Source organism: Amblyomma mixtum, chromosome 2 (assembly GCF_055824585.1).
Source record: "Amblyomma mixtum isolate Tamu chromosome 2, ASM5582458v1, whole genome shotgun sequence".
Lineage (NCBI taxonomy): Eukaryota > Metazoa > Arthropoda > Arachnida > Ixodida > Ixodidae > Amblyomma > Amblyomma mixtum.
The window spans coordinates 67,919,272-68,024,362 of record NC_143013.1 but is presented as its reverse complement, the minus strand read 5'-3'; the positions used below and the strand labels follow the sequence as shown (position 1 = coordinate 68,024,362).

The following is a 105,091-nucleotide window of genomic DNA, read 5'->3' as shown; positions in this document are numbered from 1 at the left end:
TTAATCCCGTTGCTGTTTGTTCACAATTGATGTTCAAAAAGGTTCAGTCGGGGCTTCACTTGTCTTCGTGACATTTTTGCGATAGGTAGCTATCCGAAGTGTTTTCTTTTCTTTATAGCCAATTGCCTCACGGACAGCCAATTCCAAAGCCATATTTGCAGGGGGTCTCAAACTAAACCTCGCCGAGCAGCAAAACATTGTTTAAAGAAATACACTCAACTGCGCCAGTGAGACCAAGGACAGCGTTTCATTCGAAGATGGAAGTACGATTGCGAGCACTCAGGCGCGCCTTCAAACGCTGAATTCATGCTTCTTTGTTTAACGTGCGCAGATTGCTTTAACTGGTAACTAAGGATCGAGGCTAGCAGCCAGACAGTGCAATGTTACACGCTACACAGTAAATACCAGCACTCCTGGGTTGCATTTTACGTGGACGACAAACAGAGGTAATTTTATTATTAGTTTCATTTTACAAGAAACTAGTCATTATATCATTCAAGCTGTTTGATTTTACTGTCCACGAACAATCCGCGCCTAGGTGACAAGCGCATTTGAATAGCATAACGCCGAGAAGAATGATGGGAGCATACACACAAGCAGAAAATTAAACTGCAAGGGCACGCTTAAAGATATTAAAGCCACATCTTTTGTGAGCAATGCGAGGCTATTTCGCAAAAATTTCTTCTATCGTGCATTTAATTTTCTGTCACATCTATTTCAGGCGTTGCTGCTAAGACCAGATGCAAATGTGAGCGATATAGCGTGTAACGTGGTGCTGAGAGTTTAGGGCGACAACGCGCTCGCCTTTCAATAGTCGAAAAGGAAACAACGCGTGCGTTTTCTTTTTAAAAAAATCAAAAGAAAAAGCCATTATGAAGAGCAAAGCGACAGAAGACCTCTCGACACTGAGGGTTCTTGATCATGTGGCCTCCACTGGCTGCTATAGCACGCAAGCCTCTTGCACTCGAATATTTTCAACTCCATGCGCCCTCTCTCGTTTTGAGAGTCAACCGCAAGACAACTGAACGCCGCACAAAGAATTTTCCACGCGTTTTATAATGCAACAACGCTAAAGTGAGGGAGTACTTAGTCCTCAGTCGTCGAAATGCATGCTGTGTGCATTTGCCGCAGATAGAAGCGCCGCATGGCTACCCAGAATCTGCTCTTGCAGCGGTCAGTGCGGGTTCATTTCTGAATACGACGGTATCTTCCATTTTCCTTATGTGATGAACCCTGCTATACATAATAGTGCGGACAGAAGAAATTTTATTTACTTTTTTTAAGCTTGACTATACTGTTTTTTTGCGTATTTTGGGTTGAGAAGTCATCAAAACGACAATGTTTAAAATGTGTTTGTTCACCTGGGTACTTTATATCCATACGTCATATATTTTCTCTGTATTCTATACATGTCTTACACCTGCGTATGTACGTGTCTTATATTTTTTACACAGAGCCTTTGCGGCAATGTTCATTACACGTGTAAACCGTCTGTGAAATGCACCTGTGTTACCTATTTGTATGCAACGCTATGACCAAACGCACAAATTTTTGTGTACACAAAGAATGTATTATGAGCCTGTTAGATGTTTGCATTTTTGGTGTTGTCTGTGTTCGTCGTGAGGGCTGCAAAACTTTCCTTACCTTTACCCCTAGCCTGAATTAATACTTAGTTGGACGAACCGCAGTGACTCAGTGGCTCTAGCGTTCTACCGCTGATTCCGAGGTCGCAGGTTCGATCCTTGTCGCAGCGGTTCAATTTCGATGGAGTAGAAAAGCAAAAAGGTCATGTGCGGTACTATGTCAGAGCACGCTAAAAAACCCCAGTTGGTGTAAATCAATCTGAAGCCCTCTACTACGACATCCCTCATTGCCCATGTGTCGCGTCAGGACGTCAAACGCCCCACACGATGGCGCAATTATTTCGTCAATTCGTTCGTCAATGCGTTTCGTCAATTTGTTGGTCAATTCGTTTCGTCAATGCGTTCCGTATTTTTTATGTGTTTTCATATTCTTTGTGCTGGTACACTGCTCAGTTATATGTATTATCGTTGACTGTATTTAGTGATTTTTTATATTTATAACCATTTTATGGTTGACTCACTCTACTTTTGCGCTTGGATCCTGGGATTTATAAATAAATAAAAAACTTCTACGAACTGGTGGTCCGATTCTTCTTTCTTCTGTTGATCATTCATAATCGGCTTTTGTCCTTGACGTGGTGAATAAAACAGTCCATGAGGCCACAGTCAATTTCAGGAAATGAAAACTGATTTACCTGCTTACTGCGGGCCTCGAAAGCAAAACAGAATAAACTTCATTCCACGGTGATGGTAAATAAATATTTTAAAAAATGTTGCTTCAAATCTCAGCTGGCCTAACAATTTGAAAGCCTTAACGTTGCCTGACTGCAATAATCGACCTATAGAAACTGCTCTTCGAAAGGTATTTATTCATAAATAAATGAGAATTGAATTTGCACTCACTGACGGCACTCTAAATATTGCTGTTCGTTCCCTCATTTATAAGCGATGTATGGTCCGTTATCTCCTATCTTAACTATACTCGTAACACACTAACGATACCATCTCGGATTAAGCGACTTACATACTCATCATTATGCCGACTGCATTGCTGTTTGATTTTTACGGCATCTTGAACTGAACGCCGAATTCTAAATGCCGCTCTGTAATGTCGAATGGCGTTGTAGGTATCAGATAAAAAAATAAATATTCTCGGCGCCTCAATAAAAAGAACGAGATCCGCGGTTTCTTAAATAGTGTCAGGAGGCACTGACGGGAGGCCGGCTCAAATGAAGGCAACGAACTGCTTCCAAAAAGTATTCTTTATTGGGCTGACTTGCGCCCACAAATAACTGAACTTAGCGACGCCGATAGCAAAGGGCGTGCTCGGCGGTCATCGAAGAAGAGGATCACTATCGCTTTTCGCCTTGTACAGTTTAAAGCTGAAAAAAAAAACTGTGGTAAGGCAGGAATAACATCTACGATAATATGTTACAACGTAGAAGCAGTTGCACGCGGTTCTTGCGGTCAAGTGAGGTAAATCTGCTCCCACCTAGCGTCACAAAGTGACAAAGCCGCGTGCCTGCATCTTTGTAAACAAGTGCCAAAATCTTTGCGCGAGTAGAATTCTGCCTGCAATGAAATGGTCAGTGCCAAGAGTTTTTATTCTTGGTATTGGTGAATGGATAAGCCATTTGCATTTAGGTTTTATTTCTCTTTTCTTCTGTTCTAATACGAGACTGTGAATTAGTGTATGACACAAATTTGATGATCATTGCAGTTACAACGTGATTGGGGAGTACAGTTCACTGTAGCACCAAATGCTCGCTTGTCGTGATCCGTTTCGTTGTGGGGAGCAAGTATACAGGGAACACTCAGCTCCATTTGAGTACGCGTGTTCGAACAAAAGGTTGGCGTCGGCTAGCTGGAGCCGATTGACGCGCAAAAGCATCGTGAAACAGAGCATTAACACGTTCGTTACACCAAGAAACATGAGGCACAGCCGACTGAATCCATGGCGAAGAAGATGTACGCTGTTGTCCTCAGATGTGTCCTAGAGTGCATTGAGTAAGCAGGGCGACGCTTCAGTGAGACGGGTACCGAACGAAAGAAGTAGGAATGTTCAATTTCAGACCATTGTAAAAGGCGCTGTGAATAGTTACCACTTTCACTGCGTCATGCGTGACAGCCGCGACACGTCATTTTTTTACGCTGTGCGGCCTCGAATACTGGGCCACATAATGAAGCCGTGGGACAGATTTTATTGTGAGCTCTAAAGAGGGACCTCACTGTAAAATCTGTCCCATGCGGTTTCATCGTGGGACCTACTATTCGTGACTTCACAGCATAAAAACATGACGCGGCCCACTGGTAGCCAGCGACGCAACGAAAGTGTTAAGCAGCAAAGAATCCATGGAGGCTCCAGAAAACCGCAGTTCGTGTGCTGACTGAGGCATATTTTAAGGCGAAAGCCCAATAGGGCCCACTAGCAACAAAACCCGGCGTCGTTGTCGGCGTCTATGAAAAATGGTCCAGAAAACCCTCATAACGTCATCAGCAAAGAAAAAACTTCTTTCCGAAGGTGCGGGAAATAGAACAAAGGACCTCTACATTGCGAAGCAAGCATGCTACTGTCACAAAATTCAGCGCATTTTTGAAATAAAGAACAAAAAAGTTACCGGAAGACACTTTGGAAATTCTAAAGTGTGCTTGGCGAAAGCCTTGTGGCCAAGCCACTATGGTGACATGTTCAGTCATCGCACGCGCATTTGCTCCTTGTTCTTCCGGTGTTTGGTGTCTGGAGAATCTGCCGCCCGCTGCCGCTTATCCGAACCACTTGCGCGGAATCACTGGGCTCCTTTGGAGCCATGCGTCTCGCTCACTTGACTGCAACGAGACGTCTGGCGAAGGAGCGGTAACGCAGCTTCCACCGCCGACGCGCGCGCGCTCGTTCTACCGATACTGTGTGACGTCACGGTTGCTATGCACAGCGGTGCCCTCACCGGCGCACCGGTTGCTAACGAGGGGAAGAGGTTGCGCCGCTGCGCGGAGGAGAGGCCACAGTTGGCACGATTCCAGCGCGCGGACAGATGCCGCGAGTATGAGCCATAAAAGGCTTTCGCCTTAAAAGAGCGCCACACGGACGCTCGCAGCGAGCGTCGTAAAACAAGGGAGAATGAAACCTCGGATAGCGACTAGCTTTGTGTATGTTGCGGCCCTTTCCACCATAGTTCGTCGACACGGCCCCAAGGAATAGCGTCAGCCCATGACGTCGAACTTTCTGGAATGTCTGAAACATTTCTGCTCAATGTTGACGGAGAGGGCGTAGCCTTGAGTTTGCTAAGTGATGCCCTCTCTCTCCACTAGCACGTCGGCGGCAGCGAGACAACAGAAAGATCTCGAAAAATCTCAAACCAAGTCTCCGCACCTGACCAATGGGGACGCGCACCTGGCGCGAGAACGTGAAGGAGATTGCACAGCCGATTCTGGGTGTGTGTGCGTCCCTGCCTTCGCGCTAAGAACAAAAAGACGCGGAGCTGGCCTATATATGAAGGGCGTTAACAGCTGTCGGTCAGCCCTAGCCGCCGTTAAAGCTTCACTGAAGCGCGCCCGCTCGACTCCCGGGAGAACACCACTCGCCCAGCCACGAACAAACAAGGCAGCGCGCGCCAGTCTGAGGGACGGCACCGTCGTGAACCTCTGGTCGTCGGACTGTCGCAGTGCCCGGTAAACGAACTGTGTTTTGTTTGTTTGCTTTGCTCTCGTGTTGGTGCACTTTAGATGCAATATTTTTTTGTATTGTAGTCTCTCTCGAGTGTAACTTTGAACAAGTTTCATTGTCTTGTTAATCCCTTTGTACGTGCTTGTACCAGTGATTGTGAAATCCTCTGTATCGTTTGTTTGCTGTATAAAGTTTGTTTTTTTTATGAACCTTTGGCTCCGACCCATTCTCTAGTTCGCGACCGGCGAAAGCTGGGCACCAAACGACCAAACCTCTTGTCATTTGGTAGCTGGTTTCGCTGAGCTTGCCGCGCTGAATCGAGGGCATCTCCTTTTTATCCGAGACCACACGCTCTAAGGGTCTTGAAAGAATGTCGTACGCCAAAAAAGGACGAAACAGGAAGGAAAAAACACAGAACAGGAAAGAGGCGCAACTTCCAACTTTAATAACAGGAAAGGAAACCAGGCGCTCTTTTATAGCCGCTGAGCTGCATGAGGGTGCGTGAACTAAAAAACAAATGCGGTGGTGGACGAGTGATAACAACACTACAACACAGCACAACAAGTCATAGGGAGGTCGCTATTACAAAAGGCATGTTGATAACTCATGCGAGCGTGAATGATAGCACAGGTTGAACGATTATGAATAAGGATAAGAACTAGCTCTAAGATATTAACAATCATGAAACCGATTGAAGGAAGCAGGCGGACTTTGCAAAGGGCATCTAAACGAAACCGTCCAAAAAAGCTAGTTCACTTCTGGTGAGGAGAACAGAAGGCGTGCTAACGCAGTTGTCTTTTCTTTGATCAATATAAAAAGCCTCAATGACTTCTCTTTCGATTTTTTCTTTTGCCCTGGCTAGAAACCTGGTCTCTTGAAATTTCGAAAAACAATCTTTACACCTGCTACAATGTAAAGCTAGATTGCTTCCCGTCTTGCTTTTTAGGGTCACATTGTGCTGCCGAGCACGCTCATTGAAGCACTGTCCCGTTTGCCCCACATATACTTTGCCACACGTCAAAGGGATCTCGTATACCACATTAGTGGTACATTTTGTGAACACTGTTTGATGTTTAACAGTGCAGGCCTTTTTGACCCGCTTTCCTGACACCATCGGACATATGCTTGCCAGTTTGCAGGGGGCTGAAAAAACCAGCCGCACTCCGTGCCTGGAAGCCACTTTTTTCAAATTGTGCGAAAACCCATGCAGGTAAGGTATGACCTGCACAGGTTTGTTTCCAAATTCCCGCTTGTAGTCCGGCTTCTTCATTTTTTGAAGGAGGCTTTCAGACACACTGGTGACCAGTTGCAATGGGTAACCTGCTGACATAACTCTTCTGATCTTATACTGGAAGCTTTCACTGATTTTGTGTGGACAAGATTTTTCTAGGGCCGACCTAATGCAAAGAGAAACTATTCCTCGTTTTACTAATTTAGAGTGGGCGCTATCATAGGCTAACAGAGACTTCTTTGAGCGAGGTTGATACATCCAACAGACGTGGTTGTTGGTAAATGAAATCTGTAAATCCAAGAACTGTATACAATCATGATCTGCCTTTTCATGCGTGAACTTCAGGGACGTTGACTTCGAGTTAAATGCGGTCAGTACGTTTTCGATATGCGAATCTGATTCACACTGGGCCGGCACATCAAGCAGAACAAGATAATCGTCAACGTATCTAAAAATGCATGAGACAGCTGTGCCGCAAAAACTGGATTCAAGTCGTCGATCAAATGAAGCCAGAAAAATTTCACACAAAACTGGAGCAGCTGCCGACCCTATACAGATTCCTTGCTTTTGCACAAAAACATTTTCTTCGAAACAAACAGCTGTGGAATTAAGATAGAACACTAAGAGTTCTAAAAAGTTCTCTACTGTGAGCCCCACTTCATTTTGAAACTTTACTTCCCCGTATTCTTCCAGTTGTTCTCTAACAGCCGCGAACAAACCATCATGAGGCACAGAGTAAAAAATGTCTTCTATGTCTATAGAAAACTCGGTAGTAGCAGCAAGCTTTCCTTCTTCGTGGCTGTACTGACCGCATTTAACTCGAAGTCAACGTCCCTGAAGTTCACGCATGAAAAGGCAGATCATGATTGTATACAGTTCTTGGATTTACAGATTTCCTTTACCAACAACCACGTCTGTTTGATGTATCAACCTCGCTCAAAGAAGTCTCTGTTAGCCTACGATAGCGCCCACTCTAAATTAGTAAAACGAGGAATAGTTTCTCTTTGCATTAGGTCGGCCCTAGAAAAATCTTGTCCACACAAAATCAGTGAAAGCTTCCAGTATAAGATCAGAAGAGTTATGTCAGCAGGTTACCCATTGCAACTGGTCACCAGTGTGTCTGAAAGCCTCCTTCAAAAAATGAAGAAGCCGGACTACAAGCGGGAATTTGGAAACAAACCTGTGCAGGTCATACCTTACCTGCATGGGTTTTCGCACAATTTGAAAAAAGTGGCTTCCAGGCACGGAGTGCGGCTGGTTTTTTCAGCCCCCTGCAAACTGGCAAGCATATGTCCGATGGTGTCAGGAAAGCGGGTCAAAAAGGCCTGCACTGTTAAACATCAAACAGTGTTCACAAAATGTACCACTAATGTGGTATACGACATCCCTTTGACGTGTGACAAAGTATATGTGGGGCAAACGGGACAGTGCTTCAATGAGCGTGCTCGACAGCACAATGTGACCCTAAAAAGCAAGACGGGAAGCAATCTAGCTTTACATTGTAGCAGGTGTAAAGATTGTTTTCCGAAATTTCAAGAGACCAGGTTTCTAGCCAGGGCAAAAGAAAAAATCGAGAGAGAAGTCATTGCGGCTTTTTATATTGATCAAAGAAAAGACAACTGCGTTAGCACGCCTTCTGTTCTCCTCACCAGAAGTGAACTAGCTTTTCTGGACGGTTTCGTTTAGATGCCCTTTACAAAGTCCGCCTGCTTCCTTCAATCGGTTTCATGATTGTCAATATCTTAGAGGTAGTTCTTATCCTTATTCATAATCGTTCAACCTGTGCTATCATTCACGCTCGCATGAGTTATCAACATGCCTTTTGTAATAGCGACCTCCCTATGACTTGTTGTGCTGTGTTGTAGTGTTGTTATCACTCGTGTCCACCACCGCATTTGTTTTTTAGTTCACGCACCCTCATGCAGCTCAGCGGCTTTAAAAGAGCGCCTGGTTTCCTTTCCTGTTATTAAAGTTGGAAGTTGCGCCTCTTTCCTGTTCTGTGTTTTTTCCTTCCTGTTTCGTCCTTTTTTGGCGTACGACATTCTTTCAAGACAATGTACCAACTAACCCGACAAAAAGTTCTACTACAGCAGCTCTAAGGGTGCCTGAGAACACACGCTAAAGTGCGCGAAGTGGTGACAGCTACCCATAGACAAGACTAATTTTCTTTCTTTAACACGGTATTTGTTACATTGAAAGTATGTTACATCCACATCAAGTGTTTACAAAAGTTGTAGGACATCTGAAAAAGACCGAGAAAAGAGCACTAGATGGGAGGTACGGCCGAGAATTTCAAAAAAGATGAACTCCACAAGTGTTAGGAATAAGGCTAGTTGGTTACCGATCATATTTGTAACAGCGCAAGGACGGGACACAGTAAGAAGACATCACGGTGGTGTCTCCTAACTGTGTCCCGTCCTTGCACTATTACAAATATGATCAACAAGAAAGAATGCCACTCCAATTCAAAATCGGTTTCTTCATACACTTCCCTCGTTTGAACATTCATTTGGCAGAAATGGGATTTCGTCGAAAGGATTGATTCATAGTGCCGGTCCATGATTCGAGATTTTCATAAGCTGTGTGGTCCAACCAGTGAGAAACATATCAAGAGGTTCACCAACATGTTGCCCTGCGCTGGGGTATCGAATGGTATGGGAAGTCAAATAAATTGGCTTTTTGAAGGTCGGCTGCAAGATTCCCAGAACAAAAATGTGTCATTGCAGTTGATGACGCAATGTCCAGTTATTTCAGGACTATCACAAAGGCGACAGTTCACAGATGACTCGAAAATGCCCTGTTTTTTAAGTGAAGTCTACACGCGCCACTTTTAAAAGAAAGTCTTAGTTCAAGGCGAAAGTAACTTTTTTCGCAAGTCGTCTTTTACATGCTTTTTCCCGACTCTGAAAAGGCAACTCTATTGAAAAACGGACTGCCACAAAGCACATAGCAAAATATACGCCTTGCGCAAACCCTCATAAACCAGAACGGTCCCCGAAGTTAGAGTACACAATCAATGTGGGAAAGCATGGACTAAATTTGTTTACAAAAACGCTCGAAGTATTGGCTAGGAAATGTCAAGAAAATGCAAAGCGGGCTACAGTTTGCCGCAAATAAAGATGGACTAAACCTAGCCCACCCGTGCTGACAGGTCGGGAATGGTAATCACCTCGCATAGCTTCTACGGAAGAACTCCGAGAAAAGTTCCAAGAACTCTATGAAAGCGATGAATAGAAGTCCTGGCGTTGTGAATAATCTGCAATAAATAACAATTTGCCACAGGGGGAAAGTATCTCAGCATAGCGCTCTACAACCGATGCGCGATATTTCCAAGTTCTCACTGTGCCTGTGCGTGCTTAATGGGACGCCAAGGTACTTGGGTGGTACACGCGTCCATGCCATGCCAGGATATTCAGCTAGTGTAGATCCCCATAATCAAAACCGCAGACCGCCACTCTTGAAACGGGTCATTTTGCCTCCCTAAACTGTGAAAAACTGCTGAATTATGTGCACAAACTCCAACCACACTCAACTGTTCTGCGCAGCTAACAGCAAGATCATCTGCATAAGCTAATACTTTGAGCTCATTTGTGCAAACAGAGGAGGCGAAAACGGACACACCTGTTTGAGAGGAGAAGAGATGGACACTGGTTTTGAAAAAGAGCCATTCACAGTCAAGCTGGAGGAGCAATTAATGTTGAAAGGATGATGTATTCCCTCGCAGACTACTGAACTAAAATTAACGTGCTCTAAAAGTGATAAAGGAAAATTGTGCCGGACACGATTAAAGGCCTTCGCAAGGTCGGTTTGAAGTATTATCAGTTATTGCGGAGAGTTTCTGCAAAACTATACAACTTTTCGGGCAACATGTAGGTTAGATTGAATAGAACGACCCCTGAAACACCTATCTGAAGAAGTCCGATGATGGTTTGGTTTGGTTTATGGGGTTTAACGTCCCAAAGCGACTAAGGCTATGAGAGACGCCGTAGTGGAGGGCTCCGGAAATTTCGACCACCTGGGGTTCTTTAACGTGCACTGACATCGCACAGTACACGGGGCTTCTAGAATTTCTCCTCCAAAGAAATTCTAGCCGCCGCGGCCGGGATCGAACCCGCGTCTTTTGGGTCAGCAGCCGAGCACCATAACCGCTGAGCCACCGCGGCGGCAAAGTCCGATGACTGTCGGCATTGCGAGCTCCAACTGATTCACCGAGACTTTTACAAAAATCTTATAGTCCACATTAAATAGCGAAATGGGTCCATAGCCATCTACATATTCCAATTCTTGTTCATTAAGGTTCTTTGCTATCAATACAAAAACAGTCTTTGTAAACGTCTGCGGCGGCAAAACTCTGGTTTCCAGACTAGCGGTGAAAATCTTAAGTAAGAAAGGGGCTCGAGAGGGAAAATGCTGTCAGGCTCACGTATCTTTAAAATTGGTAACTCATCAATGGCATCTGCTAGTTCTGCCAAAGTTAAAACGGCACTTTTTGTCAACCACTCAATCCCTGGAAGGGGCTTCACAAGGGAGACGAAGCGCACCACATCCTCAGCATCTGAGGCTTCGGAGGAAGCGGAAAAAAGAGATGCGTGATATTTCTCGAAATCCGATATTATTTAATTCGTGCAAGTCACCAAGGCAGTACAACAATAAAGTGCTGATATTCTCTTCGCGACCGCATGACAGCGCTGATCAAGAAATGCCTACATCGAAATTGGAAAAGGCAGATCAGGAAGGAATCGTTCTATGATAATTCAAGAAGCAGTGCCCTACTCCTCGAAGCTAGATCAGGGTGTCTTAGAACGCGCAGCTACACAAAGAAATATAACCAAGAATATGGCGCATGAGCTGTTTGTGGTATATGGAGGTGGAACGGCTAGGGGAGGGGAGTTCTGATTGCGGCCGCATGCGACCATGCGCACCCATGTGCGCCCCGCTCCCCTCTCTTGGCGGACAGTGCTATGAAATGTGCTGCATGCGACAGATTTTTCGCGTCGGCCACGCCACTCACAGCGTTATCTTCCTAGTATAAATTATCTGCTTAGACATTACGATACACAATAGTCTCAGCCAGTTCTCTCTGAAGAATGAGCGACGCAACCATGGATATGTTTCGTCTATCGTTCCTGTTAAACAAGCTGCCCTAACAGCAGCTCTGCTCCGCCGACACCAGAATCCAGAGGTGCACGCCGCCGCTGAGAGGATCCTGCCGCTCACCCCGCCGAAGGAGAGAGAGCTCCGCTCAAATTTCGCATTAGGGCGTATCGTAATCTTCCTTAGAATTCTTTGTCACGCCGACACCGGCTTATCTGCTACACGGGGAAAAATTGGTTTTGAGGAAATGAAGTGGACCAGTAACTGTCTCAATATATCGGTGGACACCCGAAGCACGGAGTAAGGAAGGAATAAAGGAGGGACTGAAAGAAGAAACGAAGAACTGGGTGCCGTCGTGGAGGTCTTCGGGATAATTTCGACCACATGGGGATCTTTAACACGCACTGTCATCGCACAGCACACGGGCTTCTTTTCGCGTTTAGCCTCCATCGAAGTGCGGCCTCCCCGGTCGGGCTCAAACCCGGGTACCCCGGCTCAGTAGCCGGGCACCCTAGCAACTGAGACACCGAGGCGGGTGCTGCACGGGGCCTCACGCTTTCACGTAAAACACTGACCGAGGCCGACGGTGAAGGACGCTGCTCAATCCACGAAAGGACGATTAAAAGCTTCGCTCTAAAAGCAAGGATAGAAATAAGCAGAAAGCACATGCAGATACTGTCAGATGAGATCTCTCCATTCTTGAAAAATGAAATACATACCAGACGAAATGTCATGGGGAAGCAAATTATTTCCGGTTTGAGATGACAAACTGGAAACAGAGGGTGCGCCGTTGAGCAAGCTGCAGCTAAATAAACAAAAGCTAACAATGCAAATTGTCTCGATATAACAGTAAAAGCACGAGAGAAGCACATGACAGATATGGCTCATTGTTCTGCAGTGATACAGAGGGCTGATTACGCATGCGTCTGTCTTCTGCTCCACCAAGGACAACGATCCTGACTAGTTTATTTGCTACTGATGTGTAACCTCAAAAATACTTTGTACCGAATATAGGCAAACAATGAACCCGAATATTCGGGGATGTTGAGTCAGCTATAGAAGACTGGGCAGTCTGAAATAGAATGTTATATTATGTTAGCATATATTCTACCATAACAGCCGCGTTTTATGCACATATAACTCGACAAGAGGCAACCAGCACACTACATCATTCGCGCCTGATCCGACCTCCCCCGCGTCTCAAAACGTGTACCTACAAGAAGAATTTTTGGTCTTTGATAGTCTCTTGCTTATTGCGCTGCAATTTTCTGTGTTTCTTTCGGATATCAAAAGCCACATGGACTCCAACAGGAGCTCCAACTTGACGGCTAAGGAAAGATTCCTGCGTTACTGAGAAAACCAGCGACGAAAGTCACGAAACTTTTACATATTCAAAGCGCCCGCGTAAAATTAGCTACCCGCGACGTCATTTCTATGGCGCCCTTGCAATAGAGCTGCCCGATCAGTCCAACGCACGACTTCCAAAGACTGGGAACACGGCCGGAAAAAGAAACTATCCCGCTGGTCCCGTGAGCGGTCGAGTGGGCCTGTCACCGCGGCAAGGTGAGTGTGTAGGATGCCTCAGCCGCTTCACTATATGTCCCTGACCGCCCACACAAAGGGAAATGCGCTCTGCTGCACCGAGTGCTTCTGCATCTCCTTGCAACGCGCGCGTACGGTAGGAATATGCTTCGTGAGTGCTAAAGAAAAAACACGGACATATCGAGGGTAGCCGCTGGCTGCAGAACGAACTGCTGGCCGCGCTCAGGCATGTAGCCTAACACCGGCGACGACGCCAAATTCATCAACATTAGATTCCGAAATCTTGCCCGAACTTCCTGACTTTGATATATTCCGTAAAGACAGACCTGACGGCTGCCGTGGCGGCGGCGTTCTTATCGCTTCCAAGCGTTTCCCAAATTGTTACATTGCAAAAATAGCGGCCTCGTTGGAAATGATTTGGGTGTGCTGTCATGCTTCATCCTGTCGCGTAGTCATCGGTATATGCTATCGACAGCCTAATATGGACAGCTCATTCATAACGCTCTTTCATGACAAGCTCAATTCGCTAATCTCATCTTACCCCCGCACCCCCATTTTGCTTTCGGCGATTTAAACTTTCCGTCCATAGATTCGAACGATATGTCCCACACCGTAACAAAAAGTCAGGCATGAAGTGAATTCCTAAAAACATGCTTAACTATCGGCCTGTCCCAAATAGTCTCTGAGCCCACCCGTACGACTGAACATTCATCAAACATCCTTGACCTCATTCTGACTACTCATCCTGACGAATTATGTGCTCCTTTGTACATTACGGGCCTTAGTGACCACGTTGTACTTCACACTACTTTTGATACTAGCGTTACGAAAAGTCCTAAATCCAAAAAAGTACTAACGCTATACGACAAAGGAGACTACATTAGCATGAATCGTGACCTTGTTTTCCGTAACCATTTTGCTTCTACCTACCGCTTTAGTTCTACTGAGTGGAACTGGTCTCTCTTCAAATCAGAATTACTGCGTTTGATTCGACTTTACATCCCTACCGTCCCCATAAACCAGCGAAAACGTTGTTCATGGTTTAATGTTACACTAAAGGGTTTAAATAACAAGAAAAAGCGCCTTTTCCGTTCTGTCAAGTTGTCTAACACCAAAAGCGCCTGGAACAAATACCACACCGCTGCCAAGCAATATTCCGATCTCGCTACCAAACTAAACGCCGATTCTTTTCCACTACTCTCCCAGAAATATTACAAAGCAACCCTAAGCGCTTCTGGAAAACAATCACCCCTGAAGTAGATAATACTATTTCCCTAATTGACAGCGCTGGCTTGCCAGTGGGCGCATGAGACGTACCCCATGTCTTGAACTATGGATTCTCTTCAGTTTTTACTAATGAAACAACTCATGACGTTCTTGATCCTCCGCCTTTGCCGCATCCACCAATGGATGGTATCACATTCAAAGCACATGATATTGTTTATATTATCGACTCGATAAAATGTTCATCCTCCTGCGGTACCGATGGAATTAACTCGAAAGTCTTAAAGAACGCTAAGAAGGTTTGCAGTCTTATTCTTTCCCTCATTTTTCAACAGACGCTTGACACTGGCTCCGTTCGACATGACTGGCGAATCGGCGAGGTCATTCCAGTTTTCAAGAAAGGTGACCGATCATTCCCAGGTAATTACCGACCCATTTCTCTGACCAGTGTATGTTCTAAGATCATGGAACACGTCATTTACTCTAATGTTGCCACATTTCTAACATCGAGCAACTTTTTTTATCCAAGCCAACACAGATTCCAGAAAGGTCACTCATGTGAAACCCAATTAGCTTTGTTCCTGCATGACATTTATTCCTATCTTCACCGTAATATCCCAACTGATGCACTGTTTTTAGATTTCGAGAAAGCTTTCGATAAAGTACCCCATTCCCGCTTTCTACTTCAAATGTATCTGTTAAACATTCATCCTAGTGTCTTGAACTGGATTCGAAGCTTTTAACCAACCGCATGCAATTTGTTTCCGTTAATGGCTTCTCATCAGCTTATTCACCCGTTTTTTTTCAGGACTACCGCTAAGCACAGTTCTTGGCCCCTTACTCTTCCTAACATACATTAACGACCCATCTTCCACATTGACATCTAGCATCCCCCTTTTCGCGGATCACTGCGTACTCTACCACCCCATAACCAACGCCGAGGATGCTTTCATCCTCCAAAATGACCTGGATAACATACAGCAGTGGTGCACTACGTGGGTAATGTCCCTAAATACTAACAAGACTGTACACATTTCTTTTCAGCGCCGCCGAAATTAGACTCTGCCTACTTATAAAGGCAATGATACTGCCATTATTTCCACTAACTCTTTTAAGTACCTTGGTATTAACCTCACTAGTGACTCATGATGGTCTTGCCGCATTAATCACATTATACATTCATCTAATCGAGAAGTTGGGTATCTCCGTCGTAACCTGCGCATGGCAGCTTCTTCCTTAAAATTACCAATTTATAAAACACTTGTGCGGCCTAAACTTCACTACGCTTGCGCAATATTTGACCCCCATCAGTCTAACTTTATCTCAGCCCTTTAATCTGTTCATAATCGTGCCACTCGCTTTATTATTTCAAACTACTGGCGGTACTCTAGCATATCCGCCTTCAAATTAAAACTACAACATCCTTCTCTCGCTTCCCGTCGCCGAATTTCACGTCTCTGTCTTTATCAAAGGTTTTTCTTTTGTTCACCCTGTGACAGTCAGCTCATTCTACCAGTACGTAGAACACCCGCACAGACCATCCTAACAGCGTTATCCCTCATCGTGCCCGCAATTACTCGCAATACATGACCGGTGACAGCTGCTGCTGCGCCGTACACTGTAACGAAGGACAGCGTCGTTGAGATATTTTCCTGGCCATTGTATATGTACAAAAATTTAAAGGATCTTGAAGGACAGAAATTCATTAAAATATTTGTCCTCTATACTTGCTAATTTCATGCGAAGAAGAGCGAAGAAGAGTGACCGTTTTCTGCAAAGCTTCCGCTTCCGAGTTTGTCAAGACTATTTTTGTCAAGCAACCAACGCTCTTACTTTCGTCTTTACATTCTAATATATCGGTGTGGTGTGAATAGCACAAGCGACAAAAAAAGGTCTACAGCACTCAGAATACAGCACTAAGAAAAATTCGGGAGGTGTTCTGACACCAAGGCAGCTTCCCCGGCTACGCCCCTGGTGTGAAGTAACTCACAGCTATCGTTCCAAAAGCGTTTTCCAGCTGCTTTCGTATATTTCGCAATTCGTCAGTACGACGCTCGTGTATTTGTTACTAATCGCCGCTGAACGTGTTTGCAGTGCAATCGAGTACATTCTATTAGTAAAATAAAAGTTTTCCTTTAGGAACCGAAAGGTAAGTAAATACGGGACACCACTTATTGTGTTCAAAGTTCGGAAATTACAGTCAAGGGTAATTACCGTCGCTAGATAGGGGCGCAGTTTACTCAATTTGGAACTCTACCTACAGAGACGCTAACGGCTTGCGCCACCAACCGCAGAAAGCAAAGGGCCTCGCGCCAAGCAATCGACGTTTTCAGCGAGACTTATCATCAGCTCTGGCAAGATGGATTCCCGGAACCTTCGTTCACAAGATAAGAACTCGGATAGATAGACTTGCACTACGCTAACCCAAAATCATAGCTCTAAACAGAACTCGAACGAGGATCTTGAGCCGTGCTAAAGCATGGCCGGTAAGGTTGAACCTCAAGAAATGACACAGACAACACAGAACAAGAAAAGAGGCGTTGCTTTGGAGAAATGACGCACCTTGTTCGCAGATAAGGCTTCTTTCATCTTTGTGGTCGCTGTGCCACTTGTTGAAACTTGGTGCCACAAAGAAGATGACCGTGCCAATTCTTTTATCACTAACACAACAGAAAGAGCTTCAAAGACGGGACCAGAAAGCAGCGAAAGACGTTAGACTTCTCCTTGAGCTATTTGTAATTAGTATGCTTTCCGCATTTATTACGAGATCGCCTGAAATGCATTAATTTGTAAGTTCAGCGCTGTGCCTGTTATCTTTCTCTCCTATCGTTCGCGCCGTTTTTACTGCGTGCGAGACTGTGATGAGCAGAGGAAGTGATGAGCCAGAATGCTATCTTTTGCTGAAAACCACATCAAAACTTTCGCTCTCCTTTGATTGCCAAAGATAAATTACTTTACGAAATACTACCCAAATTGTGTTTCAAGTGTAGTTCGTATCTGTTCTCAGCGACAGAGTTCACCTGTCATCCTTAATGTTAACTACTTGCTATAAAACGCGGCATTCTTAATATCTCGCCTGCAGTGACACAATTTATAGAAGGTAATTATAGCATACTTTTCGTGATTTCCTGCTTAGCGTAAGAACGTTAATTATGAATTTTTTGCTTACGCATTTTACGCGCCACTCAAATGTTATTTTGCTGAAATTTATCAATCGAGCAGGGGCTGAAACCTTTTCTAAAGCTGTCCTGAAAGTTAGACAGCATGCTATTAGATACCAGAAATACCATTGTATGTTTCTGAATTATGTGCTCCAGCATCTTACATGAGTATCATGTTAATGAAATAGGTCTGTAATTAGATAAACGTTGTTTTATACCCGATTTAAATAATAGAAGTACTTTGGCCAGCTTCCATGAGGACGGAACCATGCCAGTTTTGAGCGACTTTAGAAAGATCAATGTTAGGTATTGAAAAGTCCGCAGTGAATAACGATCGAGAAAAGAATTACGCGTACCATCAGGGTCGGTCGATTTTTGTTTGTACAACTGTAGAATTAGGTTAAATACACCAAGCTCATTAACTGAAGCTGCCACACTGGGAGGGCCAAAGGTTGGAACGTCGAGAGGGTCAGATAAGAAAACATATTTAAAGTAGGCATTAAAAGCGTTAGCTATTTTAGTGGATCATTAGTTGTTTCATCACTGACGTTTATAAACGATGGTTTGGTTTGGTTTGGTTTATGGGGTTTAACGTCCGAAAGCGACTAAGGCTATGAGAGACGCCGTAGTGAAGGGCTCCGGAAATTTCGACCGCCTGGGGTTCTTTAACGTGCACTGACATCGCACAGTACACGGGGCTCTAGAATTTCTCCTCCGAAGAAATTCCAGCCGCCGCGGTCGGGATCGAACCCGCGTCTTTTGGGTCAGCAGCCGAGCACCATAACCGCTGGGCCACCGCGGAGGCCGTTTATAAACGAAGATGCAGACTCTGTTGGCAAGACAGAGCGCCAAAAATCGCGAGGAACAGTGCTCAGAAGATTTCCAAGCTGTACATACGTTGAAAAAATTATCTTTTGTTGATTTGCTTAACACTCAAAGTTCTTCCTTCGCCCTGTTAAACTTCATAACACTTGGTGGATCAGATAAGCGCTTCATGCTCCGAAAGGCTCATCTTCATAAACTCATAGACAGATGAATGCATCCCGACTAGAGAACGAAACTTAGGGCCAATGGATGCCTCGAACACTGAAGTCACCCATCAGAATAAAATTGGACAGGCTGAATGTTTGTCTGTCCAAATAATCATTAAAGACGTGCAAGATGTCGACGGATTAACATGATGGGAGATAAACAATGCTGACTACAATGGACTGGTTCATAAGAAAACTTTACACCAGATAGATTCAGTTTCCGCTGCGGCCTTCAATACAGTAAAGTTTGTCATATCAAAAGAGAAGAGCGACGACTCCACCTTTTCCATGCTGTCGATCCGCAAGCATGGCCACGTAGCCTGGAGGAGTGAATTAAGAACAATGGATGCCATTATGAAGCCACGTTTTCGTATGCCCACAACGTGCGGGGACTGTGAACATGTAAGCGACAGAAAGTCAGAAAACTTTTTAGTAATACTTCTAGCCCTAAATTTCAATATAGATAGCTTTTCATGCCTGTGTTTGGAAAGTCAAACCGGAGAAGAAGCGATAGACTGTGAGGCGGTGCGTTTAGGGGAGTGCCTGAGGTCTTTGACAAGGGCATCCGTGTCATCGTTCCAAACGTGGCGAAAATTATCGATATGAATATAATCGTAGCGCAACTTCACCTGATAGCCATTTTCGCGGTATACGCGGGATTCTTCCCAAAGTTTTTTCCGCAGTGCGCGAACTTTAAAAGAGAAGTATTCGGTTGCGTGGTACTCAGTGTCTTTAAATCTGAGTACGGTCTTTAGTAAGGTTATTTTCTCGGAGTAATCCAATATTCTCAGGATAACGGGACGTGGACGGACCTCACGTTCCCTACCAATGCTATGACAGCGTTTTTGAATTGTGAATTTGAAAGCTGAATTTGAATAATCAATTACTTGGTAATGACATTAGACACTTTGTGCAACAAGTCTTTCTCCTCCTTATTTGGGGCTTCTGGGATGCCATGTAACATTAAGTTATTGCGACGAGATATATTTTCCAGGTCATCATTTTTCTTAGTTAGCTTGGCTACGGTAAAAGTGAAGAAATCGATGTTAGTACGACGTCCACCGTACATTTCTGGTGATGAGGACAAAGTGCAGTCACACGGCACTCAAGGCTTTCGAACCACTCGTCGACAGATTTATGCTATGCTTTTATGTTGGCTATGTTACAGGCTAAGAGCTCCTGCCCTTCTATCAGTTCAGATAGCATTTGAGCAATCATAGCATCAACAACCGCAGTGCCTGTCTTTGACGAAGCATTCGCCCCTTCGAATCACGTAAGGCAACTGGAGCCCATTTGATTTTTGGAAGAAGGGTTATGAGCAGGATTTTTCTTTGGAGGGTCGGGGTTAACTTCCACATCGCCACTCAATAGAAGGCGACTCAATCAATACATTATATGTGATGAACAGAAAACAACGTCGTGTGGGCAGAGGAACACCAGTGGAAACCTATCACCTGATCGAATACAACAAGCGTCTGTGCTGTAACATACCTGCAGGAAGAATAATTCTCGGGTCAGCATCCTGGCGGTACTCCTGTCACCTAGCCAAATGAAAAAGAATGCTGTGCGATACACTTTAAACCCTCGGTAAGTGACTTAATAGCAGCGCTAAAGCCGCTCATAACCGGCTGATCCAGTGAGGCATTGACGAAGTCTGATGCAAGGCGGTCTGAGGCGTGCAAGGGACTACAGATACGTCGGCGAAGAGGCCAGGGCAATCACGCAGAGTGATAGGTCAGTTGGGATGCGAATTGCCAGTGCACGACACATGCCAGCCTTGTAGATAGGGGCCAGCTGGGCACGAAAAAAGCCGCAGCCAAAGAAGGCATCACAACACACAGCCGGAACAGCCAGGCAGCCGACAAACTGCAGGAAGAAGAATGGTCGGGTAAGCATATTAGGGTACGGCTGTCTCCTAGCCCACTCTCCTACAAGTGTGCCTCCTAGAAAGCGTGGACCGTCATATGTTATGCGGGTGTGAGCCTACTGCGCCTCATTTCTTCAAGCCGCACCTTAACAGCAACGGCGCAGTAATGTTGTAGTGGTTGTCATTTAATCCGGGATACACACAGCTACGAATTTATGGCTAATAATGCAATGAATGCCAAGCTCGCGCTCATACGCAGAGAGGCGATCAATTATCCATGTGCGAACCCGTTTCTGCCGAATGAAATCAGATTCAAAAAGAGCCAGGTTTTCCTTCCGGAGTAACCGTGTCTATGTACAGAGAGAGCAATGAAAGCATTAACGCCTCTAAAGGAACTTGTTTTGTCAAGTAATGAAAATCAAGCGACGAATTCGTCCCTCGTTTGGTACATGATATAAATTAGCAGCGCAATAGACGCGACAAAGAAGAAGGAAAGACGTATACTAGCTCTGACACAATCAAGTGAAGGAATTTTACTCCAGCAACAGCTATATACAGGATGTCCTAGCTAATTTTAGCCAGAGTTTAAAAGTATGCCTCAACACTCACATCCGGCGCGACCAAATGCATGTGGCTGGTTACTGAATGGAGCAAGTAACATTTTTTTATACTGATGTTCTTGCATAATTAGTCGAGATTAATTAACCAATTTTCGAAAGCAATTAAGATGCGCGAGAAATTCCAAATGACCAAGTTATAGACGGTCCGCCAAACGTACGATTGAACACTTTCTAACTTTTTATGTATTTCGTATTAGTTTTTTTTTTGCCACAAAAAAAATACCACGTGACATGCAAGCTTGCGCGCCGCGGGTGCAGTGCTCTCAAATGCTCCGCGTAAGAACCAACAGATCATTCAGCTCCAAGCGCTGCCACTTAAAAGGCAATAGGGCAGCGACGCAGCAGCTGGCTATGCGATTTACGCCAGCAGTATGCTTTTCTGGCGGCGGATCATGATAGCGATAAGCAGACACCGCCTTTTTCGCTTGCGCTGACGTAAACCTTTTAAGACGCTGACGTTGTAGGCCGCATCACAACCGGATGAATGAGCTGCTTGTCTATAAGCGGAACGTTTTAGAGCACTGCGAACGCAGCGCACATGCGGACATGCCACGTGGGTTTTTTTTATTTTGTTTTTTGTGGGAATCTGCAGTGAGCGAAAAAAGATAATACGTAATAGACAAAAAGCTCAAAACTATTCAATCGGGCGTTTTGCGGACCGCTCTATAATTTCCTCTTTGGAATTTTTCGTCTATCTTCATTACATGCGAAGTTCGTTAATTAATCTCGACTAATTATGCATTTAAGCACAATACAAAAACAGTGTGACTTGCAGCATATCAACTTGCTGCATAGCAACCCAGCAACATGGATTGGTCTTGTTCGTCTTAGAGTGCCGCGGCATATTTTTAAACCCTGGCTGAGGTTAGCCAGGACACCCAGTATACCACATGGGCACGCCCACAGCATGAAAACACACATAACCACCAAAACCAACCAGCAAGATTCTTCGCATTATACGCCATCAAGAAATCTGAACTGTTTTCTTCTCAGGGTTACACAATAAGTGCCGACGCAGTCTGTTCCTCTGCGATGAATCACATGCGCTTCCTACAATTCCCGCACGACCAGTGCTCGTACATTTTAGGAACCTTGCTTTTGTCAAAGTTTTCAGTACACCTGCACGTGACCACGTGCTCAGGTATGTTCCTCCTCGCGCCATCTTTCATATCTTTGTTGTGCTCTCTTAGCCTATCGTTGAGGCATTGTTCAGCGGAACATGCGCTTACTCTCACTTATTTTGCAGCTCCTCCCCGTGATAAGGTGCTGACAAGGAGGTGAGTCGGCGGTAGCCCGATACTGTTCAATAATTGGCCGGCTCAGTAGCTCAGGTCCGCCAATTACTCGCGAAGTCAAATGCGCAAGAGGCTTCCTTTCAACTCCGCCCAGCTCGAACGCACAAGAATGGCAAACATGGCATTCTTCAGGATTTCGTGGGCATGGCCAACCCACACACGTCTCACACGCTCCCCTAACCTGATATTCATTGGCATCGCCGTAAAGTATGAAATTCTTATATGAATGCTCATGTAATTTGCCCGTGGAATCGGATTAACTATTTAATTTCCTGAAACCTGGCATAGCAAGAATAGTTTACTCAGCCAGTAGATACAAAGCATGGTAACCCGAGCTTGTCGTGCCCACCGTTCTGTGACTGCAGCGGTAAAACGCTCACCAGCAATTAAGTGGCTCTTATGGCTCAATTATTTTACATTCCGTTGCTACATCTGTGGGCTGCCAGTAGAACCGCAGGTGGTTGCCGGCTTATGTGTTCTCAGCATCATAAGTTTCATGTAATTTTTTTTTAGGAACCAGCTCATTTCCTGCTTCGAACTGTACAACAGTTTTCTGTTGTTTGCAACCTCACAATGCGTTGAAAATTCCCCTTCGCCCCCACCCCTCCTCTGTATTATAAATCCTGGAGCAGTGGGTAGCCTGATAAAAATAAACACCGCGATTTCCTGCATCGCAACAAACGATCAATGTTCCCGATCGCGACCCGATTTATGGCAATCGGCGCAGTAATCTATCACAGCCGAATATGTCGAAATATTCGACAACTCAAAAATTCTTCAATACCAATGCCTTGAGCCGAATATGAACCGAATAAAAATATAATCAAATCGTGTTCCAAATTTCGAATATTCGCACATCCTTACTTTTAATTTTAGACGCATTTCAGTCATGCAATTGTCTCTTTCCACACTGGCAAATTCAGCCAGAATTACGAGCTATTACTGAGGAAAAAAGAAAAATTTGTAAAAAATTCAGATAAAGTAGAAAACTCTTTTTCATTTGCGGTTCATACGTTACGTATTACTACATTTCCGCATTATTAGAGCCAATTTTAATCTTGTAGCTTTGATTACACTTTCGGTATTGAACCTCACCAACGTTAACGTGTGGATTGCCGCAGTTTTTATCTAACTTGGCGTCGCCGGAGTCTGTTGTAGATAAGTTTTTTTTTATTGTAGAAAAAGCGACAGTTTGCCAACAGCAGCGGACTCAAGAGAGCGAAGCGTACTTACTGAACGCGTGGAGTTCCTTACTACGCTAGAAAAGTAGTTGCGAGATACTTCATGTTGGGGACATGGTGCAAGCGGATCGCGTATCTGCCCAAATATCTCAACTGCAAACAGGCTGGAGTGTCACCTATCTTTCCCTTTACGGCGCTAGTCAAAGCTGAGTGAGCGGCTCGAAATAATCAGCCCCGGTAGGCTGAGGTGTGCGGCCGTCTAGCAACGAGTGCCAAACTGTAAGTTAAAAGCTGCATTCACTTTTCGCTTTTTTGCATGACCACAGATGCCCTGATGGGTACGCGATGCTGTGTAGGTACTTCTTGTGCAGCCAGATCACATGTTCATGCTTTAACGGGGACTGCCTTGATATGAGCTCACCATAGACGTCTGCAGGACTAGTCATAGCGTACAAAAAGCAAACAAGCGTAACCCATGAATCAAGGTAACTCGCATTGCGCCCTGCTAACTGGAAGAAATATATAGCCCAGCTGCGAAGTTAAGATTTGCAGAAGATATCAATCCACCAATTCTGGAAAAAACTAAGTGTGTCACGCTTCCTGTAATTTCGCACTGAAGACTCCATCTTCCAGTTAAAAGCACCCTTTTCATTCCAATGCTCAGGTTTGCTCTCGAATTTCACTCATCTACTGATGACACAAGCTTGTCACTTGATTTTCACAGTGGTTAGCGAGGTATTCGTGTACTTCATAAAACTGCCCACAGAGGAAAGTTTAAGAACGGGAGCATTCAAGCAGCCTTACCAAATTGCGACTTAGAAGCCAACGCTTCATTCACACTTAAATCAAGCAAGATGGAGGATGGGCTTCGTAGCAGCGGGAAGGAAACTCCTCCTGTCCAGATATTAGGAAAACGATGAGCAAGAAGTCTATGCTGCGTTTCTCTTCAGTTCTGCATGAGCAAAATAAAACGATGTAAATGTATAAACGTCCCAACAGCCCCCTTCCGCAGTCTCGAGTAACGAGAAAGGAGATAAAGGGTGGTCGAAACGGCATCGTCACTCCATTGTGGTTTGTTGCGTAGCGAAGAGAACCACATGCATCGGCGCTCCAGCTTAGGCTGCACACAAAGGACAGCGTGGCACGCACCGTCTTTGCCAACAAAACAGTGCAGGCTCACGGGCATGCTCACAGGCTTGCGGGGGAGCGGCGGCGCTGAAGTAGCTCACTGCGTAGATAACGTGGCTTATATTTGCTCGCATCATCACTGTCGTTCTCCAGATGATAAAAAGTGGTCGGCTAGCATGAGCGGTGAGCCCTTCAACTCGTTCGAAACGTGGTAATGCTGGGCGAGAGTGCCTCGAGAGTGCAAAACGCACTGCTTCGCTGCAGGCAAGCAACGTGATAGATATTAATACGCGCGACGTTCTAAGCTAGAAAACCTTGCGTGTTACGTTTAAGCATACAGTAAAAGCTGTCAAGGATGGCAGATGCAAAGATAAGAGGAGCTGTCTTGAGTTTATCCTCTGTATTGCCCTTTACTGTGTGTTGCTTGCGTGCTGTGCTTTCGTGCTGTGCTTTCGTCATGCTGCAGACTACATATGTGTTGTTTTTGTGGGGTCCGTCCTTTGTTGCAGGCACCGTATGTTTCGTGAATGCTACGTTTATGGTTTGAATTATTGGCAATTAGCAACATTTCGAGCACTTTATTGTTCCGCCCAAGTGCAACGGGCTACTCGCATGTGTACATTGCTTAGTGCATGCCGCTGAGCCTCTACTCTGCTTTCAGGCATGATTCGCGTCAAGACCTTTGTCAAGTTGCTCTGACAGCTTCCAGGTGAAAGTTTTCGTTGCAAAAAAAAAAGATTTCATGCTTAACTTCTCCTAGCCCGATTCGAATTTTATTTAAACTGTTATCTGATGGCTCAGTGTTGTCTGCTAAACCAAGAGTCTGAAATGGTAAAATAAACAAAGATTATAAATAGGATGCTACACGACTTTACCACGTCACAAAACTTTATTTTTAGCGCACTACGGCTATGAGGAAACTTTTGAACTTGACTAAACGTCTAGTGAAACAAAAATTTCTAGATTCTTCCTGCGTACTTCAAAGCGTGGAGCCGCTTTGCCTTCTCCATTCAGACACATCCGCATCTTTAATTTCAATCAGCTATGTTCGGCTTAAATAAGTAAACAACCAATATGCCATTGGTTTCATTTTCTGTTTATTACCCTGCATTTCAACACGCGTGTAATAATTTCTTTTGAGATGATTACCACGCTCTTCAAAGGGCGTGGTGCTTCAAAGAACCTATGGTCTTCAAAGCACTACGCTCTTCAAAGCACCTGTGCACTACAGTGAGGTCACGCGAAAAAAACAATCCTGGTCCACTAAAAGTGCATCCTGAATTAACGTGAAGGAAAGTTATATGTCTTATTTACTGTTCCAAATTTGCCAGTATTGTCTGCCTTGTAATTGAACTTGTAATTTCAGCACTGCGTTGTGGGCCATTTCTAAGAAAAAGAGGGCAAATGGCTGAAAAATAGAAGATAATAGAAACAATACGAGAATTTTTTTAACTTAAAATTTTTATTAACTACTTCTGTCCATTATTTGCGCAAGCTTCATTAATGTACCTCTTAATATACAATTGCTACAGGCTGTTTATTCTAGGCTTTAATCTCATACTCTAGGTTTTAAACCGTATGACCAAATGACCGTTATGGCTGAGCAATAACTGCCATTACATTTAGGACTTGTGTGCTCGACGCTGGAGTCCGCTACGAAGTTATGAGCCGAAATAATTTTAGATCAATTTTACCACTATAGAGAGATTTATTAGAAAACCCCGATAAATACAACAAATAAATTCCAAACCTAACGTTACTTGTCAAGCTTCTTCAACACTGGTTTCTGAGAGCTTAAGCTTTATGAAAATTTAGAGAAAAAAAAACACTACACAAAAAGCTACGCTTGGAAATTGACTGTAAAGGCTATTATTAATACACTGTTTTTGTAGCATTTTATTCGAAGGATATTCCTAGAGGTACCCGCTACTGTACATAAATCCCAATCTAAATTTGAATGAATATGCAACTAACGGGAATCAGACAGTCTAAAACGAAGAAAAAAGCTGAATCCACAAAGGTCCGAGCGAAGCACTCGCAAACTCGGTTCTAAAACCTGTCGCGAGCTTACCTCCAGCCTAAGAAACGGATGCTATTTTGAACGAGAAACCGTATGACACCGCCCGCAACGTGTACGAGGAACGTTTGCGCCACAATTTTGATACGAAAATAGGTTTTTGACTAAACTAAAGCTTGCAGTAATTGCCCCTTAGGGGAAGAGGTGAAGTTTCGGAAGGCATACCATTGAATGTGCAATGTGATTCGAATTCCTGTCGTAAGCTAGCCTCCAACTTGACGAGCACATGTAAGCTATATGCTAAGAGAAATCGTATGACACCGCCCGGAATGTTGCACGACGAACGCAGTGCTCACAACAGTGGTGCGAATGTAGTCGGTAATGCTGGTAGAAAGTTGAGGCCAGGAAGTGGCGGGTATATGAGACGGACGGCGTGAAAAATTATAGGATTTCACTAGTCTGCTTAAGAGCGGGAAAGCGAAAACCTTTCCCTTTCCTCTCTTTCTCCTTTCATTTTTTATTTGTAATTAGTTGTCCTTTACTTTATTTCTTTTATTTTTATCTTTCTAATCAACTGTCGCTTAATCACCTTTTGCATTTCATTCTAATTACCATACAACTTCCGTCCACGTTACTCATGAGCCAAAAAAGGCTTACGCTTTAAAAACCCTGCATCCACATAGGCCACCATGGAACACGTGCTGTGGTGTTGCCTCAGTCCAGAGATTACAAAATTCAATTCTGATGCTTCTAAGTGAATACTGACAACACAAAAAAAAGCACAACAAGACCGATAATCCTTTCCAGATCATCATTGGGATGACCCGTAAACCATCAGCGGCTCCTTTGCTATCCATTTGGCGTTCGATCGTTATATACATCCCCGCTCGTATATCGAGCGCCCCTTCATCAGGGTTAACATGAGGAATATAAAACAGTCCGAAATCCGAAGGCATGCCAAGGCCACTAACTTATTACTACTGTGGTCAGTTGACAAACTTCACGGCCACCGCGGTGGCGGAGTAGTTATAGTGCTCGACTGCTGCCCGAACTACGCGGTTTCGATCCCGACTGCGGCGGTCGAATTTCGATGGGGCACGGACCTCTAGAGTTTTCATGGAGGCGAAATTCTAGAGGCCCGTGTACTGTGCGGCGTCAGCGCACGTCAAAGAACCCCAGGTGGTCGAAATTTCCGGAGCCCTTCACTACGGCGTCCCTCATAGCCTGAGTCGCTTTGGGGCGTCAAATCCCATAATCCAACAAGCTTCAAACTTAAACTGAAAAGTGTCCTTTAAATATACGGAGAAATGTAATGCATGTGGTGAGTTGATACTGCTTGGAAACGTGATGCAGTGCACGTTTTTTCTAGCCATAGCTTATTATGCACGTGGTATAATTTGACTCATTATTGTTTCTTCACTTTTGTTTACATAACCACTTCCGTTTTCGGTTATTACATGAGGGGAAGGACGTTAGGTTAGCAAAGTAAAAGGAGCATTCTTATTTTTGATTGAAGGAGCGATTTGAATTAATCTAGGAAAGTTCACGGGTACGTGATAGCTCGGACTTCAGTTTCACTTTATTGGCTCGGCACACTAGCACTAAATTAATAACAATGATGTTTCTTAGAAATTTGTGGCCTTAGTCTCCTCACATCTTTTTAGACCCGGACTTTCTCCTGCATTGTGCTAAATTTAAATTCGACTTCGGTATTTTGATTTCTGTGCAAAGTTTTCATAGACTTTCATAGTTTTCATAGAAGTTTTGATAGGCTTATAGCACCAAATATCTGCATATACTACTGTCTACCAGTATTAACGTGCCTCAGTATGAGTTCGGTACATTAAAATAAGTACCATATGTAAATATGCTGGATCGAATTGCGCGCTAACGTCCAGGTGCTCTACATAAAGCTATGAGGGAGCCGTAGCGGAAGTTTCTGGAATAATTGCTAACACCTGAGGTTCACCGACGACCTCTCACATCGTACAGCATACGGGCATTTGCCGCACAACGCTCCCATCGCCAAATGCCATCTGAACGCCAATGCAAGCGAGAGCTCGAAAATATCAATACTGAGATGACATATGCTACCCGCGCTCATGCGTACATACATTGCAAATTCAATCATTATATCTGAGAAAGCGCTTTCTTCTCACTGAGCAGTGGATAATTCAGCATTACTAACAAGGGAGAAATCGCAGGAAGCATGGTCCTTGGACATCTATTATAACGAACCATTTCAGAGTACGTGGAATTCAATTGCTCTACATTTATTAGAATCTGACAGTCCTTTGGTGCACTAATCTTGCATATCAAATTCGCGAATAAAAGCCGAGAGCCAATGTTGTCATTTAACATTGGAACTTCGTCGTCCTTCGGTCCTTATATCAAAGTCACTGTCCCATGTTTTCACCTGTTGATGCACACCTGTTTTTAAAATTTAATGTTCGATCCCTTCACCTCTGCTTTACGGGCGCCTACGCACTCCAACATACCTGGAGTTCTGTCACTCCAAATGCGCATTTTTGTGCTCATTAACGACATTCATCGCTCGGTGTTCGGCTGAATGTGGCTTTCTGAGAGCATATGCTCCGAGACATTGGTCCGAGGCGTAGACCACTTGTAAATTATTCTCTCAAAGCCAGCAGAGCACCGTTAGCACACTCCAGACAGATGTACGGAGCACTGCAATATGTGCAAATCTTGCAATAATGCTTATTGTAAGCGGAACAGAGGCACGCATTACGCAGTGTCATCTACCTTGGCATAGCTTGATACCCTCAAATGCGATTTAGGTGGCATAAACAAGGCCTCATCTGTAATTTTAAACGACATGAAAAAAAACCCCTCAAATTATTACCTTTCAAACTCACGTTTCTAAGGTTCCCGCCAAATGTTGTGGACACGCAATGTCGACAATGCAGAACAGGGAATGAAGACCTTTCATAAACAACAGGGGTCCTAGAGCGTGCCTGTTGGCGCCCATGTAACGCAACTAGACGTGGTCGCCATTAAGTTAGGCCTAACATTTGTTAAGCTGTTACAGGAAGCCACTTTACGAAATCAGTGACTGCTGCTGCAAAACGCTATCGAAAACACCGCGTATTCAATGCTGCCTGCGGCAAAACAAGTGTCTTAACACCTGGTACATCATCCAGCCTTCATCTTCACGCATGTGCTAGCAGGTGCCCTTAAAAATGATATGACTGGCGCAAGCAGGAATTCGGTGAGAAAATGGAGCGATAGAAACAAAACAGTTCAGAGGCTGAAATACTTCAAAGCGGCTGAAAACCATATATGTGTGGCTTATTGCACAGGGCGAACGCAGTCTTCGGAGCTAAAGAAAAACCGCACTAAAACGGAAAGTTGAGATAGTTGGTACATCACTGAATACAAAAAAAAAGTGCTTGTCCTTCCTTCTACGTCTCCTGTCGCAGCGCTGTTTTAGTGCGAAAGCGCTACTTCCGGACGTCTCGCCGGCTCTCCGAGTCTGTGTGAAGCTTCACCTTAAGGGGATCTTGCTCAAACCATAAATGAATAAATTAACAGCTATTGCCGCGAGTGAGTTTCGTTCGCGACTGAGTTTCGCCGCGACTCAGATCTGTTAGGCGGCGCGAACAGATCAGCTTTGTTGGCCACTGCACGATAACACTATGCCATCGCCGCAGCCAATCATACGTCGTGTTAAACTGCAACGCACTCGCGCTGTGCATTGCAGATCGTCGTCCTGTTCAACTGATACTATATCGATCTAAAATCGTCTCTATACGTGCCGACAACCTAGCAAAGCGAAACCATGGGCCAACCAGGGTAAAGACGCTTTCCCACGTCTACTCAGTTTAGCTTCGTTATAACCCTACCCCTTTCTTGTATTTAGAGAGCTAGAGAAATTGATCGTAAACAAGGCAGGAAATGTCTGCATACCTCTACGCAGAACTTGGAAGGTCTCTAACAAGCAGGAAGTCCTCAATGGTTAAATGTGCGGTATCTTATCGGTGAACTGCAACGGTCATGTAGCTTGGCGACGCCATTTTTGTCTAGTTGGACGGTGCAGTCAGTGTTAGGAAAAGTTGGCCAAAGTGATCCGTGGCATGACAGACAGAATCACCGCACGCGAGTTTACTGAACACCCTGAAAACTGAAAGACTGGTACACTCCGTTTTATTTTTTGATGGAAACTGCCGCATGCTCTAGGAGGTAATTATTGTTGTGAGGAAAGCCACTATTGCAGTTCACTAGCCTGCTCTGGGGATGGAAATGACTCCCTAGATAGCTCTTCATATCTGCTGGCCAGGTTTGCTTCTTTCACTTTGTTTCATAATGAACGTCTCTTCTGTCGGCGAGAGAAGTGCGAGTGCACATTCCCAAATAATTAGAAACGTTGCTTTAGAAATAAAAATGTATCTGTGATTTCTGCGGCGAACAAAAAAAAATATCTATTAATACAGCGGATGGCGCGTGTAGCAAATTAGTGACGCACGGAAACAGCCGCCGTTCCTTTCATGCCATTTCCTGACACACCAACGGGCTTTTGCTAGCACGCTACTGCAACCGCACTCTAACGTCAAGCTCACTATTTGAACCGTAAACTGCTTCCTCGAGCGACTCTTTTATGCTCACTGTAGCACCTTAAACAAGCGAACACGCTGGCGCCAATGAAGACAAACAAGATGGTCGTCAATGTTATAAGCGAAACCAACTGAGAAACTCCTGCGAAATATGGGGTATTTAATTACAACGTTCAAGATAACTAATTTCGTATTCCGATCGGGAATCTCGAGCAGCTCTCTGAATCTGCGAGCGAGCAAGGTATCCGTTGTGGTCCAAGGAGAACTCACGACCTGAATCGAAATCGTTGATTTAAACACGATTTTCGGTTTCGCGAAGCGCGAGAAGTTGTTTCGGTTTGCCGAGTGGAATACTCGATAAGAAAAGACAAATTCTTTTCAGTGCAGTACAACCTAGTGCAAACAACTATGTAGCAGTAACTGCTGACGGCTGAGACCAATTTGAGCAACACTAGACAGTTGTTCTAGGATGCTACGCTACGCAAACAAAATCCAGAGAAAAACACCTAAAGGATAGGGACACAAGATATGCCAGGAAATATTGTGGTGTCCTGAAGGGGTTTTCGGAGCAGCGCATTTCCTCATCACCGGCGAACAGCTTGACGAAGCGAAGAGCTATTAAAGTTATAGTCTTTCGTTGTGCGGCCACTAAACTGACAGTAAAAACACCGGTGCACAGCTCCCACTCCTCCTGGATTTGGCCAGTCTACTGAAGCAATCCGCAGACCGTACTGCGCCCAGTTCCCGGCGTCAACTTTGACATCTGGTTACATCCGGGGCATTGTATATGTAGCCAGCGACCACGCTCGGCAAATCCCGCAGCATGACTGTGAACCTTTCATCAGGCTGGTGGCGCTGCTTCCAAGCTTTTAATCATTCAGATCCTGCGTAGCCTTCATCAGGAACTAGAAACAAATAATAAGCCAGCCATGGCCTGCTTTTGGTACACTACAGTATCCCGAGCGGCACAGAAGGTCCTTCGATTTAATGGTGGCCACGTCATTCATCCAATTTTGAAACCAGCATTAAATACGCGCCTTAAAGTGTAGAGATAATTTTTGCGCATCTCGATTTTAGACGCACTCGACGACCACGCACTCGCCCACCACTGCCGGGGTTCAATTTCCGAGTAATCTGAAAAAGCAACCTTGGCATGGCAGCTTTCTTTAATTGGATGTGAAGCGCTGTTATGTTTCGTAGAGTCCAGTTCCTTGATTAGGTGCACAAAATGCGACTTTTCTATGAAGTTGTGACCTGCGTTTTATGCAAGCACCAAGTTTTACTCCCGGCAACACTTTCCATTATTCATTTCTTCCGTGTTTCGGGACGCACATGTAACCCTGTGAAGCCCGTTATATGCTGCAGTGCGTTCTCAAGTAATACCATCTCAAACTTCTGACGGACGCAAAAGGGGCAGCAACAGTCGGCGGTCCTGACTGTCCGTTGCGCAGATAATATACTCGAATGGCCTGTTCTAGCACCTTCGCTTGAGCATACGCAATCTTATCGCAGCTGTCGACGTGTACTTTCTTTTTTTGGCTAAGCTGAAGATCACAGCACACCCTATCGCTCTAAGCACGGCTCTTAGCAACCCTCAAAGGCAATGCGAGTTATGTCATCTTTTAACGGTCATGAGAAGTATCAATTCGTAGTCTTGTCTCGTCGTGTAGAGAAAATTTAGAGCTAGACGGCATTGCAAAGCATTTGTAGAGCATTCTAAGAGGACTCAGAGATGGTGATAGCTGCGAAATTTTAGTCTCGGCTGCATACTTGCCAGCTACAGCATGCACAGCCTCAAGGCGGCACACAACGCATAATCAAGAGTGTCCTAGGGAGAGTTCTAAAAGGTGATAACAAGCAGAGAAGAGGAAGTAATAACATAGCAGTCCCCCCACTTATTAGGTATGTGACCAATTTGTGAAAAAAAATACAGCAGATAAAGCCTGTCTCGCAGCTTTCTGAACTACGTTGTAAGCTTTTAAGCATCTCAATTTCTCTCTTGAAAGATAGAACACACTATTAGAAGATTTACAGCGAGAGTAACAAAAACAAGCAATTCTACGGAAAAAATATACTCCTATGGAATGCTAATTTCCACACATTAAAACATAGTACTAATTTATTAGTATGGGGTGCTAAGCCACTAGTGGGCAGCAGTATCACGTAGCATGTCAGAGATAACGCCGATCTTGCACATTCTGTACATTTTTCTAAGCAATGTCCCGACATCATTTGCGGCTGCACTTTCTTGTAGACCTTAGTAAGCGTTTAGTGTCCTGTTATCTTGCGCGTCGAGAACTGCTCATCGTCCAAAAACTTCCTTCTTAAGCTCTCCAGTGCCCACGAAACCGCCAACCATGGCTGACTAAGATTAGCTGTGAACACTTCGGTCACATGAACAGCAAACGGTCACAACAATAACTTCCTCGTATCATACAGCCTACGCTGGCAGTTGCCTCGATAGGAGAACAGAGGGCCGGAAACGCACTGGGAGCACGATCCGTTTCAGAGGGGTATATCTTATCGACCTGGAGATGCCGACAAGGAAGTCCGAGCTCCAACATAAGAGCCCAAGCCAGCGTTGCAGCAAAATGCGACACTACCCTTTTCACTAGGAAAAAACGTGCCCAGAAGAAAAGTTCTAAATAGGCGACTTTTATTACATTACATATTACATAATGTTGACTCGGCCAGCCAAGAAATAGCCTTATAGATCACTGAATTTTTTAGGTGAGGGTGACAGTTATCTGGGATGTGGCACACTTTAGCTGCAGAGCTCCAGCTTATACAATGTGTCCAAGCTATATTTAGCGATATATTTAAAATATATCGAGGCAAGATAGATGGAGTAAACGTCAACCATATCGTTGATCACTGTACGTAGCTTTCAGAGTATTTTCGTATTGTTTAGTGAATAATTTAAGCATTAAAACTGAAAAAAAAAATTCATATCTTAAATATTTCGTTTCCGGCGAAAAGTCTGATACCAAACTATAGAGCATGCCAAAAAACGCCTAAATCATAAGTTTTTATTTTAGTTCATACTGTAGACGGGTTTCTTCCCAGTTGAAAAGAAAGTGCGCAAAATATTAGAAAACCCCACGTGACCACGAGTTTGCGCCCCTCGACAGCAACGCTCTGAAACGCGGTATTCGTGAACGTAGCCGATTTCCATGATGCCACGAATATAACGGGGCGAAGACAACGATGAGCGCTCGAGGCAATATTAGAAGCAACACCTGTCACCAGGCCGTGTTCAGTGCAGAAAACACAGCGGGTGTGCTAGTTCCCGTAGCTATACGCAGATCTAAACACTAAGCTTCTTTCCTAATCTTTGGGCCGACACGGTGGCCCAGTGGTTATGTTTCTCGGCTGCTGACTCGAAAGACGCGCATTCGATCGCGTCCGCGGGGTTCGATTCCGGCCGCGGCGGTCGCATTTCGACGGAGGCGAAATACTAGAAGCACGTCTACTATGCGATGTCAGTGCACGTTAAAGAACACCAAGTGATCAAAACTAACCGCAGCCCTCCAGTAAGGCGTCCATCGATAACCTGGGTCGTCTTCGGCCGTTAAACCCCGTAAAGCCGCCGCGGTGGCTCAATGGTTATGGCGCTCGACTGCTGACCCGAAAGACGCGGGTTCGATCCCGGCCACAGCGGTCGAATTTCGATGGAGGCAAAATTCTAGAGACCCGTGTACTGTACGATGTCAGTGCACGCTAAAGAACCCCAGGTGGTCGAAATTTCCGGAGCCCTTCACTACGGCGCCTCTCATAGCCTGGGTCGCTTTTGGACGTTAAACCCGCATAAACCATAAACCTTAAACCCCGTAAACCAAACCGATAGTCGGCGGAAACAGTTTCTCCTCTGACGGCTCGCATCGGGCACCTTTGCGTTACGAAGCAATTCTTTGCTTCTGGAATTAGCGATTTTATCTCTGGCCCGACCGATTACCAAGAAGGTGATTATATACCTGCTTATACCTGCGTGTAGATATCGGGAACTGGGGCGACCGCTGTTGGCCACTCTGAACGCGCGCTCAGTCACAAGTGTTTTAATTTTAACTTTGCCGCCAGCGCCCATTTGATTGTTCTCGCCCCGTCACATTCGGGACAACACCATACTCGGCTGCAGTTGTGTTAGTTAAGCTTTAGATTGTAGCTTTTTCTAACGCGAAGAGTGTTAGAAGGCCCACGGCGAGAAAACGTGGCGCAGTCGTGATGCATGACTCATAGGAGCGATGCATAGAAGCAGGTCAGAGCAAGGACATCAGAAGGAGCCAATACGGAAGGCTTAAACAGGGTAGGGAGAGTGCTTCTGAGAAAAGGTGCGGAGAAAGAAGAGATACGAGAGGCAGGAGGAAAACAGAAGAAGGCGCGCGCCAGGCTTAGGAGCGGGTCGGGCGGGGAAGGAAATAGAGGGCGTTCCGTATTTATCTGTCCGGGTTGTAAAAATTTCTTCTGCCCAAACTACTGGTTTATTTGGTCTTAGGCACAGACCACCGGGCAGCATGTGATAGTCTGCGCTTTCCGATAAATAATTTAACATCGGAACTTACTTGGATTGTCTGGAGTCGGCGAAGAACTGCAATCGTCTGCGCAGAGAATTTTCGTCGACGCGAGCGGAATAGCCGATTTGAGAGGCTGCGCCATCTGGTGAACTGCGAGACAGCCAATGTGCCTGCTCGGAGCTGGGGCAGGTCGTTATCAAACCGCATATTAGGCTCTGAGAAAAAACTTCCGTACCAATGAAACTAGAGCAACGCCTAATTCAGCCGGACATTTAGCGTAAGGTGGCACCAGAAAGGTGGAGCCTGAATTCGTCTGCTCGAATTAAGCCTCTCATTTTTTTTTTTATTTCAGACTGCGCACTCGGGCAGCGATTCAGTTCGGCTTTCTTCCGCTCTCCAATTAGTTGCGCAATTTCAATCAGGGGTGCTTCGGCTGCAGAAAAACCAAACCCTTAAAGAGGACCTCGAGCGCCGCAGACGTTTGTTGAACCGTGAGACAGAGATATAAAATAGAAGAAAATCTCGGGGCGTGACAAAGACAGGTCGGGTACAATCTTGCCCTGAGGAGCGCGGATAAAAGTAGAAGCTATAATTCAGCAGACTGAGGCTTTGCGGCATGCCTGAGACATCATTGCGCACAAAGAGATTATGCGTGCACTCGGCTCCCTGTCCTACAGACTTCGAAACCTGGGTTATATTTACCAGTATATTAAATGATTCAGAAATTAAATCAAGGTCCCACAGTTGTTGTCTAAGCGTAAAATCTCTCCAGCCCGCACAAGCGCTTATCTTCGCCAATTTCTTTTTTTTTCTGAATTTCAGAAATGGCCAATTCCAACACTCACATCTGACTTCGGAAGGAGGCTGTGCAGTCTGGCAGACGCATGTATACTAGGCGCTCTCAACAAGCGTTGCTTCGGCTAGATGTTAGTTCACGCGAAAACAGTGGTATTTCTTGTTTTTTTAGATATTGTGACAAGTAGGAACGCATTTTTTATAAATGAGTTCAGAGCTCATCAAGCACCTCTGCAGAACGTCTTGTACTTAGAACGGCATGGAACCGCAGGCGTAGTAGTTTTAGCTGGGCGCAATGCGTTTTACAAGCTCTCAGCGGACAGTCTTTCGCTTGAAGCTACTTATTCCACGGGACCCAGAAATGACAGCCTCCTATGCCCTCCGTATCCTCTCCTTTGTGACAGCCAGAGAAGCATAACCGACAACGACAACCAAGTTCTCCTTCAGCTTGGCTCGGGTTCTGACATTTTGGCTTGTGGGACAACTTATCAAGGAACGTGCTCAGTTTACCAGCTCTCACACGATTTAGAAGCCGGGAAACCCATGGACAAGAATCTGAGGGTCAACTACCTCGCTTCGAAAAGGAACACCGTAGCTTTCTTTGGCAGCGGGGGGAATTCGGACGTCCTCTTCGTCGCATCGGCGTACGACGGCAGGCTTCCAGAATACCACCCTTACTTGCTGTCGGCCAGGGTGTTTGTGGAACCGAATTCCTTTCGTCTTCGTTCATTCACACGAAACGTGACTGATCTCTTAAAGAAATACCACCGTACTCGTTACGTGCATGGTTTCAGTTACAATGGCTTCGCCTACTTCGTCACGGTGCAGAACAAGGGCGCTTCCCATGACACCTTCGAGACGCGCCTAGTTCGTGTGTGTGAGAGCGACCCTTCTTTCCTAACCTACACGGATTTACCCATAAGGTGTCCAAAAAAAGGAAGCCTTCTCAGCACCTACAGCACGATTGCTATCAGCGCATCGCTACAGCATTCGTCCACGGGAGCAAGCCACAAAGCAGGAGTTCTTGCCGTTGCTTTTGGGACGCCATTTAAGGACCGCTGGGATGTCAGTGACCGACGCCAGGGCTCTGAGCTGTGTTTCTTCGACATGGATGCAGTGGAGGCTGCTTTCCAAGAGACCGTCGAAAACTGCAACAAGGGCACGTCCAAGGCTAGGCTCTCGCTCTTCTTCCACGACAGGTCGGACTTGAAATGCGTACGTATCGTTAGCCTTTTTGTCGATGTGTACATAAAAACTTTTTCACATTCTGCTCAACTTTTGCAAGTGTGTCCAACATTGTCGGAAAAAATTTTTAGCATTCTAAAATTGTCGGATACTTTAACGGAAATATCGAAGATAATGGTCCATTCTTCTGGTATGCAAGAAAATTTTTCTTTAACACTGTTTCCGTCGATCGCATGGAACAGTTAAGACTGCAATGGAAAATAAATCGGAGACGCTTTTCCCTGTAGCAAACACGTAAATAGAAACAAAAATGCAAGGCTGCCTTCGCCTGATCTCTGGATATATTGATTGTTATAGTGAATTTGTACATTATATAAAAAATTGCGTTCGTAAACGGTTTCCCGTTCAAACACGATTTCTTCCAGAATTGTGGGGTCCCCTACATCACCTTCGCTCCGCAGGGAGAATGATGAATGGACGATTAGAAATCCGCAGCTATTGATCCAGCACGGTAAAACAAAATGTGATGTCGAAATTACAACTGACTGGCCTAAAACCCACTCTACTTGTCACACTGTAAACATGAATTACACTTTGCGGGAGTATATAGCAGCTTCGCTGGCCACGGCACGAGAGCACTATGTTATGACTGTTTTTTTTTCCTTTATTACACTATGCTATCTCCGTAGCCAATCACGGCCCGAGTTACACTTGAGAAGAAAGCAAAACTTTGAGCCAACCACGCTATATTCGCATGTCTATTCGGTTTAAACCCGTTAAAGACCTACCACTTTTCTTCACAGCCGCCTAAACCACTACTACCAGTAGTGGCCTACACTGCTGAAGTCCACATCCACACCTGGCCGCATTGAATGCACAACTAGCAAGACCCAATGAAAACTAAGGCAGCGCGAGGCACGGCAAAGACTGCTTACACCCGAGTGATTGCTGACGGGCGCTCACTGTACACTATTTGTAATGTCTTATTGACAGAGGCCGTGTTCTAATTCCCAATCTGCCATTGTACATGCTCCACTGTACAGTACGGTCCATTGTTAAAGGGAACATGCGATCGCGTGGCCTTCGCGCTTTGCAGCGCGCTGCCGCCGAGAACTTGAGGGAATTGTCGGCACAAGACGCATGCGCACTAAGCATAGCGGCTGGTCTTTCCACGCATGCGCATAATGCCGCCTACTCTCGCCGCATCTAGGCAGCAGGGCTTCGTGAAGCACGGAGGCCACGCGATCGCATGTTCCCTTTAACAATGGACCATACTGTACATTAGTTGCGTCTGTGATGCCGGCTACTTCGAGAATAACTGCAGTTGTTCATGCCAGGACTTTTAGGAACTATCCCTGCTAATGAACTTAGGTGTGCAATACCCAGCCGCTGCCACAGCGTAGAACTAGTGGTCACTTCCGCAAAAGCCGATCCTCTTATGAGTCACAAGCCGCACTCGCTGCGAACTGTAATGTCCGTGCAACCGGGGTTGACTCCTGGCACGGTTTTTAACTGAGACCTATACGCTAGTCTAGCAGTCGTTCTGAAGAAGCAGACAATTTCAACACTGCGCAGAGGTACTAGCGTCAGATAATCCTGATTACCTGGTGCCGACAGGCCACGCGCAGTGGTGCCGCTCCAGCCACTGTGCGTGCGCTGCCGGCGTCTGGTTAATGTCTGCGCAAATGCATTTCCTCTGGGCTAAAACTCCCCAGTATCTTGTTGCAACAGCCCCGTGAACGTGCTTAAGAACAGGTGCGCGGCCGCAGTCTTTGTCGTTGCCTTCAGGACGCGCACAACATGCCGGAAACTTCCTATTCACGGATGTCGAATTTCATTTCATGATCACCAATTGTCTACGCTGTGCACAAAGACGTAGTCTAAATTCTGATCCTTCCATACGTTAAGCTTTTCGTTTTGATTCTGCTCTTACATACTAGTTGTTCCTGCTATTTAGCTCTCGTGCCTGCATTTGCAGTCACTAGGAACCCATGCCCTGTGTAGATGGGTTTCCTTAACACTTCCAATGCTTCGCTGCCTATCCTGAGCTGTTATTCACTTTGGAGACTGTGTTGAGGATTTTCGGGGTCGCAGCGGAGCACCAGAGAGAGACGACCAGCGTGGCAGGCTTCTAGTTCCGAACTGCCCGTGCCGGGCGTGCGCCCCGAGCACGCGCTGTCCAGCTTTATTTTCTTCTAGCGCGCGCTGTGACGCCGATCTCAGCGCCGGCGCTTTATAGCGTCGCCGAGCACTATAGGGCCCCCCGCCTAGACGGAACGGCGAAATTTGCGCGCCGACGGGGCAGAGATGGAGTAGCCAGAGATGGAGAGTCCGGTAAGTTCATGTCAGGTGCCGGGAAGAGCCGTCGGGTGGAGTGCGCGGGCTCAGGTGGACGAGCCTGGCTGCTTCGCAACGGGCGAATGATGCTGGGTGCCGAGTTGACAAAGGACATGGGGGCAGGGGAGGCCATGGTCGGGCCGTCACCAACTGTAGTGCTGCCTGCGGACACAAGTGTCGTCGGTGTTGGAACGTTGGAGCCGGTGTCGGTGGGAATCTGGCGCGCCGAGTACGTCGTCATAAGCACAAGAGCGGGCGAATCGGCTCCGTGGACTGACAGAAGCTGTGCTGCGACAGCAGCAGCTGTAACAATATTTGGCACAGGTGCGACCGTCGACACAACGGTGTGAGCCGTGACGATGGCGAAGGAAGTTGCAGGGCGCAGTGTCAGGCGCTTGGGTGAACGAGGATCGACAGTCCGGAGCGGTTGGCCAGGGATGATGCGCATGTGAGCATGGTCGGCGGTAGGTGGCTGCAAAAAGGTTGTTGCAGTCACAGGCCATGCAGCTGAGACTGCTACATCAGATGGCTGGCTGGCAGCAAAAGACACAGCTTTTGGATGGACAACTGCCGCACTACTCGGTGTGGGTATCTCGACCATTCGCTGCTGAAGGTGGCTCAAGTCAGGCACCAAAACAGACGCTTGCTGCGACAGTGTCGAGCTGCCAGGGTCAGACTCCGAGAAGCGGTTGACAGGAATGAGGGCTTGGGGTGGGGCCTCTTGGGCAGGCGGTGTGACGGCCGGGGTAGTGGGGCTGGTATGTGGCATATGCTGCGGTGGCGGCAAACTCACTTCGCCTTTAGCACGATCGCTCAGGTCAGTGACTGTCGACTTAAGCGGAATGAGCGATGAGGCGGCAAGTGAGCTTTCGGCTGGCAGCGATGCTACGCAGTAGGTTGCAGAAGTTGGCGTAATGGGGCACTCTTCGAGGTAGAGCTCGACTGACGGCGGCACTTTTGCAGATGAGAGAAGTTGCTCACCGGGCTGTGCCGAAGACGCTGTATCGTCCTTATTGGAGGCGGTATGGCCGGAGGCGCTGAACAGGGTGGCGCGAGGCGCATCTGTCGCTGAGTTCGCTGACGTGGCAAACCGCGGTGCGCCAGGCACCTCACCGAGCTGTTGAGGGAATGACTGCGGACTTGGGGCCGTGGAGTCGTCGCACAGTGCTGCTAGCGTGTCCGGAGTAGCAGGATGTGCTGTCGGAAGCGACGCGGCAGCGTCTGGTGCGGTCGGTGCTTAAGAAGCCGGGCCGGAGACGCTGGACTGGAGTGGCGGCGAGGCGGCGAGGGGCTGCTGAGGCGGGCCGGGTTCTGATGAAGGCTGCGTGGGCGCGAGCGAGGCCGGTGCAGGGCCAGAGGCTGGCGGCGGCGAAAACGGGTCCGCTGCGTCGTAGAGCGGCGGCGGAACGAAGTAGGCGCCGAAGTCCGCCAAGACGGCCGCACGCAGCTCATCGTATGGCCGGCAGCCCAAGGCAGAGTAGGTGAGCCGACGCAGGAGGTCGGGCGGGAGGATGTCGCAAAGGACTGCGTGTTTAAACGGCTGGATGGTGATGCCGTTTAGGTACATCGCAGCCTCCAGTTGGGCGAACCACCCGCCGACGCCTGCAGGCCGGAACGCCGGGAGCGGCGGGTCGAAACTTGGGTGCTGCCAGTACGCCATGCTAGGACGCCGCTGGGAAAGAAGGCACGGTTCGCCGGGTCACCACTGTTGAGGATTTGCGGGGTCGCAGCGGAGCACCAGAGAGAGACGACCAGCGTGGCAGGCTTCTAGTTCCGAACTGCCCGTGCCGGGCGTGCGCCCCGAGCACGCGCTGTCCAGCTTTATTTTCTTCTAGCGCGCGCTGTAACGCCGATCTCAGCGCCGGCGCTTTATAGCGTCGCCGGGCGCTATAACTGTTTACATTTATTTAGTTTCCTACATATTAATTTTTAGACCCGGCGGTCTGTTTCACCGGTTCACGTCCGCAACATGCTGCGAAATTTGTCCTCAAAGTTACTTAGCCCAGCTGTGTCATCAGTAAGCCGGAGGTTACTAAGGCAACCTCCCTTACCTTTTCATCCCCAACACACACACACACATAAAAATATTGGCCCTACCTGTATGCTTAATGTCATCATTGTGTTAATGATTTCAATAGCAAGGTGGCACTTATTACACGCCAAGCAATCGGATACGTAAGTGCTCGTTAATCGTGTATATTTTTTTTGCTTTCTGAAATCTCTCTCTGTTGATTGTGGCGCCAGTGTTCGTATAGTTTTCAAGTGATGCCTGCCGTCAGCTCTGCAACCGAAGCCGCAAAAACATATAGGCAGAAGATCCAACTTGCTGCATAATCAGCCAGAACTCTAAGATCGGCTGGGAGACCGGCAGGTAAAACTATAAAATACAGCGTGCGCTAATAACAAATTAATAGCGCTCAATATTCCTTTCCTAGATATTTAATGACCATGCCGACCGAAAAGCTGATAGCGGAGTTTTCAACGTTATTTCGGATTTTTTTACAGAAGGAAACCAGCGAGAGCGTAAATGTCTGCACACCCAGTGTAAACAGTTACATCGAGGGCCTGGAACCACTGACTGGGGCAGCGACTATGGAGTTCAAAGAGGGGCTCGCTACATCCGTCACAGTCATGGAGCAAAACGGTGCCACCGTTGCGTGGGTGGGTGACAGCGAAGGATACCTCCACAAGGTAGGCGTAACATTGTTCATTTAAGGCCTCATCTGCCACATGAACGTTCATTACCTTACACCTTGTGAGATATGAGCGCGTTGCAGTGCATTAAAGGTGTCTTTCATGGGGCCTTTAACCAGTACTTCGCGCTACACAGCACACATAAATATATTCATCGCAGTATCATTTTTTATTCATTTTGGCGAAAGCAAATAGCGCTAATAAAAATAATGGGTACGTGAGTTCACTCTCCAAGAAAACAAATAATTTCATGTCCTTGGCCTCCGGCACATTTCTGGCTTGTTCTAGAATGAAACGTCACATTTCGGCTTCCTTTTGCTCCACACACTAAAGTGTGCTTATGTGTACCTAGTATAGAGAAGCGCCTATGCGCTGGTTGCCTTTGGTTATGTACATTAAAGCCCTCAACATAAAAAATAAATAAGCGTAGCGAATGTTCAGGTTGCGCTTAAAGAGTTCGCACGACTACCTGAACAGACCTTGATAGCTTTGAAGCATAATTACTCTAAAACGATACCTTAATCGCAAACTGGAAAGAATTAATCCAGTCTTGTCTGGCGCACTAAATGTCTTACTAACATGCCAGGCAGTATTGAAAGGCACTCTAGGTTCTGTTCTATGAAATGCATTATTTGTCTATTTGGAGCCAGTCCGGCGCCCCCAGCGCGATAGCGAGAGGGAAAGAGTGGCTCCTGCATTTCAGGGGCGTCTTACCCTTCCGCCAGTAATATTTTTCACACCATTTCCCTCCGCCCCTTCACTGATACCGCAAGGTGCCCTGTCCTTTCTTTATTTTTCTGTCTAGGTGGTACGAATCGGTGACGCATCAAAGCTTCTGTACTGGACAGACGTCTCAAATGGCGAGGGGACCCCTATAGAGAAGAGTACAGCTCTAGACAGCAAGGGAGAGTTCGGATATTTCTTGACGTGTGACAAGGTGGGCCATTCCTTTTATTATCACAAATGACGCGAGTGTTTCATGACGACAGAAGCCACCCAAGGGCGCCACTTGTTGGAACACTCACCAGTAACAGCTGCGCAACTGAAAGGCGCTTCTGCGAGGATAACACCTGAGTGTTTTCCGGTTTTTGCAGACTTCTTAAAATGCCAGTTATCAAGCATGAAACGCATTTAGCTTCCGTTGTCTGCGTGGCGCAGCTGACCCTTGGCGCCATAACGGAAGAGAAATTTTAAGCGAGCCTAAACAAACTTTGGTGACGCTTTCAGTACGCCAGTGGTTCCGTGCTGCGCTGACGCCGGAACAGCGCATGCATGATCTCCTGATGGGCGAAGCAATCGCTCGACGCGAAGGAGCAAAGTTTTGCCCTGCAGCCCAAGAAGCGCAAGCTCAGTCCTGGTGGCCCTGTGACGAGCTAGGCGAGAGCGTTGCGTGAGTTCCCGTCATTAAGTAATGCGCACAAACCCTAGAACGCATGTTCCCTAGGACGCTCACGGCAGCGCCCAGCCGCTGCGATGGTTGTGGTAAAAACTTTATTTTGACAGGGGTGTTTGGGACACATGGGCCCCTGGGCCCCCGCACGATGCCACTACACTCAATCGGTCGTGTACCCACGGTCCATGACTCCGGCAGCCCGGTCCGTGGCGCTCTTCTGCCGGACCGGGTCCTCAGTGCGCATCAGGGCCTTCCAGTCCTTCCAGCTGGTGAGGTTGCTCCAGGCCCCGCGGGAAAGGACCCGCCTGGCATTGGAGTGGAATGTAGGCGAGGGTGGCGGTGGGAGGGTTGCAGAGGGTGCAAGAGGAGTTGGTGAGCGTTTGGTGGCAGCGGGACCCAGTATAAGAATATGGGAGGGCTCACGTGTGGACGCGGTGCCATAGGGTTTGGTGGTAATTTCGAGTGGTGTTGTGGCGGGTAGTGCTGTATCTCATTTCGGTGAGCCTGAGTGAGCTCACTGAATGTGTGCATACGCTCCCGGGAGAACTCCGACCCCCGGGGCCCCCTATGCTCGGTGTATCAGACCTCTAGCTAAGTTATCGGCGTCCTCGTTGCCGGGGTTCCCCGAGTGCGCAGGCACCCCGAGCAGCTCCACGTGGCGGAGCGGGTTGGCACTGGGCGAGGTCAGTATCCAAATAGCAGGAACATGAACTGGAGCGCGCTGGCGCTTGTGAAGAAAAGATAAAGAAAAGAAAAGTGGCTTAAGGACGGTCCCCAAAACTCGTATGCTGCTCTCAGTGCCTATGAGCCATCCTAATTAGGATGCACCTTTCCTGCCGGGCATTTCGAATCTGCTCTTGACGACGAGAAAGACTGTGAATTATTTCTAGTTATATTATTTATCACGATATCCGTGGTAATGAACGTTAAATGCAGCGATTTTTTTTACACTGAATGCGTAGTTACTGTTCAACATACCCACAATCTCCAGGCCACTATCTACCGACCACTGCAAGTTTTATGTGCCCTTGTAGTCAGTCGGGTAAAGAAATTGTACATCTAATGAATGCGTGCACACGCAGCTCTCTTGGGCCAAATTTTACAAAAGCTTATTTTGTTGACTTCCGCAGCTTCTTCTTCAAGAGAGAAAAATGTTTAGTGCTGGCGGAGCTACATGTCATGGTGCGGCGAAACCTTATGGAACATGGTCAATGTATGAACAGTTCATCAGCACATCGTCAACATATCGACTCTGGACCGAGTTGTGCCGGAAATTAAATGTTGTTCTCGCGCGTTGGAAGTCCTCTTCATTCGTAGTGTGGTAACTTGGACCATCGTGTGAAGGCCACCATCTCAGGCGCTGCCACTTCGGTAATAGCGTGCAAGGAGAGAAAGCAGTGAACCTGCGGCATTGTGGGAGAAGCTTAGTCCTGGCCGCCTCCTTTGGGTCATACTTCAGCCCTCATTTCCCTCATTTACGGCAAGAGCCATTATACCGATTCCACCCTGGACCGATTTGACCCTTTGCGTGTCAAAAGTTCGCAGAATTTAGCGGGAGCTCGGAGGTGCACTCTCAAGAGGGCGGTTCGGCGAAGGCACCTTCGTGCCCAGAGTGTGCCCGAAAGCCGCTTGGAAAGCCACGCAGCAGTGGTAGTGAAGGAAGCGTCAGTGCTGAGCCGGCCCCTCCGTGTGAGATTGGTAACAAATGACGGCTTTTGCTAAACCGTTTCTTAGTTTAGCCCACAATTCTTTCCTATACAGCTTCTCTTACATTTTTCCTGTTCCTGATAGTAAAAGGGATCATTTCTTTAGTTGTATCAACTAGCCCTAGTTTTTGGTTTATTTTCTTTAGTTATCAATCCTGCCTTTCGTCAACGCATTACTTTCTGTACGGTAAAATTGTTTCAGTTCCCTTGGTAAAAATAATGTGCAGTACACGCTTGAGCACTTATCCCCTCGACTGCTGTCTGGACTTTTTTGCAACACGGTTGTTGCGTCCTCCCCAAGTGAACTGCTGTATAATAATTCGTGTTTGAAAATTCTTCCAGTATCACAATGAAGCTGTCGAAAATTCTCTCTATTCACGTCATAATGCATTCTGTACTCCGAAAAAGTTCTTTCGCCGCCATTTTTTCCTTAATGTACTTCAATGATTTAAGAATAACGATTGGTATGTATGCATACGAGTAGTTTGCAGGCGAATAAATGCTCAGAGCTATGCCACGATTTCACGCCACAACACACTTGCAGTAAAAAAATAAAAAATTATTCTAACGCAGCTGACAATTTTAGGACTATTATATAACAGCACAAAGGGCTCAAGTTAGGCCACAAGGACGGCATCTTTGCACCCTGCTCCCTGCATGGTTGCTTCACTCCACCACAGAAGCAGCTGACGCCATCTATGGAAATCTGTGTCAGTAGTGCCTAACTATTAATTCATTGCTGCCAACGAAACCTTTCCCGCAACTCTCTAACGTTACAAAGCTCATTTATTTTTGTCATCTTGCCTTAACGACGAGTATTACAAATACACTACGTTTTAAGAGAAAACTAATCACGGCAATATCCGGCGCATGGAATTCCGGCCGCGTTCTTGCTCTATAACTTCTGCTTCATTGTCAAGAAAAGTTACCGCGGAGTATAGTGTGGAGAAGTTAGTACAGGCAAAATCGTCGTCGTCATCATTTTTAAATGCTTAATTGTAGAGTTCTAAAAGGTCGCTGCCAATATCACTGGAGCGGCGCCCATGCACTGTAGCCGGATTCGTCAATAGATAGAAAGGTCACCCTAAAGCGCTAATGGTGGCGTTGTGCAACCGCACTCAAAGTGGGAAAAGCCGCCAAGGCGTCAAAAGGGATAGCTAAGGCCCAGGATAAACTCTAAAGCTGTCGGTGCGTGAAGAAACGAAGGCAACGAGGGGACGCTCACAGCTTTGCCGAGCTCGAAAAATAGATTGTGCTGATCGAGATGAGAAGTATCATAAAAAGCGCTGAGGGTTACAGCTAACAGATATGGCGGGCAATCGTCAGGCCACAGAAACCGCGAGCAAGATCAAGCACGTTGCTGAGCTAAAAAAACAGAATCGGCTGAAGGTGGGGTCACGTCCAGCAGAAAAATGCTTAGCCGGGTGTTACTGCAGGTACCACCAACTTGAGCCGATCTAAAATGCGTTGCGCACTCCTTGCAATCAGCTTCTTGCCTTTATTGGTGACGGATGAGGAGACTAAGAATTTTACTTGCAGGCTTACCATAACACTGTTAAAGTGCGCATCCCACTGAATGAACGGCCAGATGATCTGTTAGCAGCTTCAGTAATAAGGACGAATTTCTTCGAACTTGTTCCTTCAGTATAATAGTCGTTGGCGTTGGCTCGAGTGCTTTCCTTGGTTCTGTACCCTCCTGTCACCTGAAAGTTGCGGAGAATCTGAATATTCAGTGCATTTTGATTAACGTGACTGTGCATGTACTTTCATCATATTTTGATGCTTGTTTTTCCTGCAGGTTCTAAAGTTCCCGGTCGGGTCGTGCAGCATCTACCGCACCTGCTCCAAATGCTTGCGAAGCCATGAGGACCCACTGGGGTGCGGATGGTGCGATGGTCGCTGTGCCCACTCAGGCGAATGTCCAAAGGGCGCAAACCTATTCTTCGATCAGTGTCCTATTGAAGTCTACAACGTAAGCACAAGGGTTCCGCTCCACGTAGCTTAATGCACTGACACTATAAATTTAGTGCAGCTGGCATATTTTTTTTTCAGTGACACATTTTGCGTTTTTAATTTTGTGAAAACATTAAGAAGAAGCTAGGAGAATTATCATTATAAACTCGCTCAGAAGCATTCTGGAGTATAAACGGCCAAATTGTTTTTATGTCTTATAATGTAGATATTATGTTGCTTGTTTCTGTGTAATTACAGTTTCAAAAGACCCTGTGCATTGCTCATAAGATTGGAACCAACTTCATCGTAATAAACCAAAACACGTACTCTGCATTCAACATGATACGTCGCACACTGTCAACGAGAAAACAGTCGTGTGCTCGATTTTCATTACTAAAAATGCGAAACACTTCTGGATGGTAACGGAAACAGATTTCCTTTTCTAAAATGCTAAGTTCTTGCAATGACCAATATTTAAGCGAGGTTCCAACCCCTTGCAATAGATAGCCCCAACACCTCTAGTGCGACAATTGAAAATCTCTTTCCTTTGCTTACTGCATCAACTGGCAATAAAACGAAGTTGAAATACGCCCTGTTGCTAAAAGTACAGTATTGCCGTTATTTAGTGCACGGAATCTATCCTTGTGCTCAGACAGGATGCACTAACCAATAAGGAAGGGCGCTAGAGGATGGGTGACTTCCTTTTTACTTCTATGCAGGGTAATTCGTGTTTAAACTCTGGAAGAGGTAGGTGAAGAATGTTTCGCATTAAGAGGCAAAATAAGATATTCTCATTTTATAGCCACGAATAATATTCTATCTAAACAAATAAAGTACGCTACAGAAATATGATCACTTTTAATGAGTAAAAAATGAATTAAGATATTGCGGCCGCCATTTATGGAAATATACGGAATCAAGAACTGGTTATATTATACAGTACCATTGACATGCCATGCAAACTGCCAAGTTTTTTGAAAACATTAAGCGTTCCACTGTCCATATTTTTTCTAAATAGGAACCTCTTTCAATATCTATCACTCACCAAGTCCTAAATGAAATTTTCACGGATAGTCCTAACTTCAGGGATTCTGATATTTTTGTGAGTCTTTTGAGTGACAGTTGAACGACGGAGATGGTGGCGGTGAAAAACATTTATCATCTGCTAAAAAGTTATGGAAAGATGATTGGGGTAGGACCCTATTGGCCCCTTCCCCTCACAATACCAGGTGGAGCCCCTATTCCGGGGCCCAATTAATTGGCCAGCAACGCCGCCAGCGTCCGTTGAACCAAGTCCTTTTGGGTCTTGAGTCTTGACAGTCCGCTGTTGTAGGGTTGGGGTTGTGGGGTACAGATTGGCAAGAAACTGTTTCTCATGAAAAGTACATTACACATTTATCATAAACCTAATATTTGGGTGTATTTATTTGCGAAAGCAACCCTATCGCCGACAAACGACAGAGTTGAGAATTCATTGTTATCGCTTTCTTTGATGCGCAATGAAATTTAACATTTTACATATTAGAAAAGACGGCTTGTGTTATGAAAGATTTGTCGCGATATTAAAAGACCTGAAGTGATAGCCCCGTGGGCCGGTAAAGATGTGCAACTGCAGTGCGCGAGAACGTTTTTTTGTCAATGAGGCGTAAGCTACAGAGGTGAAATGTTGCCTCTATTACTTCGCAGCGGAATATAGTTCCCAATTAAATTTCTCTTAAAACGTAATATTTTGTCGGTATCTGCTATTTAGGTGATAAATAAGATAGAAATGCTACTGTATGATGATATTTCCTAGTATAGTCATTGAAAAGTTGAAATGAACCCTTTATGCAGGGGTATACATATAACGGCACAACTATTACTTTCTCTAGAACCCGGACCATTTTCAAGGACGTAAGGACGTCACACAGAGGGTAAGGCATATAAGTGAAAAATTCCTTGTAAATTTCAAATACTGCTAACTGCTAAGGCATCAATAATATGCAGCAAACCACCAGTATGCCATGACATTGGCGTCAGCTCACTGCAGGAAAATTAGAGCACACTCTAGCTACAGGCAGCTTCATAGATGACGTTAGCTGCACTGCGGTGTTCGCCACGTCCATTTACTGCTTGATGGGCCTTCGTCTTCATTCCATGCTATTCTTCGACATCGGCACCGCACATAGCTTCCCTGACGGCTTTCGTTTGTCGCAAACCCGCTGCTTTCAGACGCTTCTCTTCTACTCGCCTGTCCAGCGAGCTTTGCGTTCCTCAGAGTTTTTGGTGCTTTAGGTGCTGTCGCGTAGAGCCCCCCATATTTATCCATCTAAACAGCGTGCTCAAGGTGGAACACCCTGTATATACAGGGCGTTTTGCCTAAGAATGTAAACGTTATTTAGAAATAGGCTTCTTGAGTTTAGCCCGCCGCGGTGGCTCAGTGGTTATGGTGCTCGACTGCTGACCCGAAAGACGCGGGTTCGATCCCGGCCGCAGCGGTTGAATTTCTATGAAGGAGAAATTCTAGAGGCCCGTGTACTGTGCGATGTCAGTGCACTTTAAAGAACCCCAGGTGGTTGAAATTTCCGGAGCCCTTCACTACGGCGTCTCTCATAGGCTGTGTCGCTTTGGGACGTTAAACCCCATAAACCAACCAACCTAAACCAGCTTCTTGAGTTTAAGAGCACTTTTTTCGCCATACCATTGTCAGCGGCTCGGTACAACAGAATACAGCTTAGAGGTGCTAATTAGCTTATGGTAAACTAATGTTCTCTAGGTGAATTTTTAACTATTACTGTTAGGCTCATTAATTAGCGCGCTTAGCCATCTGTAAGAAATATCCGTAAGGGTTTCTAGAATTACGAAAACCTTGGCGGAACCTAGAATTTGGGCCTCGGCGTTGAGGCCCAAAAAATTTTGGTTACATCGCGTCAAAATACATGCTCTTTCGAGAAGCTTGCAGGTGAAGCAGCCTTTCCAGTGCGCGCAGCTAGTCGAAATAGCCAAAATTGGTTTGACCATAGCGCCGAGGGTAACTACGTTTACAGAATTCTAAAAACTGATATGGATATTACTTACGGTGTGCTACACGCCTCTCTGTAATTAAGCAGTCTAACAGTGATAGTCAAAGAGTTAGCTATTCGAAACTAGTTAACCAGCGTGCTAGTTCGCACATCTTAGGAGTGGTCTGACGTACTACACCGCTTACAGTGCTATGCAGAAAAAGCGCTCTTCTAACTCAAAAACCCTATTTTTAAATATAGTGTAAAGTTTTAGGTGAAACGCCCTGTATACTTGCGGTTCATGACTGTCGGCTGCTAAGCACGTAAGGAAGATCGTCGTGACAAACGCGATTGTTTTGTCTAAGATGTGTTTCGCTGACAAGTTGTTAAATGTAATTCTCGTCAATAGAGCATTTGCAAATCCGCATTGCACAATTTAAAGACACAAGTGGGAGAGGAAGGTATGCTCTCCTCTCTCCAAACGTACTTGAGTGCGTAAGCAAGGGACTGTATGCCGGACAGCACAACAGCTCTCACGGCGGTGACGGATGGCTACAAAAATCAAACAAATCAGGGAGCATGTACAATAGCAAAAGTAAAGAAAAAGAAAAAAGACAAAACACCTAGAATGAAAAAAAGAACAGTTGACCGGAGTTCCCAGCGCGGTCGACGACAACAGACTGCCGGGTTTCGGCCGGCAGCTCGGAACAATTGTCGGACGGCAGACGTGCAGACGTGTTAATCAGGTTCGAACTACATAGAGAACATAGCGAGAGAATATAGCGCAGAGTAGCACTGGACAAAAGAAGACACGAACAACACTCGTGTTCGTCTTCTTGTGTCCTGTCCTACTCTGCGCTATATTCTCTCGCTATGATCATGCACCAACAAGCCCAAAAAGCTACGCTTTTTAACTACATAGAGAAATGAGGTACTTGTAAGATAAGGCAACGCTTCTTGGTGACAGTGCACAAAGAACTTTTCGTTTCCTTTTTTGTGGTTTTTCAGCACACAGTCCATCGTCTTTGTTCATAAAAATATCCTAGCAGTGTCTCAACCCCCACCGCCAACTCCGCTTTTCATAGAGGCACGACCTCAATTGTGGAGACAAAACAAAAAAACTGCTGGCGGTTTAGCAGTGCTTAACACGAGATATTTCGCGAAAGTAGTTTTTTTCAGGTGGACACCACCACCACCTACCTGAAAGCGCGACTGAGGTGGTGGTGGTGAAAACTTTTAATTGTTGAAATAGAGTTTGGGAGCCACAGAGTGGCCCCGCTACATGGTCGGCGTCCCTAGTCCGAGACACCGCATGACAATGCCCCGTCTCTCGCCCGTTTCACCACAGCCCTTTGGGACTCAAACGAGGAGCAGTTGAGGAGGGCAGTCTCCCATGCCTCTCTGGAAGGGGTAGGGGAAGGGGGGAGGTGGGGATTTTGAGTACATGCCCACACCATGGGGAAGATATCAAAGGTCTCCCCACAGTGCGGGCATCGCCCATCCGTGTTTGGATCGTAATGCTTTAAGATTGCAGGACAGAGTAGAGTACCTGTCTGCAGGCGCCTTAAAGTTCGCTCCTCCGTCTTACTCAGCCCCTTTGCAGGGGCCGGGAAAAGACGGTGGATGTCGCTATAATGCGTTATAATTTCCCTGAATCGACTGATCGAGGGAGCCAGTTATGTGCATCTTCAACTTTTTCATCGACAGTGCCAATTTTCCCAATGAACGCCGGTGGCCTATGCTCCAATGCCGCGTTTCTGCAGGAGTCTTGTCAAAGCCAACACGTATTGCTCTAGTGCCTTACTTCTGCCACAGCGTTGTCGCCGCCAACGCACGAAGCGCAAGTCTCTCTGTCACTACCACCGCATAGCTTAAAGCGCCAATATTCGTATGATAGTAGTAACTGTTTATGAAGAAGAGGATGTGCAATGCACAGAATTGCAACTGGTAGGTTGATTTGCTAAGTCCTTTAAAAGTCTTGGAGTTTTTCTTTTTTTTCACCAAAATGTTCTTTGTTATTTAACTTTAAATATTCTTGTGTCGTTTTTCGTCTATACATTTTTCAAAATTCACGCTTGCCTCCTATACATTGGCGTAATCCTACAGAAATTTCCTTGTTTACGGCACTACACCTTGGCCAATCCCCCCCATGAGGGTATGAGCCATTATAAAGAGGATGAAGAAGAACAAGCGAGGGAGTGGGTTACAGTTAAACGCAAGGCATGCATATCGTAGTGCTCTCGCGCGGTGGCCAGCGAAACTGGCCTGGTCACGCCGCCGCAACTCGATTCCCATGTCGCTAATATTTATTTGATTTATTTTTGTTTATTCATTTTACTAGGCCCAAACCCACAAACATCATGTACAAGCACACAAACATCGCAAGATCTTGCTCGTGGTTTACTTTTTGCAATAGTGCTTTCGCATTAATATATACAAACAATTCAATTTGCTGGACCAAACAGGACTGTATGGTGTGGTAATTAAAAGAAAAAGGTTGAAAACAAGAACGGGAAACAAACTGAGCAAAAACTTTTACGCCGTATTTTCCACGCCAATGGTCCAGCGCTGCACGCATACATTGTGAATAAATACAGCCATATTAGAGCTCACATATTTTAGTCAATGCTGTAACCACTACACCACTGCACGGGTGGCTTAGGGTCACGGTTATGCCCCAATGTGCAGTTGCACCCGTGCATACTCAGCGGTGGACTTGAGGACTCTCACGCAAACTGCGCAAAACAGGAAGAAAAGCTAATAAAGATAACGCTGCAGCAACAAGGCTAGCCGATGTGCTAAAACAATCATCTCGTATGCGAGAGATGCTGGGCGTGATGTTCTGGGCTTTAAGGTAGCAAATTCATTTTCACCAGTTCGTGCCAGAAGGGGCTTTGTTACTAGTGGATCGCGGGTGGTGGTCTGTGCGGACGGTGCCCCGGCGCCGCATTTTTAAGGAACGAGGTCGAAACAGCTGCGCTGTATAATCAGGCACCCATTCATTGTAATAGGCAGCAATTTCAAGAAAGAGCTTGGCACAGTATATGACCACTCGAGACCGGCAAGGTCCTGCACGTTAACTAAGACTATTCGTTTTTGGCAGACGTTAACAAAAAGAAGTAGAATGGCGATATTTGCATAAAATATGCATGAAGACTATTTTAATTGCAAAGTTCGTTAAAATTATAGAAAACCAGGAAAGTCTTAGAAAGTAAAAAAATAAAGTGAGGAAAAGACAAACCGGGTAAAAAATGAACAACAGATGGGGACTAGGTAAAACGTGCTCAAAAGGAGAAAGCGCGGCCCGCGTGTCGGGGAACTTGATCCTGAAAGAAATGGTCGATGGTCTGAAGGCGCGTTTTTGGAACAGATCCCGGATGTCTTCCTGGGCAATGAAAAACAGCAATAATAGAAGTAAATAAAAATAGCCAAAAAAGCAAACTAGCACTGATCAATCCTTCCTACACATCGCCTGCTCTGAAAGTGCAGCTGTCATAGCACCAGTCTTGCCCACCAAAGGTGACTACTACAAAATGTGTGCGACAAATTCGTGCGATCTCCATGGGGCAGCCAAAATAGCTCCAAAGCAGAAAGAGGCGAATGAATTTTATTTAAACCCGGCAGGACGTTCTATGTAACTGATAGAATAGGAGTCGCCACTACCGGTGCTTGTCGTTGTTTGGAGTAAGGCGTCCGCATCCACTTTAGGACGCCAGAAATGAGACATTGCCAGATAATAGATGCAGATAATAGTACGTTTATTGTCGGATTGTCAGATCATGAATGGCAGTTTACCAATATACCTCAAGAGAAAAGATACAACAGCTGTATCTTACCGGTACTCACTTATGGAGCAGAAACGTGGAGGCTAACAAAGAGGGTTCAGCTTAAGTTAAGGACAACGCAGCGAGCTATGGAAAGAAAAATGATAAGTGTAACATTAAGAGATCGGAAGCGGGCGGAGTGGGTGAGAGAACAAACGCGCGTTAATGATATCCTAGTTGAAATCAAGAGGAAGAAGTGGGCTTGGACAGGGCATGTACCGCGAAGGCAAGATAACCGCTGGTCCCTAAGGGTAACGGAGTGGATTCTAAGAGAAGGCAAGCGTAGAAGGAGGTGGCATAAAGTTACGTCGGCGGATGACAATAAGAAGTTTGCGGGGATACGGTGGCCGCAACTGGCGAATGACAGGGTTAATTGGAGAGACAAAGAAGAGGCCTTTGCCCTGCAGTGGGCGTAGTCAGGCTGATGATGATGACGATGACGTTTATTGTAAGCACAGGCTATGTTTTCTGTCAGGTGACTCCGAAGAGCGGGCCCACATCTGGCGGCACGATGATCACAATTTTGGGAGATAACTTTGGCTACTGGTGGCGCGAATCATCGAGCAGCCTGAAGATCACTGTCGGTGGCCGTGTTTGCGAAATCATCAACTGGGTCTCCTCACTGTGAGTATAGGGCATCCAACTAACTGTGTGTGTGCAGTCCTCTGATGCCGCAAGTTAAAATATTCGTGCCTAAAGTTTTAAAAATATATAAACGCTCACCCACTGCACTTAAGCCTCGTGCGCTCTATTCTATTTGTCATATATATCCAGTATGTATGTCAATATTCAAGGTTGATATACTGCTCGTTTTTTTCACCTAATGAAATAAAGTCATTGAATGCAAACCTGAGCTGTAAGGCGTGCTACGGACTCAACTGTACAGATATGAGGTTGATGCATTTGAACAGTTTAGCAGAGGCGCAGTTCTATAGATATCCGTGTAAATATGAGCACGACGGTAAGAATCTATTTTGCTAGAGCGGTATACGCTAGACAAGGACACGTCGCTTTGGTATCATGTGCTTCGTTACTGTCGCCCTCTGTCGACGAGCAGTTCTAATGACCTACTGGAAGGAGAGTAGAGGTGCACCACGAAATATCCAGAAACGGAAATCTATGTGGTCTTTTTGTTTAATAATCGACAGGTGGTGTAAGAGAGTGATAGGCGCGGTATCAACAAGGAAACCTTGGCGCAGGAATCGAAAAATACGTACAATCTTCGCACTTTTTAACCAGATACAATTTTTATGATTTAACGCCCGTTTGAATGCTAGAGCGAATAGATGTCCTGTCTTGTTTACACCTGATTTTGTCGCATTCGAAGAGCTGCATGTTGTAAGTGTAATTTTTCGTTCACCTTTATGCTATTCGGCTCTGCCGAACTTCGAAATGCTCCCGTGGGAATTTTGCCGCGCAGGCGTTGAAAAGCTGCAGCCGGATGTGTATTTGAATGGTCATTATAATAATTTTGCACGCAGTTGTCCTAATAAGCAGAAAGTTGATTTCGACAGAGTGCCTTTTACAAAATGTTAACTTAATGAGTGAATGATAAATACTCTTCATTCTAACCTCATGTAGGTTGCAGGAGCTGCTGGTTTAATACAAACGTTGAACAAATGTGCACTGTAATGTACAGTCTTTGTCAAAAGTTTAGAGTCCAGGGAGTTTGCTTCTAAGCCTCGCAGTGGGACTCCTGTAACAATCATGGTAGTCCTACCCATTGGAGGAGGCATAACCAGAAATCTTCTTACCTTCAGCAAGTTTGTAGCGCTGGAGATGCATTACGAACCAGACAGTGTGCTTCAGAAGCAAACCCCCTGGGCTCCAGACTTTTGACAAAGGCTGTACTTATGTATGGTTCTATATTTAGAGGCGTGGGTATACGTATGAAATGCGTAGTTGTCCCCGATGAGTTCAAAATCGCATACTAGCCCGACTGTGCTCGCTTTTTCCTGGCACAGTAATCTATACGCTTTCCACTTTCCGCTGTCCATTTTGCACTATTTTGGTCTTCTGTGAGTGGTAACTTAGATATACCCGCGACATTCAAGCGTCTGGGGCAAGCGACCCTGTCATTGGGTGGTTCGCTATCGGACCTCACTATTGGCTGCGTATCTCAGCCAATAGCAGCTAATGGCCTGGTTCGGTGGCCTGGTGTTGACAGAGCGCTGCTGTGCCTCTGACCATTGGCTGTATATTGGATCCACTTTCAGCCAATGGTAAGGTAGGGTCGCCAACGACCCAATGGCCGGGTCGCTTACTCCTGTCATTTGAAAGCCGCAAGTATATCTAAGCGACCACTGACAGAGTACTGAATGGATGCGAGATGAACAGCATAAAATGCAGAGCTTATAGAATATGTCCCCTGGACTCTCATTCCAAATATAATGTACATGTATAACATTTTGACCGATAATTTCGCATAGTTAAATGTTGTGAAACAGTTTTTTCTGCCCTCCAGGGTGAAGTGCAAAACTCCTCCTGCAGAGGACGCCGCCAAAGTGGACATTACGATCTCTGTAAACGATACCAACAGGGATGACAAGAAGAACTACGACGTCGTCCACACTCTGACAATTCCATCTGCCTTCGAATACAAGGTCCTCAACTTCTTCACCAAACGATCTACTGGCTTTCATGTTAAACTTGCGTTTATGTAAAGCTATCTTAACCCAACTTGCGTCAAGAATGTGACTATTTTGTAGTGTCCCCGTTAAATAAGGCACGAACGCGTTATCTGTGGCTACAAAAGGGGGTGGCGTTGGTGGCATATCGTAGAATGGGTGGTATATTTTTTTGCAGAAGTGTTGAAATGCGGGCCAGTTAGTTGACTGTGAATTGAAAAAAAAAACAGTCACAAAAAAAGAAGGGACAAGAGAAGGAGTGTTCACGGCACAACGACTGGACTATCAACTACCTGGACTATCTTTTCGTGTCTACATGGGATAATGCTGACAGCATGCTACTAAAGGCTCTCTGAAGGCAGTCGAATTTTGTCACTTCATATTACAGGCAGAATGTAAACTGTTGGTCAAAGTTATTTTCTACTATGCTTAACATTGATCATAGTGAAATGCAACTCTGCCGCCGCGGTGGCTCAGCGGTTATGGTGCTCGGCTGCTGACCCAAACGACGCGGGTTCGATCCCGGCCGCGGCGGCTAGAATTTCTTTGGAGGAGAAATTCTAGAGACCCGTGTATTGTGCGATGTCAGTGCACGTTAAAGAACCCCAGGTGGTCGAAATTTCCGGAGCCCTCCACTACGGCGTCTCTCATAGCCTCAGTTGCTTTGGGACGTTAAACCCCATAAACCAAACCAAACCAAATGCAACTCAAGAAACGAGATGTCAAATCAACCTCAAGGGAGCTCTGTGACCAAAGGAATCTACCTCTGGCAGTGACTTCGTGGTTAACCTCTTAGTACATGTCAGTTTAAATTTCGCAAGCGTGCACTATAGGAACGCCAAGGAGATTGACCGCGACGTCCAAGCTATAGTTAGAGGCTTCAATGGAATGACCTTTTTTGAGGAACATTTCCAGTGTCGTGTTTGAGTTACATCCCCTTATACGCATCGGCATAACAAGGAGTCTTTCCTCTTTTTTCCATAGGTCGCAACGTTGTCCGGTGTGGTGCCAGACTATGGACCAGTAGCCGGAGGCACTAACGTCACTCTTCTAGGGGTGAATCTCGACATCGGGTCACAGCGAGCCGTGACGATCGGAGGCACCACGTGTAAGCTATACAAGTACGTCTGAGCAGGACGCAAATTTAATACAGCCACTCACTCCATTCAGCAACTCCAGTAAAGTCAGTGTAAACTTCAGGCTTCTAACGAGTTCTGTTAACAACTCTGCTGCTCCACACCGACGGCATGACCTTTAAGGGGTATACTTGAGAAGCTTCTGTTGATTCTGAATTCACATACACCAACGGAAATCAAAGTTTTGTTTTGACAAATAATTAATTTGGACGTTGTTCAAGGGAACGTAAAACAAGTTCGCAGGGCTCAATGAAAGGAGGAAAGCTGATGAATGCGCGCGGCGCCGTTCTCATGATATATAGCCTTTGGTCGGGTGGTGCGATCCAACCGACCAGTCACAGTATGTCACGTCATGATTTTAATTCTCTCTTCCGTCTTTCATACCTTACTTCATCTCTTCTCCATGCCATGGTTAAGGGTTACAACGAGAAGTGAGACATTCACTGAGCCTTTCTTTTTAATTTTTCACTGTATTACATCCAGCCTTCAAACATTCAACGACAACGACACCGCATTTTGCCCGTAATTAGGCTGCTAATGCTAAGGCATTAATAACTTCTTTTCAGAGGAAATCCCCACTGGCCCCTACTGAACTGCCTCATCTGTGAGATATTGACACGTGGATTAGAGGTAGACGAAGAAAGAGAGCGTAATCAGTAGAAGTAGACGACGCGGAAGTGTAGGTCCGTTTTCTGGTGCCCTCGTTCCCTTGTTCAGCTCTCGGTGCCCTTGTTCAGCCGCTGCAGTTCCTTTTCTGTGCAACAACTGTTACACATCTGTTGTTGTTGTAGCCTTTGAGCGTCGTCTACTTCTACTGATTACGCTCTCTTCTTCTACCTCTAATCCACGTTGTCAATATACTATAATCTCAAAGAAAAGTATCAATAAAATTTTGCTTACCATAGGTTTTGGTTATTTGCCATTTTATTGTTTAGTGTTTATGTGGCTTTCTTTACCTTTCAGGCTTGAACATTTGTATTTTGTCGTGTCATTCGCACCAATGAGGCTATTACACTGCCACCGGGCTAAGCATCTACTTGCAATCACGTGCTCTAGAGCGCTCTGTCTGTCATTTATTTTTGCATCCCTTTCGAAAAGAAGGAGTCCGGATAATGCGAATATTATCCCCGTGGGGGTTTGGGCTATTTTCAACGCTGTTCCTATGCGGAAAGTTCACAGATGCTTAAAATTTCATGTGGTGATTTTCTAGACAATCCTTCTTATACAAAAGGGACACCCACTAGACATCGAATAGAGAAAGTGCGGACGTGCACAGACATCCTCCACATAATAAAAATCTGAGGAAATATATTTCATGAATTTCGCCTAGGTGTAATAAGGCCATTTTTGCTCATAGGCGCATAACAGAAAAAAAAACCTGCACCTTTTATCTTGTAGAACTTTTATTTGTAGAAACTATAAGCAAATAATGGGAGTAGTGCTTTATTTTCGGTTGCAACCAACTGTCAAGAAAATGCTCAGTGGTGCTCCTTGTAGCATTTCTCGCACGGAAGCCTCCTAACTACGATTCTTGAGACAAAAATTGTCTTTCAGCTTAACAGCCTACCTCTTTTACATGATAGTGTGACTCTCTTGTCAACTGCCTGTTGTAGTGGAGAAAATCTGCTTCTTAGCAACGTGAACTTACAACCATCGTCTCAATTTCTTTTGCACTACAGGTTCAACCAAACGAATGTGGAGTGCTCAACCAGCGCGGCGCCTGCAGATCAAGAGGATAGCGAGCTTCAAGTCGTCCTTGCCATCGATGGTGTCACCATTCCCTTCGTTTCTGAGAAGGGCCTCGGCTGCACATTTAGATTCATGCCCAACCCTTTCATCGGAAGCATCGCTCCAATGACAGCCTTCTTCAGGTTAGGATGAAATGCTACGCGCATTGCGTGCAACAACTAACCAATGCTGCCAGAAAAGAAAACTTTCGCTTTGCCAGACGTTATGAAGGGAAGAATGAGGCAGAAAGCAACATGCGGTAAGACTCCACCTATCGCTATTAGGGCCAAATAAACTTTAAGACCTTAAATGTGGGCAGTAACACTTGCGCAGTAAATCCTTTTGAAAGGAGATCACTACCCGAACTTCACTGAGTGCCTCAGCGACTTAAACCAAAACGCTTGGCATTAAGAATATCTACAAAATATGCACTTATGAGCATTACGACAAATTGCAGGTATCTGAGCAAACACGAGGACATATATGTGTATTATAACGATCCCTCCTTGGAGACCTTAGCATTCTTACCTGCGTGCTCTTTGCTTTCTCCTCGGAAAATACCTGACAAGTATTGTAACGTAAAATATAGTGGCTCTTATCTAACGCGGCCATCTTCATCTTTGCTTAGGCAAAACTACACTTTTTAAGGTTACTCTAAGTTAAAAAGGTGCTAATGATGGCTGATCAGTTTCTCGCATGTAAAACAACAGAACTTTAGCAGACCTGCGCTACTGACTACAGTACTGAGATCAGTATTCATGCTTTCTGCAGTGAGCAGCCTGCCATTGCTGCCGACGGTGTTCACTTGCACAGCGTTTCCAAACCAGCGATGGTGACTCGAGTTGCTTCTCTGGATAACAGGAAACAAGAGTTCATTACGACCGTAAGGAGATGATATATATATATATATATATATATATATATATATATATATATATATATATATATATATATATATATATATATATATATATATATATATATATATATATATATATATATATATATATATCATATTTTGCCTTTGAACTTCTTTCTTGCCGAGTAACACAGGGTTAATATCTAACTAATGCTGGGACATATAATCTCCACCAAGAGAGAGTTTTCTGTTCTTAAACAAATCATACCAATAAGTGACTGCAGCAGCTGCTTCTTGGGCGAAGTGACATAAATGCCACGCGCAAAATTTGCACTAACGTAAATTGGGCCACGCTTGATTTTTCTGCTGGCCATGTTCCTTGAATTCAATTAAACTAGCCATCGATGACGACAGTGTGCACGTTTAGTTGTTATTTGTTATATCTTTTCTGCTTCCATGAACGACCGCGAAATTTCTCCACGAAAATAAATGTTAAATCTAAATCTTGTATTTGACTACACCATGATTTTGAAGTTGGCCGTCAATGAACTACTGCCCTCTGATGTTGTGTGCGCGCATACAGCAGCAGATTTCGCTTTTTTTGCTTTATAACAGTCAACTGTTCGTGCTAATCCCGTTATATGACAAATAAACTGAATCTCTTCCACTAAAAGCAAGAAGCTTGAACTTTTCTTTGGACGATCTGCGTACACACCTCCAACTATGGCCAACCGGCCTGTTCATGGCATATGTGGCCTTGATGCCTCAAGAGGGCATACTTTACGATACAATAAGCTCGCCTACCAAATTATCACTTTACTACTTGACGCAACGGTCCCTATTAACAACGTCAGACTTGGCTTCTGACTTTCACTCTTTAGTCACACAGTGTGTGCATGACCATCATTACTACTGTACGGATTATACTTTACTTAGCGGCGCCCCTCAGCTTCAGGCATTAAGAGGACACTACGATGTCATCTTGAGCTAAAAAGGAAACTTTAAACTTTCTTAACACATGTCCTAGACCGACACCCAGCGTGGAGAAATCAGCCACGAGAATTGCTGCGATCATATGGTGCTCAGGCAATGGGATTTGTCTGGAGTTTTGATAGGAGCCTGGGCAGCCGCATTGCTGATAAGGTTAACAACAAGAAGAAATGTAGGCATAGATGAATTCCCGATGGCTTCAATTAGTCTGAAGCTCTTGCCTACAAACACCTAAAAGGGCATCGGAAGATTTGCTGAGTTCTATTTCAAGCAGTCAAATATGTAGTGCACCTGCCTCTGAATACCCAAAAGGGAATCGGTGTGACCAGCGTGTAGGCATGCTCGCTTTCCCGCCCCGCTTCAACCAACGCAGAACCAAGGGCGGTTTTTTGTGGGCAGCCTCATTTTGGCGTGCCGATGTTTTCCGGCATCGAGCCTACGTCAATAAAACTTGGGTTGGGCCTAGTTGGTACATGATGTACCTAGTTGGTACATGGCCTAGTTGGGCCTAGTTGGCCTAGTTGTTACATGAGCCTATGTCAGCCCGTAGCCTGCCGTCAACACACGCAAGGAAGGCAATGCAGGCTGTATTGAAGAATTGGTGTTCTGTTAGCCCTTGAGATGTGAATATATAGGACGTGTGCAGGTTAAGGAGAGGTAAGACCAGCTTCGGCTTCCTACATATCCACCACAGGGGAGCTATGGGGGTATGTGAGGGGATTGCCCATGTGGGACCTGCGGCCGCCCAGCATCTTGGGCTACAGGGGGGGCTACATCTTTCTCATTCTAGCAATTTTCCTAGCGCCAATAATTTTACGCCGTTTCGCAATTTTTTATCATTGTGGCGAAATCAGCGGGGCGTTCTTATAAGTTCAATTTCGCGAACAAAAAAATAGGGCCGATTAACAGTTCTCCTGTCCGTCATGGTTTTCATCACTCGGCCATTTGCGCAAGCACAGAAGTCTATCTGATATTAACCAAGCTCACAGGTATTTTACGTCGGACAAACCTGTGCCATGAGTATGCGCCCAACGTAGCAATAGACCTGAATAGCTATGATAGCGTTCTTGATTGCCTCGTGGCACCCGTACTCTCCTTTATAGCGGTAAAACTTTGAGACTGAGCGTCATTGCATGCCCGGCTGAATGTCTGGCTTTTTTTTAAAACCTCAGAGAGCAATTGTCGTTTTTTAACTCTCATATACTTATTTTGAAGGCTTGTCGCGTGCTGGAGGACGGTCGGAAGTTGCTGTGTCCGGGGCCGTCGCTGACGCAGTTTTCTGTGATCAGCAGCGCCGAATTGAAGAAGCATCGGCTTCGCATACTGGCGCAAGTCAGCTTTCAACTGGATGGGCTGCATCTACCGCCGAACAGCACGGGCAGTGAAGGACACTTCACTTTCACCTACCGACCACCGCTGTCATCTAACACCCCTGGGAATGGAAGTGGAACCAAGGTCAGCGTGCATGTTCTTTATTCCTATTTCGGAGTGCACAGTGGCACACTTGCAATACTTTAGGCGCAGTGTCTATTTGCACTTTTATAACTATTGCTGAAGATTCACTGCTGCTACTTTATTATTAAAGTTACATAACAGCAGCTATTTCATTTGCTCAGTACGGTGACTTAGATACCGAAGATAGGGCTGAATCAAATTTTCAAATGAAAATAACAGTGCTTAACTCAGTGCACACCCTTTTTCGAAGAGCAAAGCGGCCAAGGAGATTGATTATAAGCCACGCTGTGCAGCTCATTATTCATTGACCGAGTTCCTGTCGCTTCAGTTGATGCTAAGAAAGATTGCAGAGGACACGTAAGCTCCGCGTTAGTAATCTGACGCGATAGCGCATTGGTTTAATTGCCATAGATGCCTGTGCATATATGGCAGAAGATGACCCTGTGGTCATCTTTTTTACTTTACATTCAAGAATCCCTGGGGATCTCATACCGCTCCTGGCGCAGGGGTGAAGCGGTTAAGTGATGCGACACTACCCTGCGATGGCAGGTGCTGTCACCGGTGAGGCTCGCGCGCCCCAGGTTGCTCTTCCCAAGTGACCAATCAAATATTAGCTACCACCTACCACAGTGTGCAGTTTGCTCACTCTGTGACTCTGTGGTGGGCAGGTTGTTATCATGCCGTAAGGTCACGTGACCTAGGGGGCACACCTGCGTCGTAGGTTGTTGCTCTTTGGAGACCACCTTTCAGAGCCATGTCCGTGATTTTTCGCTCACAACACCGACAACGGATTTTGTGGTGAATGGTGGCCTTTAACACTTGTCCTCGTCCGTCCGAAACTTCGTACTCCCACGAACGATACAAGATCTGCACTACAAGGCTTAGCAGATAATTCCTTCGCGTTTTGAGATTACATGAAGGCGGTGTACGTATACATTCAAGGGTTAGCTGAGATTCTTCTCGACTGCACAAGGGTTAAAAAACCGAAATTGTAATTTTAGCTTATGCCGAGGTCGTAGACACAGACCTTATTAAATGAAGGATACGCAATTATTGCTCCTCATACAGACGTCTTAGCACTTAAAACTGCTGTAAGTGCTTTCTACAGGAGTGCCCCTCATTTCCTTGGTCAGTCTTCATTCCTTTTTCTGAAAATCGCATTGAGTTTTACAAAAACCATCACTGTCACCGCTTCGGCAGTACGGAAAAGTTGTGCATTACAGCGGCCCATTGTTTTGATACAGTCACTGGGGCATAAGTGGTGCAACATCTTAACGTATTCGTATTTGCATAAAAAGGAAGTATCACCAGCCTCTTAACGCTTACTCGCTCATGCCAATTTAGTTTTTACTACATCACGAAACCGCTCTTTTCATCGGCGATTGGTTAGGGGCTGGTTTTTGAGGAAAACAACTTGAAGCACAGGCAGTCTCAACGTACGCGAGTTTTACATTCTAGAGAGAAGAACATTGCAAGGCAGCTTCCCCTTCCTCCTTAGATCGAAAAGGAGTTCAGACTATCAATTTCTCTACGCAGAAAGAGTTTGGAAAATGGCAATAATTATGTAAGAAAAGGTATGCACAGAAATATCAAAGCACATTTTATTCTGGCTTGTTACTGAGGACCTTTTAGGTGTACTCTGCACCCTACTTGAATTTAGTTTAAAAATTCTTTCCTGCTGTTTATTTTAACACGTTAGCATTATATCCGTCATGTTGGACAAATTTTTCCGGACCTCCATCCGTGTTTGTGTGTGAAGGCTCGATTGGCAGGTTGCGGTAGAGAGGGATAAACCTCTGGTGGAAGAGGGAATATAAAGAGAAGGTGAGAAGCGAAGGTAGCGGGTGGCAAAATGGAGAGAAGGAAATCTCTATCCCCTCATGTGGATGAGTGGAGCAAGGAGAGAAATAGGGAGAGTGAAACGAGGAAGAGTGGACAAGGGTAACGGAGTGTCCCAGTGTGACTGCTGGATTAAATCGGGCCAGTTTAGCGAGGGTGCAGCGTGTCAGATGGTGATTGCATGGACCACACCACCCGCTCGCATGGCCTGAACCCGTGAATGGCAGCGGCTGCTCGCGTGGGAAGAACTGTAATGCTAACGCGTACTCTACCGAATCACCGAGTTTTTAGCCTGTGATCATTTTAATATATTAGTGCTGGATATATCATCTTCAAAAGCGGATCGCATCATAAAGAAGGTTTTCTTTCCAGGTTGCTAAACTTACAGAAATCCTCCCATGCTATGGGCCAGTAGCCGGTGGAACCAACTTGACTCTCCGCGGGACAAATCTGGACATCGGTTCACAACGACTTGTGACCATTGGAGAAAGTATTTGCAGCATAATAAGGTATATGTCACAATCACACATAGCCGCGCACGCCATATATGCATGCTATTTGAAATTGCAAAGGAAAAAGCTATGTTCACAACGACCTCTAGCAAAAGAGCGAATATTTACAGTTAATAAATGCCTGTTGAAATAACATGACAAACAGATTAACAGAAAGAGGCACGGAGCAAGAGCTCGTGATTTTGCGGGTAATTCTTATAGCAGTAATATACAAGTTCTATGAGTTCGATGTGTGCTTGTTCAGGTTTATACAGGGTGTTCAAAATCAAGCTTTAAGAATTTTTTTAGAAATAATGAGAGCAGTACACAAAATTTATTTCTGCAAATGGGTTATCTTGCCAGGCGAACAGTCAGAAAAACTGTTATCGCAGCTTGAGTAATTAACTAAAATTTGTTACATTTTATTTACCGCAGTTAGCGTGCATGTTTGCAGGGCATGCTCAAAAGGCATTACTGGTTTGGTTTGGTGTGGTTTGGTTTGGTTTATGGGGTTTAACGTCCCAAAGCGACTAAGGCTATGAGAGACGCCGTAGTGGAGGGCTCCGGAAATTTCGACCACCTGGGGTTCTTTAACGTGCACTGTTGCGCACAAGAATAGCAGCAAAGCTGAGCATCAAAGTCAATTAAGGCTATAATGTAGTCTTTAGCTCATAGCCTTCCCCGTACATTGAATGAATTTCAAAACACTACTGCGTATAAAGGAAAGCAACTACGGAGCTGCTAAATTTTTAAAATTGGGAATACTTATGTCATGTTAATATCGTTGTCATATCTATTATTTGCTTTGTTGTTTACCTCCTCATCCTCCTCAAATGTGTTCCCTTATATTGTTTGAATGCAATGCAATTTTTAGTTTCCTGTTCACTTTCTTCTGTATAATTAGGGATTTCTTTACTTATGTGCCTTAGCCTTAGCACTGCCTCTTTTTCTGTGCTTTGTACTTTACCAATTATTATGTTTATTATGCTTTGCAGTCACTCATGGTTTCTGATTACTTTTCTCATGCTGCACGCTATGCCTTGTATTTGGTTTCCTGGACCTAGTCGAGCGGCGCGACCAACTTTTATCCAGGAAACCTTCCAGAAACGCCTGCTGAATAAAACTGATTTCGATTGAATTCAACGCGTATAATCGTATATCTGCACGCAGTGTGCGCGTGTAATGCGTCCTTATGAGCCTAATAAAAGAAACTCTCCCAACGGCAATTCAAAGAAAGAGAAGTAGAAGAATCTAAAGATAAATATCAGCACCAGGTTAAAGTAAGGTATAGGCTGAGGTCACATAAAATGCTTTCGACCAACTTCTATTCCAAGTGCATGCACTGTGCGCAGACTGCACCCTACGTCGGTGCAGGCAGAAGTGGTGCCGTCGCAAAAAGCGTGCTTTGTTTTCTGTATGATTTTCTCAGTAGGCGCGTATTTAAGATTTGTTTTGAGGGCTGCACATCCGCGTTATGAGGAGCTGCTTAATTCTTTCCTGCACCGAAGAGTGTTTACGTGCACTTACGCTACAGATACTTCCTCTACATTCCCCTGCCATCCAAATCCGCTGCTCACGGCTACTACTCATCGGTCATGCTCAGCGTGTAAGCGCCACAGCTACTGCGCAACCACTAGTGCCGGGTGGGGAAGAATTGGTATAACGTTTATTTTCCATGCTGCTTCAGTTGCCAGCAACGAACGACTTGTATATTCTAACGTGAGATTACCGATGATCTGTTCATGCGTCACAAATTTTGTTCAAGGATTTGAGGCGTTCAGCCAACCCAATGCCAGAAGGACAGGTTTAGGAATAAAGGAGTAATCTACAAGCTTTAACGAACTCTATCAAGATGTGTCTTGCTCGAATAATTGTCTACCTTTTGACCTAGCAGAAGATGTCGGAGCGTGATTTTTAGTAATATCAGTAGAACTAAACCACCAGAATTGGTCGCCGAATATTCATTTGAGTAGAAATGTGGTAGTGCGGAGTAGCGTGAGAAAAAAAACATTACCGTGTAGTGAGGTATAAAAAAAAATGATGTCAAATTTCTATAAAGCACAGCACTTTACAAACTTGTCTATGCCACATGATCGACGGCTAGGTTACCGCCACACAGTGCTTTGCCCATTCACTTGTTGCGGATGAATTTCCACCTACATACATCTACTGTCTCGCACTTTCTTTGTGCAAGATTGAGAATATCGAAGCCTTACATTAATGTGCCTATTTTCAGTACTGAACCTCATCATGCAGCAGAGTGGCACTGTACAGTATATTGCGACAAAATATCGTTCTAATGCACTGCGCTGATGCCAAAACATTATTCGTTGCGTCCATCGTTTAGCCGTCCTCTCTAGGCGTCTGCAAATACACAAATAAACCATAGTCATAAAAACAGATGCTGTGACCGATTTAATGATCCGCCCATCGTGCCAAAAGCAGCAAAGCGTGCAGTACAGGTTCCTCCAGTGTTTGTTGCCATCTCTTTCGTAGAGCTCACGACTTGCTGGTCCTCACAAGGCTCCCACCGAAGTGTTCTTCAAAACGCTCTCTTTTCTGGAACGCTTGTAGTATATCAAGTGAACCGCATGTGGGCTGCTCTGTTCTCATTGCTGGAACACGATGACAGAGCGGATCACATGGCGATGGGCTATTTCGATGTTCTACAATAAACACTTTTCTTATTGCAGGGTTGACAGCGCCTTCCTGTACTGCACAACAAGTGCCGTTTCTGTGGACCACGCACACATGAAGATGCTAGTTTCCTTGAGCATAAGCGGTGTTAAAGTCCCTTTCGTCTCGACGGGAAATTTCTGTTCTCATTTCACCTACAAACCGGACCCTGAGATATATGATATCGCACCGAAATCGGCAACTCCTAGGTAAGTCTCTGGCTTGAAATTGAAAATAGTATTTTTGGTGCCATGAACAACCGGCTAAGTTTGCTTACTATGGAGCTGATTTGTCGGCCGGATAAGAAGAAAAGGTTATTGAGGCAGGTTTATCATGGAACACTTCAACCGCATAAACTCCTGAGCTAGTCTGAGTCAGCAACGGCCTTTTATTATTCCGTTATTACTCGACCGCCATGTAGTATTTCTAATAATCATTCTGTTAAATGCGGTGTCAAGAGAATTAAAGCTCCTCGCTCTATCGAAAACAGCGATACATGCCGCCAGTTTATCTTCGACAAATGAGACAAAACTATAAATATAAGGAAAAGCACATATCCTCAAAGATTTCGTATTGTATCAATAAAAAGGAAATACTGTGGCATTTCTTTCAACTTCGAGCTCTCTTCTCTCTTTTGGGAAACTAGAACGTGGCCACACTTTACAGCCTGTCTGCGGTCATTTCACTTCGTAGAGCACCGCTACTTGTATACAGTATGTTGTAGCGAAAATACCAGATTAAGGGCGCGATGCAAAGTCCTCATGACACAAACCTCATGGAAGGACGCCATTGTAGTACGAAAACTGTAACAATAAGGCATAGGCATCCATTTTCTAAAAGACGAATCAGGTATTCGGCCCCTGTTCTAACGACACTGCTTGTAATTGTTTTTCCAGCTGCAATGAACTACAACTGTCGTTTGTAAAAAACGTACTAATAATAACAAAAATAATTTTTACTCACACCCAAGCGCACGAATGAGCAGATCTACACTTTCTCCATACGAAACATCTCGTGTTTGGCATGATTATTCCCTTCTCTGTTCCCTCCGCGGTTCTGAGAGCTTTCAGTATTTGCTTTGATCGCAAGCTTAAGAGGAAACTTCGTTCCCAAAGGCGCCAAGAAGATGGGAGTCTCGTGCTGGAAAGCAAGGCACATAACTCTGGGCGCGAGAATGCAGCGAAACTTCGGAAATGCGATGTCCTCATCTATAATTCTACCAGTTGAAGGCGTAAGGCCTTGAAGTTGCACTTTTGCATTTCTCAAGTCTTCCATATCGATCACTGTCGTGTGCTAAATATACTAAGTTTTTCAATATGTGATTGATAACGTCTCATTCCACAACCGCGGTGGCTAAGTGGTTATGGTGCTCGGCTGCTGACCCGAAAGACGCGGGTTCGATCCCGGCCGCGGCGGCTAGAATTTCTTTGGAGGAGAAATTCTAGAGGCCCGTGTACTGTGCGATGACAGTGCACGTTAAAGAACCCCAGGTGGTCGAAATTTCCGGAGCCCTCCACTACGGCGTCTCTCATAGCCTTAGTCGCTTTGGGACGTTAAACCCCGTAAACCAACCAAACCAACCAAATAATTCTTTACGAATTTTGCAGCGGGACCTCCGTCATCGAGGCCCAAGGCAAGCACCTGGACAGTGTCGCCACCCCAGTGATGGTGACTCTAACAACCTCATTTAACAACGAACACCAGGATTATATTACAGTGGTGATGTATATTTCCTTCTATTTCATATAATATGTGCCAGTTGTAGACCATGACTAGATCCGGTGAAAAACTTCCTCGTTGTCCTTTTCTTATTAGGAGGAAGCAGCTGTAGCGTGATTTCATGACTTTCATTACCCTACCACGTGGTACGCTGGATTTCACACGCAATTAAAGGTGCACTGAAGAGGATTCTGGACTCATCTATTTATCGCGGGAGCTCGATCTACATGCTCCAAGCATTCTTAGAAACTTCAAATTGTTGTCGGCCAATCTCTCTATTAAATCGGATTAAACGTGCCGGCTCCCCCCTTTTGTTTTACCTCGCCTGCGAAAGTAGGAGGAGTTAGCCAACGCGTGGAGTGCCGTTCAGCCCGTCGCGTGGCGACTTGCCTTTCTGCCATCGGCGGAGTGATACGTAAAGCAAAGAGTCCACGCGTATTTTTATTTCCGTGCGCCTAATTGGCGGGGTGTAAATTTGGGCAAGTCGGTACTGATCCATAACATATGAGTAGCTCGAAACCAGGACGACGGACAAAAGGAGAGAGAACAGATACCCACAACACAGGCGCTATTGTAGCGCCTGTGTTGTGGGTGTGTGTTCTCTCCCCTTTTGTCCGTCGTCCTGGTTTTGCCCTAATTGGCGGCTATGTTGCTGCCGAAACTATTTATTCACGGAAACATAAAAGCAAAATATAAGCGAAAGCGAACCTGCCCTATGAAACTGAATGAAAGGCACTTCACGCGCTGGTTGATTCCTCCTACTCTCGGAGGTCAGTTGAAAATAGAGGCGGGAGCCGGAAAGTTTAATCCGATTAAAACTGCGGAGATCGGCTGCACAGGGCTATAAATCGAAGTTTTTAAGAATGCTCGGAGCGTGTAGATCTAGTTCCTGTGGTAAAAAGATGAGCTCAGAAACCTTTTTAGTGCACCTTTAATTCTATTTATGTGCACACATTTCCATAGCGCCTGCCTTCCTTTTTGTCTCCACTGCAGCGGTTTCCTAGGGTTCTGAGCATCCTCCTCGCTTGCAGGAGGTGCAGGGTAATGTCCCCGATGCCAACGAGCATCCGCCCTCGATATTATGGGTACAAACTTTTCCCCTGGCCTGATGTTCAGCTATTATGTGGCCTTTCTGGCCGAAGCTTGTGTAGGCACTAAATATCTTCTGCCATGGCGTTCTTTGACCATCATCATTTATTTTACAATTAAAGACCTCTGTTGAGGCATTACATAAGGTGGGGGACAGAGCAAATGCAAATGAGAATAATACGTTAATACAACAAACCATAATGCAATACAATAAAAATGAAAACCGATACATCACAATACAACGTTGGTCAATAATGAATGGCGAAAGGCTGAATTAGGGGGTAACAACAACAACAAGAAAAAGAATAAGTGTAACTGGGTCAAGTTTGAGACAAATGGGCAGTATCTTTTATTCAGTACAGTGATTAACAGCTTTCCTTCCAAGCTTTCCTTCCACCATTAAAATTCATAATGGTAATTATCTTATATTCTGCTTGAATTATTTCCTGGCTTGTACCAGAGTCTCTGTAACTGACGTTCTAGATCCCTGTACTGCCTTATTTTTGAAAATATATGTGTTCTAATAACCCTGCTTGTGTCAACGATTGAGATGAGAGGACGTCTGTAATGCGCAAGGCGGAATTATTCTGCTCCCAAATTATTGAACATCGCTCTTAGTTGTGTTAACAGGCACCTAAACGAGTCTCTCTGGCAGAGAGGTCGCCCCATTCAGTAGGCAAGGTGCGTGCTAAGAAGGCAGATGTGGTCACTTTTATTGCCCCTATTGCTAACATTATATTTTTCAAAATGAACGTAAAGAGAAATGCCAGGAAATTTCATTAAGGCTTTCCTGCGCAAAACATTAAGCGTAAACCTGTGCCGATAATCACGCTGAAACAGTTGCAAGGCAAAAGACGAAAAACACGAAGGAACGGCTATAAAGACAAAGTGCGCTTCGTCTGTATAATCGTTCCGTCGTACTTTACAGCAAGAGCTGTTACGTGATTGCTTTAGTAGCACAGACCTGCATTCTGCCCTGTGATCTGCACTGTCTGGCAGAGGACCTTAATTACTTACGGAATTATTTTAAACGAAACTAATAAATGCATTTCAAGTCCATGGCCACCATTTGCCAGCCGTGCCAGGTGGGTGTAATTAAATTACTTAGATTAACTCAAATTAAATAACGGCTGGCAGGAGGTGGCAGTTTAAATGAACTTACTTGATATAGGTTAATAAATAAAGCATTTGCCACCTACCACGGTTTCACAGTCGACAGAAAACAATATCCCTCTCCGTTTCTAAGGGAGAGGAGCGGGAGGAAAACTGCGAGAGGAACAAGGAAGCCAGGGTAGAGGCGACGGATGAACCAGTGGTCTACTCGGCTGATCCCGACATGAGAGCTGAAGTTGAAGTACTTCACGATGACGACGAAGGGGAGAAAATCAAATAGGAAGAGACTTAATTATCCAAACTGGGACACAGCTGGGCCTTAGTTTCAGCGGAGCACAATGGACAATCTATTCGGATATTCATGACCAATCTACGCCCGTGTCTGGTTCAAATATGACCTGAAGCTGTTACCGGCATCACTGAACTGCGACGTTCTGAAAGCCGAGTTTCCACACGTTTATTTCACCCAGATTAACACATGTTTGTGGTTAAACTACGAAACCAAGGCTTTAACAGCTTTCGATAGTTAATGCCCTAAGCCCGTATGCCTAGCCCAAATTTTTTCGCCGTTGGTCCTGTTACCATTTTAGCGCGATTCCTTGTACAATGCGCAAGCAAAAAGCTCCCGTTCTTGCCTTGTAGTCTTAAGGCTAAAGGCACCAGCACCCCATGCTATTTATGTAACTGCACGCATGCAAAACGTAAAAGACTACCCTGCTGTCACCAAACTTGACACGCTTTTAGCGAGGAGTTCCCAGACACCCTTAGAACGTGTGGGGGTAGCGGTCTCGGACTCAAAAGAGATGCCCTCGACTCAGCGTGGCAAGCTCAGCGGAGACCAGCTACCAAGTGACAAGAGGTTTTTGGTCGTTTGGTGCCCAGCTTCCGCCGGTCGCAAGCCAGAGAATGGGTCGGAGCCAAAGGTTCAGAAACAAAATAAACTTTATACAGCAATGAGACGATACAGAGGATTTCACAATCACTAGTACAAACACATACAAAGTGATTAACAAAACAATGCAACTCCTGCAAAGTTACACTCAAGAGAGAATACAATAGAAAGGAAATATTGCACCTGAAGTGCACCAACACAATGGAGAGAGGCAAACGAACAAAACACAATTTGTCCTCCGGGCACTGCGACAGTCCGCCGACCAGAGGTCCACGACGATGCCGTCCCGCGGATTTACGCGCGCTGCCTTGTTGGTCCGTGGCTGGACGAGTGGTGTTCAGGAGTCGAGCGGGCGCCTTCGATGAAGCTTAAACGGCGGCTCGGGAAACTTACAGCGGTCAACGCCCTTCTTATATAGGCTTGGTCCGCGTCTGTTTGTTCCATACGCCAAAGTAGGCGCGCACATGCACACAGTATCGGCTGTGCACTCTCGTTTTCCTTCTCGCGCTGGCGGCGCGGCCTCATTGGTCAAAAGCCGGGAGTCGCCTCGAGAAGCTTCTCGTAATTTCTGGTGCGGTGTCGCCGCCGACGTTTCAGTGAAGAGGAGAAGACATGTCTTAGCGCACGCAAGGCTACGCCCTTTCCGTCAACAACTCGTAGAAACAACTCCGACATTCAAGAAAAATCGGCGTCGTGGCTGACTCATTCCCTCCGGCGAGCGGTGGTGGAGGGGGCAGCCACACACACACACAAGGCTAGTCGCTCTCCGGGGGTTTCCTTCTCCCTCGTTTTGCGACCGCGCTGGCGAGATGCGTGCGCGCGGCGCTGAATTTGTTTCTTTCAAAAATGCGCCGAATTTGGTGACACCTGCCGACGGCGATGCTTTTTCCCTGGACAAAGCCTCTCATGCAGCTCTTACTATAAAACTCGAAGGAAATTACGAGTATCTCTCTCATAAGTAACCAGTACTCGTTCGTATATTCTGCAGGCCTGCCGCGTTGCACAAGGTGGTCGAAAGATGCAGTGCCCAAGAGCATCTCTGATGGAATCACATTTCATCAGCAGCACAGAAATGGAAGAGCGAGTGCTTCCTATCGTCGTGCAGATTAGCTTCCGAATGGACGGGCTGCATCTACCCAAGAACAGCGCCGGCGAGAAGTCCTACTTCAACTTCACATATTTGCCAGAACAACGCATCGTAGCACTTTCCGAGGTAGTCGCCGTTAACTCTCTCCAAAGCATTCGCCTAGTGCCTTTGACACGAGTGCAAATACATTTATAAGATACTGCATGTGGTTTTTATGCAAATGCACAGTATTCTTTCGCGCAAATAATAATGCGGAAAAGGTGGCAGCTTTTCGTGGGTTTTTGGTTCCCTCCGCGCAAGCTTCCGTGCAAAGAAAGCGGCAATCAAACATACCCGTTCAAGAACGATAATTTAGCACGCCAGTGTTGCAGAGCCCGTTAACAACACTGTACTTGCATGTCATGTATGTGTTCTTTTTTGTGATTATCGGGCGCATTTAGTTTGCCAAATTTCCAAATGATTACGGCATCTGCACCACACACAACATTACTGAAACCTTCGTGAAAGCCATCAGATAGAAGGTACACAATAAAGGGTAGAAACTATTGTCTTGCCGTTGTTAAGAAAACGCCGACAAGTATCCGGAACTCACAGTCTGCGGCATGAAATACGAGACTACGACAAAATAAACTGGCAGAAAGGGCGGCAGGCATCGGTAGAAATAAATCAAACGAGGTGTTCGGCATATGTGAAGTCTTTCAGGTTACTCTTGCTCTGAACAAAGGAGAAATGACATAAAAGACCTAAATTATGCTCTCACTTTCTGGTCTCTATCTATTCTCCTTGCCTTTGACGGCACTAAGCAGTTCACATCAATCTCACAAATGATGGGAAAGCAAGCTAACCTCAGAGCTTGGAAGCAATCAGGAAGCCTGATCGGATCTAAGGAGCCTTAGGATGCTTCGTGAATGGAATGGCCAAGATTTTCTCAATCGCAAACCAGTAACCTGCACCATATAAGAAAGAAGGGGGAGTAGGGAGGGGTGCATGTCGGACATTATTCAATCACTTCCGCTAAACCTACACTTTGCGCTCCCGAGCGGTAGCTGAACGCCTGGTCCTTGCCTATCGTAGTCGATACGTCGCATATTCTTGAACACCACTTCGCACATCGCCTCTTCAAAATTTATGAAGTTAACTTTGATCAGGCATAATGACAGCTGTGCTTACTATCAAAAACCCCACTTATTTTGCAATTTCACAGATTGCAATGCTTCAGTAAGGCGAAGAGCAAGGTAGTATGATGTGGTGAGCAATGTATTAATGGCCAGTCTAGCTATCGCGATTTCTACCGCCAAAGGATATAAGAGATTTAGAAGCTTCCCATCGCGATGAATGAGAGGATCTGTTAAATTCTGATCGCCTATATCCGGCAGTAGCCACCCGCCGATGGTCAAAGCACACGAAAGCGCCGAAGAGCGTGATCGGGGGTGCTGTCTTGTTTTGTGTCGTCTTAGCGCCTGTTTGCCATCGACATATCATAAGCTATTGTCGTAGAGGCAGTATCTTGTCCTTGTCGTCGCATCTAGTTGTCGCGGCTGCGGAGACGAGGCTGCGGAGGACGGCTAAACTCGTTTAGTCAGATTTTTCTTGGTCTAGCCGGACGTCGGAATCCAGGAATTCTCTTCCAAGACTGAAGCGGATGGAAGGCATCGACGCTTCACGCTGGAATGAGACTGAACTTCAACACTTTCCCTAGTTTAAAACATGGTGGCAAGCCGCATAACAAAGGCATAATGTGATGACAAAGGCTTTAATATTGTTAGTTGTTCCCTTGGAGAATCACCAGCAAACAGTCCGTGGGACGCCACAGCCTGCTTTGTCGTTTTGTACACCGTAAAAATATCGGTAGTTTTTACCTAGGTGAATTTTTGTAGGTAGAAAGCAACGAACACTTCTGGATGGGGTGGGTTTTGTCCAGAAACAGCCACAACCAGAAGGTCTTTCTTTTTTTTATTTACATTTCCATGCAAACAAATGAAAAGCAAGCAAAATGTAGTTTCCCGCCCGTCTAAGGCCTCCTCCGTCTTAATGCTCTCTATATACGAATGCATATTTGGTGCACTGGATGCAGTCTCTTAATACAGTTCGTTCACTTACAACTAGCATGGTCCCCGGAAGCCTACAGCTGAAGAGGAGGACGCAGTCACGGCAAGGCATGCCACTACAATCATCGCTGCGTTATCTATCACCATCGTCACCATCATTGTCCTCAGCCTAGGGGTTATCTGCCGACGAGGCCAGACTCGAAAATCCAAGCGGGCCAGCTGCGATGAGCATTTCGCTCTCATGACCATGGAGGCTGCTGCGCACAGTGAACAGGGCACAAGTAAGTGACAGCAGTTGTGAACCTACTGAACTCATTTGGGAAAAAAAATTGCAGTCTAATCGGCGGTATGCCTAGATTGCCCTACTACAGGAATACAAGCGCGTGCTGTTTAATGTTTTAATCTTGACACTAAGGAAAACCTTCATGCACTCTTTTCATTGTGTCACTTGCAAGGACCCACGTGGCAGAAGGATGACGTAGCGCGTATGGCATGTATACTTAGCATCCTCAACTGTTCTAGGCGTCTCCGTGCTAACGTTTGTTTTTATGTCATTTACTGTCCATGGTGTCACGCGTTCCAGGAGGGATCTTTCAGGAGGATGCAAGGAAAAAGGACTTTGTTGCTGTTGTTGTTGCGACTGAAGGAAGAACGAAGATGAAAGTGCACCAACCTGTCGACTGGCTCGAGCTGAGACAGAATCAGAGCCGTGTACAGACCGAGAATAGCTCGAAGATGTGAGACGAAAGATTCAAAGAGGAGATGAGACGATGACGATGGCACTAGCAGCAAGTGGCTGCGACGCGCTCCAGTTCTTTCAATCTTTTCATTGGAGCCTATTTCTATGAACTGCCTTCAGTTTCTACGCGTCAATGATAGCAGCCCAGTAGAAGATAGTCAACAGGTCCATCGACTTTCCTTCACTTTCTGTCTTCAATCTAAGCAGCAGGAGTGCCGTCGTCTTGAGTCGGCGCAGATGGCCTGAGCGCGCCGCGACTCCACTACTCGCACAGACACCCAAAAGGCGTGAATTCGAATCCCACTCAGACCTATACGTTTCCGCGTGTTTTATTTCCTCCGGTTAGGCTGGGGCGTGGAAATAAAGAAGGAAAAAAAATGTGCGAACAAAGATAGGCGCTTCGAAGAACTTCCAGTGAGGTGATGCTTTTATCCCAGTGAATGAGAAGCGCCTAGCCGCCACCAGCCTGTGAGAAGACGTGTGTAGGAAGGATGACCTGCCCGCCAGGAAGTGCGTTGCTTTATAGACCAACGCTGATCTGTGAAATAAGCCAGAAATGGCGGCGCTACTGTATTTTATCGTGCTTTTAAAATCTTTGGAAAGAAAAAAGCCGGGGTGGCCATTTTCCGAGACCCGCCCTGGGTTCAAACTCGTCACAAGATGTGGTCATGTCCCTTTAGGGTTGGGCGTAACCTAGTACGCAGGGCCCTGATAATAAAAACAGGCAAACAAAAATCATTTCCAACCCTCGATGAAAATATGTTTCTCTTTCGACTTTGCTATCAAATGCCCTCGCCTCTGACACCCACCCTCAATACGTGCTGTTCTAATTCTGCCGATGGAGTCATAGATAAGTGGTTCGGAGGGAAGAGCAAGTCTGTACGGATAGAGACGATTGTAGTAGTGGATTATTATTGCAAAAATATGCAAAAAGAACGGAAAAGTTGCTACCAGCCGCCGAATTTGCTATGTAATATGTTAAGCATCCGAGCTGCGGCCGGTGGAAATGAAGAGACAGGGATTGAGAGGACAGCAAGGAGAAGTGCAAAGGGTACCGAAAGGGAGAGAGGACAAAGAAGATGAGAAGATAGTCAACAGCCACTTGTGGTGACAATGCAACGCATTTCGCGCACTTGTCACCTGATGAGAAGGGGTGGTTCCGGGTGGAGGGCGAGATTTCCACCTCAGAAAAGGCTGGCGGAATGACGTTAGCAAGACACTAATTGATCGCAGCCTTGCACCTGTCTTTGCAGGATCATTTTTTCTAACTACAGAAAAATACAAATGACTACGCAATCAGGCCACCGCTGTGGGAGTGCGCAGGATTTGTTGTGAAATCATGCTGCTGTTGCTCCCACTTTTTACTCTTTTAGCAAACAAAACCGAAATGTATGCCTACATCTTCAATAACATAAATCTCAACGGAATACTCACCACGCATGGTTCCACTGGAAGCACCACCAGCCTCTGCATTCGTCTTCTCGAAAGCAAAAAATCTATGCTCAAAAAAAGTTATTGGTTATCGACACTATTGTTACTGCTGTTCTTAAAATGCATTATTGACTAAATCTCCGTACCGGCGCAAGACGAAAAGCAGGCAAACCCTGAAAACCTCCGTTCAATGAAGACGTTTCCAGCTGTAGAGTCCTTAGTGTTGCGGACGCGTCGGGCGTCCAGCGGTGCGTGAACGTGTTCGGTCACGTGACCTTGTTTGACTGATGAAGACGCGCATGCCGAGATTAAAGCAGTCGCACAACTCTCATCGCTTAGGGTGCATGTGAAGGAATTCTATGGCGTCCAAAAGCTGAGAGAAACACTGTACTTTTTTCATTTCTAGCATCTGAAGCAGCCAAAGCTCGCTGATACATTATGTACAGAGGGAAGATGACAGCACGTTGTTCTCGGAGTTACAGCGAGCTTCGGAGGTGAACCGTAAAGGCCAATACATTTTCGCAGCCGAAAGCGTCCGCACAGGTCTCCCACTGTTAATGTTAAGTGTTCAGCTAAAGCCACAATTCTACATGAATACTACCTGCCTCATTTATCTCTTATTTCGCGTACACATTTGCACGATGCCCATTTTTAGAAGCTTTGTCTCAGGCGAAGCAAAAGGCAACCGCGTTTCTTGCCTTGTGGCTGGTACACCGAGCATAACTGCGAACTTGTGCAAAACTCAGGTCCAAAAATCTGAGTGAAAACCAATCGGAAGCTTTGTGCATTAGGACAAAGTGTTTCACATCCTCCTCAAAACTGCCAATGTTTACGACGCTTCCTGTTGAAATCCCCTACCTTTAAGAATAATAGAAAATCGTCCACAAATCGCAAGGTTTTTAGCATTTTTCTCTCTACAAAAGAGTCAGCTCAGCCCCTGCTGCTTAGGATACAGATATCCTAGGGCAGAAGCTGCGCTCTAAGTGGTGCATATGCCCTCTCTATCAATACACCATCACTCAAAGTCATTTCAATACACCTTCGGTTGGGGCTATTCGGTGCATGGTATCCTTAAGATGAAAAGACAAGTGAAACCACAAGACAAGCAAGTTGGCGTTTGTCCTTGTCTCTTCTTTGTGGGTTCCCTTTTGTTCGCGCTCACCTCTTCACCTGAAGAGCACAAAATCACAGCCGCAGCCGGAGGTTTCGTGGAAACCTATTTTTTTTTAAATGCTTACATTCACACCAGAGCCCAGTTGAGAAATTCGACTGCACCTGCACACCACGAAACAATGAAAAAGATTCTTGCCCGGCAACGAAAAAACAAGACTTTTATGTCAATATAAAAAGCTTTAGATCCCACTCTTACACGGTTTTTCTGAAAGTCAATAGCTCTTCTTGAATCCCTTATCAAAATGGAACATTCATTTTTATTATGCTTTCGTCAAAAATACTCGCCCTATCTCAATTGCTCGCAAGGGCCGGTCACGGTTTCAAAAAAAAAAGAATAGTTGTAAACTTGCGGCCTTGTCCGTGTCAATATTTTGCGCACGGCATCTGATCTTAGGCTAATTATTTAGGCGTGCAGTTTGTTGCGGCTTTTAACACCGCTTTCTCGTCCTTTACATGTCGGCTTTGTTTAAATGTCCGACACTGATGGCATGAACAAAGTACAGTCGTGATCTTTTCTTTCAGAACGCGCTCAAAGCTCACAAGACACGGACGTGCAGCCCCTCATACCCTCTCTGTGTCACCTGGATGAAAGAATTAAGGCAACGCTCGAAGAGAAGCAACTACTCATCGATAGAAAGGCTGTTGTACTGGGTCGTGTCATCGGCCATGGTAATGCTTTTCATGGCTCACTTCTTTTCTCAACATACATTGGCGTAGACGTGCTTTTTGATGTGCTTCAAGCTTTCCAATAGTTTAATAAGATTTATCAGTAGGACCATTATGCACCCTGTACCATTGTGACTGCCACGTGGAAGAGCCATAAAAGATTCATGACTCAGTGACTGTCCAGAAATATACGAGGGGCAAACACCTTCTTGAGGCGCAGCTATACTATACGCCCTGTGCATCGCCCATAGTAGCACCCCTGAAAACCGCCTAGCGATCGCTTTCGAACGTAGGGTCTGGGAGGCTGCTGCCGCCGTCCATTCGCCACTACGATGATGGCCGACGGCGATTACTTGTTTTTCGAGGGTCACGCCGATTCCATACGCTGTAGCAAACAATAGCAGTGGTGCACCTTCGTGTAAAAGTGAGCAAGCGTAAGAAATTGGAGCCATCTAGAAGAATTCCATGCATATACGCGCCAGCTGCCCGCACCGCACCCTGTCTATCAGTCTGGGGCACTTGGATATGAATCCGCTGTTTTCGCTGGCATACGATTTAATCCCTCCCAGGAATGAAGTTTTTTTGCTGAATACAGTTGTCATGACGATGATACTACACTGCAATTAGCTTCCATGCTGCTGCTATGGGAGGAATTGGCGCTGAAATCTTATTGGCTAATCACTTCGTGATTCTCTATAACCCCCATTTTTTTATGGGTTAATGCAGGTTTTAGATTTTTCCATCTTTCTGACACTTTAACGGTAATGAAGAAATGTTTTTTTCAAGGTGACAAGTTAATCTGCCATAGTCACTTCACCATATTTCAAGAATCATGCAGTTACTTGCCGCTTTCCGGCTTTGAATTGCTTGTAACACTTTCGTTGCTTTCTCTTTCAATCCATTCAGAATATCCACTGAATCCATACAACCACTTCTATCATTAGCGGCAGCATGAACCAATACCTGGAGCCGAAAATGAGATCTTAGGACTGACACTCTAAAAACATGTGTTAAGGGCTTCGAATGCTAAGTATTGTTTTCACGGGATATGTTCTTTATTTCTACTCAAAAGTGTTCTTTTCCGTTGCTTTTATTTAGGCCACTTTGGCTGTGTCCACGAAGGAACCCTACACGTCGGTCCAGAAAGCGATGTAAAGGTTGCAGTCAAGACACTGCTCCAAAGTGAGTGCCGAGTAGCGTTAGGAACTCTCTTAGTTACTTCTCTCGTAACCAGACATTACATAGCGACATTTTATTTATTGTTTGTTTCTTTCGTTTGTTCTTGGTCATTATCACAGCCTAGCATGTGGACAGCCTGTAAAGAATTAAGCTCAAAGAACTATTAATAACGCGACTTGTTTCCAAGATCATATGCTAATATGTAATATAATATCACCTTGGCACGTTTAACAACCATGGGCAAAATCTGCACGCGCTGATAGATCCCACACACACACGTACTAGTCAGGCTACTTAGCTGCACGCCAATCCCTCGTTAGATGTTCGCTTTAATTGCGCTCTGTATCATATTAAAACTCCTACACACAAAGTACGCACTATGGAAATACAAGTACAAGAGATTGCACAAGGAGGCACCTTAATGACGGCTGGAAACGTTCGTAAGCAGAAATTTGTAAAAGCGCATTTTTTCAACGGCAATTTCTTTCTGAGCGCAATTTACTTCGTAGACCTTAGGACTGTGCCAGAACCATCAATATCATTGCAGATCTTTCTTCGGAACGCTTGCAGTTTTCTGCTTTTTATTGTTTAAAACGCCCCTCATTCGTTTTCTATGGCAGTCTTAAGTACTGGGTGCGAACGCAGAACCAACCTTAAAAGCAAGATTACTCTACGCATCGGAACCTTAGCGCACTTACTAAAGAACTATCCGTGTGATTTTTCGCATAACAACCTTGTTTCTATCTTAACACGGATTCGTACTGTGTAGGAAGGATAGCTTGAGACGTAATCCAGTGAGGTCAAATAGCACAAATCGCTCAGAAGACCTTGTACTGCCATAATCTACCATAATACTACTACCATAAGACCTTAGACTACCATAATCCTTGCCTGAAAGCCATCTGTGTAAAGGCAGCATCTTTCATCTCGCCTCGCATAGACCACAATCAAAAAGTAGCTGTTCCACAGTGCCGCACAGTGACCTGCTCTAATTCCTTCCTCCCTAAAACATGTCGTGACTGGAATAGTCTTTCACCCACAGCCACCTGTGTTAGCGACACTGCGCGTTTTAAACGCAAATTGCTCACACTGTTAGAATCAGACCAATTGGGATGTTGTTTACCTATATATAGACTATATAAGGTTTTCTTTTTGTAGTCCTTTTATTTATTTATTTTTACTTTTGTACTTCTGTTCTCAATGTTTTTGTCCTCTGCCTCTAGCATCTTTCAATATTGTTCATATATACATGTATATAGCGCTCTTTTTGTTCTATGTATTGTTTTTTTCACTGTCCCACCCCCTCTGTAATGCGAAAGCCCTGAGGATAAAATAAATGAAATAAATGAAATGAAATACGATGTCCCCTCTTCTTACCACTATTGCAATTTCCATTACCAGATTATGCGGCCAGTGAAGCCGGTCGCGAGACTTTCCTGAAGGAGGCACTGATCATGAAGGACTTCGATCACCCAAATGTGCTGCAGCTCATTGGTCTCACCGTCGACGAAAAAGCTGGCCTCATGGTGATCACGCCCTACATGAGGCACGGCGATCTCCACAGCTATCTTTGCGATGAGACAAAGGTGAGGCTGCTCTTCGTCGTGTATTGCTTTAAGGAGGATTGGCGAAGAAACTTCGTCGCAAGCTCAGCGATGTTATGCTACAAGCACAAACATATGCAGTTTCTTGAGATGATGACCATTCATGCACACACACTCACGCCGGCGTCCACAAGCCACAGACAGGACTGAATAAATGAGCGCAGTCTTCACAATCAGCGTGCAATTCTGCAGCGTGTGATTTATTTTATACTTTTTGTTCAGAAAGTAGGCATAGCTTAATCTCACCGATTGCAACGCGAAACGACACCATACGCCAGATAAAAGTCTGCCCAGCAATTATCTTTTGCAAACGTCCTGCTATCTCAACCTGCTAGAAGAAAATCACACATATCGTGTATTTCGAAGTTGTTCAAAGGGCGTCAAAAATATTTTTAATGAATATGTGGGGGATATGGGGGAAAGAGGGTGGTCGGTCCCGGCTTTCCGTCGGGGCTAATTATAAAAAACACAACTCTACCACACTGCCGAAGCTGAGTGTAGGTATGAAATGCACTGCACGAAAGGCGAGCTATATTCTATTATGGGTGGTGCATAACGATAGCCACAGTCGGGATTTGGACTTGCCCTCTGGAAGCACTGCGCACTTCTCCAGCTTGTACTTTTCAAACCACGGTTACCAATACGCGTATTCGCTAGACTCTTCTTTCGTATAACTTCCTGCAATAAAAGAGAGGAACAAAATATGTCAGGAAGAGTTCCAGGCAAATGGTGCTACCTCTCTACTCTCTACTAGCCATCCCGGTTAGCTCAGTTGGTAGAGGGGCTGCCTCGTTGAGGCGATGGTCCCGGGTCCGACCTCCAAACCAGGACGAATGTTTCTTTAACTACGAAGTTTCTGTGGAAGCTGTATAGCTTTCTTTTGTAGCCGTGTGGAATGGCTTGGGGACATACTAATGAGTAATCGCTCCTTTAATACGAATCTACTCCACCTTGAATTTTTTTGGCTGTGTTAATATCTATTTGGTGGCCTAAGAATTTTTCTATAAAAGTGCCAATAAAAACAGAGCACTCGAGCGTTAGCAAAAATAACCCTGCTGGGAAGAAATAGTAGTCCTCCTCCTATAAACGCCATTTTCGTAGTTGTCTTAAGGGATTCCCATATACACGTCAGGTGCCTGCACCTGCACCTGCACCTGCCTGCTGCCTGCACCTGCCGAGTGTTAGCTGTGGACTTGCACGGTCTGGCAGTATTACGTATAAATGACTGCACTATCGAACGGACATCTGCCTTGAAATAGGCTAGAGCTCTTGTTGCTTGAACAATACTCGATATTGCATTAATATTTTCTTCTGCAGGACGTAAAGTTACGACATCTATTAATGTTTAGCATACACGTGGCTAAAGGAATGAAATACCTGACTGAAAAGAAGTTGGTACACAGGGACCTGGCAGCCCGGAACTGCATGTGAGCTTTTTTCCTGTTCGCTTTCTGTTTATCTGGCGGCGATTTACTGAACGCTAGACTAAACGCAGCGACCCTTTCAGGCTGAGCGAAGACCTCATCGTGCGTGTTGCAGATTTCGGCCTGTCGCGCGCCATATACGAGAAAGAATACTACACCGACAGAAACCACATGACAAGACTCCCCATTAAGTGGATGGCACCAGAGAGTCTGGACAAATGTATCTACAACCACAAGACGGATGTGGTGAGGACTGAATAAAGCACGGCCTCTACTAAGTGACATCAAAGAGCCTCTATAGAATGTCTGCCGCGGATAGTGTTACAATGTGTCCTCGTTCTTCTACGCTTCAGTGGGCGTACGGCGTGCTGCTATGGGAGCTGTTCACACGAGGAGCGATTCCATATCCGCAAGTAGACAACTGGGACATCCCTAGATTTCTCGACCAGGGACTCCGAATGCAGCAACCCAGGTTCTGTCCAGATGAACTGTAAGTTCTTTTGAGGCCTTGTGCTTGGTACTCGTGGCCTCTATTTCACGATTAACTTTAGCACAGTTATTTTTTTCCTGCTGCCCCAAATAATTTATATGTATTTGTTCTCATTCTCAGCTACGAAGTTATGCTGAAATGTTGGGACCACGACCCTGCAAAGCGACCTACCTTTGCGAATCTTGTCGCCGACATCTCCTTCCTCAACACGTGCGTCAAGAAAAAGAAAAGGAACACCATAGTGAGCTTGTACGCTGCCTATGCAGCCAACCCTCACCGAGAAGCCGCTGACGCCGCCCAGCTGCCTAGAGGAGCCATGGAATAAAGTAGAAAGAACTGAGTATGCTGACCAGATCACGCAACTATACGGCCACTACTTGAGAGTGAACCGTCCTGGAGCAAAAGAAATATGCGTCTCGACCTACTGTTGTATGTTGTACCCTCCCGCCTCACCGGCAACGCTCCAGTTCGAATGAAGCCCGATCGGAGAAGCGGGAGCGTTTTACAATGCAGTGAGGACATTGCCCTGCATGCATTTGCAATACATCGACTTACCATGTGCTCAGTTATCTTTTGATGCTTTTTAATGTGTTTCTGACGTTACATACTGGTTTTTTTTTTCGTGACAGTGTCGATAACTTTTAAACGGCACTGCCAGTAAAGTGGTGTAAGCAAGAAAATTGGTTTTTCAGGAAACGAAAGCCGCGATATTTGTCTGACTCCTCGGTGGACGTATCAGCCACTCCTTGAGGGAAGGGAGGAAGGTGGGAATGAAAGAAGGAAGAAAGAAAGAGTTGCTTAGCGGAGGGCTTCTGAACAAATTCGACCAGCTGGGGCTCGCTAGCGTGCACTGACGTCACACAGCGCGGAAGGAATTGGTTTTGAGAACATCAGAGGCCCAGTAACTGTCTCACTTCTCGGAGGAAAAGAACCAAGCCATGAGGGAAGCAAGAAGGTGGTAGTGGGAGTGGAAGATGGAAGAGGAAAAGAGGTGCTGTACGGATGGGCTCCGGAATGTTTTCGACCCCCTGGGGACCTTTAACATGCACTGACATCGCACACCACACGGGCGCCTTTTGCGTTTCGCCTCCATACAAGATCACATGATGCACTAATGTCACGTGACACAAGCTTACAGTCTGAAAGCGCGAACTGTTGGACGAGTTGGTTTTTTATGATGGACGTGAGGCAGCGCAGTGGTACACGGCGGGTACTAAATGCGATTTCATATGATTTAGGGAGGTTGGGAAGACTGATTATGCGTATATAGTGCTAAATGGTGGGCAAGTACTATCGAATCGCGGATTAGCGGACAGACGAGTGCTAAGTATGGGATTCCTCATCGATCATGATATAGCCAGCAACATATAGGAATTTCATAGTATTAACTAGAGGATGGCAAGCTGAATAACAAGCACAAATTGAGGGTGGTACAGGCCTACGCGCCTAAGTCCAGCCATGATGACCAGATCGTCGAAAGTTTCTATGAAGACGAGGAACTGACAATGAGCGAAGTAAAAACATAGTACACAGCACTGACACACGGTCAGCCTTTGACTTAAGTGCGAGCCATTTGCCGCATTTGTTTGCACATTGGTCAATAACCTGTAATATCGGTCCGCTGACTTCGCGAATCTACACCCGCCCAAAAAAAGGTCAACCAACAGAAGCGGTGAGGCGCAAGTTTCGTTCAGCCGCCCTGTGTTGTTCTACATTCCGAGAAATGCGCCTCATAGCAAACTTTTATCGTCCGCGAGGGAACAAGTGATTTCATTCTTGTATCGTATATCCTGGAAAAAAATTACCGACGATTACGTTACTTCCTAATGCGAAATTTGAGCGCAGCAAATAACCTGTTTCACCTTTTCGATATATTGAGGCAAAGAAATCGAGCAACACATGTATGCGCTATCACAGAATTTTTTTTTTATTTTTCACGCGTATTCGCAATTTCGGCTCGGGCGGTGCACATATACAGATCCGCCGCCACCGATCTGGCTCTCTGATTGCCACCGCACAGGGGTTGCATTGGAGGAGGAGCGAAGAAAGGAATTAAGTTCGAGCCGGCGCTTTGACAACCGGAGACTCGCAGGAAGAGGGGGGCGGCGTGTACACCCAGCGGCAAACGATGGGGGCAGAAGCGCGCGCAGCAAGCGGACAACACGATAAAGGGAGGAGGGAAGAGATAGCAGCGACTGACTGATGCCGCTGACGCCGACAGCGCTGGGGGGATGAAAGGGGGGCGGAGCTGGTTACGAGGCCGACGACGACGCGAAACCCAGGAACGGACGCCAAAGAGCTGCGCTCTAAAACGAGCGTGGCTGCATATTAAGGCGGAAGCCTTTAATGCCTCATCGTTGTAAGCGGGAGTTATCGACAGAAATGTCACGCTATTCAATTGGTCGAAACGGTCGTGACGTCACAGTGCGCGAATAGTAACCATGCAACCAACTAAAGGGATCGTGTAGTGATGCTCCAAGTAAGTGGGACTTAGTTTAGTTAAATGACTAGTTATCCAATTAGCCTAATTAACCTTTCTATTGAGGACAGATAAATAAATAAAACCGAGTACGAAATTGGTCGAGCTCGGGAATCGAACCCCGACCTCCGGAGTGCGAGACGAGCATGCTAACCACTCCGTCATGCCAGCTCGATGGTTTGGAATGAACAAAAGCGCGCCTAGTGAATATGGTATCTTCGCTCACTCCCATCTTCCTCCCTTCCCGTTACGGCGGTGGTGGTGGTGGTGAAAAACATTTATCGTGCATTAAATTTTTACAGAGAGGTCATTGAGGTAGGCCCTATTGGCCCTTTCCCCTAACAATACTAGGTGGAGCCCTTATTCCGGGGACCCATTGGCAAGCAACGCCGCCCGCGTCCGGTGAACCAAGGCCTTTTGGGTCTTTAGGTCCTGACAGCCGAGCAGGGCCGCCTCCCAGTCCTCTCTTGTGGGGTTGGGGTTGGGGAGGATAGATGGGTTTGATTGACACGCCCAAACCATGTGGAAGGTGTCAGGTTTAGGTGTCCACCGAGATATGAGACACAGATACATTTCCTTTCCTCAGAAACCAATTTACCGACGAGCAAGGCATAGAACCGAACGGGCCATGGCGTTCTATAGACTCCCTGGCAGCGTTGCAACACGCTGTCGCGTTCCACTCTTAGAGGCGAACCTTAACGTCTTAACCACAAATCAGTGACACAAGCAGCAACACCGCGCTTAAGGCTTTCGCCTCACCGCACTTAGGTCAACAAAGTGTCCCCCCGAATTTTTTTTCCTTGTGAGCCGTGAAACGTGTACATGAGAGCGAAAGCCTGCTTTCTTTCGCATGCCTGAGCTTTTGAGAGGAGATACCCATCCTCGATAGTAATCCGTTCAAAGTTCGGCTCACGCTCGAGTCGCAACGGAGACGCCGACCGCCGCTTCTGCTTCAGTCGTGTCGATGGGAGGAAATGTCTAGGCCTTCTCTTATCTACGTGGAATTGAACGAACTCGTCTAGTCCGACAATATCTTTTTCCCGCTTCCACTGGTGGGATAACGCTTGGAATACGGCCGCCGATGTTCGAGAGGCATGGTTCACCGAGCGATAGGCAGACCGGCGAGAGTTTCGTTTTCTGAGGAAGCCACTAAAGTGCGATGTCCGAACGGTGATGGCGTGGTATGGCTGAATGCTTTTCTTTGTTCCCGCCTTATCAAACTCGTTTTCGTGGCTGTCTTCAAAAATAGACGCGTGATAACCTTCGCGTAGCAAATACTGCAGCAACTGCCTGATTTGCGATGGCTCAGTGGCAGCCCAAACGCAGCGCTTTCCGCAGCACGATTGTGGGCGTCGTTTCCTCGTTTTCTTTTCCGAGTTTCTAGACGAGGTGTTGCCTCGGCCTGGCCATGACCCTTACAAACGTCGGTGCCCGAATATGCGGTTTTCAAAAAATAAAAAAACAACTCAACCTATCAGCGATCAAATCTGTTACTGACTGGAGAAGACAGGCACAGAACGAAACAATCGCCGAGAAATTTTAACGAAAATGGATCTAGGGTTGCCTCTGGTGCCTACATTCCACCAAGCTAGCTACTTTACGAACCCATCTGGTAATAAAAATTTCAAGCTGGCTCCATCGCTACTTTGAACTTTTACTTCGGCGCATTTACTAGCTTTCTTTTAGTAATTTCATTTACAATAGCAAGCAAGCCTAAAAACGACCCATTATTTCCGAGCTTTGCTGTCGTGGTGGCCGATGCGCGCGCGTCCTCACCGCCGGCGAGGATTCTGTTCATCGAGGCACCCAAAGCCATTCGCGAATGTGCTGCCATATGGATGGCGTAACGCCACGTAATGCTAGAGCAAGAGAAGCACAATACCGGCGGGGAAACACATGTGTAGCCCAAGCCGACAGAGCATGCTTTATGCCTACAGCGTGTCCATACCATCGTCCCGCAAGGGATGGAGAGAGCAAAGCATGCTTTCCTAAAGGAACGCTGAAAATACAAGAAACTTGTGTGCACGCTTATGTAGCCGTTGACTGTGCTTGTGTGAATGCTAATGAGCAACGACTCCCTCATTACAAATCTACTTCACCCAATTGGGGGATTCCCCTAAACACTGCGCCTACATCATTCGCACTTTGAGTAGTTGATCAAATACCTCTCGGCCTACCACCTGTTAGCTGTCCTGGTTATCGTTGTCGGCAAAGCGACCGCTCCGGAGAGGTGGTGGTCCTGGTTTCGAACCCTGGACCAGAACGAATTTTTCTTCCATTACGACGTCTCTGTGACAGCTGTATGGTTTTCCTTTGTAGCCTAATGGCAGCGCTTGGGTGGATACTAATGAGTAATTACTCCCTTATTACATATTCAACCAAATATCGGATTAATAACACTGTCTATTGTAGATAAGCCTCATTATTTTTATTTATATATTTACAACGTACCTGTGGCCTGAAGACGAACCAAAAAGGCCAAATTGTTGTGCAAACAGCACAAGAAACAGTACAAGAAATAGAATAAACAATTCTGTTTCTTGTACGGACTGAAAATGTTGGTATTCACTGCTCAATAATAAAACAATGTATTAATAATATCGCTTCGATTCTCTTCGGCCAGGTATTTGGAGCTAAGATTAAATAGGATGGCCGCTTTTGGTTTCGTTTAGCTGAGTTCTGGCTCCTTTTATAAGCTGCCGAATGGCAACCCTGATTGGATGCCGGAGATCATTACTTGTGTAATCCCACAAAACGAACTTCCTCTTGATCCTCGATCCCTTTGCATCCGCACCTCACCATAAACCATTAATAATAAAAGCGGATACACCGCATTAATGCAGACAAGGGCTTTCTCCCATGCCTCGATATACACTCACCCGCTCAAGCTTACGGGACTGATGTTCTTGGAATCACAGTTTCAGCGCAACGTAGCTACTTACTCGCCCGATATACAGGGTGTCCTAGCTAACTTCAACCAAGATTTAAAAAAAAAACTAAGCGTCCTTCTGAACTGAAATTGCGTGGATATTGTTAGGGTATATCTAAAGTTACAGTAACATTTTTTCGCTCTTCCTATTTGAATAATTACTCGAGATAAATGAATTAACTTTTTAAATACAGCTTCAGACGTTCAGGCGCCAATGCGCAAGTTGTGGAGCTCCATAAATATTGTCCAACCCAGGCATTTTAAACGAGATAGACTTAACGTGGCCGTTTTTATTCGGGAAAAACGAAAGCCCGTGGAGTTTAAAAAAATACCACGTGACAGCGCGCTCCGTGCGCCCGAATGCGCTGCGATTACAGCGCTCTCATCCGTGCTTTGCAAAAACCACTCGCTTTGCGCCTTTCGTGCTGCCCAAGACAGAGTTTCGCGTTGTGCTTTGTTCCAAGATAAGCGTCAGTGGGTACAGGCGGCAGCTGAAACAAAGCACGGCTCCCGTTTCTGCGGCGATAATTGCGCTGTCACGTTGGCAAAATGCATGCGGGTCAACGATGACAATCTCACGAGTTCGAATTTGGGAGCAACATCCCAACAAGCAAAGACGCAATAAAAAAACCTGATAACGTCGTGTGAATTACGCTGAAGGACAGGAGCCGCGCTTTCTTTCAATTGCCGCCCGAACCCACTAGCGCTTATCTTGGAACCAAGCGCCACTTGAAGCCCTGTCTTGAGCAGCAAGAAAGGCGCGAAGCGAGTGATGTTTTTTTACAAAGCACGGATGAGAGCGCTGTGATCGCGGCGCATCCGGGCGCACGTGGTATTTTTTAAACTCCGCGGGCTGCCGCTTTTCCCGCATAAAAACGGCCACGCTAAGTCTATCTGGTTGGAAGTGCCTGGGTTGGGCAACATTTGTGGATCTCCGCAACTTTCCTATTGACACCTGAACGTTTCAAGCTATATTTAAAAAGTTAATTTTTTTATCTCGACTATTTATTTAAATAGGACAGCAGAAATAGTAATGTTACTTTAGATAAACCCTAACAACATCCACGCAATTTCAGATCTGAAGAACGCTTAGTTTTTTTTTTTTAATCTTGGTCCAAGTTAGCTGGGACACCCTGTATATACGCGTGGACAGGGACTTCAGATTCCCTCGCACATGGAATCGTTTAAAGCCTTTTGCTGCAGTGATGAACCTAAATACTTTATTTCCACACACTCTCATCCATCATGCTTCTAAGGCCAGTTGTGAGCTTTGTATTAACTGCCCCTACCAGGCTCATCGAGTAAGTGCCGCAGACCTGGCGGCCCACAATACAGTAGGAGTGTTTTATTTACAGCCAGCGGTTCCGGGAGGAACCGGGCAACACACATAGAGAGGAGAGAAGATTCTTGCGATAGGGATTTCGCTTTGTTGTTGAAATTCTAGCTTCTCTCTGCAGTACGCACAGGGCACAACACACATCGGGAAGAGAAAAAATTATTGCGAGCAGGATTTCGCTTTCTTGCTGAAGTTCTAGCTTGTCTCTGGCGTACGTACAGGACACAACACAAATCGGGAAGATAAAAAATTCTTGCTAGAGGGAATTAGCTTTCTTGTTGAAGTTCTACCTTTTCCCTGATATATACATATGCTTTTTTTATTATTATGAACCAAAAAATATACTGAACAGCATTATTCCGAACACTTTTATTATTTAGCTGTTTGAAAAACAGAGATACTGGATTCTTAAAATCTGTGTTCACTTTTGGGAAGTTAAACTCCATATACCATGCCATAAAATTTATTTCCTCTCAAAAATGCAAGTCAGGATAATTCTGGCCCTCTCACTCATGATACTCCTCCAGTACAAGAGAAAGCCGCTACTTTTCTTGCTGTCTTTTCCAGCACTTGAATTCGAAACTATGCATAGCGCAGCGCCGTAGCCGATACGGCGCTGGAGCGACTTAAGCAGCGATAATGCAGATAGCGGCGATATTGCAGGTAGATATGAGCGAAAGCTAAAGTAGGGGAGTTCCGAGAGTCGGCATTGTGCGGCGATGCTCCATAGCTCACAAACCTCACAGTCACTCATCGCGCTCAGCGCACCTGAGGTTCAAAGGTGGGCCCGGCGAACGTCAAAGACAGAACTGTAAGTTAAAAAACCCATTTACTTCAAATATGACGCCTCCATCCAATGTCTTGTGCCGGCCAAACATTTCTGCACTCAGTTCTTTTGCCTTTGTGAAACTCCGCTTCTATTGTGCCTTGATTTCAGCTGAAACATTAATGTTGAGTCCTGCCTTTCACCATATGAATGCTATTCCATAAATCGATTTCCCCTGTTTCACAGCAAATGATGCGCAAAATACATTTCCACGGCAGTTAGGTATATAAATCCAAAAATGAGTGAATATGAAGACCAGCATACTGAGACGACATGCATGGGGCAATACTTTGGAAGTGATAGTGATGAGATGTGCTGTAGTAATTTAGTGATCAGGCAGAATGCGATGAAAGACTGGACCAATACTGCCCAGGAATAGCTGGTACATTAAGTGTACAGTTTGAAAAAGAAACTTTTCCAGATTTTTGTTTTGATTTCTTTTAATTGTAGTCTTCCTCGTTTTACCTATAAGCGCAGGCACTTTCCTTGTCGCTCGAGTGCATGTCAGGTTAGCCGTGCTCAGGCTCAGGCGTGAATCATGGCATTCTGCTTATTCCCACGTTTGACAACATATAGAACGGCATCGTGAACAGCTCTTTGGTAGAACTTTATATTTTTATGGTAAACTAGGCTGCTTGCAAAAATCACTTTAATATATAGTATTTCCTGTTAGAAAGACAGGGCAAGCAACAAACGTACACCCAGCATTTTCCACGAAGAGTAGCAGCAGGAACAACATCGAAAACCTGAACCTAAATAGTAGACCGTGAAAGGAGAGAGTCTGCGGTATTAAATGAGGCAAATTCGGTGACTCCAATGTGACTGCGTCAATCGACGCACATTTTTTTTTTTCTGCTGAACTCTCTGAACAAAGCTCAAGAAAAGCGTTGTGAAACAAAACGCGTAATTTAATATGTTAACTAAAGCTAAAGAAACACACTATCAAAATAACTTTGAAACCAAACCTGCACTTTTTTCAAAGTACAACGACTCACCCCCCTCCCACACCCCGCCCCTAACATTTGGAGGTTCAAGGCGAGAAATTGCGTTACTCATTCGCTTTACATATTCCTGGTTTTATTGCGAAAGCAATACTAGTTGCGCTTTCAGCCCGTCGCGTAGCGAGGCCGGTAGCTACCATATTAACATATTGGATTGGATTGGAATGGATTGGATTGGATTGGACTGTACTGGATTGTATAACCGATGCATCACCACAAGTCTAACCACAAGCACCACCACCAGCTACACTACCAGCTGAACCATGGCGTAGCTACGGATATTGCTTTCGCAATTACCGGGCTTAACCAAGCTAAGCCACAGCCATTTTTCTTTTTTTAAGTCAAGGTTTGGTTAACTTTGAAAACTACGCATTTTGCGATAAAAAAAAAAATGTATTTTTTTTTCTGCCTGGTTTTGTCTGCCGTCAGGAAAAAGGCAAGTAACTAGTGAGCTACATAAAGGAAGTTCAGTTATTAAAGGAATAGAGACATCAAACCTAGTGAGGGCATTTTGTTTTCTCGGCATTCATCGCATATGGCTGAAGTGACACTGAAAAATAATGCATTGTCTAACTCCATGCCTTGGATCCCTCAATATCATGTAACTTTTGGTATTGATTACTGCCGGGTGGAGGGCGAGGGTAGCGGATGTGGTGTTGTGCTGCAACAGGCTGTTAACCTCCTTGTGTCTTTCCTGCCACACCGTCACAAGTGCTCCGACCGTGAAAGGACTGTTTATGAATTCGGTTCGGTCATTATGCTGATACACCTTCCCTAGTGGTTCTGAAAGTAAATCAGGCTATCGCGTGCGTACTTCGAAAGGAAAGTAAAATCCCTTCCATCATGTCTGCCTCGCGTATGTGCGAATACGCGTTCATCTAAGAACCGACAGCATTGGAGAAGCTTCTATCCTTGAACACTGAAATATTTTAAATGACCCACCCTATTCTCATTAGAGATTCGCAGCTGGTGTCACAAGTCAGCGTGTTCACCACGTTCATGAAAATTTTACTCCGCGTTGCGAACGAAGAGAATGTGGCCACCGAAAGCTTCAAACCGAAACTATGCGGCCGAAGATAGGTACCGTCGTCCACACGCTTAACACGAATGACGTAAAGCGTGGCCGGGAGCGGCTTTGACTGACGCAAGCGCCGCGAAGTGTTGCGCGCTGTTTCCCAGATAACATCTCGGTATGTTTGCGGTGGCTGACGATAGCTGGAGCGCAGCTCCATTTGACTATAGGGAGCCTACATGTCGCGCCCCCTCCCGGCTTAGGGTGGTGACTTCCTTTGACACAGCACATGCCGCCTCCCGCTAAGACCCATGTTGCCAGCGCGCGCGTTGTCATGGTTACGGGAAGACGCCGCGCCATCTTGTTCCCCGCCGTACATAGGCGCGCATTAGCTGCTGCAGCAGTTGCGTCTTCATCGCCGTTCATCGTCGAGTGGGACAGTCATAAGTTGTCGGTTGTTGCACGAAGTGCGCCAGAAAGCTTACGCAGCAGCAATGCCCGGGTGTTGCGTTCCGCAGTGCTCGAACCACTGCAGGAACGGCACACGGATGTTTCGTTTCCCTGCTGACCCCAACCGAAGAAAACGTTGGCTGGCACAAATTACATCAAATTACATGACAATTAACTAATTACCGGTAATTAATTGAGACCTAGAATTAGTCCGGTGCATTAAGATTAGTTCAGTGCAATTGTACTCAACATAAGCTATCCAGCGATATACGACTTAGTGATGTAGCGTAAATTTCAATTACATTACAATTAACTAATTACCGGTAATTAGTGGAGACCTACAATTAGTCCGGTGCAATTATACTCGACATAAGCTATCCAATGATAGAACACTTGCGGTGATTATGCCTGACATAAGCTACACAGCCACTACGGCCACATTCTGTGCAGGCCGCGCATGAACCAAGTAATTAATAAGCATTAAAAAGTGGGCCTGCGGAATCTTTTGATTACCGTTATAACATTGAATTCTGAACGCCCAACACCTAAGCTCGGTTAGTGCTCATCGTGACGAGGAACCCTTTTTACGTAATTGATAAGCGCTGCCTTTTGGCGTGATGACGCGCGCAGTGTAATGCACCGTCGCTGAGAACTGCTCTATGTCGTCGGAACGGCGTCATCTGTTGGTACTAGCTTCGAAAGAGACGCCGATAAACTAGAATATAAACTAATGTTGTAGATCGCCCCAGCGACCACGCCACTGAAAGCCGGGGATGCTCTCTTCAAGGGGACCAACATGGCTGCCCGTCATGTTTAGCGGCCGTTTTCGGCAACACTGGGAGAGATGTCACCACCCTAAGCCAAGCGACATGTAGGCTCCCTATTTGACTACTACTCACCTTGTTCTTTCGCTTGTATCTAGCCGGCGGGGTGAGTGCGCTCACTTGACTGTTTAGCGACTTTTCTCTGCTGGCCGCGGCTCACGCGGTGCAGAAAACACGTTGCGGTTTGCTGATCTCCAAAAAGCGTTAAAGTGGCGTGGCTTCAGACCACTCGAGCGCTTTTCAAATTCGGCCTCAAAGCCGGTGATCGAAAGAAATGAAGATTCGGAAAAGCAGCGCAATCGTAGGTATGTGGAATTTGTATAGATTGGACAATAAATTTTCATATCGGTGGCATCGTTGCACAGGTTCTTCATTTCTCATGTCCTAGTACAGCGTGCGTCGCTGTGCTCTCGCAGGTTAGTGTCTCGCTTCCTATTTCGCCCACGCTGCACTGGAGATCCAGTGCAGGTGCGTAAGAGTTGCTCGTGTCATTAGCAAGAATGACGCATCGATGCAGTTCAAACTAAGTTTTTAATGTCTGGCTATTAGCGACAAGCGCAATGTATACCATCCCTTGGGATGAAAAACTGACTCTTTGGGAAAACTTCGTTTGGTTTAGGACTGGTTTGTTCCTATTTTGTGCTTGTGCTCAAACTCGGCTAGTTTAGGTTTTGTTGGAGCTTCTCGCTAATAACCAGACATTAAAATCTTAGCTTGAACTGCATCGATGCGTCATTCTTGCTTATGACACGAGCAGCTCTTACGCACCTGCACTGGATCTCCAATGCAGCGTGCCACACTGCTGGCACTCTGCCGGCGCCACCTGGGGGCCGAACCTTGGCTCCCAGCGCGTGGCCGCGCGTCGTCTTCGTTCTGCATGACCTCGGCGGTTCGGCGGGCTTCGTCCTAGGAAACGCTGTGCTTCCCGCTTTTCTGCTGCGTTTGTCGGTGACAATATATATATATATATATATATATATATATATATATATATATATATATATATATATATATATATATATATATATATATATATATATATATAAGAAGTTTGGGAAGTCACACTGAAAAACTTAACAGATTTATTCAACGTTTCGACCAGGGACTGGTCTTTTTCAAGAATGATCATACAGTGCATGGAAGGGTCTTCTTATAGCAGTGAGCATGGCACACACAGGGCTTGAAAAAGAAAAAGAAAAAATTAGAAAAGTAAAAGGGGAAAGAGGAACACAGCCAAGACACGAAACCCAAGCGCTAAGATGCGCCAGCAAAGGCGCCGCGTGTCTTTTTCTTTTTCAAGCCCTGTGTGTGCCATGTTCACTGCTATAAGAAGACCCTTCCATGAACTGTATGATCATTCTTGAAAAAGACCAGTCCCTGGTCGAAACGTTGAATAAATCTGTTAAGTTTTTCAATGTGACTTCCCCAACTTCTTATATTTTTGATCAGTTGCCTTGAAGATTTTGTTATCCCTTATATATATATACATACAAAGAGAGAGAGTTCGATTTAGGAAGTGCCTTAAATGGCTCAACAGCCGCAGTTTCCGGGGCATCTGGGCTCACACTCTGCATGTCGAAGAACTGCCAAATTTTAGAACAGTTTAATACGCCATCTCAGCGTTCGTTATACTCGTCTAAGGTGTTCCCATCGGTGACGTCATCAGGGTAGATAGAGAAATGCCCCATTTCAAGCGGCGGAGTACCGTGTCTATAAATAGTTCGGTAGTTCAGATGCATTGCAAAGTCCATATGGGGTCACACCAAATTTAAAAACTCATCCGGGGTTACAAACGCTCTACGCGGGTTCGATCCTGGCTTCGGCGGCGAAATTTCGATGAAGGCGAAATTCTAGAGGTTAGTGTGCTGTGCGACGTCAGTGCACGTTAAAGAACCCCAGGTGGTCGAAAATTCCGGAGCCCTTCAGTACGGCGCTCCTCATAGCCTGAGTTGCTTCGGGACGTTAAACCCCAATAAACCAAACCAAACCCAACCAAACAAACGCTCTTTTTCTTCATCCACAGGGTGCGCAGGAATTCTTGAGTAACCTGATCTCATATTTCCGCCAGAAAGCCGATTGAATCTATGGTGTCATCTACACGAAATAGCGAGTGTACGTCCTTTCACAGTGACAGCTATTAAATCTCCGTTGCGTGAGTTTCTCGTCGTTGTAGTGGTGGTGGTAGTAGGGGTAGCAGTAGGAGTGGCAGTCTCTCGAATGCTGGACGTTTCTGCCATATAATGCGTCGTCGCTCTAGCTTAGCGACAGGTAAGTACAGGGTCGTCCACTTTTAGTTAGAACGCGCTAGCGCGTGGCCGCACTCTTCAGAGAGCCACCGCATGCGACACAGTCGCTCATCGCAGCAAAGTGGCGCAGGAGAAGGTTTACCTGGACATGGTGCTTCGCGTCATCTGCCACTTCGCTTCGATGCGCAGCCGTTTCGGACGCAGTGACCCTCCAAAGAGCACGGCCATGCGCTAGCGCATTCCAACTAAGAGTGGACGACCCTGTAAATCGCCGACTGTGGATATCACATTGTGAACAGCACTAATCTTACAAAGGTTCAGGGAGAGCATGGCGAGAGCGTATACAGTCAGGCCACCGTTACCGCCATGTTTGCATGCAAAGAACACAGGGAAAGACGGATGTAAAACAAAAGACCCCGAAAAAACGCCCACTGAAGATTCGTCCCCGGAAAAAAAGGTTCCTGGAGGAAATGTACCCCGAGAAAGCGCCCTCTAGGAAAAAACTGTCCCCAAGTGAAAAGTTACGTAAGGAATAATTTCTTTCGGAACCCACTTGACAAAACATTTCTCTCTATATTGGACTCTGCCTTGAATCGGAGAATACATGCAAGCATGAAGTATTTTGCAGTACCTGACCACACCATGGTCATGCAGCCTCCACTATCAAAATAAATGCCGCAGCGTTTAAATTAATACTTTCAAAAGTGTCCAACTTTTAGCGTAGCGCTCTGCATAGTGCAACACCACGTCTGCTAACCCGTACACTTACCTCGCAATCACTGCTGCAAGCGTGAAGATGCTGTCTCCAGGTGCAGTGCGTAGGTGCTTAGCTACAACCTCCTAAATATTGCATTGGGAACATGCGATAGCTCAATGATACTGTACAGGCCATGCGCAGTGCTTGTTCCACGGTATCATTAACCTATAGATATGACGCCCAGCATTAAATGTATTTAGCTCATATGATTCTGTGTATCTAGGTGTCCTTCTCATCTAGTGTTGTTCAGAGCCTTGAGCGATAAACTACTGCAACAGTTGCGCTGCGTTGACCATACCGTTGCGTTTACGGGTCAGTGATTTGTTCCACCGCCGCCGATGCGTCCGCGCGCAACGCCACGATTCGGCTAAATGCAACCGAGAAGAATAATCACTGATATTCGGGACACAATACTCACCGAACGTGGGTGACTGTGCGAAGTTTCGTTTTTGCGGCACGGCGATAGTCCGTGTTATAACCTTGCTGCGGGGCTCCGCCTTGGCTTCTTGTCGGCCTTATCTGAAACAGGCTGGCAAGCTTCCCCATTCCCAAACGCAAGCCTCACTTCCTCTTATCATCGACGAGATAACTTTGCGGCCGGGTTCCACGTTGTTTTCATGCTGGTCTTATCTGAAACAGTCTGTGCGTACTCCGCCATTCCTATACCCCACTGCCTCTTATCATCGAAGGTGATCTCATCTCAGCATATTTCGCATGGCTTCCTTGAAAGAGAAGGGATTTCCATTTGTGGATGGCTGCGCTTTCGCGCTAGCCCTGATAACAGATGCAGTTCTCATCAGCTTGTATTCTGAATCCGCGTGTGTAGCATCATTTCCACGAATCCAGTTCTGCCCTTCATTCGGCACTCGTCTCAGCAGCGAAAGATAGCAGTTTGATAAGTAATGATGTGCAGTAGAAAAGGGCCGCCAGGTGCATCCACAAGTTCTATCACTGAAGTGGATGCGTCAACAGCGCAGTGACCACTGATTCTGCTTTCCTGCCGCGGACTAGCTGAGTAGATGAGTCGATGTCGAGCACTGAAGTGCTGGACGCCGTTATTTGAGCCACGTGCAACGAAAACCTACGCATTTCGGCGACGATGGGGCGCTCTTCTTAGCTGGGCTTAACGTCAAAGGAAACTAGTAGATATCGGGAAAATACTTTATAAACATTGATAAAACAAAGCAATTAAAGTTATCCACTGTACAGACGCAAACAGCGCTATTCTTGCTTTCTTTGTTATGATTGCAGCGCATAATCCAGACATTACACGGCAGCACTTCAACAAGGTAATAAATGTTCACTGACATATAAAGACAAACCACCTCCGAAATTGCTATAAACAACAATGCTGAACGTACCGGAAAACATACGAGTACTTGTTATTTCTTTTTTTCTATTGCATATGCTAAGTAGAATGAAGCATCTTACAGAATTCCTGAGAAACAAGAAACGTAAAGCAGCATTTCTGTTCTCGACAACTGCAGCGGAAATTTGTGAAACCTTATCGCTGTGAAAGGGTACAAGTTCTTATGTAGATGACGCAAAAATTCTATTAAGCACGTTGCTGACAATATAAAAATGCCAATTTCGAGATTACTGTGGGGAAATATTCGAACCGCCTCAAAATTACTAACTTCTGGCGATGTCTAAGAGAGCGACAACGTAATTTGACTTAATATGCATCGATGTCAATCCAAGTTTCGTCAAAAGGACCGAAATAGAACCCGCCAAGTCATGAAAGAAGCCAGGGAGATTATGCATGTAGCCACGCTCGTAGAACAGAAACCAGCCAATGGGGGGGGGCGTTCAGCAGTCAGATAAACTAGCTAATGCTCGAGTAGAGCTATAACCATTCATGAGCAGTCCTAAGATGCAATGCACATTTCCTGAAATGCGTATCCTGCTTATACCTACTCTAGATAACAAGGCAGTTTATATAAAGCGAGAGAAAAGTGAAATTAAATTATTGGAGTTTAACGAGGCGACGCCCAGTATGCTACACTACACGTGGCAAGGGGAACGGAGTGAGAGATAAATAAATGAAGAGAGGAAAGGGCGATCACTTTTTCCCGTCACATAGGCCACTACTAAGAGAGTACAAGGGCACACAGTGAAAGTTTACAACTTTGAACTCAATCCTGACTGCTTCAGGAACTTCAAAAGTGAGAGGAAGGTTTAGTCCAAGGACCCAGAATCTTGGCTTCTAAAAGGAGACGAGGATGCAAGCGGTGGAGCGTTAAAGCCGGGAGGACACGCTCAAGCTTATACCGGGCAGCGACAAGGGTCTCAACTGTCTCGTCGCTCTCGCACTTCTCACACGCAGGAGAGTCTGTCATTGCGTTAAGTGAGAGCATTGCATTTGTAAACGCCACTGCCAGGCATAGGCGACACAACAGCGTAGAATTTCAGCGGGAGAGGCCAGGCGGTGGATTGAGCTGAAGTAAGGGGTCGAAGCGGTGCAAATGGCATGCCGAGTTTCCCGGGGTAGACCATGACGCTAAAGTCTCGTTTCGGCCAAGTACCCGCAGATGTCTTGCTGAGTGGTTCTTCTCAGTGGTATCCGGACAATTCTGGCATTGCCGTGGGCCGATCGAGCTGCAGTGTCAACTGCGTCGTTTCCAACAATCTCACTGTGTCCTGGTAGGCATTGGAAAGAGATGTCATGACCCTCATCCAGTGCCTGGTGTTGTAGATGTCTTCTTATCTGCGCTACGAGTCGCTCGTGGTCGCCATGGCTGAAAGCCGAATTTAGACACTGTATGGCATCTTTTTAATCCCTGAACACAGCCCACTTATGGGGTGTTTGTGCATCGATGTATTGCACAGCCGCGCAAAGAGCGGCCAACTATGACCCACTGGAGGTTGTACAATGCAAAATTGTTTTTTTAATAATGGCTTGTCTCGTAGGAATGACCACGGCTCAAGCAAAACTAGTAGATGAGACCGAGCCATGTGCATCTTCATGAATGCAGTAGCTATACTTGGCGTGCAGTAGGGAGAGAATAGCCCACCTTGAACAGTTGAAGGTAGGCTATAAATTGCGTTTAAGGTGAAGCATGCTCTGGCATGCCACAGACAGCTGCCCCTCACTGCACGCATACCTCCTGCCTGAGGCGGTACATTCTTTGCTATGTTGGATAAAGTGCCTTTCCACCTCCTTTGACTGTCTTATTGAGTGTTACAAAATAAGCGCATGTGACATAAAAGTGTTTCAAAGACAAATCTGTTTGGTTAATGGGAGTTTAACGTCCCAAAGCGACTCAGGCTATGAGGGACGTCGTAGTCAAGGGCTTCGGAAATTCGCCCACCAGGGGTTCTTTAACGAGCACTGACATAGCGCACTAGATGGGCCTCTGGAATTTCGCCTCCATCGAAATTCGACTACCGCGGCCGAGATCGAACCCATGTCTTTCGGGTCAGCAGCCGAGCACCATAACCACTGAGCCACCGCGGAGGCTCAAAGACAAATTTATGGCGAGAGATTCTTGCGGGGCACCCGCTGTAAACTCAAAATGAAGTCAAAGTCTGATGAATCGAGATTCTTGTTAAGTCACGTGCCCAGGCTTAGCTCATAGAGTGGTTAGTAATGCAACTGTCATTACCATAGCTGTCATAGACGTCCGGTTCACTCTTTAAATTGCTGGCTTCTCGAAAAACATTCAGGAAAACGGTTTTATCAATGCGTAAGTGTAAAGATAAAGGCTGAGTGCATGTGCGTGACTACCACGACTATTACTGTCATTATTAGTCTTTTTTCAACTGTGAGCCTGGAGAGGCTCTTAAAGGAGTACTAGCATTGTCACAAAAATATCTAATCCTAACGAAAACATACGAAAAAGCATTTAATTAAAAACATTATATTCTGTCGAATAGTGCCGCCGTAAATCGGTAAATATTTACGTCCCACTAAATGCTTGTTAGCGATTGTAAGTCCAAAGCATGAAGGCCTCTAAGCCCATAGGTAGAAAAGAGGTAGCAAAACTATCGAAGGTTTTTAATAAGTGTAATATAAACAAGATCAAAAGAATTCTAAAGACGATTGCGATGCTCCCTAATGCCAAATTTGAGAGCAGCTCTGTCTGCTTCGGTGGCGCGAACGGCAGGGTGGAGACTCTGCTCGGGCAGCTCGTTTAGCAGCAGTGGCAGGTCAGTGCGTCGCTCATTCCTCAGAAAGAATTGGCTGCCACTATTTCGTATTGCATTATGTAAGAAGACGGTTTATACTGAAACGGCCACGCTGTGAGTGACGTGGCCGACGCGGACTGTCTATCACGTGGGTGCGCGTGGGCGCGTGCCGCGGCAGACAGACCTCCCCTCCCCTAGCCACCCTACCTACCTCTGCTCATGCACTGGTGAGGGATGACGACGCGCACAGAGTGCCAAGTGCGCCTAAAGCTCCTTTGTGCGCACTCGCCACCACTCTGGCGCCATCTATGAGCGAGCAGCGGTACTCTCGTTCGCTCGGTTACGCCGACGGCGAGGCCTCTCAACACAAGAACGGCCGCTTAAGAGTTGCGCTCCAAAAGTCTATTATGGAGAGGGTTGAACAAGCTCTAAGGACAGGTGGTAGTCTCAAAATGTCTAATCAGGACCGTCCTGTGCCAGCTACGGTCGCCTATCCCTGCATATTTCTTAATCTTACCTACCCTGCTGGCTTTCTCCATCCTCCGCTGCGTTTGATCTCTCTTGAAATCCACTCCGTTACCTTGAAATCCACGATCCGCTCCATTTCGATCGAATCACTTGCCCTGCCTATGCCCATTCCTTCTCCTTCACTTCGAATGGGATATCATTACCTCGCGTTTTTGCCCTTTGCAATTCTCCGCTCTTTCTGTTCCTTAACGGTGCCCCTATCATTTTCATTTCTATCATAGATCGTTGCGTTGTCCTCAATATAGGTTCAACCCTTTTCATTAACCTCCGCTTTTCTGCCTCCTAGCTTAGTACCAGTAACATGCAGCCGTTATATAATTTTCTCTTATGCTCTTATAAGCACTTATTGTAAAATTTTCCTCTTTATTGCAGATTTTGCTGACCTCGACACACGTCGTCTTCCGGGAGGGGGCTGCGCAGCTTTGCAGAGGTTTTTGTACTGCACGCGCTAGCTCGGCTAGATGTTAATTTACGTGAAAATAACAGCACTTCTGGCTGTTTTAGCAACTGCAGCCGCTAAGGACTCAGTTGTTATGAACGAGTTCCGGGCTCACCAAGCACCTCTACAAAATGTCCTATACGTGGACCAGCAGGGAGCTGAAGGCGTAGTAGTTTTAGCTGGAAGAAACGCGCTTTACAAGCTGTCAGCGAGTAATCTATCACTTCAAGCTATTTACTCCACGGGACCCAAATATGACAGCCTCCTATGCCCTCCTCATCCGCTTGACTGCGACACCAGCAGAACAGAAACTAGCAACGACAACCAGGTTCTTCTTCCACTTGCCTCTGATTCCCTCATTCTTGCTTGCGGGACAGTGGATCAAGGAATGTGCTCAGTTCACCACCTCTTGCACGATTTACAAGTCAGGAATCCGATGCATAAGAATCTGTCAGTCAACTACGTCGCTTCAAGAAGCAGCACCGCAGCTTTCTTTGGCAGCGGGAGGAACTCAGACGTCCTGTTCGTCGCTTCGGCATACGACGGCAGACCTCAGGATTACCACCCTTACGAGCTGTGCGCCAGGGTGCTTAACAAGGCGCATTCATTTAGTATCCGATCATCTACTCCGACTGCCCCTTCATTTCTAAACGTGAATGATCATTTCAAGCAGTACTATCGTGCTCGCTACATCTATGGTTTCAGTTACAATGGCTTCGCCTACTTTGTCACAGTGCACAACAAGGCTGCGTCTTTAAACACCTTCGAGACGCGTCTAGTACGTGTGTGCGAAAGCGATACTTCATTCCGAACGTACACGGAGTTGCCTATCAGATGTCTAAGGACGGCAAGTGCTCAGGGTCCTCACGCGACGATTGCTATTAGTGCATCGCTGGAGTATTCAGCTAAGGGAAGCGAGCACGGCAAAGAAGTTCTCGCCGTTGCTTTTGGAACCCCATTCGATGGCAGTGAGGACATGAGCGATCCAAGCCGAGGCTATGAGCTGTGCTTCTTTGACATGAATAGAGTGGAGTCAGCATTCCGCGAGGCCATCGAAAACTGCAACAAGGGCACGCCCAAGGCGAAGCTGTCCTCT

At 45.9% G+C, this 105,091-nt stretch overlaps 2 protein-coding genes across 3 annotated transcripts in view; both read left to right on the top strand.

The window, feature by feature from the left end:
- Positions 1-23,696: 23,696 nt before the first annotated feature.
- LOC149359644 (hepatocyte growth factor receptor-like) lies at positions 23,697-85,601 on the top strand. Of its 2 annotated transcripts, XM_089571787.1 has the most exons (24): positions 23,697-23,769; positions 36,540-37,727; positions 42,540-42,725; positions 43,534-43,665; positions 47,626-47,799; positions 49,652-49,693; positions 55,061-55,209; positions 57,050-57,188; positions 58,197-58,333; positions 60,028-60,219; positions 60,848-60,959; positions 63,141-63,380; positions 65,592-65,728; positions 68,404-68,595; positions 69,994-70,105; positions 74,188-74,412; positions 76,393-76,615; positions 80,200-80,346; positions 81,442-81,525; positions 82,924-83,108; positions 84,444-84,553; positions 84,634-84,796; positions 84,904-85,040; positions 85,161-85,601. In XM_089571787.1, the coding sequence occupies exons 2-24, from the start codon at positions 36,642-36,644 to the stop codon at positions 85,363-85,365; spliced, it is 4,509 nt and encodes a 1,502-aa protein (XP_089427913.1). In that variant the 5' UTR covers positions 23,697-23,769; positions 36,540-36,641; the 3' UTR covers positions 85,366-85,601. The 2 variants fall into 2 exon arrangements, with proteins under 2 accessions (XP_089427913.1, XP_089427914.1); XM_089571788.1 differs by lacking the exon at positions 49,652-49,693.
- An 18,372-nt stretch (positions 85,602-103,973) lies between these two features.
- LOC149359643 (hepatocyte growth factor receptor-like) overlaps positions 103,974-105,091 on the top strand; it is a 46,861-nt gene continuing 45,743 nt past the window's right edge. Inside the window, exon 1 of the mRNA XM_089571782.1 lies at positions 103,974-105,091. This exon is cut by the window's right edge and continues 39 nt beyond it. Within this exon, the coding sequence (XP_089427908.1) occupies positions 104,018-105,091 (1,074 nt within the window). The 5' untranslated portion in view covers positions 103,974-104,017.

What these genes read in the sequence shown, in the direction of transcription:
- LOC149359644 (XM_089571787.1), top strand. Translation starts at nt 36,642, where the DNA reads ATGTTAGTTCACGCGAAAACAGTGGTATTTCTTGTTTTTTTAGATATT. An exon ending in ACAGGTCGGACTTGAAATGC is followed by an intron (nt 37,728 to 42,539) that starts GTACGTATCGTT and finishes ATTTTTTTACAG; the next exon opens with AAGGAAACCAGCGAGAGCGT. An exon ending in AGTCAAGACACTGCTCCAAA is followed by an intron (nt 81,526 to 82,923) that starts GTGAGTGCCGAG and finishes TTCCATTACCAG; the next exon opens with ATTATGCGGCCAGTGAAGCC.